The 144,179-nt window shown below is 37.4% G+C and overlaps 1 protein-coding gene and 2 non-coding genes across 4 annotated transcripts; 2 read left to right on the top strand and 1 right to left on the bottom strand.

Annotated features, from left to right (window-relative positions):
* Window positions 1–7,833: 7,833 nt before the first annotated feature.
* ZNRF2 (zinc and ring finger 2) lies at window positions 7,834–89,102 on the bottom strand. Of its 2 annotated transcripts, none has more exons than XM_032483779.1 (5): window positions 87,737–88,372; window positions 41,802–41,897; window positions 16,014–16,119; window positions 9,809–9,888; window positions 7,834–9,124 (listed from the first exon to the last, which is right to left on the bottom strand). In XM_032483779.1, the coding sequence occupies exons 1-4, from the start codon at window positions 88,188–88,190 to the stop codon at window positions 9,831–9,833; spliced, it is 714 nt and encodes a 237-aa protein (XP_032339670.1). In that variant the 5' UTR covers window positions 88,191–88,372; the 3' UTR covers window positions 7,834–9,124; window positions 9,809–9,830. The 2 variants fall into 2 exon arrangements, with proteins under 2 accessions (XP_032339670.1, XP_032339669.1); XM_032483778.1 differs by having other exon boundaries at window positions 8,988–9,143; window positions 87,737–89,102.
* Window positions 67,798–67,899, top strand: LOC116665155. Its single transcript, XR_004321716.1, has one exon. It is a non-coding gene; the product is annotated as a U6 spliceosomal RNA (small nuclear RNA).
* Window positions 89,103–135,800: 46,698 nt separating the features above from the next.
* Window positions 135,801–135,906, top strand: LOC116665146. Its single transcript, XR_004321709.1, has one exon. It is a non-coding gene; the product is annotated as a U6 spliceosomal RNA (small nuclear RNA).
* The last annotated feature ends 8,273 nt before the right edge of the window (window positions 135,907–144,179 follow it).

The following is a 144,179-nucleotide window of genomic DNA, read 5'->3' on the forward strand; positions in this document are numbered from 1 at the left end:
AGAGTCTCTGGGGTAGACTCTTTAATCTTTAAAAAGCTGCCTCTGCCCTCCCTTCTTACCTCTAGTTGATCTAATTTTTAACCAACTATTGAAAATCACTTGCTTACGCAGATCCCAACTCAGAGGAGCATAATATTTGTCCTCCATAGGTGTAGCCCATCCTTGCAGACAAAATCCCTGGCAATGCCACCCCTGACTCCTTTCAACAGGGCATTTGAGCAAAGAATCCCCACAAAAACTAGAGAGTATCGTACTGAAGAGAGCTTAGAACCGACTATTGGTGACTCTCAAGCTGGATTTTCAAGAGACTCAGGTTTGTGAATAAGTGAACAAAGTTAGAAGTTTAAGCACAGATGTGGTAAAAAGTCAACTATTGGCTAGAAGGTCTGAAACTCATGAAACTGCCCCACAGAGATCAACTGGGGACAACTCTGACTAGAGCTATTTGTCAGCACTGCTTACAATTCCTATTGGTTATCTGGCTAAAACCTCACACACACGTTAACTAACTATAAAACTGACCAGTTATTCAGCCTGTGTGTGCTCACCAAAAAACTAATTACAGCAAAAGCCAGTGACATCTCTGAAAGCATATGAAGAAGATTTGTTAGACTATCAACCTTTTCGAGATATTTCCAGTCCTTTTCAATAAAAAACTCTGGAAACTCTGCCTCAATTTAGTAACAACATAGGACTAGCTCTGCTCATGTGTAGTTAACTGAGAGACTCAGGTTTCACAACGTTGGAATTATAAAACCTTCAAAAAATATTCAGGTAAAGATAGATTCAGCAGAAAATCAACATCCCAGAGTCATCTAGACTTGAGCACCCAAATGGTAGCCACTAATCACATGAGTCTTAAACACTTAAAATGTGGCTATTTCTAAATACTGAAGTGCTATATATAAATACAAAATATACCACCAGATTTCAAAGACTGGAAAACAAAAAGAATGTAAAATATCTCATTGATAGTTTTTATACTGATTACATACTAAAATACTAGTTTTGACACTGAAATACCCTAAGACATTTGGACATTTGCAATGTTTTAGTTAGACAACAGTTGAACTGTATACCTTTTGACTTCCTTGATAGATAACCTTCTGAATATTTGAACAATGAATACCCTTAACATTTATAGATTTAATAACATTTCAATTATTAATGAGTTACTTTGAAAGGTTCATGACATAGTTATTTGATATTTTTCTGAAATATAAATTTACATTGCTAATATTAAACAATTTGCTTTCAGTAACCCAGCTAGTAAATGATCAAGCCAATCTGAAAGCATTTAAAATCTCTTGACTTTGTTGGGAAGATATTTTTTTGGTCATGTAGTTTTTAAATCTCATAAAATAATGAACACTGAATTCATAAGCTCATGGGAAAGAATCACAGGAACAAGGCACTCTATGGGAGAATTTAATAATTCTGTCATTAAGTTACTGCAAAAATTATTTTTACTATATTTAACGTGGGAAACCAAATTTTAAATCATGTAGTAATATTTATGAATACAAGCATTTTTGACATTTTAGAACAGTTCCCTTTCAGGTGTTAAGTTTCTATTATTCTCACAGGCCTTGCTTTGTAGAAATTCCTAGTCTAGGAAGTTCCAAGTTACCTACAGGAGCACCTTTGAACCAATTTGGAGCAGTTTCTGAAAGGGTGTTCCTATGGATATGTTGTATTAGATTAGCGAACTGACTCCTTGACCTAATCTAAAACAAGGATATCCCAAGGTTTCTGCTGCCTCTCCTGGAACTAAATATAAGTTTACCAGTCCTCATTTTCTGTCGTTTGCTAAACAAAGATCATGATGGAGCTGGCATTAACCCAGTCTTGCAGGAACTAATAAACCTCTTCTGGTCCTCCTCTTGTGTAGCCTAACCCACTCATCCCAACAGCAGCATCCATCAGGAGAGCAGGATTTATCCTTCCTGTCTACTTCTAAAAAGACTGCTTCCAAGAGTAGCTTACTTACGTTGTGAATGTCTAAGAAGACTAGTACAATGGAAAGAGTATGGGACAAATGAATCAAAGGGAAAATCTCAAGAATGTTTCAAAGTGCATCTCAGCATTTCACTAAGCAAACCTGGGAAAGCATGGTCCTACTCCAACAGGCATCTGAGGTTAAGGGGGACATGGCGGGAGGAGTCCAAATCAACCAACCTAGATGTCGTTAAACTAGCTCAGTGTAGCCCACTTACCATGCACTTCTAACAGTGCTGGTCACATTTTTGTCTAGACACCTCCTAAGCCCTAACAGTCACACAGAGCCACACAGTCTCTCACACACTCTCACACACACACACACACACACACACACACACACACTCTCTCTCTCTCTCTCTCTGCTTTCTCACAACTTGCCAACTATTCCTGTTGGGCTTCTCTCTCAAGGCTCTGCCTCCCATTTAAGATCCTTCATGTTAGAACTGGTGCTCTTTATCTCTGGTTTTACAGCAGGAACTTCTGGTATAATGAGCTTTCCCCAGGGAGAGAGATTCTGTCCTTAAGATTCAACCCTTCAAGTTTTGGAAAAAGTACAACTAGGAGTGGTCCTGATTTTACCCCTTACATCTCAGTGACTACCAAGATGTGTTAACTCAACTCTCTTAAATATTTACAATCTTCCAACTTTGCCTTCCCTACTGTCATTGCTCTGGTTTTGCCCCTCATCATCTTGCCTGAATTACTATAAACTTTCTAACAGATCTGCCTCTAGTCTCATTCCTCTCTAATCTGAAGGATAAATCTGATTGCCTTTTTCCTGCTTAAAACCCCTCAATCATAGTATGGCAAGCACATCCCTTCATGATTTGTTACCTGCTTACCTCTCTAGACATAGCAATTCTCCCGGAGTGTCACACTGATATGTGCTATGCTTTCTGCCTTGGGAATACCCTTTCTAACCTCCCACTCCACATATCCTTTTATCCATATCCCCTAGAGCTATGATCTATTTGTTCTTAAAGACTTAGTTTAATCATTTTCTTGCCTAGTCTGAGTTTAATGACCCTTCTTACTACCTCCACAACACCCTGTGTATGTCTATCAGAGCATTTATTACTCTTTGTTACATGCTCTACTTACTTGCTTCATCCACTAAAGATTAAGTTCCTGGAGGTCAGCTATCTCTGATTTCTATATTCTTGCTTCCCTAACAGTCCGCAGAACTAAGCAGTGCTTAATATATACTTGCTGAAATAATAAACCTCTGGTTTTTTGCGAGAGGGAAGAGCAGAATCCACAACGCACTCCATAATCCTGGGTTTCTTAAACGTATCAGTTAAGGTCTATGAAGTACTCCTATACCTCATGACTGAAGAGAGTAACACAAATTATTTATTCATAGATGGGCACAAATATTTTTATTGTTTATAAGAATTACTAACATTATTAAGCACTTACTCTGGTACATACATGTACCTTCCCATTTAATCCTCACCTTGAGGAAAGTAACCTTGAGGTAGGCAGTAATATTACCTCTTTTTATAGGCAAAGGCGAGACATAGAGAATTATCTTGCCCAAAGTCACAAAGATGGCAAAACTAGGCAATCTGGCTTCAGAACTCACATTCTTAACCACTATCCTACAAAATTCAACACCTCTTCCATCATGAACACTGTGCTTCAAAGACTACTCTCCTTTTAAAAACATAATGGAATGTTACTAAGATACAACCTAAATTTTTCAAAGTTATGATTGTGCACTGGCAGACCATCCGTCCCCAAAACTTAAAGCTCTCCAATCATATTTCAATTACAAATTTACCTAGTGGGTTTTACATTAGAAATTTCAAAGTACATCTTTACTTTGTATTTTATGGTAATGAAGAAAGACCTCTTTGTCCATTACCACTACAAACAGCCATTTCTTAAGCTAGAACATAATTTTAATATTTTTGGATTCAATTTTGTGGTAATGGAGATACAAAAACAGATACAGGAACTGTGACATCAGTTAATTCATGGTAACCTTTCAGCACTCAGACCGTTCTCAGTTTGTAATGTACTGTCAACTTCTGGACATAGGGGTGGATATGACAAATTTCCTTAAAAGTATTCTTATTTTATTCTTCTAAATAATGGGATGATGTGGCAAGGTAATTTGGAGTTTTTATTTATTAAAATATCAATAATGAATCGTTCTATTTTAGGTTAGAACATACTAATACAAGTTGTTCCTAATACATTTTCTATATTTCTTGTGATTGATGCTTTTGATACCTTATTTAACAGGCAAATATTTTCTAATAGAGGAAATTAAGAAGTATTACAGAAGAGTTGTGGAAACCATGAACAGAGCAACAGAGGTAAATATCTATTATTATTATGACTTTCAAACAAGGAAACTCAAATAGTCATTGCAAAGCAACAAAATGTAATGGACTGCTGTAATAAAGATCAATATCATCATCAAATTCCAAAAGCTCTTTTGGATCTCCCTATGGGGTCTGCGAATTGTATTATATGCACACAGGTGTTCAAAATGCTTTTGACTAACAACGCAATCTTTTCAAGATGCTGGCACCAGGTTCACTGGTAACAAGGTACCAGCAGAGCTGTAAGTTTATAAACATAAATCATCAGTACTTATCAATCTCAGTATAACAAATCAAAAAGGAAGATGTGAGAATTCGGTAATAAGAGAAATCAGTCACTTCTAAGACTTGGTGACCTGACAGGTGCCTCACAGCCAGGACAGAGTTAAGAAGAACAATGTCGATTAATATATATTATAATATCACTTTAAAAATTTTCATTTCTGGGATGTGAGTTTATACCATGTTGCTCTTTGCCTCTCTATAAATAAGTAACCAACAATCCATCTTACCATTAGCCATTGGTCTAAAATTAATGATGGCTAAGTATCTGAAAATATACCAACTCCCCTAAGCATAGTAATGTTGCACTTTCAACTAAAACTAAATATTAACATACCTGGTTTTCTTTGATGCCTAATTACCTTCCATAGAGAATCAGCTGCCTTAAAAGACCAGGTACTTCCCATTCAATACAGGAATTCTGTGATCTGAAAAGAACACTCAGTTTCCCAGTTAAGCACAGTATTCACAGAGTATGGTACTCAAAATATTATCTAGTTAAGTTATTATCAAAAAAGTTTTACCAGGTGTTCCTGAATAAGGATCACTACTAGGAGTATACCAAGTAGCAATTTCCTGTAAAGAAAACCAAGTAACAATTTAGTTTCAGAATGAAAAGAATTGGTTAGAGAAGAAAAGTGGACAGTAACACAGATAGTGCAACTATTGTTCTTCACAATATAGCAAAGGAAAAATCACAAGTTACCTACTCCAGAAATAAAGGGGAATGGGCCAAAGACAAAATACTGGCACGCCAGAATTTTTTTTTAACTTAGAAAATATCTCTATGAGAACAAAGGACACTTAACTACCTATTATTAGTATGTACCGAGTTTACCTCAGGATAAATCAAAATGCAAGAAAACGGCCCAAATGAACTAGCAGACTTCCTGCAACTAACAGACTGCACTCATATTTGATAAGCAATATTTACCTCTATGCAGTTTTACAAAGTTCTTAATAATCTGATTTTATATGGAAACTTCCTCTATGAAAGTATAAGATGATTTGAATATTATTATCAATGCATAATGTGGATGTCAATCAGATGATAAGTTCAATTATTCTTGAATTTGAAATAGAGTTTCATGCTTTGTTCAAACGTAGCTTATTGTTAGGAAATTTCCCTTCTTCGACTCTCCAAGTTGGTAAATAAAATTGGGTAATATTTACATTGAATTTAGTCTCTTTTCATTTAAAGGAATATTCCTATGTCTTGCTATGTTACTTTAAACAATCGTTCTTACACTTTACTACACCCAAATTAAGAAAGCAAAATAAGCTTTGGAAAAAAAAACTTGCCATTTTCATTAACTCATTTAAACTGAAATCGTTTCAAAATACATACTGTAAATATGCTCCTCAGGCATTTTGGAGCTACATTCTAGTAAAGTGTTTAGTAGGTGAAAACTGAAATAACTACATTATATTTAAAAGAAACAAAAGACTTGCACTAAGAAACTAAAACCTACATAGTATGCAACAGTTAACAACATGACTTTTTAGTTGTTTTGGCTACCACACACACAAAAAATCAGTTATAGAAACTACTGGTTATCTTTTAATCACAAACACTGCTCTTAAAACACAACCTATATCCGTGATTTATAACCAGATATGAAAAACACAGATATGAAAAAAAGACTAGTCTTATTCTATTTCTTGGGCAAAGAGCCAAAAGAAGACAATGATTATGCTCTCATACATTCTTACACTCTTATCCATTCGAGGGAAGGGGGGGTGGTGGAGTCAGATCAAAGTCAAATGAGTCAAAATTGGCAATAAACCCCATATGAAGAAAAGAGTGGCACTAAAGTGAAATTTCAGAACATACTGCTTTGTATATACCCAACTAGTGATCTTATTTGAAAATGAGTATTTACAAAGATTCTAGAAAGCTTAATAACCTAGGCTTTCAATCTTTATCTCCCACAATATTGTTGTCAGCAGTTTCAGCTACTACATTGAAACATCTAACGTGATTTTATGTCCTACTTACACCATTCAGTGTTCGTATATAAATTTACAAATATTATAAGTAACATTATGTACAACTATTACTTCTAATATTTTCCAGAATAGCAACTTTGAATAAAAACTGGAGCATCTGAGCTTTAAAACCATTTTCTCTTCAATTCCTAAATTCTTTTTAGGAAGTCACTGATGTAGACTGAATATAAAGTTAAAAAAAAAAGTTAACTTTTAAAAATTGTAACATAAAAGGGATTACTAAAACAGACTTAAGTACATATTGTTCTAGACAAATAATCAAGTAAAACACTAATACTGACAAACACTAAACTTTCCTTTAAACTACAGGAGCTACTATTGTAGGAGCTGCAGCACAGAGCCTTATGACAAAGGCTAAGTGAATAAGATTGTGAGAGTATGGTACAGGATAAAAAAGGAACAGTGAACTTAGGCCAAGAAATTTTAAAAGTCAATGAGTAAATTATATCAGAAAATTAACTAGCACAGCTATAGGAAATCTTTTCCTTTAAGAATGGAAGACAACAAAATAACTCTTACCATAACAATATACCAGTAGAAATAAAGAATTATTTACATTCTAAGAGATTTTCCTGGGGTGTATGGGGGGGTGGCTGTGTGAAAAAGCTTACAAAATTGAAAACATAAAACAAAATGTATTCATATTAAGATTTCATGATAACAGAAAATAATTAAGGAAAGAATATTTTCCTTGAGGGAAGAATATTTTCCATAAATGGTTAAAAAAGCACCTATGAAACTGTGCTGTCAAGCTATCACAATGGAGGTTTTGGATTCTTTTATCAATTGCAGCATAACAAAAGGCATTTCACAGCATAACTTTAGGGAAAATGTTATCTGGCCTAGAACCACACAGAAAGCACTTAAAAACTCTTTTCAATTGTTTATAATACACAAATTTTTCTGGGTAGCAGCAGTTGCTCCTGTACGTGCCCTTTTAAAAAATATGAAACAGAAGCAATAAAGCAGGGAAAATTTTTGAGAAGGATAAGAATAGCAGCAGTAAACAGAAAAGCAAATACTCAAACACATTAAAGAAAGCTTAAAATAAGGAAAGAGTACTGTGCAACTTTCAATTACACGGAGTAAAGTGCACTGCTTAAATTGTTCACTGATAACATTTTCCCTATTTTGAAAACATGAAATCTATTTACTGGTATTTTTGATATTAAAAAAAAAAAGACATTCACTATTGCAGCCCTGATAACTCTCTTCCAGTATTTTTTAACCATTCAGATGTATTTTGTGGGAATATTTATTCACATGATTTTGCTTAATACATTTCTTTCTATACAAGACTGAATTTAAAAGTCTCTGTAACATTTTCAATTACAGTAATAACACATTAATAAATTAAAAATTAACAAAATCTTCATATTCGCTTTAAAAAATCATTTATCAAATGCTAACCTCCAGATTATCTGGAAAATTAAATATGCAAATTGCTATAAATCTGGCATCCCAATTAAATTCTGATTTTTAAAAGTATATAAAAATGTCCCTCAAATTATTCCAAGTTCCACTCAAGAAAATTTTATTTTACCCTTTTCGTAAGTTATTAAGTTTACAACCTGCTAAACATTTTACTCAAATGTGGGAAAACTGCCTGGAGATGCAAAGCACAATAAAATAATTACATGAAAAGAACAAACAAAAATACCCGTTAAAAAAGTTATTATAGCTGGCAGCACTTAAAATTGGTAATTCATATTTTTTTTAAAGTTGCATAGCTGCAAGATGATTCATTGCTGATTACCTGTTGAGCAGTTTTATTTAAAAGGAAATAATATATTTAATAAACTGCAATTCAGTAGATAATCCTAGATTTAGTTAATTAAAATGTAATTATGTAACTTCATTTTACTCTTTGGACACATTCTGATAATGTTAAATCTTTAATTTAAAATATTAACATACTTAAGTTTCTACACAGAAGTCTATTTTCCACTCTTGGAAAAAAAATTGAACTTGAGATCATGGACTACATTCAGAGAATGTTTTACTGCTTGATTACATTTCTTGGTGTCACATTTAAGACTTTTATAAGAAGTAAATTACGTGGTCTTCAACTTAAGAATAGATGAGTGCAAGAACATCATGTTGGGGAAAATACAGGGACCCCAAACTAAAAACCAGAACAAATCAAACACAAATAGTTGCACAGCTCTAGAGAACTTAATAAAAAGTAAATCAACTTTTAAATCAGTTAACTTTGGCGTCTGAATACAAAATGTTTATCAGTATTACCTACGTAGATGACTATTAAGGGATGTGCAGCATTTTCAAAATCCCTGTGTGTCCTTTAAATTGCATGTTTGGTACACTGAGTTCTGTGGCAACTGTCCTCTCTTCAGCAGGATTTTTTTTTCCTGTATGATTGTCCATCTCTGCATTACTGAGTCTCACAGAACTTAGATTTCTGGCTGAGTGTGCCTATATTTTTTTGTTTTTATTTTTTCCAGAGACAGATCCTCATATCCTCTTGGTTTTTCAAGCATCTTGAAAAGACAAGGAAACCTGTGTTAAAAGTGGATACATTTAGTTTAAGCAGTGGTCCATAATAGTAATACAAATCAAAATACAACATCCATTTCCCCATGAACATTGCTTTAGACTGTAAATTTTCATATACTTAGTATTCTAAAAACTCATAAAACTAGTGTTCTGCAACATGGAGGCTCTAGCTCCTTCCAAAACAATTCTAAGACTGGCTAAAATAGTCTGCCTTCATGTAAAACACAATGTTTTATATCATTTTTGCAAGTCTTCTTATAAAATGCTTTTCATATATATGGAGGATAACAATTTTTTTCAAAGCTAAAAATGCTATTTCATTCACTTCATGGAATATGAAAAAAAAGCAATACTCAAGTGAGATTTTCATTCAATTCACTAAACATTTTCAGATAATGCAGAATCATGAATAAGCTACAACAGTGCAAAACAAATTCTGTATTTGGTTTAAAATTTGATTCAGGTTTTTTTTTTTTTGCCTATTATATATAGATAGGCATTGCTATTATACGCTGAGGAAACAAAACTGAAAGATTAAATTGACTAACACAATCTCTGGAACACACACACACATCTCAGTGAATAAATGAGTGAATAAAAATGGTGGCTGAGAATGTATAACTTAGGTTATAATTTAAAAAACAAATAAAACAAAAAGGGAGAGTTACCTATAAAACAAGAAGCTGATGCTTAATCTGAAGGGTGCTCAGGGCAAGATCTATTTACTTCAAACCATTCATCTATGCAGCTAGAAAAGAACAAAACCAGAAAAACCGAAACACTTGTTTATTTAGATCATGACAGCCATAATAAAAATGCTTACTTCCTGACATTAATATATTTTTGCAGAAAAAAATAAATATTTTAAATGATATTTGGCAAATATAAGTAAAGGACAAGAATATGTTTATTACATTTTGATTATTCTAAGCAGTTAAGGAAATAAATCTTTCCAAAATTATGCTATAAAGTACTTTAAAGTTTAAACAGGGCAACCATTTCCAAAAGAGAATCTAAAGAACCACCACTTTACCAATATTCAAAATTAAATGACAAATCTGGACAGATATTTCTCTCTTTAAAACACTTGTTCATTTATGCAAATGTCAACCAGTTTGTGCCACCTAACAAACTTTTAAATTTTGATTCTCAACAACAGTGTGTTACATTTTAAAAGAACATATCTATATGTGATGTGAGTACTGAGTATTTCTACCCTGTTCTGCAATATATACATATACAAATAAATACACCATCATCTATTTGTATTTGTAAGTATTTCATGATTTCATAAGAAGTTAATTAGGGTGCATATCTAATTATCCTCATTAAAGATCTACACTCTCCAATGCAGTAAGCCACGTGGCTCTTTAAATTTAAATTCATTAAAATTAAAGAAAAGAAAAATGCAGTTTCTCAGTCGCACTAGCAACACTTCAAGCGCTCAACAGCCACATGGCTGGTGGCTACTCTACTAGACAGCACAGGTATAAAACACTTCTATCACTGCATGAAGTTCTACCGATAAACTCAAGTCCTTAAGAAGTTTAAGTAACTTGCCCAATGGCTAGGAAGTTACCCAAGCAGGATTTAAACTGTTCAACATTCTAATTGTTGACACATGTCAAATTTGCATAAGCTACAAAGCCAGAAGGCTTGGGTAATATTTTGAAGGGCAAAATTAGTATGTGTTATTCTCACAGTAAAAATCACGGATAAAATTAAAAGGAAAAAAGACATCCAAAAGACATTTTTACAAATACCTAAAACAATTTCTGTTGCCATTAAGACTTCTGCTGTCTAATAAACATGCTCAATTCAGTTTATGTTTTCAGCCTGCTCTCTATCCTACTCACGCAGCTCTAGAGGCCCCCTGGTCTACCAGAGTACCTCTCAACAACGAAGTACTGAGAACTAACAAAATACTCCAGATGTGTTAAAAATTCCCAGTACATCTGAATTGTACCTGTGTGATCTAAAATGGGTACTTATTTTACAACTATGCGATTTCAGCTCATCTTGACAAAGTAACCATTTAAAATCCCAGGTTCTTTGCACATAAATTGCTATCAACCCACATTATTTAAAATATATTCCGCTCTCCAAACTCCAGCAGGAAATCACTCTCCTGAATTTAGTACTTTTCATTCTTAGGCATTTTCTTACTCTATAACCTTATATGCGTGTATTCCAAAACAACATACAATACTGGTTTCATGTTTTAAATTTTATTTCAGCACTACCTTTGTGGCATGCTTTCTTCTAATGGCATTTTTTCAGTCACTTTGTTTGAGTTTTGCAACTGTTAATATATAAGGCTCTAGTTTTTACATTTTCATTGTATAAAGTGTTTCATCATATAAGCATACTGCAATTTATTCATTCTTTTACTGATGGACACTTTCAGCAATGCTATGAACATTCTTTTACATCTCTTAAGCCGTGCTCCTCAAAGCATGGTCCACACAGTGCTAATCCACGAACTATTTGTTTACCAGTCCTCCAAACACACTGTTTTGATTGACTTATTTTTAATCAATGCAAGACTTTCTCAATGAAGAAAGCATTGTATTGATTTACATTCTGGTGTAAGCTTCTTTATCTCACCCTGAATCTGCGCACTGAGTAGTAAGCAGTAGCACTGTCCTGGATCACAAGATTGAGTCTCTCCAGGGCATACACCTGGGAGTGAAATTACTAAATTGCAGGATCTGTATCACTCAGAGCTATTACTACAGAGCTACCTGTCAAGTATATCAACTTATATTTGTTTGTTTACTGGACACTTGGGTTTCCTTTTTATGAACTGTTAACAATTGTTGCCTATTTTTCTATTTTGACTTGTCTTTTTCTTATAGATCTGTAAAAAATTATTATTCCGATATTTCAGCTATAAAATACATGTTTTTGATGAACTTTATTTTCTACAAACTTATGAGAAAAAAACAGGTTAAAGTAAGACCATTCAAACAATACATTGTAACCAGAACAAAGATGTGTTCATCCCAAATAAACAAAATACCTCTGCAAACAAAGGATTTTTTTTTAAGGGTGAGGTTAGCTTGACATAAAGAGTAAGAATGGATCGATACATTGGGTTATGAAGACAAAAGCCAATGCACAAAATCTGAGAACTATGAAGTAAACAAGTACTTCTAAAATAAATCCCAAAGCTTAACTGAACGGAGCGTGAGAACATTCATTGTGTGGGTATCCTTATAGTACTGTATTCTTCCATGGCTTGCTTTCATATCTGCTTTTATTTGATGAAGCAAAACATCAATGTGCTGAAGAATATAATATTTTACGTATGAACCAGTAAGATCAAGTCATTATATTGTCATCATTCTACCATTTACCAATAGAAATGAGCTAACTGCATTGCAGAAAGTTGCTGAAGGAGAGTACTGTTTCAGACATCAAACTTTTGTTATGTGTATTGAAAAACACTCTTAGTCTGAAGACTGATTTGCTTTTTCACATATCGTGATGTAAAAAAGTTTTAAATTTCAAAATAGTCATATTTATCAACTTTTAAGCTTTTATGGGGAGAGTTATCTTAGCCCTCAAAATAATTCCTTACTATGAGGTTAAGAACATTTCTTTATATTCTTTCCAACTCTTTAGATTTGGTTTCCATAGGCAGACATAATTCAATATGGAATCAATTCTTATTTCAAATGTAAAATAAGGATTCATTATTTTTTCGTATAAATAACCAACTGATCCAGTACCGTTCACTGAATAATTCATTCTTATCTTTACTACACTGTAATACCACCTCTGGTAAACTAATTTTTTCATTTATTCAATTAGTTAAACAACACTTATATAGCATCTATTATGTGCCAGAACTTTCTAAAAATACTTCATTTAAAACCTAACGACGCTATGAAGTTGGTACTACTGTCTTATTTTACAGAATGAGAGAGAAAAATTAAGTAACTTGAGCGAGATCACACAGTGAAGTAGGGGAGGGGCTGGATTTGAATCTTCAGAGTCCTGACTTCCAATAGCCTGCGCTTGTAGCCTTTTGTGCTGTGCTGTCTCCCCATATATGCATGAGTGTTTACTGACTCTTCTGTCCCACTGACCTGCCTTTCCACACTGTTTTAATAGTCTTATTACGAATTTGTATAGGACAAGTTCCCCGCAGTATGGCTTTCTTGCTTCATGAGTGTCTTGACTGCTCCTAGCCCTTTGTTCTTTGTCCATTTGTATTTTAGAATCAATTTAAGTTACATGAAAAAAATTGTTGAGATTTGATTTGAATAGTATATGGGGTGCAGTGACATCTTTATGACACCAAGTTTTCCTATCCACAAAATATGCCTCCATATTTATTTTAGACCTTCTATTATAAATTTCAATAAACTTTTAAAGTCCTGAATATCCTTTGTAGAATTTATTCTTAATGTACCATATTCCTGTTGTAGTTTCCGTTGCTGTTAATGTTACTATTCCAAAAGAAAAGGTATCTATATTTTTTCTTACTGGGATGAATGAAACAGATTTTCATGTATTGAGCTTATATCTGGCAACACTGTTGAATTCTTATTAATTTTAATACATTATGTGATATTTATTCTTTGCTCTTATTTTTAAATTACTACTAACAATAAGTAGAGAATTTTACTGAAAGTTTTCTCACATTTAGTAAGTTAATATGGTCTTTCTTCTTTGTTAAGGTGGTAAATTACAAATTTTCTAACCTTACAGTGCCTTTGCATTCCTAGTATAAATCCAATTTGGTTAAGAGGCATTATTTTAGATATATATTGATGAATTTGGTTTGCTAATATGTTTTTGGATTTTTGCACTTATGTTCATAAATAAGAGTGCCTTCTAATTTTCTTTCTTATACGGTTCTTGTCTGATATAGGTATCAAGTTTATACTATTCTCATAAAATAAATGGGAGAACCTTCCATCTTCTACTTTTGGGGGGAATTTATGATTGTTAACACTGTGTTCTTTAGAACTTGCTGTCAAACTGTTGTTGTAGGCCTGTATGTAGGTTTTTGGTTTGGTTTTTTAAAAAATATTTGCTGTTTTTCAGAGTTAGCCTTAATAACTACTTATGACAGTTATGAGTCGATTCAGGTTTCCTTATTTCTTTCTGAATCATTTTCGGCAATACTACATTTTTAAGGAAACTGCTTGTTTTGTTTACATTTTTAAACTGAAAAGTATAAAATTTTTCACAGAATTCTGATTATTTTTAATTTCTGCCATATCTAAAGTTCTATGTAACTTTTCATTCCTATATTGTTTATTTTTCCCTTCTAGAGACAGCCCTGCCAGAGGCTTATCTATTTTATTACTCTCTTCAAAAAATCAACTTTTGGTTTTGTGGTCTTTCCTGTGAATTTTTTTTTCCATTTTTTTCTTCTCTGATCTTTATTATTTTCTTCCTTTTATTTTCTTTGTGTTTATTCTGCTATCATTTTTGTAATTTAAGTAAGAACTTAACTTACTGACTTTCAGTCTTTCCACACTAACACAAACCTTGTGAGGATTATTCTAGGAAAAATGTCAAAAAGGTTTTCACTATTATTCAGTTCAGAGTACTCTCTAAGTTCCATTATGATTTCTTCTATGATCCACAAGTTACTTAAAAGTATAGGTGAACATTACTTATCTTTTGTCACTGACATCTAACAGTGCTCAAGGAACAGCCTTCCATATGGTACCAACTCTTCGTAGTTTGCTAAGACTTTTCCTATGGCCTAGTGTATGATCAATTTCTATAATACTTCTACGTACTTAAAAAGAAAATGTACTCTCTAATTACTCAGTGCAGATACACACACACGTCCATTAGCTCAAAACTGTTAACTATATTGTTCAATTTTTCTAGATCTTAAATCATTCTGTGTATGTCTGCTTGACTCAACAAGAAATGTGTTAAAATTTCTCATCACGATGGATCTGTCAATTTTTCTGACAGTTCTATAAATATTTTACTTTAATATTATGTCCTTTGGTACATACAGAATTGAATTTTATATGCTTTCATCATCATATACTAGTAATACTTTCTGCAATAAAATCAATTTTGTCTGACATTAATGTAGCTCTGTCAGTTTTCTTTTAGTTAATATTTGCCCAAATATAGTTTTCTATCCCTTTAGTTTCGTATTTTTCTGTATCTGCTATGTTTAAGTGTGTTGCTCATCAACAGCACATCCCACTCTTTTGCTTTGTTTTCAACTGGGGAGTTTGATCTATTTGGATTTACTATAATTACTGATACTAAGTTTATTTTTGCTTCTGTTTTTGTACTATTTACTGCTTTTTCTATATTTTTTCCCTACTCCCATTCTGCTTTTAAATAAAATTCCACCATATTCCTTTTACTGCTTTTAAAGTTATAGCATTCTATTCTTTTTATAGGATACCTTATATTATCTTTTTACCTAAAAGTGTTCCTGTGTTGCTCTGAAATCAAGAACACTTTATGAGAAATCAGATGGGCTTTGGAGTCAAGCAAACATGGCTGGTATTTCAGATCTTCCATTTACTACTAGCCATGTGAACTTGGAGAAATGTCCTATGGTCCCCCAGCTTATTTCCTCAACTGTAAAATGAGATTGTTACAAGGCTTACATGAGATAACCTATTTAAGAAGCTATGGACAACACCTGAGTCATGGTAAATGCTTAACAAATGGTAGATTTGGGGATACAAACAGATGTGGGCTTAAATTTTAGTACTAGCAAGCAAAAAAAGGTCACTTTTTTTTTTTTAAGAAATGAGAAAAAGGAGATTCATTGAAGAAGAAATCTTTTCAGCCCTAACTACAATGTTTGAAACTTTGAGAAAGATCTTTTATAGTCTAATATCAACTTGGTTAACATAAAAATAAACTTACCCTTTATGATATATGCATAGACAAGGCAGTCGTGCTATAGTATCTCCCTGCTGCAATTCTTCAAGGCATATTGCACATTCCCCAGCATCTTTGCTCAGTACATCCTCTGAGGAAAGAGAAAATAAATTTAGGACAATAGAACTGAAAGAATTTTGTGAATGATAATTTATACAGAGTGGTGACTGGCATATTTTGTGAGAATTACATAAAACTCAGCACCTATATCTGAAATACTACTACTCATAAATCAATGAATGTTTACCTTTATTTATGGACAGTGCCTTTCATGTCCATTTAGATTTCACTGAGGCATTATAGTAATTAAGAGCAGTAAAGAATCCTCCAACTTGCAAAGAACTATGCTTTATTGGTAAGTCAGTTACTTGTAATTAGTAATTCATTTTCCTTCTCCTACTAATCAGTATCAACCTGGTGCCTAAGCTAGGTCAAAAAAGTTTACAGAGTATACTGTGGGTGAAAAAACATCAAAATATTATTACAATTTTTAAAAATCCAAAATCACAAAATTGCATAAAGAAATCACCCTAAATATAGAACTTTTAAAAAATCTGCTTAATCAAAGAAAATGCAAAGGTAGATCAAAGCTTTTGTGCAGATTCTGAAAGGAATTTTTGGACTCTTGAGGATTTCAGACATTAGCCACAACAATTTTTCTTAATCCTTTCCATGACAATGTCAAGCCTACTCCAGGCAGCAGTTAGAGTAGGTTCCAGAGGGCCTTGCAGGATATTTCTTTCTTACTTTTATTTACTTACTTACTTATTTAGTTTTGATGGATTTGGTGATTAGGTTTGGCCATATTGGAGAAAGAATTTTGGTAGCATAATTGGGTTAATTACAGGGGAAGAAAAAGAATTGTGAGGGCAGAAAATGTACGTTACCCTTTGGATAAACTGGGAATAAAAATGGAGGAAAAAAGAGTATTTGTGTAAGAAAGATTTTACTGAAGATAATTAAGCAAAGAGTAGTAAACAGAAGAGAAGATAACTGAACAAAAACCTTCAGAGATGGGATGAGATGACAAGGTTGGTCTTGCAATATAGGAGAAGTAGTGGATAAAATCTGGATTAATTACTGTGAGAAATGATATAGGAGGCAATGAGGATATGTATAAGGATTCCTGCAAGATATTTTAAACATCCTATGTTGAAATCCTTTATAAAGCAAAAATTCCTACTGGGAGGAAAAAAGGTTCTCTCAATTTATGTTTTATACTAAAAATTTAATTTAAATTATATTTTATTTATGTTAAATTTTTAAATTTTAAAAGGATCTTGCCCAAATAGAGTATGTTAGCCAGTCATACTTTGCGACTCTTTCTAAATGAAGAATAGCTAAAACATGCCATTACTGAAAAGCATGGAGAAACCGTTGAAGAGTATACACTCTCAGCAAGTTCAGAGAATGTAAAGCAAAAGCAGGAACATGCAATATAAATGTATACCACCAATAAGTAAATTACTGTTATGGAAATAAAAATCAAACAAACTAAAGGGGAAAGACTGCATGAATCCCTACCTAAATGTTTAAACACAGAACAAAGTAGAAAAGTTTCCTGAAATTAAGCATTTGTCTGGTAGTCCCATACCACCTATAAAAACCAGCAAGTTTAATTATGCACATATCTGTAATAATTCCTTGTAGAAAAACCCATTCTATAAGCAGCTCTCCTTTAGTTATTCATTTTGAGACAGCACATTAAGAGGAAACAGATTCTATTTGGTCTATAGAAGGGAAAACACCAGCAGATGATTACCTATAAGGCTAGAGGGGGTAACAGGGCAACTTCCACAGAAAAAGGAAAGGCCTTGGCAAGAATGTTCATGCTTTTAGAATCTAAGGAATATGGTTGAGGCAATTTTAGCTAACTATTGGATAGTTCATAAGCTAACATATCACATCAAAGACTTAACCAGAAGAAGATTTCTGGGCAAGTAGAGCTTGGTAAATGGAAAATGCTGCTTTATTAACACCCTCCTCCTGAGTCCTTCTATTTTTCTTTTCTTGACCCTGGAGGTCCCACCCACTACCCCAACGCCAACCCTAAGTCTTTCCTCCTCCAACTGATCTCCATTTTTCTCTTACTGTTTTGGATAGCTTTCCAAGATAGGGAACTAGTTTAATGTAAAGCACCTAACTAGTGTTAAAGTTAATTGGTATATGGGGATCCATAAAACAGAAGTCTTTCCAGTGGCCCTGATCCCATCACAAATCTATACCTAAAGTCCGCCTGCACTTAAGGGAAACACCTCAATGTCAAGAAGACCTAACATCAATCACAATCCTCCAAGTCAGCTTTAGCTAGTTCATCTTGTCCTAGAAAATAGGACCAGCTAGCCTTGTAAGGAAATCCCCGACCTCCTAGCCAGTCATGGCCTGTTTCCACAGCGCCTCTTCTAAGGCCCCATTAAACTCAGTCTTGCCCAAAATCCTCCAGAGATGCTTATTAGGCATAACAGTCCCCCAATCCATGGACTGTCTTCCCTTGAATAAACTTAGGACATCAAACTGATTACTATTTTTTTTTTTTAAGTTTTGTCATTTGACACTAGGATAACAGAAATGAGAACAAAAAGAAAAGCTTCTGAGGGAAACACTAAAATATCATAGTACATACAGGTCTATAATTCCAAACAATATGGATGTTCTCACCAATAAGATTTTTTTCATTGCAAAGATATACCACATCATAACATGAATCTAAGTTCCAACTAACCTCAAAAAATTAATCACTTTTTATCAAGCTGAAGACATCAATAATTATAAGATGTTCCATTAGTTTTATATTCCACCAAGTAAGGAAAAAAAATGTTCCTATTAAACTAGGATACAAATCAATTTTAGGACACATCTCATTTTTCAGAGCTGTTAAAAATTTTTTAAAAAGTATCTTAACATTGATGGAATAGGGTATCAAATTTCTACCTTTTGAAATACATTAACAACATCCAGATTTAAGTCGAAGTGACCCATAAAATCTCAATTACCATAAGTTAATGAGACAGACCAGCTTAAAAAGAAAAAAAACATTGCTACACATTTTTGCCATGTAAGTCTATGTAACAGATTATTCTCAACACTAAATAAAAATAGGTAGAAATTCACTACGTACAAGCTTCTGAGTGCACTATTCGCAGAAAAGTAAGTGTCTTACAATACTTTTATGATGACCTGCAACTACCTTTCCTTATTGCAGTAAGCTTTAAAATATCTTTGAGTCTGGAAATTCTTAATATCTTGAAAAGCAAAGGTTTTATTCTATTTACAAGAAAATTTATTTACAGTACAACAAAGACAAATCCAATCTGCATATAATTAACAAATGATATATAATTTAAGAATATAATGATATGCTTTGCAGGTACTAAGTTTAAAAAATCTTTTTAGTTTAATGTAGAATACCATAGTAAAGTTTACCATTCATTTTAATCAAAAGGTTCCTAAGCCCTAGTAATGAAAAATAAGCAGAACTATATTTTCTATGTTAAGAAAGGTATACAGAATACAAGAACATCCCAAACACATTAATTTCAATGCAGAAGCTGTCCAATATCCACTGTAAATAGCTTCTAGTGAAATGATCTCTGCTCAGAAAATTAAAAACTAATGTTAACATATTACAGCCACTACTCAACTACATTTTGGTAAGCAACTTTGAGGTAGAAGACAGTTCACCCTCACCACAAAACCTCACAGTTACTGCCTCAAATAACAAATGCTTAATTTTCAAATTTGAAAGTCTTGTTTCCAATAAAATCTGTCTTTGTATGTTTCAAAATATTTTTTATTTTTGAAAATTGGCCATGTAACATGATTAATTTTTGTCTAAGGGTTTGCTAGAATATTCCCCTCTCCTACTCCATGAGGACACTGTCCTTTGATTCACAGGGAAGTTTTCAGCTTAGTGATGGGATACATTCAGAGTTAAACAGGGCCTAGAAATACCACTACATCCAGGACAGGGAAGCATCTTTAAGATAGGTGGGAAAAGATTATTAAAAGTCTTCAGCCAGTCAATTAAAAATATTTATGAAGAAATTATCTACAGGCAATAGGGAGTCAATGCTCTAGGAATGGAATACCTTGAGGGGCAGACAACCAGCCAAAATTGATATGAGAAAAGCAGAGAAGGGAACATAAACGGATTTAACTACCATAGTTAAATGGCTGGCTAGTCTGGAATCCCCCTCTCCACAAGCACTAACCAATGAAGAGATAAGAGATACTCAAGATTGTGAGCAGGAAACTAAACTTGTGTTGCTTTTTCCAAAGTGTCAGTGATGTCCTACCTAACATGTGAAGCACTAAGAGTTATAAATCAGTGTACTGCTTATCAGTCTAATTCTTTTGAGTTATTCATATGGTCTATGTATTAATTTAGAGGTACTGATACAGGAAAAGAAGTATTAAACCGGGAAGAGAGCAATGATTTTTAACCAGAGGTGGGCATCAGAATCACTTGGGTATGCATTTTGTCTCAATCCAGGAAAAAAAAAATTTTTTTTACATATGCCTGGGCTCCATCCCTAGAGATTCTAAAATATACCCTGCTTCAGAAACACAGCTGCTATCAAGGAAACAGAATGCTGAAGCAGAACAAGCATAAGATTTAAAGTTACAATATGAATTTCCATTCTCACTATTAGGTACATAACCTCCAAAATGTTGGTCAACCTTGAGAGTTTCCTTTTACTCATTTAACATTAGTAAAATAAAGGTACTCAAATATCACAGAGATGAAATTTTAAAGAATCTTGTGAAAAAATTTATAAGTTACAAAAGCACTATATAAAATACTAGTTTTTATTAGTATTATAAGAAAAAACTTTATGGACTTCTCCAAGAACAAAGCTGGTCATTTTTCTCTTTTTCTCCCCATTCTGGTATTCTATAGTTGTTTCAGCTTTATACAAGGTCATAAATAATCCCATGGCCACCAAAAACTTCTACAGGATACTCCTGACCTCGCCAGACTTATTGTAACTGCCAGGCTGGGAACAACTCCATACAAATGACACTGCCTAATTAATTTTTCCATGTTTTTTCTTCATTTTTTATTCAAAATTATTATAGATGTCCACTTGTTACAAGCTTATACATATATTTAAGTCTTTCATCAATCCTATGAGGTAGCTAATGTTACCTTCATTTTATAGATAAGGAAACTGAGGTGCAAATAATTTAAGTAACTTACCAGAAATTACTAAACTGGGGTCTGGATTCAAATTTAGGCTAAGTCTTCGGTGTTTTTACTACTTCATGAATTTTGCTACAAGAAGCAATTTCACTTTAAAATAGTATAAATACTGAAGCAAACAAACTGTTTTAGGCAATTTTAAGTTTGAAATACTCAAGATGGGGATGGCTACCTATTTAGAGGAAATATGTTCAAGACTGGTCAAATGCTTTACCTTCCGGAGTATTAAACTGTTCTAAAAACTGATATCATAAAGGAGCTCACACTTTACTGCTTACTTCCTTCTACGGGATGGGAGAACAGCCCTGTCCAATAGAACTCTCTATGATGACAGAAAGTCTTCTATCTGTGTTGTTCAAAATAGTAGCTACTAGCTACATATGGCCTGGAATAACACTTGAAATGTGGCCAGTGCAGCTGAGGAACTAAATTTTAAATCTATTTAATTTTAGCAAAATATGAAATCTATATATTTTAATATAGGAGATAAAGAACATACATTTATAAACTAATTGAAAACTTCTGTAAATTGTTTTTACTTATAGCCTCAAGCTCTTAATTTGCATTGCCCAAAGAAATTACTTAAAATTCAAGCAGCCAAATATGCAAAATTAAAATATTCAGCAAGTACAAGCACATATCCATATAGTTATGGCAGATCAAGACAACATGAAAAAAAGCAGACAAGCCAAAATCCTTTTAGAGGGGGGAAGAAAAGAAAAACAACAAATAAGACCAAATTTGTTAGAGGCAGCCAAAAAAACTCCATGCGAAAATTTCATAATTATCACAACTCTATTTTCAGATCAAGCAACCAAAGGTACATGATCTTTTCAGTAAAATACAATGCCAAGCACTATTATGGATCAGGCTTTTTACCTGAAGACTTATTTTTTGTTCTTGAACCCTCAATGATAGCAGTAGAAAACAAAAGCAGCTGAAATGTGAAATAATCCCTAGAAAAATCAAGAATTAAAAAAATTCACAACATTAGTAAGAAGTAATTACTCAAAGAATAAAAAATTGGGGCTCACAAGGTTTATTAATAAATACTTTCAGATATAAAGTTATACCTAAAGGACTTAAAAGAAATTAACATTTTTATTCTAGATTATAGATTCATGAGTTGTTACTATACTTAAATAACATAAGGGGAATTAGAAATGATATTTAACAAAGGGAAACTGCCATTTTCACTGTAAGACTAATTTATCAATAAAAACATAGGAATAACCTTTACTAAACTGTCTAAAACTCAAGTTCATGGTCAGTGCCAGCTTTTTATCCTTTTTAGAAACTTATTCTGGCTCAATAAGGAATTGCTGGTTTCCTGTGCTTAAATTGACATTTACTGCACTGATGCTTTCTTCAGTTTAAATGTAACTGAGAACTGGCTAAACACATAGCCACTTCTTATCTGCACTGTTAGAAACTTACTTTAAAATAAAGACTAATTCTATAAAAGGAGATAGTTTGAGACTCCTGATTACGTCTAAGGAAAAATGTGCATTCTTGGGAGCATTTTGGAAATTAACATTTGGCACCTTCTCCAAGAAAACATAAGTGGGGAAAAAAAAAAAAAAAAAACCCAGAATCCAAATATATACTCTAAAAGGTAAAATATACAAAAACAACGTTAACACAATACTTGTAAGATTTAGCTTTCTTAGGCCTTTTTGTTCCTACCTTGCCTAAACAAGATTGCTCAGGATTAAGTATTTTATAAAATACTTAAAATACAAGATATCTGTTAAACTGCAAGAAGTCATACAAGTCACCTAAGAAATTATTAGGCTACCAAATTATGCCCCAATCTTCAAATCAAATTTAGATGACTTTCCTATACTCCTTCCCTGTCACAAATTGCTGATTTGCTAAACTCTAAACAAGTATTTACCTAAATGAGTTGTCCACATTAAAGGTTTAAAAAAAAAAAAAAAAGAAACTGCTGAATATATACAAAAATACAATAAAATATACTTTAAACTAAAGTTTCAGGTCCATTTTTGTTTCGAATCACTGCAGAGAGAGAAATATCAGTCCTAAAAAAACAAAAAAGCTGATTTTCAAACTTAATTTATGATCGTACACTTTTAAAATTAGATTAATGTATTAAATTATAATGTAGGTTCTTAATGGCAATAAAAAAAATCAAACAATCTGGGTAATCTAATACAGCAAATTTTTTTAAAAAGTGTTATACACAGTTCTAGGTTCAAATTCCAACTCTTCAATGTATTTAGGAATATAACGTGATAACAATACCTATTTCATAGGATATTGGTAAAAATTAAATAAGATGGTACCTGTTAAATATCTAGCACTGTACCTGGCAAGAAACAGGTATGTTCTGAATACTAGCTATGTGATTACCGGCAAGAAAGGACTCTTCCTCTGAGTTTTTCCCCAATCTAATGAAATTGTGAAATCTGCTTGAACTGTCTCTTAAGAGTGTTTCAAAGATCTACTGAGATAATGCAGAGGGAAGGCAGTCTTATGGAAAAAGAACAAACTACAACTCTGGACAATGTACAAAATTCTTTAAGCCTTGTTTTCTTCAAATAAATTGCAAGTCATGATACCTATACCTCACATAGTCTTTAATATTGATGACTAAAAATAAAAGAGCTAAGGAATGTAAAAATGTTTCAGACATCAAATGTTAAAATTTTACTACAGTATTGAAGTAAGCTGAAAAATGTCAACTCAAATTGTATTACAGCATGCAACAAAAGACATTATATCAGAACTATCATCAGATTTTTGCACTAGGATTCTATTATTTTGTTAGAATGAATTTGAGAGGGAGTATTAATATGTATGTGTACTACTTTTGTTGATTGAGGCTAAAAGTGTGATGATGTTTCCCTTCTGCTTCCTCCTAAATTTGTAAGATAATTAGCAGGCTGACTGGTAAACATTGTACAAGTGTCACAAGCTCAAAATACCTAATACAAAAAATGTTCAAGAAGTGCTCATCTTTTAAACTCTTTTATAAGAAAAAAACCTAGCACAGTTGTGACAATAAATGCCAACTGAATGTGGTCTTGGTTTCAGAGGTTAATAGTAATCCTGACACGCCGGTGCACATAATCCTACCTAAACAGGCAATTGCTTCTATAGCAGAATGCCATGTGGGAATAAAGGGCCAGTATAGCTAGATGTATTTAAAGCAGCTGCAAATTTAGCTTTTTAGATTAAATTTCTTCATTTTCAAAATATTGACTCAAAAACATTTTTGATACCGTGTAAGCAAACAAAAAAATGCCTGTGACATAGATGTAGCCAATACTATGTAACCTCTGTATTCAAGGAACAATAAATTCCGTGAGTGCAGGAAACCTTGTAGGTTCTGCTTATTCTAGCATGTAACATATAGTATTGTGCACACAGTAACTGTTTGATAAATCATTTTTTGAACAGCTAATGAAGCGAAAGATCCCAGAAGACTGAAGAAAGCACCAAGCAACAAATGAACCGATGGTCAGAGAAAATGCCTTAGAGCTAGGGGGTTGGTGTTTTACTGATCTAGGCATTTTGTTTGCAGTCTGATGACTAAGATGAGCTCAGACCTATTTCTTTTTAAGTATACTGACTTCTCCTTTATCCAAGTGGATCATATCAGCCAATCAACCAGAAAATACTGAAAATATGTGGAGTTTGCCAATTACAATTATAGACTGATTAGTCTGTCTGGGTAAAGAATTAAAACTACTATGTATACACAGGAGAGATATTTTAAATGTCCACTCCTAAGATGATAAAGCAAAGTGTAAAACTCAAATGTATCTGGAGGAAAAAGCAGGAAGTTGAGAGCCAGTAGCTCTGACAATAATGGTCATATAACATTAACAACAAAAAAGTTCTTTTTTGATCTCCTTTTACCCTGCTACTAAATGACTGAATACTGTGACTAAATTACTAAAATAACTATTGGTTATTTTAAAATTGCTGGATCCTAGAGAATCTAAATCTAGATTCATCTGAAACCTTAGGTAATGAAACCTCGCGAAAGTCAAGAAAGAGCAAGTGTAAAATGGGTTTTTAAAAAAACTGTTTAAGGAGAGAGAAAACACACTGATTCCGAAAGAGGTTTATGTCTTTTCAAGGGGTCTGCTCAAAGTTTACCAATCCTTTAGCTGCCATGGCAACTTCATTCAGTACCTGAGTGAATCCCACTGGGACAAAGGAAGAAGGCTGCTCTGACACTGAAAGCAGTGGAAAGAAGCTACCTAGTTGCTCTGAGGATAGAATCACTCTGCACCCAAGAACAGGGAAACTTCTTCCCTCACACCTTTGAACAAAAAGGACTAGTGTGTGCCAAGCTAATGACCATAAGGCTCACAAGAGAATGTCTTGCATTCTATCTCCTTTTGTTTGAGAAAGAAATAATAGTATGATTTACAGGTGTGCTGAGAGATTCTACAATTGCTAATATTATGTAATACAGAGAGGTCATAAACTAAGTACACCAGCAATGTGAATGAAGGTGAAACAGACACCACCTACAGTATCAGAATGAATAAATGAATGGAAGGAAGGGAGGGAGGGGATGATGATTTCACAAGTAAAAGTTCCTAGAACCAAAAAACAGTAATTGCTTAATTTTTTATCTCAGAGGAGGAGAAAAAGGAAGGCCAATGCAGAAAACTAAATTAGTAATCTAGAATAAATATCTGTAACTGAAAAAAAAAAAAAAAAAAAAAAAAAAAAAACAACAGTTCTTTGGGCACCCAGGCAAAAAGAGTCAATTCTAAAAGGAGGTGAAATCAGGCTGGTCTCAGAATTCCCCATGGTAGCATTTTACACTGTAAGACTGGAAGAACACTTATCCTCAAGTAAAGGAAGTGGACTCCAAAGATTTTATAATCAAACTGTTATTCAAAAACAAAAGACACAGACAAGCAATATTAAATATGCAAAAAGTCTAGTGAACTGTTTCCCATGAGCCCTTCTCAAAGGATTCATATGAGCATAAACCTCAGCTAACCCAAGATATGCCTGGAAAAGCTAAAGCATAAGGACTGGCAGTGAAAACAATTCTCCTTAACTGCAAGATTAAAACAAATGTGGGTATTATGATTAGATAATGTACAAATCATACACCTAAAAAATTAAAAGCAAATTACCGTGTTTGATCAATATCCATTATTTTCATTCCTCTATTACCTACTCTTTTAGAATGGTGGGGGAAATGATAAAAGATACTCAATGATCTCTGTTAACGACAGGCTGGCTTTAAAAGCTACTAAGCTAAATAATTGGGAACCACTGACCTAATCCTCAACCTAACCCAAAAAAAGGGGCCAGCTCAGTGACAATCTGACAGGATTGCTCGACTGTCTTGATGTCTCAGAAATTACTGTATCTATCAAGAAAAGCACAATTTAAAAATCTGTAGTTTTCAGCCCATAATCACATGACATTATTCCAGCCAGACTATCTGTGTGGACAGAACACAGAAGGAAGGAGGAAGGAAGTTCTGCGCAAGGAGGATCCCTCAGTATAACTACTCAGGATCCAACCTTACTGAATAATTACACACTGTGATTCTGAACTTAACAAAATAACACAGAAACTAGTAAAACATAGGGCCTATAAATAGGTTATAACAATCTCTTACACTAGCCTGTTTCTAAAGCAAAACCATAAACTTGATTCAAAGCTGGGTTTTAGAAATTTCTTAAAGCAAATATTCCAAACACCCTTCTCTGATCACAAAAGCTTAGAAGTCGGGTAGGGTTGGTATTCTTTCCCAAGAGAGATCTGGGGAGAAATGTATCCATAAAAAAAAAAAAAAAAAGCAAATTACTGTCTAGAAAAAACTGGTATAAAAAAGAATCATTTAAAACAGACAAGGCAAAAACAAATAAATAAATAAAAATAAATTAAAACAATAAAGCAGACAAGGCAAGTAACAGTTATAAATATATTCAATAGTATAAGAGTAAAGATTAAGATGATGTAGTAAACAAAATTTAGGACACAGAGTTAAGAAAGGGAGAAAGAGGAAATACATACTCATTTCATCATTGCCCATGGAAAGAAATTAAGTGTCTAAAAATATGAGCTTTAGGATACTACACAGTTATACTTATGAAAGTAACCTCTAAAAAAAAAAAGTTCTTCCTAATTAAAAGAAGTATATGAAACAAAGAAAAACTGGCCAGTTGGTAAGACATTTCTAAAAAGTCATAAAAACAGAAAGTGTACAATGACAAAACTATATTACATTAGTAAATGCAAATAGGCTAAACCAACACAATAAAAAAAGGGGGGAAAGATTAGATTGGAACCCAAACAAAATTAACCCTGCATTGTATACAATAAGCATACCTGAAAGGAAAAGATGAAAGATAAAAGTAAGAGGAAGAGAAAACATTTATCAGGCAAATACATAAAAACAATTAAAAATCTTATCATCAGACAAGGCTGAATATAGCGAGAAAATGCATTAAAGGAGACACAAGTACTAAGAGATGTAATTTGCACCTAAGTTATAATAATTATGAATAACGTATTCATAGCATCAGCATTCATAAAGCAAAAAAACGTACAGGCAATACAGATAAAAACAAAACATTAGCAGAAGACTTTAATTCACCTCAGTTCAAGTCAAGTAAAAAAAAAAAAAAAGATGGACATAAAAAGACCTCTTAAATGGAACACAAATATAGGACATTTGCGAAAAATGACCATACATTAAATTACACAAAGAAAATCTTAATAAACTAAAATATAGAAAGAGTACAGATAGCACCCTCTGATCACAACTTAATAAAACTAGAAAACAAATGGTCAAACTAGAGGGAAAAAGCCTCTAACATCTGGGAATTTAAAAACTCAATAAACTTTTAGTAGAAGCAGGTATTCCCCCAAAATACAGAATATCTGAACAAACAAAAGTAATAATGATAAAAATGCTATGTATCAGAAACTATAGAGAAAAGCTAACATATCTTCAGAGAAAAATTCATACTCATCCTGGAAAATAAGAAAGGAAGAAGAAAGGAAGAAAGGATGAAAGAAAATAAATGAATTAATACTCCCAAAACAACAAACTAGGAAAAGCACACCTAAGGTAAGCAGAAGAAATAAGTAATAAAAACAAGTCTCATAAATGAATTAGAAAACAGGAAAAATGATTGGTCCAAAGGAATCTAAGAGCTTATTCTTTGAAAGAAAAATGACAATCAAAATAGCCAATAATAAAAAAGATGAAACACAAATACTTTAAGAAAAAACTGGGGAAACAACCTCATTATGATAGAAAATATAGACGCCATAGGAGACTACTTTGCTAACTATGCAGGGAAGAAATACATAATTTTCTGAGAAGTATCAAGAAGCAAAAGAGGGTAAAGGCAGAAATCCAAATAGATCAATTTCTGTGGAAATAAACAGAGACAGCTGTCTAAGAATGTTCCTTCAAAAAAGAATGAGGCCCAGACACTCCCATAGGGAGTTACACTACACCTTTAAAGTTCAGGTGATTTGAAGGCTATTTACAAAGCTCCAGAACACAGAAAAAGGAAATCTGAATTATTTGTTCTTAAGAAAGCATAACATTGATTCTAAGACCCAAAAAAGATTACTCCATAAACTAACCCAACCTCATTTTTTGCAAAAATCCTGAATAAAATACAAGCAAATACACTCCAACACTAAAGTAAAGTACTAGAAGCATTATCAGGAATACAAATGTACATACACCCCTGACCAAGCAAAACTTCAAGGATTACCTCCCACATACATACTCATCATACACATACAAACTATCAGGAACAATTTAAACACCCATACACAAGAGACTGGTTAATAAACTGTAGTTTATCCACCTATGAAATACATGGCAATGCTAAAAAAAAAAAAAAAAAAAAAAAAAAAGAACAATGAAGCTCATTTGGAATAATTTCCAGGATGTATCATGAAAAAAAATCTCAAGGTGAAGAATATCTGGAGTATATCACATGTAAAGAGTGTGCAGGAGCAGAACATATGTATATGTCTGTTTGCATATGCATTAAATAACTCTGGAAGGATCGCAAGAAACTGGTAGTATTGGCTACCTCTGGAGAGAGTGACTGAGGGAGTGAGGGGACTTCATGGCATATTCTTTGGATCTCTTTGCTTTGGCAAACATATTACCATTCAAAAAATAAAATTTAAATTAATTAAAGATAAAAAGGAATGCACAAAGACAGCAGGCGAATACAAATAAAAAGAAATTGTTGGGAGACAATTCTCCATGGGTCTCCAGTTTCTGCCTGTCCTGGACTATCTTTTCAAGGACCTCTGTATAGCAAATAGCCTTAAAAGTTAGAGACAGTGAGACACAAAAATAAACTCAAAATGGCTTAAAGACTTAAATATAAGACACGACACTATAAATGTCCTAGACGAAAACATCAGCAAAACATTCTCTGACATAAATCGTAGCAATGTTCTCCTAAGGCAGTCTATCCAAGCAACAGAAATAAAAGCAAAAATAAACAAATGGGACCTAATTAAACTTATAAGCTTTTGTACACCAAAGGAAACCATAAGCAAAACAAGACAACCTATGAAATGGGAGAAAATATTTGCAAATGATGCAATGGACAAAGGTTTAATCTCCAGAATATATAAACAGCTCAAACAACTTAGTAAGAAAAAAAACAAACAACCCAATCCAAAAATGGGCAGAAGACCTACACAAGCAATTCTCCAATGAAGATACACAAATGGCCAACAGGCACATGAAAAAATGCTCAATAATGCTAAATATCAGAGAAATGCAAATCAAAACTACAATGAGGTATCACCTCACACCAGTCAGAATGGCCATCATTAAAAAAGCCTACAAATGATAAATGCTGGAGAGGGTGTGGAGAAAAAGGAACTCTCTTACACTGTTGGTGGGAATGTAAATTGGTACAGCCACTACAGAGGACAGTACAGAGGTTCCTTAAAAAACTAAAAATAGACTTATCATATGATCCAGCAATCCTCACTCCTGGGCATATACCCAGAGAAAAATATAATTCAAAAAGACACATGCACCCCAATGTTCATAGGAGCACTATTTACAATAGCCAAGACATGGAAACAACTCAAACGTCCATCAATAGATAATTGGATAAAGAAGATGTGTGTGTTTATGTATATAAAATACACACAAACACACGCACATGATGGAACACTACTCAGCCATAAAAAAGAATAAAATAATGCCATTTGCAGCAACATGGATAGACCTGGAAATCATCATTATAAGTGAAGCCAGATAGAGAAAGAAAAATACCATATATCATTCATATGTGGAATCTAAAAAAAGAAAGACACTAATAAACTCATTTATAAAACAGAAACAGACTCACAGACGTAGCAAACAATGGGGGAAACAGAGTGGGAAGGGATATATTTGGGAGTTTGAAATTTGCAAATATTAACTTCTATATAAAAAATACATAAAAACAATTTTTTTCTGTATAGCATAGGGAACAATATTCACTATCTTGTAGTAACCTTTAATGACAAAGAATATGAAAACAAATATATGTATATATAAGTATGACTAGGACATTATGCTGTACACCAGAAACTGACACACTGTAACTGACTATACTTCAATTAAAAAAAAAAAGAGCGAGAGAGACAGTGTACCTTCCAGTCCAAAGAGAGGACCTGCTTACTTCCTACAATAAAAGATTGGAATTCCCTAGGCTCACAGTTCCTCTTCTGCAATGCAAACCACTGAGTATGCAGATATCACCTTGACCTCTTCACCATCACCCTATGGGAACTGGGACAAGAAAATGTTGATACTCTGGCTATTGTTATGATTAATAATAATAAAAATCCTTTGATTCTCTTTTCTGCCAGAACCGGTAAAACTGGCAGACTAACTTATCAGCTTACAGGCAGGGTAAAATCTCAGACGCATCACAGTTTCTGGTAAAAGCATAAGTCAAAATAATATTAGATAAAGCAGAATATTACATAAAGCAGAATAGAGAAGTATACTTTTTAACACAGAAAGATTCAATCAGAAAGGAAAATAAGTCATAATTATTTGTGCAAAATAACATAGCTATGAAATATATAAAAGATAGAAAAAGATTCTGCAAGGCAACTATCACTAAAAGGAACTTAAGAGACTTCAAATATAAGAAAAAATTAATAAAACTATGGCCATAGAGGGGATAATTTAACAAACATCTTTCCAAATTATCAGACTATGTAGGACATAGAGAAACATAAGCAAGGATACAGAGTATTTCAACAATACAATCAAACTCAATTTATTGGAAGTACTTACCTACATATGTATTAAAAAGAATAGAAGTAAATTTTTTACTCTACCAAAGCATATATGCTTCTCTTACATTCATGATATGTAGAGCTAAATTATGTACTTGGCCACAAAGAAAACATCAATAAATTTTAAAACCATAGATATTATGGGCAGCATTCTCTAATATTAAGATCAAAATGACTTCCCATCACATATAACCCTCCTCTCATAAAAAATGTATCTTCAAAATTAAAAAGCAATTTTTCTAGTTAACCTCTGAATCAAAGATTAAAAATTGAAATGAGAAATTACCTAGAAAGTTCTTAAAAGAAAAATATTTCTATTTCTAAAATACTTTAATTAAAATTGAAAGACTGAAAAGAATTAAGTAGCTTTATATAGTACACAGTACTAATAAATTAGTAGCTGTATTACAACTCTAAAGTAGCTTCTTTGAAAATATCAATTAAATATAAGCCCTTTCAACTAGCCTAAGGTTCAAAGTTACAAAAGCAAAAATATATTAGACTGAAAAGAGCAATATAAAATATTAAAAATATTAAACATTAAAATATTAAAAAGATTAAATACTTGTAAGAAACTATTATATTCAATGCTATGGCAATTAATTAGGAAATTTAAAGGAAATCAATTTTTTTTTTAGCAAAATATGAATTCCCAAAATTGACTCAAGTGGAAGAACACGAATATACAAATAATCACATAAGTTAACAAGACTGTCAAAGAACTACCTTAAGAAAGGCAGGTGGTTGTATAGTTGAATTCTACCGGATATGAAAAGAACAATCTAGGTTTTTCAAATTATTCCAGAGCAGAGAAAAGATGGAAAGCTTCCCAATTAATTTTACTAGCATAATCTTTAGCTAGCATAAACTTGGTAGCAATGTTTAAAAAGAGTAATAACCCACAATCAAATAGAGTTAAATCTAGCAACACTAGAATCAACCCATCAACTGAAATATTAGAAAATATATCAACAAATAAAATAGAGGAAAAGCATTTGATTAAAATTAAGCTGTTTTTTTCTTAAAGTGAAAGAGAATGAAAGAATGACATATATACAATAAAGATTTACCAAAACTCTAATCAAGTATCCACAAGCAATGAAACACTAAAGACACAGAAGACAAGCATGCCCACTGGCATCACTGTTGTCAACATCATTTTTAAGCTTCAAACTAACACAGTAAGACAAAGAAACAACACATGTGCATAAACGCTTGAAAACATCTTCATTTGCAGATGACAGTTATATATCTAGAAAATCCAAAGACTCGCCTACAACCAATAGCTTCTCTTTATACCAGCAAAACTAGTTTGAAATTCAAATAGTAAGGAAATGCCATTCACAACAGAAGCAAAACTATAAATTACTAGACATAAATTTAACAAGTTTAACACTAAAGATATATAGGTTCTCAAGGAATCAAAATAAATGGAAAAACAAACCATGTTCCTTAACAGGTAAACTGAGAATCTTAAAAAAAAGAGCATTGAGCAAGACAGTGAACATCTTAGTAAGATTTAATAAATGGTAAAACATATACAGTCCAGTTGAGTCTTATGTTAATGAATAATAAACAATACTTTATATTTACTCATCTGTACTCTGAATATAATAAACATAAAATGTCTGAGGTTAGAATGTAAGATAATTCCACAATATAAGACCTAACAAAATTAACTCACATTTCCCCTCTAAAACCTGAGGAAGAGAAAATTATCAAGTCTTTTGTCACTAGGGCTACAACAGTAGGTCTCATTCTTCTAAAAAGTCCCTTTCATCCACTATTGTAATGGTGATAGTAAACTAAGATTATATATTTCACATTATATATGTGCCATATACAGTATGTTTTACTGTGTCTTGGGGGCACTTAAAATCAGAGACCACATATGGCATATTAAAAAACTTTGGAAGAAAATTCTTTTACATCACCACAAAAGGTAACATTAAATTTTTAATAATTTTTTTGAAGAAATGTAAGGCTTGCCTCTTAGGATTAATTTTCACGTCAAACTTTTACTCTTTTATATTAATTTATTGATTGACTGATGGACCCAGATGTATTTCAAACTTTGAGTTGTAGTCCAATACCTTGCTACATTAATTTTGTTCCTCAAATTGTTCACTGGGAGCTCATTCAGGTTGGCTCCTACATCCCACTGACACGCTCTCATCTTTTTGGTTTTGGAGCACTTCCTTGCTTTCAGATAATACAAAATCTCCAGGCTCTTCTTTATTTCCTCTGCTCCAGCCCTGGGATCAGCCATTTCTCCAAGGAGCCCTGTTTCTTTTTACCAGAGAATGGTATTTAGAAACCAAGATCTGGGTAACTGGGTATCAAAAGACTTTGCAGTTATAAAAAAGTCTTTCATACCAAAAAGCATTATAAGGAAAGGTCTAAGAATTTAAGTGAATTCTAAGGAATATAGCTTAAAAAGGTCAAGATAAAAGGAGTCCAGAGTAATAATAATGTCGGAGGTGCTGAGAAGTCAAGAAGTCTGGAGATCCCCAAATCAGTCTAGTGAAAAAAGGAAGAAACCAAGCAAATCATAAATATTGTAAATATTTAGATGGTAAAGGAGTGGGACTATCTAGAACGTTTTTATTACTTTTATTGTTCTAGTACCTTAATACATTGTTAAAATGTTGAGAGTTAAATTCTCCAAAAAGGTAGAGCCAATGTTGTCAATATTGCCTTCCCTGAAACCAAACCACTCAGTGACTGGGTGGATACTTCTCTAGGCCATCTCTGAAGCAAATCCAGAGCACTGTTTTGAATTATCAGGGCCCAGATGACTTAAAGGGGAGAAAAAAAGCATTAAAAACAAAGTTTTACAAGAAATAAATGATCACTGAAAAATATTCACAATCCATTTCTTTAATAGACCTCTGTAAAATCTTTCTTGAACTCAACAAAATATTCAACGACCCTCTGCAAAATTCTTATTCCTCCCTTTTGGAAAAACTCTTTAAAAAATCACATTTCAGTATTTTCACATTTTGCAAAGATCAACATCCCTGGCATAATGTTGAGAGTAGCTAGGTACTCTCTTACAATCTCTACCCTACACTGAGTCCTCCACCGCCAACCCTCAAGTCACCTGTGACTCCTCCTTCCCCATTTCCAGCAATCACTAAACCTAGTTCATTCCTTCTTTACAATGCTATTGACATCTGTCTCTTTCTCCTCCCAATACATCATCTAACTACTTCCTACATGAAGTACCATACCATTCTCCAATCTGGTCTTTAAAGAAATTATTTTCCTTACAAACATTTGTGCACATGAATGCAAAATTTATCTTCCAAGTTCTAAATAATTTTTTTAAAAACTTCATCATACAGCCCTAATTAATCTTCTTCACTTTCAATTCTCTTTTATTATTCTCTGTCGCCCAAAATTATACCTACCTAGTTGTTATTTCTGAACACACCCTCTATTTCTATCCAAATCTTATTAATCCTTTCAAGGTCTTGATTAAATACCTAAATAGAATAATTTATCTTTTACTATGTACATATGCATAAAATATTTTGTGAAAGGGCAAACTGTTGACAGACATGAGCTGAGTCTTAGCTTTACTTTTACACAGAGGAAATATAAAAATGAGATAAATTTGGAAATGCATTTTTATTAATTTGTATTAGAATTCCTTTAAAATTAGAGTTTGCCAATACCACATCTTAACCAAAGTAAGATCTGTGACCAGAAAAAAAAAATCCTTTCCCTATGAGGACAGCTCTATTGGTTTACTTGGTTTCTTACACTCCAAAAGTCTTCTGAATGTCTGTTTTGTTTCTTCTTCCAATGTCTTATAATCAAGAAAGCTTACCTTGAATGTTGGAATGATTTTTTTTTTTAAATCAACATTATGAAAGTGGTAACAGCAATAAGGAGAACACCAAAAAGGTCATGACTGTATTTATATAAAGATCTACAAAATGATGAGGCAAGTTAAGAATCAAAATAAAAGATGTCATCTTCCTTCTCAAATTAAAAAAATTTTTTAAATTTTTAATTGAAGTATAGTCAGTTTACAATGTTGTATTAATTTCTGATGTACAGCATAGTGATTCAGTTATACATATATATCCTTTTCCATTATAGGCTATTACAAGGTATTGAATATAGTTCCCTGTGCTATACAGTAGGACCTTGTTAATCTATCTTATATATAGTAGTTAGTGTCTGCAAATCCCAAATTCCCAATTTATCCCTCTACCCCCCGTTTTTCCCCCTAGTAACCACAAGTTTTTTTTCTATGTCTGTAAGTCTGTTTCTTTTATAAATAAATTCATTTGTCTCATTTTTTAGATTCCACATATAAGTGATATCATGTTATTTTTCTTTCTTTTCTGGCCTACTTCATTTAGTATGACAGTCTCCAGGTCCATCCACACTGCTTCAAATGGCCCTTCTCAAATTTTATTCATGAAATCAGAAATGGAATCTGAAACCTACATCATGCTTTAGAGACCTATCAGAATTTCTTTCTGACTGAACTATGTATTTTTATTTCAATTTCTATTCCACTTATCTTCTTTTATAATAAGCCATAGGGAAAGAAGATAAGATAAACACATTTATTCATATATAGTCAGCTTTTTACAGTATTTTTTTCTGTACACAGTATGAAAGGATCTATGCTTCAAGAGATTAAGCAATCTATTATCAAATCTAGCCTTCAGATTCCAGCTGTGTAGGCCGCCATATTGCTTTTAGAAAGTAGGAAAATATTTCTTCCATTAAATTGCAGCTTTAAATTTGTCACGTCATGTAAGAGTAGGTAGTGTTCTAATTATCCTCCCACTCCCTCACTTTTCCATATACTACAGGAACTATTATTGCTGTGTAAGAATTTTAGACATCTAATTTGGAATTAAACAACTATAAGCTTTTAAAATAACAAAAGAATTTTAGATTTGTTAGCACATTAAATATGGCACCTACTATATATTTACATTCCCCATCTGTTCTTGCAATGCTGTCTACTTTATCCATCAGGGCCCTTAACACATAAATCATACCATGTTTTAAATTCCTGGTATGATAATTCCAACATCCCTGCCATCACTGGTATGCTTATTCTGTCTGTTCAAGTAGGTTTTTTTTCCTTTTTGGTATGCCTTGTGATTTTTCCCTGATAGCCAAACATGATGTACCAGTTAAAAGGAACTGCTATACACAGTGATGTGGTAAGGTGTGAGGGGAGAGGAAGTTTCCAATCTTATGATTAGATCTCAGTCTTTCAGTGAGCCTATGCCTCTGGACTGTGAACTTCACAAGTGTTTCTCAGGATTTATTCTCTCCATTAGGTGGAAAGGATGGCTAGAGAGGGTTGGAGTTGAGTATTACCCTTCTCCCAGGTCAGTCAGGCTCTAGTTAACTAGTTTCCCTTGAGATAAGCCTTGTTTAAGAACAGAGTCCTCTGGCATATTTCAAAATGGTTCCTTTTCCCTTCCACTCCTGCTTCTGGATTTTCCTCTGATAGTTACCAGGGGAACCTGGTTCAGCTCCTGAAGGCAAATCTTAAAACACTGTGGGGGCCCCACTGGACTGAATCCCCCTGGAGTTTTCATCTCTCAGACTTGCCACACTGAGCCCCCAGCAATTCATCAATTACAGTTCAGGTTTTCCTACCGTGGCACTGGTTACCACTGAGTCTACTGTAATAAGCTGAAACCCAAGACTCCCTGTATTTGCCTGACTCTACAATCTGGGGGATGGAGGGGTGAGGGGGGTAGCAGTTTGCCCCGTGTTCTCCCATTTTTTATGGATCCAAAAGAGTTCTTTTTTCAGTCTTGTTCAGCTTTTACCTTGTTTTTATACTCCGTATAATTTCCTTAGATCCATCTTATATTCACTAATTCCCCTTGCAGCTCTATCTAATCTGCTGCTTAACATATTAGTTGAGATTTTAATTTCAATGACTAATGCCTGAAGAGTTCAATTTACATCTTATTCACAATATGTTTTATTTTTTAAGTCTCCTATTCATTTTAAAATAATTTTAATGATTTAAAAACAAACATAGTTATAGTTCTAAAGTTCCTGGGGTGATAACTCTCATCACATCTGCTTTATTCTCACTCCTTGTATATCTTTGAGTTTCCATCAGAAGTTCACCTTTAACAGAAGGTGATCGTATTTTTCTATAGGAATCCCATGCGAGTTTTAGAACAGTCTTGCTTTTGTTTTGCCAGCCTCTTCTAGGATGTCTTCTACTTTGGAATTTCTATAATATAGTATAAGGGATTTGACATTTTCTATAGCCTTTAATTTCACTGCATGGCATCACAGTCAATTTAAAGCACATAAAAATAACTTCTTTTCAGTGATGTCCCATAATGTAATCTTCACAAAGTCATTTAAAAACACAATTAGAAATCCACATTTAAGTAAAAAAAAAACAACCACAGAAATCAACGCAAATATATGAACAGTGACATCAAATCAGACAGCAGGTATCTTCCACAGAAAGAAAAGTTCACATCAACTCAGGCAATGATAACTACCTCCTTATTTAAAATTCTGCTTAGTGATTGGCAAATATATTTTTTTAGCCTTAATTATAAGAGACATGCCAATTTCAGAAAGAATTCTTAATTCAGAAATATTGAAATGGGGAAGGGTGTGGAAGAAGGATCTTAAAACCAAGAAAATGTAGTATGTAAGGCAGAAAGCAAGTTTATAACTTGAAATGAGAACCACATCCATCTGAAAAGCCAGACGGTAACTACAGAGGGAGGAAATATGTACTTGCAAGCATGCTACGCGGAAAGCCAGGTTATTAGAAGACTGCATGTGCGCACTGGAATCAAAGCACTGACTGCCTGCTGCCACCTATCTTCAGCATCTGAGTAAGTGTGATAAGGTATATTCTCCCACAGTGCAGAAGATGGGATCCTTTTTCACTATATAAGTTTATAATTAAATCTCAGAAGACAAACTTATTTCAAGTTATACCTCCTTCCAGTGCACATGCGCACACACAGTATTAACTACAAATAAAACAAAGATTTCTTAAATACAGGTTTCAATCACAGAAGTCCAAAATAAAAACTGAACTTTATATGACGCAAAACATGCTATGATCTGGTGAAGTTTAAAGACCAAGAAAATCAAGAGTAAAAATTTGCTAATATTTATTTCATTTTTTGTTTGTTCTGAAATATTTTAGAAGATGGAACAAGGAAATAAAAACTCTATGCTCATAAAATTTATATTAGGTTCAAAGACTATACAATGAATTACTAGGTCCATAAACTAAACAGTGAAGCCCATTAAGAGGGGAAAAGTACATGAAGTAGGCAGTCCCTGATTTAAGGGAAATCTATACATACATAAAGATAGATAAATGAGTATTCACTGTGGCATTCTGAATTTTCTTCCATCCTGCCAAAATACCACTTGCAATAGATAACCAGTCACATCACTCTGAATTATCCCCTGCCATAATGGCCTTGGGCCTCCTATCTGAACCTCTGCTGAGCCAACTGACTATAAACCCTGAGAGCTTCCACCGGGCCAATTTTCTTCTTCAGTTACCAGTCTGTGGGTATTTGGATATATTACAAATTAAGAAATAATAAGAAAGTTGCTGTGGGCTAGTCTAGTAAACCAAACCAACATTTTGAATGACATCTCTGTGTGTATGAAGCTTCAAATCACTAACTTATATTCAAAATTTCTATAAATACATCCAGCCTGAAAAACAAGCCCAACTATTCTCTCTGCTGTGAGTGTCTACAAACAGTTAAATATATATATACATTTAACAAAGTTTAAAATGATAAATCTAGCTACTGTAGGGAAGGCTACAAAATGTTTGAGTTAATAAACACTATGCTAAATAAAATTCCCTTGTTTGAGCAGTCACACAATTTAGAGGCCCAGTCTCTCTGATGCGTCTGTAAGTAATCAACTTTTAGGAATTCAAATACAAAGTTATAGAGTCCAGCTGACTAAAAAGATTCCATTTCAGAGATTCTGACTCACCCTGTTCTGAATTTTGTAATAATCCTAGATTATTGCTTAGGTGTTAAAGAGGCCACCTAACCTCATAACCTGTGATAGAATCAGATCTGATGGACTGAAGGGTAGCAGGACATGCTACCCTAAAATATGCTTCTTTGGCATAAGGATTATTTTTAAATGGTTGAGAAACAGCAGACACAAAAGAAACTCTGAAAACAAAGTAGAAGTTACCCTTCTGTAAGGGAAATTTACATTTATATAGGAACTCTTCATTTGCAAGAGTATCTCCTCAATATAGAAGAGAAGGAGGGTTCTAAATCACAAAAGATTACTACAAGAGAATCTTATCAATGGAGAAGACACTAACATATCTGCAACCCCTTGTTTATCATTATTTTCCTGGTAACCTCCCACAACTAGCCTCCTCACCCCCACCCCGACTCTCACTTTCTTCTTTGTCTTTAGCTAAAGATGGCATTCTAAACCACCTTGGAGATTTGCTCATTTTCCCCTGGGTACCTTCCACGTATACAAGAGGTATACATGTTCATAAACTTTTGTTTTCCTCTTGTTAATCTGTCTTTGATCACCATAGTTTCAGCCAAGAACTCAGAAGGGTAGAAAGATTATTTTTTCCTCCCCTATGGGGCTCTGCCCTCCAAATATTAGAATTCCCATAGCTTGTTAAGGGGAAACATAATACCAATCTACCATGTCTAACCTAAATAAGCCAATCAAAGCTCTTCCTCCTTTAGCCCATAGTTGGCCACTGTCCACGCTTTAAAACTTAAAGAATCACATATGTTTATAAAGAAGCTGTTTTTGTTTCTTGTTGTGAATGTTTATAGACAGTTAATACATATTTTACACATTAAAAACTTTCAAGTCTACCTACCTTAAAGTAGGTAGCCATTCTTAAAAGTGACTGCAATTTTATTTACTTTTTGCATTAAGTTTACTAATTTCTAAACTGGAATACTGTCAAATATTTAAAACCTGAATTCTTGGTTCAGTTTCCCCAAGCAGAAGGTTGCATATTGTTCTTTAAGCTACCAAATAAGTGACCTAGGAGAAAACTTTAATGATCTGAACACAATTAAATCAGGAAATTAAAAACTGTCAAATATCAACACATAAAAAGATTATATCCACATATATTACACAAAGTAAATAAATACAATATTAAGATCATATGCAACTATATTATATGGTCAAAGGAAATACACTTGTGCTTTTAAAATTCAAGGCCAGAGTCTTCAGACTGAAGGATATTTATTTTAAAGACACTTGTAATAAACATAATAATCATGAAGGGTAATGATAAGATAACAGAGTAAGTATGAAAAACAAGCTCAAGCAATTTTACCTCAAATTCTTAACCTGAATAAGAATGTTTTTTATTTCTTAACTGACTAAATTTCAACTAGATTATGGAAAGTAGCCAGTTCAATTTTCTAATGCAAAAAGGTTTGTACATAATCAACAGGTACATTCATTATTCAAAGAAATTGCTAAATGCTTTTATTCACTGGAAAATGAATGGGAAAAATGCTCAACTGTCACTTCTAAAAGAGTGTGGCTGAAGCACTACCTGATGGGAGAGATTCCTAAATCAACTCACAAAAAAGCTACTCAAAGTAACATGTTCATTTCAGTGTTAAATTTTACCCCCACAAGATTTCTATATTCTGAGGAGAAATCTCAGAATGTTAACTAAGTGTTACTACATCGATTAACCTTTGATTGATCCTAGGCTGTAGAATCCATTTGTTTTATTCATTGCTATCCCAAATTTCTAACACTATATACCTCCTATCTGACAGGTACTCAGACATTTTTATCTGCTGATCAGAAAGCCAATCTTTCCACTGGCTTGGCTGTTTACTGGTACTCTTTCTACTCACTCTATTTCAAAACAAATCTTACATCTGAAAAACCTGAAATTCCTCTAGGTCTTTTGAACTTTGTCTATTTATAAATTTTTGAAAAAAGCTCTCATTTTTCCTTTATTTCATTCTACTCATCTTAAGTCAGTAATGAACTATTTGATTTTTTTTCCCCAAATCTATTTCAAAATGTTCTGAGACTACAATGAATATCTCTCCTAGGGCTTTGAATATCTAGAGATTGTGGTCAGAAGGGCCACAGCCAAAGCACCAGATCTAACGAGGATACTAGTTAGCTCCAGAGCATACATGGTCCTTCCTTTTTAAATTTTAGCCAAAACATGAAATCCATAAAATGTAAGGTAATTCTATTAAAACATTATTTTAAAGCACTCAACTTACCATTATAGGTTATCCTTGGCTTTGTTAAACACATCACAAGATGCAAATCCATTTCATCTGAGGGTACAAATTTTGAGCATACAGGGCACTTAAATCCTAAAAAGTAAAAGAAACTCATGTTACTTAACTCTTTAGAATATTCAACTATGTTTCTAAAAAAGCATGGAAAACAAAAAGCATTTCAAACTTCAATATTATACATTAATACACTACTTATGTGCAACTTAAGTTGGAAAAAGAGTGTGTGACTATAGCATCTGATTTTAACCAGTTCATGAAGACCATCCCATTTCACATTTAAAGAAGTTCTAATGAGAATTTGGTTCACTACAAAACTCTTGTATCTTTTTCTAATGTATGAGTCCAATTATTTTCATTTCTCATTTTTTAAAGTGAAATTATGATTTTGTTATAATAGCTTTGTATTCTGATTGTTCTTGTGGAACAAGCTTGGTACAGTATAATTTCTCAGCTTGGTATAGTATAATTTGAGTGACAGGTTTTATAGCTAAACAGTACCTTAGAAACTATTCTACTCCAGTGACCTTTTAAAAATTTATCTGATAAAGAAAGTGAAGCCTTTCACAGAACAGCAAAATCAGGTCTAGAATCTCTAAGACTCCTAATTTCTAGTATAGTAGTCTTTCTGCCATACCACACTACTAAAGTCACAGTGCACAAACAGAAAATAGCACCAAACGGCAGATTTCTTACTCAATTTTGACTCAAACATTAGCTAGTTTCCTATAATATTCAATTTTCACTCACTACTAAGTATTTGCCTAAAGTACTCTTTCAAAAATAAACTGGCAGGTTGAAGGAAAGAGTATGTTACGTACACAGCTCTATCCTGCTCCTTCATGTACCAAGGGGAACTGTCCATCCATGGTTCCTTGCTGTTTCCCTGCTAACCTATTGCTCCCTTCCCTGACACTCCCCACCTGCTTGAGCAGTGCTGAACTGATCTGAGACAGCCCATTTATAGCTTGGCTAGGAACAACAAATTAGAAGTGGTACAAAAAGATGGTCTGTGCCAATTCATTTTTTTTTGAAATATGACTCAGAAATAGCGACAGAGTACACTTATTAGCCGCAGAGGGCTGAAGCAGAAAGGTCACGTGTAAATAAAGAAACTGGGGTGTCTATTCTGGGGTCATGTGTTGGCCGAACTTTTAAGAGGATAGAGACTATTTCTATTTCTTGTGCAAGCACAAGAAAATTGTTAACATGGAGATGTTAACAGATGTGCAGGGAGGAGCAAAGTGCCATGAGAGACAATAGCTTAATAAGAAGCGTAGTGGAAAGAGTCCCTAAAGCTGCCTCAGATTCTGGTAGCTCTCTACTTTTAGTACCTTACAGGCACCCTCCTGTGTCTTGACATGAAACTCACTGCAACCAAGAAAGTCAGACTAGAGCCATACCTCTTGCAGAATGTTTTATGACTAGGAAAAAGGTTTTGGCATGAGTACTTAATCCAGGTATTCAACTTCCCAAATGAAATACATCACATTGAGCAGTTTTTCACATTGTATTAAATGCACTTTAAAAGAAAGGAATAAAGGTATGTTTACTTCCCACTTCTTGAAAACCACCAAAATGGAAAAGAAGAAAAAGCAAAAGGGATTCATCTAGAATTAAACTACAAAACAGCTACAATCCCTATACAAAGACTATACCAATACCACAAAAAGTGGATCAAATGGGGGAGAAGACAGACTCCCCAGCAGCATTCATATTTCCAGGACCAGTAACAATCTTTTGCTTAGAATTGTAAAAACTTTCTTCCCTTGAAGTTAACAGGACATAAAAGAGGCAACCAATTTTTTTTAACTACTGATCAAAATCATCTGAGTGCTGGCACATAAACTCTAAATTATCAAATAAAAGTACAATATTGTGAACCACTGTGAGTCATCCAACTGCCCAAAAAGTAGAGCCTAAGGAGAGAAAGCTGTATGTACAAAGAACCACTGCATTTCTAGTTAAATATAATAAATTAATGTGTTTCTTTCTCTTTATATCTGAAGGCTACTAAAATGAGAATAAATATAATAAAATAAAAATTAGATAAAGAAGAACTTGAAAGGAGACAGCAGTAGATGAGACAAACAGATGAAGGAATTAACAGTACTGAGAAAACAGACATCCTAAGTATTTGCAGAAGTAAGCCAATGGTCTCTACACAATTCTCAAAGGACTCAGTAATCTATACCTCCAGAAACTTCCCAAGACAATGGTAAGGCATAAGGTTAAAATCTAGACTACTCAAAGGCTAAATAAAAAAGATCCTCAAGTCTCCAATCCATGACATATAGCCAAGCAACTACAGTTCCTCAACAAAATCAGGAGAATGAAAGTTTACTATAGGAAAAAAGAAACAAAACAGACTAACTTGAGGACACCAGGCACAGCAAGGGGAAGAGAAGAAAACAAGGAAACAAATAAAGATCTAGTACTGAAAAATGCCCCTCCTTCCATCTCTGCCAAGAAAACTGGTAGATTCCTCTCTCAAATCAGAAGTTCCACAGAATGAGACATCAAGATCCTCATCTGTTGGTAAGCCCTGGTCTTCCAAAGAGCTTTTCAGGGCTTCTCTCATAAACATAATGGAATAAAAGAAAAAAATTTTTGCAAGATTGAGACACAGCAGGAAAATTTTTTTTTAAAATGAAACTATTTACAATATATATCACAAGAGGACAATATCCTTAATATACAAAGAACTCAAAATTTGAGAAAAACCAAACACCTGTTAGAAAAATGGGCCAGTTTTGAATAGATATCTTACCAAAAAGAAAGAAAAGCAACTAACACTTAAATAAATGAAAATCTGCACAGTGTCAGAGTGAAAACAGCACTTTCAAGTTCTTCTGTTTATTTCTTTAGTCTCATTTTAGTGGGTTGAGAGGGAGGAGAGAAGCACATGTGTTTAATTCAAAATCCAAGTGGTTCTTTGTACACACAGTTTTCTCTCCTTAGATTTTACTTTATCTCTACATTAAGATACCATTACTCACCTCAGATTGGCAAAAACTAAAAAGCTTGACAACTTTGTTGGCAAGGCTGTGGAGAAACAGGTACTTTCATACATTGCTAGTAGGAGTGCAAAAATTGTACATCCTCTATAGAGGGTAATTTGGGTGCCAACAGGAAAAGGTTTCTGCACAGGTTATTTGTTTGGTAATAACCATATTACATGTGTTTACATGTATCAGAAGATACAGCAATCCCATTTCTAGGACCTCTTCCTGAAGGAAAAAACCCCACACGACAGAGGATTATGGGAAATGACAAAGTATGAAGTACTAATGGAATCTACCTCCCCACCTAGATAACAACTGCATGGGCAGAATCTGTTTGAAGTACCTATTTTGGAAGTCTGGAGTCTCCTGAAGGCTTGCAACTTCCAGGGGAAGACTTGGACAACATACTGTGGTTCTTTTCAGCTCTTGGCACAGAGGCAGTTTCCTTCCCCCATCACAAGAAGCCACATGGTAGGTAGTGGTATACTTGTTTCTGGAGCACCCTGTACACAGCTTATAGGAGTCAGGGTAGGCAAAAAGATCCTGTGTTCCAAAACTGGGAATATGCATTCTGACTGCTAACTGCTGCTTCTGATTCAGAAGATACAAAGAGAAAGGCACTGTTGTTTGACCTCCCTCTACTGTTGTAAACCCCTCCCACTCTAGCTGAAGAGACTTCAAGGGGACTTAAAGGGTGTATGCCTTTCCCCTCATTTCATTTTTCTATTTTTCCCCTTTGGGGAGCCAGGCATTAAGGATTAGACTATTAAAAAAAAAAAAACTGTATACATGGGGAAAAGTAGAAAATGACTATACATGTCCAGGGAAAGAGTTAGAAAAGACTTTTGAAGTTTATACCTTAGGCTGATGATCCTCAGCATTGAGACAGCCTGCAACATCTCCAAAAAACAGTAATAAAAAACAGAAGACCCCAGAAAAGGGGGTGAATTTGATTTCCAGAGGTACCACACTATTAGATTTAAATGTTTAGTTTTCAACCAAAAAACACAAGGCATACAAAGAAACAGGAAAGTATGGCCCATTCGAAGGAAGAAAAAAAAAAAAAACAAAACCACAGAACTATCCCTGAAAAAGACCTGACAGCAGATACACTACAAAAAAAAAAAAAAAAAAAAAAAAAAAAAAACACTTTAAATTCTGAGGAACACAAAGAAAAATGATTGAAAAAAAGTGAACAGAGCCTAAGAGACCTGTGAGACACCAACAAACAGGCCAAAATATGCACTGTAAGAGTCCCAGAAGGAGAGAAAAGGGGGCAGAGAAAATATTTGAAGAAATAATGCCTGAAAGCTTCCCAAATTTGATGAAAGACATGCATATAAACATCTGAGAAGTTCAATGACCTCCATGAAAGATGAGGTCACATGAGGATACATTATAACCAAACTTTCAAAAGACAAAGAGAGACTCTTGGAAACAGCAAGAGAGAAGTGAATTATCACATACAAGGGATTCTCAATAAGATTGTAAGTAGATTTCTCATGATAAACTTTGGACTCTAGAAGGCAATAGGTAAATATATTTAAAATGCTCAAAGGAAAAAACTGTCAACTAAGAATCCTATATCTGGCAAAATTTCTTCAGAAGTGAGGGAGAAATTATGAAAACAAAAGCTGAGGGAGTCTCTTACCACTAGACCTGGCCTAGAAGATACACTCAATGGAGTTCTGCAAGGTAAAGTGAAAAGACACTAGACAGTAACTCAAAGCTGTATAGAGAAATAAAGATCTCAGTAAAGGTCTTCAGGTCAAGGGGAACTGTTACCAAAGTGCTGCACATGAGAAGCTTCATCCACATCTGGACCTGACTTAGGTAACAAGATCCCGGACCTCAAATCAATGCCTTCATGAGATGAGACTGCCTTGGACTTGGGAAGAAAGTGAGTACATTTTACGTATGGAAGGGATTTAGAGTTATGGTTGCTAAAAAGCAGACTATGGTATATAGTCTTTAAAGATAATTGCTGTCAATTTTATGTATCCTGTTCCTCACATTAAGAAAAGAAAACTAATTCTCCTCCTCTTGAATCTAGGCCAGTCTTAATGATTTGCTTGTTCAATAGAATGCACAAGTGATGTTTTGGGATTTCTGAGATAAATCTTAAAAAGCCTCACAGCTCCCACCTGGGCCTTCTGGGATGCTCCCTCTCAGAACTCAGCTGACATGCTCTGGGAAGCCCTAAGTACATGGAGACGTTATAGGTAGGCATTCCAGTTGACAGCCCAAGCTGAGCTCTGAGCTAACAACCAATATCAACTGCCAGGCATACTGAGTAAGCCGCCTTGAATGTTGAATTACTCTGAACTTCAGGTGACTCCAGCCCCACTTTCCATCTTCAACTGCTTGAAAGACTCCAAGTGGGAACTCCATAAACTGATCCTAGTCTACTCACAGAACCTCAAAAGATAATACATTTATATTTTAATTAAAAGACACACACACACACACAGTAATTTATCCTGATACTCTCTGAAGTAGCATAATATTGGAACCACAAGAGATCTGGTGAATCAACAATTATGCATCTACACAAGGGAGTTACTACACAGCTATAAAAAAGAAAGGACATTCTCTATAACCTAAAGGGCCTAGAAGCAAGGACACCTCAGTAGCAAAAAGGGCACCCCCCTGAGATTTGGGGTTTCTAGATATCACTTCCCATGAAAAGGAGCCAGGAATCCTTGACAAAACGCCTGGTTCTAAGTCTAAGGCAGGAAGTACAAGGTGCATCCTGAATATCCTGAATATTAATATTGTGCAAGATTAAGAAAAATTGAATATGGATGCACAAAAAAGCACAGAAACCAGCTTGAAAAGGCTTCTCCTGGTCAAATTTGGACAATCTGAGCATCAAAATGGATAATAACATAAAAAATTATACTATTTTAAATATTAAAAGTATGCAAAAGTACAGATGGATAATTACACATTGTGAAAGTATCAGAACCCCAAATCACTAAATTAATAAAGATAAAAAGGTACTTTTAAAATGGAGAAACTGGCTGACATCACCTTAAATAAATGTTCAAACTTAATATCACCAACAAAAAATCAAGCTGACATCTGTGCTCCCTGATGTGATTCACTAAGAACATGATACTTATGTATTTCCCGCCAAATATAACTTGAACCTAATTACAAGGAAATTTAGAAAAAGCCTCCAACATATAAGCTATATACCAAAACAAATTAACAGAAAAGGGGAACTATGATAAAATAGTCAATGCAAGAAGCAGGAAAAAAAATTCAGCATTGCTGACCCCCAAAAATCTTGTAATTACAAGGTTTCTATTTAATTATTTAATTTTGTTTGTATTTATTTGTTTTGGTGTCCATCTAACATGTTGGAGGTTTCTTCCAAATTTCCTCAATTGTCTCAATAATTCAAGATAATATTACATCCATGAAACAAGAACAGAAAGCTATAAGGTAGGAACAGAGAAGCAAAGACAAATTCTGGAAAACTAAACTTCAGGTAGAAACTAAAAATTCAAGTAGATGGTTAAAATTTTAACTTGAAGTAATAATGATGCCAAATGATAACAACAATTAAAATTTACTATAGACCAGGAAATTATCTAAGCACTTTGGATGAATTAACTTATTTATCCCCATACCCTGTGAGTTAGACATTATTATTAACCCTACTTTATACAGATGAAAAACAGAAAGAGCAACTAACTTATATAAGGTCACACAGCTAGAAATTGGCAATATGGAATTCAAACAGGCCTTCTGGCTCCAGAGCCTAATTCTTAACCATTACTCAACACATTTTTTTAATCTCCCAAAAGTCAAACAGGAGAGTAAATAATAAAATCAGAAGTTCAATCCAGGTGGTCTGACATCTAACCAACTAGAAACAGACTTGAGGAAAGAGGAAGAAATTGTCAAAGACATAATTTCCCAAACTGAAGTTCAGGAGGATACAGACCTAAGGCATGTACTTGTACAACAAATGAAAACAAACAGCCATACCAAAGCACATTACAATGACATAACAGAGCTAATGCTCTCGGAATAAAGAACAAAATCTAAAACTTTTCAGAAAGAAAAAAGATCAAAGTAAAATATCTAGGAGTTTCCCAGACTTTTAAATTTTGTCTTTCATGATATTAATATTTTTGGATACTTCAATAAAAATATTTTAATTAAAAATTTTTTTTTAATTTTTAAAAATTAAAAATTAAATAAAAATTTAATTTAAAAAATACTGAGAGTAGTTCAACTGTTTTTCAGAATCATAAAGGCATTAGTTTTCTCAACAGCAACGCTTGAAAGGAGAAGACGAGTGAAGCAAAAACTTCAAAATTCTGAAAGGAAATTATTTCACTCAGAGAATATGCCCAAACTATCACATATTCACACTTGATAAACAGATATTTTCCTGATTTAAAAAGCATAAAAATCTTTCCTCCCTATGCATATTCTTGAGAAACTTCTAGAACATCTGCTCCACTAAAACAAGGCAACAAATAGAGAAGAAGAAAACAAAGAGAAAAACACCAAGATCAAGAAAACAAGATCTCTCATAGGAGAATGGTGAAGGGACCTCCTTGGATATTTATGTAGCAGGTCTAGAAGGTTACTAGTCCAGACTATAAGAGGCGAATAGAGGGTTCAAGAAGGGAGAGAAAGAGAGAAGGAGGGAAGTGAAGGCAAAGGAGGGGAAGACAGAGAACAGAGAAGACAAGAGAGTGGAAGGGAGGAGAGGGAAATGGAGGAGAGGAGGGGTTAGCTGAGGAGTAGGGAGTGAACTGATAAGGTTTCTCCATGTGTTTAGTAGTATAGAAAACTACTGCATTTAGACAGTTTTATAATTCTTCAGGAAGAACTGATAAGAACTTAGAAAATTAAGTAAGCAAAAATGATGAGGCAATTATTAACTATGAGACAAATACACAAAAGGAAATTAATCCATAGTCATAAGCAATGAGCATCAATTTAAGCAAACTGTCATTTAAAAACACACTCAGAAGTTGGAAGGATAAAAGCGAGGACAAGTGATACATATAAATCCTCATCTTCCATAATAGGCAGTTAACAGTTAACATCTAAAAAGAATTAAAAACAGGAATATAGGCACACTGTTTATAAATACGGAAGTAAATGTTACAGCCAATAGCTATAGGTGTTAAAAAATAGTTGCCTCCAGAAAATAAAAATGGTGTTGGGGAAGGTTGAGGCAAAAGAATAATGATTTTTATTATTAGACTAGAAGTACTATGTGTTTTCAAAATACATACGTACACTACCTTGGTTTAATTTTTTTAAACTATTTTAAAGGAAGAAGAGCATAGGACACATCAGCCTAGCGAAAATATTTCTGCAGGAACACATCTCAATGGAAGCTGTGGGCTGCCCCAGGCCACTTCCTCAGCTCTTTTCCCCACACTGTCTTCACTTACAACAGGCCCAACTAGAACTGGCTCCATTCTTCAATGAATAATAAGAGAGGATTCAATATGGGACCTAAGTATTGAATCTCTATTTAAGGAAAGACAAAAACATTAAAAAGGCAGATAAATTAGACAATTTATGAAAGTAACTCAGGAAAGAGCTGTCATAGTTCAGGAAATGAATATAACAATAAATCTGAAACAAATAGAAACTAGAAAAAAATCAGAAGGAAATAGAAAAAGCTAGTGATAACATCACTGACATGGAAAGCAGACTTACGGAAAACAACAGAGATATAGCAGGGACTTGAAAAAAAGATGAAACGTATAGAAAACAAAAGGCTGCTTCTCTCAAAGAAGAGAATGAAATCAAAGATGAGAACAAAATTATAAAAGATAATTTTAAAAAAAGAATCCTAATGAACACCTAGACAGAAAGATGTCTACGATTGATGATGAGAATGGCAGAAATCTTAATGGTCTCAGAATTCTCCACAGACTAATACAAAGAGTTTATTTGGGACACATTTAATGTGTTGGGGTTTGGAGTGGGGAGGAGGGATGTCGTCAGAACCCTTAGACAGGAAAAAAGTGCAACTCAAGAAACATATCCTCAAATATTCAAAGTCCCAAGATCCAACCAAGAGATTAATTCAAATTGAGAACTCAGGAATGGACAAGCTGTAGTGTTTTTTTTATAAAAAACAAAACAAACAAAACACACACACACACATATATATACACACACAATTGCTAGTACACCACACACATTTTATTTAATAGGTGTAAACAACTGTAGGAATTATTGTTAGAATATATATATATATATATAAGAGATGGCAATAATGTAAAAAATGATGCAACTAACAATAACTGGGATAAGAATGGCATGATCCTGTCATGCATAAACAGGACAAGGGAGACTGAGATGGAAGAAGAGAATGAACAGTAGAATGAGCTATAAGTACAGAGGTACTGAAACACTAATGTTATTCTTCCCTCTCCTCTACCTTGAAGAACTTTTAAGCTGTCATCAAAATCCCACTCAGGAGTCACCTTTCTCCAGGAATCCTCTAAATGCTTCATAATGCTTCATCTCAAAGCTGATTTAATTATTCTCTCCCTTTATATTTCTTTCGTACTTTGATGATAATTCTGATATTGCAATATATAGCACATGGCACTCTAATTACTGATTTATGTGTCTATCTTCCTTACTAGTTTTAACGTTCTAGTGAAAATACAGACCTTGAAGTCCAAAAGATCTAGGTACAAACCTGGGTATGTAGTTTCTGCTATATATAAAGTATGTGACACCAGGGAAAGCAAGTACTTAAGCCCCTGAGGTCTAATTTCTTCCCTGTAAAACATAGAGAATATCACCTACATACTGGCAATCTGATGAGGATTAAAGATTACGGTGCCTGAAACACAGAAAATATTCAATAAAAAGTGGCCATTATTTATTAAAATTATCCCTTTTTCAAATTTAGACAATTCATTTATTCTTTTTAAGTTCTTAAAACAGTACAGTTCTAAAATGACACTCCAATGGTAAAATTCCAATCCTTTAGACTGAAGAACTTCCTGTAATAATTCAATTGAGATGTTCCTGCCATATCAAAGTTACTTTATATAGTAAAATAAACAGCAACAGTAACTGTGAATACCTTATCCTTTTCCACTCTGATGATTAAGGCAAAAGAGATTCCTCTTTACATCTCCTGTGACCCAACCCTACTTTGACTTAGTATTTGTACATTGTTTCCTTCTTCCACAAGCAAAAAGGATTGCTCCTACACCTGAGTCTAGTAAATACAGTAGGCCCTCCCTATTGGCAGGTTCCACATCCATGGATCCAACTAACCAGGATCAAAATATTGAGGAGGAAAAAATATTCCAGAAAATAAAACTTGAATTTGCCATACCCTGACAACTATTTACATAACACTTACATTGTTATTAGTCATAATAAGTAATCTAGAAATGATTTAAAGTGTACTTAGATTATATGCAAATACTATACCATGAACAGATTTTAGTACTCATGGGAGTCCTGGAACCAATCCCCCTGCAGACACCAAGGGACACTATACACCAATGAGCAGGAAAAATAAAGGCGAGCTTTCTATTTCGTTTTTTTGAAGACAGAAAAATCTGCACCCACAGTCAGAATTTGCTGGGGGAAACAGAAGATGAGAGTACCACACCTATTAGAAGATTTACCTATAAAATCATCACTCTAGCAGGGAGGATATAGTTCAGTGGTAGAGTGTGTGCTTGGCATGCATGAGGTCCTGGGTTCAATCCTCAGTACCCCAATTAAAATAAATAAACAAATTTAATTCCCCACCTTCCCCCAAAATAAATAAATAATTTTTTTTAAATCATCACTTTACAACTGCAAACAAGTCCTCTAAATGTATTTGCTTAGTTGGTAGCTATAAACAAAATAAAGACACCAGGAAGAGTCACACTGGAGAAGCGATTGTCTCTACCACTACCAGAATTCAGAGAGAAAGAACAGGAATATAAGCTATGCTGGCTGCTATGGAGATACAACAGACGCCTGACTAGGACTCCTACTTCAACCTTTGTAATAATCCAAATATTCTGCCACTCCCCCAGGTGTGCCCACCGTTCTATCCATCCCAGTGGTTATGGGTGTTCTCTACCCAAAGCTAGCACTCCAAGTTCCTCCAAATCAAAACTATTCACCTATACCTTCCCTTAAACAAAACTCTATTCCTACCAATCTCAATTAGGTGATTTGACTAATATAAATAATTTCTAGAAGGAAACAACCAATAGGCTTAAAACTCCCTGAGGTATATGTGCATTGAGTGTGACGAACAATGGAATAAATTAACAGAGTCATATATTCAGGCGATTTTTACAGCAGGTAACCTCAATTTGCTACACCAACTCCATAAAGTAATACAAAACAGTAATTGCCATTTCCTGTCTTCAATAATGAAACTGAAAGAACATCAAGCGAAAGGCGTCTACAGACTGTCTTGGTTTAAACTGCTCATATAAAGAGAAAAGCAGTCTAAGTGCAAAGAAATCAAAAGTGACAAAACTCAGCTCTTCCAATTCCTTAACTATCAAGCTATCTACCACAGCATCCTGGCTCGAGATCATCTTTTACGTTACTGCACGTGCACACGCACGCACACACACGCACACACCCTATTCTCCCCTAGACTAGGCTTTTCTGCATAATCACTATTATTCTAATACAAATTTGGTGTAGGCAATTTAATCCTTTTCTTCCAACAGAATATACCCATTCACACCTCTAGGCCTTTGCTCTTAAGTCCACATACCTTTTCTCTTATTTATTAAAAACCTATTCCTATCCCTTCAATTCCAGATTAAGTCTCACTATTTCAAACAAACCTTTTAAAAGAACTCAAAACCATGTCCTTCTCCATCCTACTATATTCCATTTACTGATAACAGTCATTTGATACACAGCAGCATCTACATTTCATGTGTATATTTTATCTCCCAAATTTGATAATACCTGTGAGGCAGAAATTGTATATTCTCCTAAGTATTCTATTCCACCACCCTGCCCCAGCATCCAGCTAGCTCTACAGTCATAACTCAACAAATATCTCAATACATCTATGAATGAATTGTATGGTTGGCCTAATTCTATAATGGCACAACTAAAGGCAGATTAAAAAATTCTAATTACTGGTAATTCCGACTGCAATCAAACAGAGACCTAAGCACTGTTTGCAAGAATAAACTGCATTTAAAAAAAAATTCAGTTTAAGGATAAAATTGTTATAAATTTGAAACATGCCAATAAAAAGAAGTAAAAACATGCCAGTAAAAAGAAAGGCAAATAAAGCAACTTCCATAAGCAACTTTTCATACTATATGGCACACAGCAAAAGGTCTAGAGAGTAAACTGAGGCGATCTCATTTGTCAATAGGGTCTGCTCAGAGTTTGGCAAACAGGACTATCTGATTTGAAAATTCTCAGAAAATACAAGCCAATTTACCTAAACAAAGAATCACAGGCAAGATGAGCTGCAGACTATCTTCTCTGTAACTATCATGGTGGTCTTATGGAAAAAACTTCTGCTACAAAAGAAAAGATGCTCAAGAAGCCAAAGGGAAAGTTAGGTCAAACCTTTAATGTTTAAAAATGACAGTTACTTAATGAAGGACAAAAATATCTCTAAGAAAATTTAAATGGCAGGATAGAAAATGTTCCCACAACACAATGTAAGAATACATTCTTACCTTGCTTAACAAGCATATTTATCAGATTAAATGTTTAAATATTTAATCCTATAAATCATCAAAAATAATCTTTGAGAACCTACAAAATTAACATCAGTGTATATCAATTTTCATAACAAACATTCCTAAAAAGTTTAGTTTATTTCAGAATATTTTAAGTCCACTAGGGAAAGTCATTATTTTCTACCATGTACCATTTTGTGACAATTGTTTCTTTATTCTTTTTTCACATAGTATCTTTTTAAAAGAACTATTTCTGATGAGAATAAAAAGAGAAAATGAATGAAGCAATTTTAAGTAAAAATTATGATCTATTTTTTTTTTTAGTACCAAAGCCATCAGATTGCCTATTATGACACATAGTAGATATTCAAATACTGGAATGAATGAAAGGCTAGCTAAAGAAGTATTATTTTTCATGTTATACATCAGCAGACTGAAATGATTCATAAAATGTTCTTTAAGTGTACTTTAAATATACCCTGCAGGTTTCTTTGTAGTTTAAAAAGAAGGGGGGGGCAGTAATTTCTCTCCCCTTTTTTGGTTCCTAATTTTAAAAAATACTTATGGGTTGGGCATTATATATGCTTTATGCTAGGAGCACCTAACAATGCCCTCAGTGTTGTTTAAAAAAAGCCACTTCTCCATGTTCACTATAGTTACTCCTCCACCATTTAGAAACAACTTTACGAGACTGTAAATGGGCCCTAAAGGAGCATCCACTCTAATCTCCTTTTACAGTTAAGAAAATTCAGGGAAGTAAAAAACAAGTCAGCAGTAAGCCCAGAACTAGGGCTCTTTTCATTACACTCTCCAGTCCACTCATCTACTAGATCGCTCTCATAAGCATCTGTGACCAATTAAACTTGCAGTTTACAATACCTCATACATACAACCATTATAGGGGATCTATTCTGAACTTGTTTTCTAGGACAAGTGATTCTTGTGAACAGTGGCAAAATTCTACAAAATTAATGGCTAGGATTAAGAACACACACCAAGAACTGCAAGCAAATCAAAATCCATATTGATATCAAATCCTAGATACCTTAACAAATGTACTTCCCATATTTGGGAAACTATTCACAAACCCAGAAAAATCAAGTACTGGAGATTCAATAATTTTCCTCTACCAAGTGAAAATCTTTTGCAGCCACTGTTTAAATCATAAAATGCAAGAATAACATGCATAAATGTTTGTCTTGGGCATATTCATAACACTGCAAAGATGCTCATCTTTTCATTTTTGCTTCCTTTTATTTTTCATTATTTTATTACTGCTTTAATTGTCTTCTAGCTTATCAATCAACTGTCAACTTTTTTCCCTTAGCTTTATTTCTCATCTGTATTTTGGCTTTTATATTGTCTAGATTATTTTAAATACATATAACCTACAAATGTGATAGATTAACTATGTAAGATCTCAACAGTGGGTCACAACTGACAGTATGCTTCTCTGTCACTGTAATTTGTGTGAGCCCTTATATATAGAAAGTAATTCCGATATAGAAAATTACAGCTTTATTAGAAAATAAAGATCTTCAGCAACATGGGTATTTTCTCCGGGAAAACTGACAAACAAGGTTAAGTATTTCTCTTTTAAATTTGTTTGACTGAATTAAGAAATTATTCCATCTTACAAAAGAAGGCCAAATAGAATACAACTGATTGCTCTTCTTAAACAGTTGGAAAAGGGGAACAGAAGATCTAAATAGTATTCAGAATGGTAGAAAAGTAAACAAACTATGGTAGTATGTAGCAGGTCAGCTCCCATAGAAAACTAAATAAATTCCATGTGGCAATATAAACAAGGTGTCCCTAATTTACAATATAAGAGAATATGCTAATGATAGTATAAGGACCTAGGGATCAGTGGTTTAACTAGTACAAATGAATCTTGTAAAATTCAATGTATTGAACATCTTCTGTCATCAGAGAACTTCAAAATGGCCACACATCTTACTGGGGGAGGAGGGTAGTGAAACAGGGCACCAAATGAGCAAAACATGGACAAAGGGAGGTAATCAGTTTTTATTCCTCACTGATAGAAACAAGTTCACTATTAGAAAAGGAGGAAACCTCAGTGCCAAGAGTAAAAGTCTGCATTCTTGGGGCAATTTTAGAAATCTGACTAGATACGTGTCTTAGTCCATTCGGGTTGCTGTAACAAAATACCAGAGACTACAAATAATAGAAATGTATTTCATATAGTTCTGGAGATCAGGGGGCCCCCTTCCTGGTTGCAGACTTCTCATTTTATCCTCACATAGTGAAAGAGGCTAGGGAGCTCACTGGAGCCTCTTTTATAGGTATCCTTTTTTTTTTTTTTTTTAAGGCACTAATCCCTTTCATGAGGACTCCACCCTCATAACCTAATCATGTCCCATCACCGACATAACCTTGTGCATTAAGATTTTAAACATATTAATTTCAGGGGTTGGGGGACACAAATACTAAGTCACAGCAATATGCAAGGCACTTCTGGAACTGAGCTTCAACAGCAGTCAGTTTATTCATTTTTATAACTAGGACAGTAACTTCTGCTGTGGAATCTTCCCTCAGCTGGGGGATGAGGGGAGGCAGAGGATGGAGTAATGGCTTTTGCTCTGGGAATTCACATATTAGACAGAGAAAAGCACCTCTGAACCACAGCTTCTCATCTAAATCACAGTACAGCTCTATAATGCCCACTAGCCTATGGTGTCACATGTAACATATAAGCCATATGCTAGTTTTGTTGTGGCTCTAGATTAGCACAGAAATCAAATGAAGAGAAAAAAATTTAAATAACTATAGATTTGAGAATAATTATTACAATGAATTCTAACCACTATAGTTAATAACTTTTTAACCCTCATTGGCTTAAGGCAAAATATTACAAAAAATCTGTACAACTAAAATTCTCAGTAAGCTCAATGTCCCAGAAGAGTTTGCTTCTAAACATACATATTCCAATTCTCCTGAGTTGCAGAAAGCATCCGACCACAACTCCAGAATCAGTATCACCTTGGTATGTATAGCCCGCTTGGCTTATAAATTTTTATCACCTGTTTCACTTCAGATTCTGTCTGTAAGATATACATACTGTTCCTACCATATTAGTACGTGTTGTCTTACCATGTTTTAACTATTCCAAAAATGATTTACTAAAGGTTCAGCTGAATTTTACTAAAGCTCTTAAGTCTTTTCAAAATGTAAATAAAGACAAAATTACAACTGGTACAGTAACCAGACTTCATCAGACTTAAACTTTTTTTTCAAGTACTACAGGCAGCTATAGTCTCAATGAAACTGTTAGATGTCTTTAGAACTTTCAAATACAAATATAAAATATACAAAATATTTGACCAAACTAAAAAAAATAAGGAATGATTTTGAAATATATCTTCATGTTTCACATAAAGATTCCTACTTCCCAGCACCATGCCAAAGCAGAGTAGACATTCAATAAATATTTATTGAATGAATGAATGAATAGCTATGTTTTCCCTCTAATATAGCCTTCCTCTTGCCCAAATCTGAAGATAAAGTATGGAGTTTTTTCTCTCCCCACAGTTCTCTCTTTAGGGCTCAAATTAATAAGGGCAGCTCTGAAGAGCTAGCTAGACTACATTTGTAAAGCACGGCTCACTTATGTTTCTTTCTCTCTTCCCCCTCTTCCTCTCTCCCTCCTTCAGCTTTCCCCCAGTCCCCCACCAGCACGGGAACATGAACACCTACACACAACATGGAGATTTTCCCATGCTGTCAACTATCAGAATTTAACCTAAATCAAAGACAAGGGTATGTAAAACTTAATTTTTTTAGCAAGTAGGAGCAGATGAGGTGAACAACAGTTCACCAAATAACTATGCAATAGATCACCAAATAATTATACAATAGTTCACTGAGTAAGTTACTTGGTGAACAATAGCTGGTGCTTTTCTAATGCTGCTTCATGTAAAACCACATTTAAATGGTTTAATGTTCCACTCAGCCATAGAAACATCAAAGAGAAGCACACATGAGGCACATATTCTTCTGATAAATAATCATAGTATAAATTCTAATTGACCATAAAAATGTTTTTTAAAAAAGATCAGGGAATGATATGCACATTACATTCTTAGAGGACTTAATTTTTAATAAAATCCTAAAATTTTTAGTGTGCACTTTGCTTCTGTGGGAGATAATCTTTTATCACTTACCCTAATCAACTAAATTTTAAAATCTTTAATGATCCCATTCACTCACATGGAATTAGAGGCTTAAAGGATTCCCCAAGAATAGCTATTTAGAAAAAAGAAAAAAGGTTAGGATCCAACTGGGAAGGCTTAAAAAGGAAGAGAAAGTACACGGGCCTGTTGTACTGGCTAAAGCAGAACTGTTAAAACATAGGTGGGAAAATAGAAAGATACAGCAAAGAATAAAAATAATGCAACCTCTCTTCTATAGTTCTATTTCCTTCTCACTATATATTGCCCAAAAAAGAAAAAATATTTAAATTGGAAATGCAAAAAAAGTTGAAAGAAAAAAACTGAGCCACACATTATGTACAGGAACAAAGTATACCAAATACTTTTATTTTTAACCTTTTAGAACTAGATTTCAATTATATTTGTACCATCCTGGTCTATTTTACACTTGTATAAATAAATCCACTTTTCCCATGTACCAATATACTAATCTGAAATGCAAGGGAACAAAAATAATTAATAATGGAAACAAAATTATAATTTAAATAGTAGCCAAATATTTTTAATTATTTAACATTTTATTGTTTTTCTTAAAAGTAATATAGCTTTAATGTAGAGATTTCTTATCAACAAATAAATGTTAATAAAGTGTGTGAAAATTTAACATAAATCTATATATCACAAACACTACATTCTTAACCAAATAACTGTTGTTAGATACCCAATCAAATGAAAAATGTACCTAGCAAAGCTTGATAGGATTTTTTAAAATGCTTTTCTGGCAACTGGGGCTTTAAAATCTTAAATGTGTTTGGCTAAAAGTATTTTCTGTTATTGTCAGTAATTTAATTTTTAAGGTCACCATGAAAAATGAAGAGATAATTATGAAAACTAAACATACATTAACAGTTTAGTATCACAATTAAAATGTTAATTTTAGCAGTTGGGCACCTGACTGTAATCAGTATTGATTTTATGTAGATAAAACTCTGCCCACTATGTTTGTACTCAAATAATCTGACTCAGTGTATGTCATATTTCCTAATACCACGCATACATAATTAAATCCTCATGACTTATATCAAATTTGATTTAGAATTAAAGGCCTGAGGGGGAGGGCATAGCTCAATCAGTAGAGCACCATGCTTAGCATGCACAAGAGGAAGGAGGTCCTGGGTTCAATTTCCAGTACCTCTTCTAAAAATAAACAAACCTAATTACCTCCCCCAGCCAAAAAAAAAAAAAATAGTAGTTTTAAGAAAAAGAACTAAAAGGCTAGTTCTATAAGGGTTTTCAAGTTTAGTAGAAAAGGTGAAATCACTAGTATATGGTATTCCAAGAAAAGCAAAGGCCAAAAGAAATGGCAACTCCCAAGTACAAATCAAGTTCCTTACTACTACAGTATAACCCAACTCCACTTTCTTACTACATTTGCAATAGTCTGACAAAGTTACTGACTTTCTTTCCCATAGGGGCTGACCTCTGGAACTACTTCTCATTGGTATGGTGTTAATTACCTCCTTAAAGATACAGTTCTTCAGGGAATTCATTCTGCATTAAATATTTCCCCAGCTATACTGAGTTTGCTGGGAGTTCCTCGTTTCTATGCATATTCCTGTCTCTTGGGTCCCCTCAACTTACAAATGTAAGAATCAAATAACAGCATTACAGACTTAAGGATTTATAAATCCTTAGGAATGAAAAGAATTAACATCTAACAGCCTATTTGCTATTTATCTTAAAAGTATCTTGTAAAGAAACTACACCTAGGGTAACTGACAAACTATGAACACAAGGCCAAACACCCCTGCTTTTGTACAGCCCTTGAATCAAAAACAGTTTTACATTTTTAAATGCCTGGAAAAGAAGAAACATAAGGATGATATTTTGTGACACAAGAAAATTATATGAAATTCAAATTTCAGTGTCCACTAATAAAGTTTTATTGGAACACAGCTATGTGTATGCACTTACATATTTTCTATGGTTGGCTTCACATTACAGAAGTGACAGATCAAATGGCCTGCAAAGCCCTAAAATATTTATTATCTGGCCCTTCACTGAAAGTTTGCTGATTCCTGGAGTAAGCTATTAAAAACTGTTCAGAATGTCTGAATATTTGTTTCAAATAGGGAGCTATGAAAACCATTTTGCAAATTTTGGTTATGACAAAAACTTTGTAAGCTGCCAGTGAACTTGATTAAAAAGTTTAGAAATATGAAACAACTGAAGAATAATGATGATGTTCCAGTCAGGCCAGTATTATCACTGCTTCCCTGAAGCCAAACCTGTTTTTCCTCAGTGCATCACCAACCTGATAGGTTTTACCTCCCAAGTACCTGTCAAATTAAACCTCTTCTTTAGAGCTCCATCACTCCTCTGGATTTAAGCTATTCTATTTTTTCCTGGATTATCATAGTAACGTCTATACATATCTGCTCTACACCTCCCCTTCCCCAAACTGCTTCTATAGGCCATCTTCATAATGCAAACCTGATTTTGTCACTCATCTGTTTAAAATGCACAGAAACATTTTATTCATTATACAAAGCCTTGTATTGTGTGTTTCCTCCCAACTCCAGCCTCATTTCCCTCTCAACCATTAATTGACATTTTTAAAAACAACATATATTACATATTACCTGTATCTGTAGTTTCTTAATCAGCATGAATTAGTATTTAATTTAACTACAATAATGCAAAAAGCAGCCAAATATTACTGAGCACCTTTTAACATGCAATGTTAGAGTATTTAATTTTTGCCTTCTCATCTACCTGGGAAGTTACCTATACTTTCTCTTTTATCTAACAATAACCAATATAGTAGACCCACTCAAAAAATACTCACGCCTTGATTCAGAATAATCTCTGTTCGGTGCCTAGTCTAGTCATCAGCTTGGACATCATTATACACACTGAATTTTATCAGAGAAGTATTGAGTTGCTAAGCACTCAAAAGATTTTCTTATCCCTAAAAGCAAAACCTATGTAATCAATCATTTGAAGAAACCTAAATTTCTGACTCTGTTGCTGAAAGAACAACATTCAGTATGATTATCTAACTGCATACAGAATTAGAAGAGTGCAGAGAATGTTGAAAGACTAAGTTTATTCAAAATCTCACTCATAATATTCCAATGACAACAGTTTATAAATTGTGCTTTGTCATTATTTTAGAATTTGTACATTTTTAAATATGATGTTGCTCTTTTTAAAATAGAAAAAGGCCCTCTAAAGACATTATCATTATGTAAAGAAAATGTAATTCAGATATGCACATTTGTGTATATGGGGTGAAATGACATGGTATCTGAGATTTGGCTTAAAATTTTTCATAGAAAGGAGACGTAGCAAATATGGCAAAACATAATTAACTGGTAAATGTGGATGATGAGTATATGAAGCTTATTAGTTCACTGCACTATTTCTACTTCTTGGAATGTTTGAAAACTCTTCCAATAATATTTTTAAAATTCCTCAGTAAACCTAATAAGTCAATTTTTTCAGTAAATCTGAAAAAGCAAAATTCAATTGCAGTTAAAAGTAAAATCAGGAAATACCGAAATTCTAATTAAAAAACTAAAACTTTGACAATATTGTTATAGAACAAGAATTGACTCTCAAATACTGCCAGCCTAAGTAAAAACTGATACAACTACATTGGCAAACTATTTAAATAAAGCTGAAGGTACACACAGCCTAAGATTCAGCAATCCACTTCAAGGTATTTATCTCAGAGCAGGGATTCTCAAACTTTAACTGCATGTAAGATTCACCTGGAGAGCTTGTTTCGGTTCCTTGGACCCTAGAGATTCTAATTCAGCAGGTGAGGGTGTGGCCAAAGAATTTACATTTCCAATACGTTTACAGGTGACAACAGCAATGCTGCTAGCCGGAGGACCAGAAGTTGAGTTACTACTGTCCTAAAAAGATCTGTGCACATGTTCCCCAGAATGCATGTTAAAATATTCACAGCAGCAGTGTTTATAACAGTGAAATGCAAACAAATATCCAACAATGGAATGGTTAAATAAATTGTGGTATATTCATTGAACAGAATGATGAAATTAACCACAAGTATTGAAGGGTAACAGAATATGCCACTTTGGTATATTCATTATTTTGAGCTGTAGGCACTTGAAAAACAACCACCAATGCAGGGAGAGGCTTCCTCTGAACTCCTCTCATCTGAATAAAGACATCCTCCAATTCAGTTGTCAGAATTCAATTGTCAGAAATCCACCCTCCTCCCTCCCCCTGCTAGGAATTTCATCAACCAGGGAAGATGGACTCTTATCAGAGGAGAGGAGACTAGAAGAGGACACCACAAACAAACTCACAAACTATCATAACCTCTCATCTGTTCTTCTAAGGGCCCTTCATCTTTCCTAAAAATCATTTACTTCCTCTGAGAGACCAACATCCCACCCCCTTTGCCTACTGTGACTGTGTTTAAGCTTGAATTCTAAGCCATCTTAGAAAGTTATTCATTTTTCCCTGGGTTTCCTTCATGTAAACATAAAGCACACGTGTTAATAAACTTTTGTTTTTCTTGTGTTATTCTTTTATTACTAGAGTCCTCTCATACACTACACACAATATAAATGGATCTTACAAAAATAATACTGAGGAAAAGAAATAAAATCCAAAAATAAGAGTATGATTACACTTACATCAAGCTGGCAAAACTAAAGACATTCTTTAGAATTGCAAATATAAATGAAAAAACAAAGAAAAGCAAAGAAATGATTACCATAAACGATAGTGATTATTCTAGGAGAAAGAAAGGTTTCATAATCAGAATACATAGGGGAGGGTTTCTGGGGGACTGGCAATGTTCAATCTACTTCTGGACACCGGTATTCATTTTGTAAAACTGCTTTTATTTTTTTATTTTTTTTTTCCCTTAATGGAGGCACTGGCAATTGAATCCAGGACCTTGTGCATGCTAAGCACATGCTCTATTACTAAGCTATACCCCTAAGCTATACACCCCTTACCCCCATTAAGACTGCTTTGTTTTTAAATTTCATTTTGTAAAACTGAATTCTTCTGTTTTATGCATCTTTCTTATGTATAACAACCAAAAAAAACTTTAAGACATTTTCTTTGATGATGAGATTTTATGAAAATGACTTCCCAAAGTTTACTATTTGAATCTTAGTGCTCTAAATCTAGTCTCATCCTTTTATTAATCAATTAAATTGTATTTCATAATCTAAGCTAAAAGAATTAATTAGGCTTGGAGGTAAATGCAAATATCACTAAATTAAAAACAAAGTTTTGAGGAAATAGCATGACAAATAGATACTGCTGTGCTAAATCCTAAAAAACATATTTCTACCTTTTAAAAATAATTAAAAGGCTCAACTATCTTAAAATTTAAAAAGAGAATTAAGGCAACACAACATCTGATAGCAAATTTAGCAGCGAAGAGTCAACAGATAAAAGCAGTATCATTTACTGGACATGGACTCAGTTTCTAATTCTGCCCAAAGATGATAATAGTAGTTAAGTTTTTAACATGTATAGAACAGGTATCTAACTGGCAAGATTTGGAAAGATCCCAAATACTGTAGGAAAAATAAAAGTACAGATGTGAGAAAGATTTTTCTCCTTCCCACCCCAAAAAAAAAACAAAAACAAACAAAAAAAAAACCAGCAGAAAGAAGGGGGAAAGGAGAATGCAAGCTCCAAGAAAAACACCACTATGAAACATAAAAACAATGGATGCCATTTGACACAGCATGCAAGGACAGAAGTACCTCAAAACTTAAGTTCATCAGTCTACACACACACAAGGCAACAATGGAAACCTGGGAGACCACAGAGACCATCTGGAGTCTACAAAGTTTTCACCAACATAGGTGAGGGTAAAAAATTCCTCACTAGGTCAAAAACTTTGTAAATCTTATTTAAATACTTACCATTAAACTACTGGTTCCAGAAGGAATAGAGGTAGCAGAGTAGAAAAAAGAGGGAAAACCAATCAATACTAAGAATAAAAACTGGCAAGACAATATCAACTCTAGGCACCTAGAATAAAATAGCAAATAAATACAAAATATGAGGTTAAGCAGCCAATTTTCTAGTAGTACTGAGTGGCGTGTTGTCAGTGCTCCCTTCTGCTTCTTATTCCTGTTTTGCTTATTATTTGGACATAAGAGTTACTGAATAGCTATTCTAAAAAGCAGCCTTGGAAGGGCAAAGAAGACGAAGTCTGTAATTTTTTACTAAGGTCAACAAGTCATTATGCAAATTAAATTACTAGGGGAAATAAGAACCTTTAAATTCCATTCTATAGCAATTGGACTATCTAGTATTTTAGGAAAATCACTGAAGTTTATCAGAATATATCATACAACCAAAATAGTGGTTTAACATTTCAGTGAATAAAACAGATGTTTTTCTGATCATAAGGATTTTCGCTCACATTTGCAGAGCACTTTACTAAGAGCCAACAAGCAATTTGCTGAATGCTACATTACCTCATCTAATCTTCAAAACCACCACGTGAGGTAGGTACTACTTACTATCACCGCTTACCGAGGAAATAGAGACTGAGTATTTAAATGATTTGGACAAAGTCACAAAGGCTCAATTACAGATCCAAAAATGTAAACCATTATACTACAGAGTAATAAGTAAGCAACTCAAGAGTAATATTTTCACAATATTTCAATCTTATTTTCTTATTCCTGTAAGTGCTAAAAATATGTATGACAGATCAATGTAACATGAATCACAAGTTTTGTGGATAATTTCCTAATTCACTGATTTTCTAAAGTACCGGAACATAAGGACACCAAATATATGAGTAGGAAATAATTAACAACACTTTAATCTTACCAAAAAAAAATACTAATCATAAGCAAAAATACTAGAGGAAATAATGTTTCTTAGTGTTAACTGGTCAACTTCATCTAAGCAAACTGCTATAAGAATTAAATCAATCAAACCCCCTCTTCTGTCTCTCCGTTCCCTCACCCCCCCCCAACACACACACACGCACGCACACACACACGTCCAGGTTAAAAAGGACCAAAAAAGTATATTCCATCTTGCTATAAAGAACTCAATAAGTGAAACTAATGGCTTACAAGAAAGACATTCTGCCTGGTTGTATTTGTTATACAGGAAGATTTTTCTTCAAAATATCTTTAAATAACAATGATTTGAAAGCCTAGGAGAACAAATTTGCAAAAACACATCTACATACAAGTAAGAGCTAAATAAAAGGCCTATCTTCCTTTAAGCTTAAGATATGTTTTTAAAAAACTGAGTAAACTAGTATAAGTAGATCTCCATTTCCCTAAGAACAGTTAACACTTTATCCCTAATACTGGAAGGCCTAAAACATCAGAAAATAAGTACATTTACAGAGATGAAAAGCAATCGGTGTATCAAACAGCAAAATGTCATACCCAGTGGTGTTCTGGTAAATGTTTTAACAACCACTTTCCAGAGGGGAAAAAAATTCTGATTTTTTTTAGTATTTGCTGATTTCCATAGTATAAACTATGTCTGATTTTAAGCTACCAACGTGTCATTACCAAACACAGAATTGGGAAGAGATTGTTACATAGTATTTCCATCATTCAGATACTGTTAATAGATACTGTCAATAACCTCAAGAACATGTTAATAGAAAAATGTAATAAAATAACTAGGAAATGGTGAGTTTTAAGTATTATCTTTGTTCAAAATATACTTTAATTGTAAATTTATATAATTTTAATTATGGTGGCCAAAATCCTGAATTTATCAACTCCAGGGAGAGCTGGTTCCAGCACACCACTGGCATAACAATTCCCTTTTTAATTCACCGCAGTCCTTTATTTTCTCACTTTTCTTTTATATTTTTTTGGTGGATTAGTAGGGAATAAAGTTGTAATATTTTAATCTTCAGTGCTTTCAATGATTTCTTCCAAGCCTATGTAAAATTCCCCTAAATTCGTCTATTCTTTCTGTTCAGTTAAAAAGCCCCACCCCCTTGCCTCTAAACTTAAGAGACTGGTTAACATTCATTCATATTTTTCTCCAGTCCTGACCACAGAAAAATGAGAGCAATAGCCAGTTGCATTTGCTGAAAGCACACTTCCCCCAACCTAGTCGCCTGACATAAGCTGTTTTTAAGTTTCCTAAAAGACCAGAACAATTTACATTTACACCAGTATCACTTACAACCCCTATCACCTGCATGGTATGTTATTACTACACTACTTTCTGCCAATCTGACAGGCTTAAAGTGCTATCACATTACTACTTTAGCTTGCATTTCCCTAGAAAGCAATCTGGCAAAATCTCCTGAATTTAATAATAGAGAATGCTGTTCCCGGAACAGAGTGAAACAGGTACTTAGGCCAACTCTCCTAATAGAAACAACTCAAAATCCAGGATTGAAAAAAAAAAAAAAAAAGTCTTAAAAACATTAATGAGCTGGCAAGAAAGATACAAATTCCTAGGCCAAAAAAATGAGAGAAGGCTGAAAACCCAAAACAGTTGAATGAACAATAGTTAGAGGCTTTTGCCTTGAGTTAGGATACCCTCAAATATCTACAACTTCACTATTAGGGTAAATTGGAAATAATTCTCTTCTTGGTAAACTGAAATTCTCACACTGTAACATGCATCAGAATCACCTGAATGGCCTATTTAAAGACTGCTGCTGCCCCAATATATAAAATTTTTATAATTTCAATGTTATTTTTGACCAACTGTATATTATTAGCAACTACAGTATGTTTACTATCTAGAGCTTGATGGCAAAAGGAAATTTTTAGTGAAATTTAAAGTATACTTATATGAAATTTAATGTATAAGTACTTTAAAATACACACATACATATAAATACATGAAAAGGAGTATAAAGTGACCAATGAAGACTTTTAAACATAAAAGTATGATACTCTAGGGCAAAATTCTGTGGGGGAAATAAAACAGAAATATGATTTCAAGGTGAAAAGGAATGATATAAAATTTCCAACAATTACAGACTAGCCTATTCATGGATGTTTTAAAGGATGCTGGCAATCTCAGTACACTAAGGTATTTATATTTTTATTCCATTGTATAAATTTAAGAGTGATATAAGTATTTTAAAACAAATACTTTTGTGCTCCCTGCGGCAGCACGTAAACCAAAATTGGAAGTATAGAGATTAACATGGCTCCTGCATAAGGATGACATGAAAATTAGTGAAGCAGCCCATTTTTTTTCAATAAAAATATTTTTAAAAATAAAAAATAAAGAAAACTCAAAATATAACTCAAAAAAACTTTTAATATTCCTACAACTAGAACCCTTGCATCTATTTAAACATTATGATAAGAAAAAAATTAGATGTCAACTTAAAAATGTGCCAGGAGTTTATATAGTTTAAAAGATTATTTAAGAGCTAAAAAAGCAAAGTGTAAAAACCACTGCCTCAGAGAACTTGTGCACATGTGCAAATTCTCAGACCCTACCTCAACTTATTGAATCAAAAATTCTGGGGGTGGGGGTGATTCTCACACCCACTAAAGTTTGAGAGCCATAGAACTTCAATAAAGGATTAATGGGGAAAAAAAAGTCAAATTACTGTGAAATTAATTTTGGAAATGCTGAATTAAAATGAGTTAACCAGATTTCTTCACTGCTGAACTTTGTTACCAAACTTGCTTAGCTTACAGAACTCTCTCTCCCAGAAGAATCTTATGGGACCAGTGTCCAATAGGATTAAATTCTCAATGATACTATCCCAAAGTAGATTTTGCTCCATGGGGCCTGAGGGCTAAGAGCACACACCTGGAGTCAGAAAAACTTAAGTATGAATCTGAGCTTTGGAAGTATGAGTAATGGTAGTTCAAGAGTAGTAACAGTAAGAATAGCAATGATGACACCATTACCAGTTCTGTTTATAAAAGGTATACATTGCTATAAAAAAATATGACAACACATAAGAAAACAGAATAGCAGTATTCCTACTAGTCACAGATAACCAATTTTTGGTGTATGTGGACATTACCTCTGGTCTTTTTTCCTTATGTACAGATATATACACGAATTTGGTAACAAAATTACCAAAACAAAATCTGTAATATTTTATGCTTGTTTTTATAGTGTTATATATTTGTTTCCAAACTATCTATCCACTAGACTATGTGCTTCTTGAGGACAGTAGTGTTTCTCACCTTTGCATTCCTAATACCAGAAAGCCTACCTAGCCCACTGCAGCTGGCACTGAATATTTTTTTGACTGGGTGAATAAGCGACAAAGAAAAATCAGATACACAGACTGTGTGTGATAGTAAGAGAACAGTTAAACTTTCCTCCACACTCAATTTTAAAGCCAGCTAAAATAGAAAAGAACATATAAGTCCTGTGCTTTGGCCTTGTAGTTCACTATCACACCTTCATACATAGTGTAAGGAATATTTTTCTCCTTGCTACATGACACTAGTTTCTTTTAAAAAGCTTTAAGACATTAAGTATGTGGATACCTAGCAAAGCAAGAATAATGTCAATGGGGTGGTAGACAATTTGGTCCCCAAAAGACCTCAATTTTCTGTGGAATAAGCTTGTCAGATTTCTCAAATTCCTTTAGAGTTCTTGACTCTCAGAGGAAGATTGCTTTCAGAACACCAAAATGCTGACAGAACCAGTTTACCACCTCCTCTGATAAAAGTGAAACCACCTCCTTCTCTGAACAAGCAACAGCATGCCCCTTTCTACAAGTATCATTATGACTCTCTTTAGTGCACTAACCTACAAGAGGATACTTCTCTAGGCTGCTGTCCTAATCATTTGTACTTATACAGCAAATTTAATTACCTTTTTGGAGTTTGTAATAATGGGAACTGCCTGCACAAGTATATTCAAATACAAGACACAGACATGTATTTTTCTAAAGCCTCATTATTCTTTAGTCTATCCTGGGAAACTGAAGCCCAAGAAAACGAAAGATGAAGGTCATAAAGCCAGTTTTATTGACCTCAAAGTAGAACTTGTTCTCACCATAAATATTAATTTAATATATCAAAAGTGAATGCAGCCAGCCATGCCCCAGACTGCTTTTAGGAATTCTAGTAAAGCCTTCTTACTAGCTTTTAAAGAATACTCTTCCCCACAGACACTAAAGGAATCCCCTGGCTGAGGTTCCGCCACCCTAGTAACCTTTCTCAATCCATGTAGCTTGATACATGCATCATACAAAAGATGAGCAGATCCTTCTCCTGTTCTCATCTTTGGTGAATATGGATTCATACTCGAGACTTGGTATAGTCTATCCATCTTATCATCACAAAAGCTCTAAGAACTCTCCAGAAAACTCCCCTTTCTGGTTCCTCTTGCATAACACTGGAATTTCTATTAGGTGCAGCTGTTATTTTGGATTACAGTTCAATTGTACACAAAATATAATCCTTGACTCATTTATACTTCCTGAAATCATATAGGAGAAAAAACATAGGCAGAAAGAAAATTATATGTCTTGCCACTGTCTAATTTTTTAAGATTTAGACTAAACCAAAAACATAATAAATTCCCAACTCCTGCGTATCTGTTCACCACTTCCCTATATTCCTTGGACAAGTTAAATTTCTCCCATATTTGAAAATACTGATCCTAAAAATAGTTTCCTCAACTTTATCCTTTTATTGAATATTGACAATTTGCAAATAAATTGACCACTATATCCCACTTTGATATAATGAATACCAACTAAAACATTCAGCATCATTCAAAAACTTTGCCAATCAGATCATTTAAAATTAAAGAATGGACGAAAGGAGGATAAATTTTAAGCATTAATTTTGAAATTAAGTTTCCCTTTTTTTGAGATATTTATATATTCAAGTGTTCTACCATATATACCAATATATCCTTCACTGGTTCAACACTTTGGGTATTCTTACCTTTAGTGTCCATACATTAGAGTACACTGCTACTTCACTTACGAGTGGCATGAAGGGGACAGAGAAAATGAGAGTGTCAAGATAAATTTTCACTAACCTTTCCAATGTCTCCCATTTCTAACTTACTTTACAATTACCCCAAACTCTCAACATATAAGAGTACATGTTATGACTCCACTTACACGAAGCTCAAGAACAGGCAAAACTCAGGTATGATAATAGAAATAGGTAATATTAATCAGCCTCTTGGAAGTAATATGGGAATGACTGGGACGGAGCATAAGAGAACTTCTGGGGGTGAAGAGAGTGTTCTCTATTTAGATAGTGTGTTGGTTACATACTGTATTGCCAAGTGTATTTGTCAGTACACTTAGGATCTGTGCATTTCAACGTATGCAAAATAATCCTAAATTTTCAAAAAGGGGGAAAAGTATTTGCTTCCTTTCCACAAAGAGAATAGTTCTCAATGATGATAAAATTAGAGAAGACTCAGAAACAAGAAAATTTAAATAGTTAAAAAAAAAAAGATTGAGAAAAGAAAATGACAGTGACACAGCTTGATGAAAACAAGGTCCACGTTACATTCACCACTACTATCAGCCTCTAGTATATAACAGAAGCATAAAATTTCAAGTATAACATAACTATACAAAAATATCAGAGAGCTTTACAAAAAAAGTTGAGAATTTAAACAGGAAAAAAATTCACAAACCAGTGGTTCTTAAATCAACTTAGAGTGATAGGCCCCTTTGAGAATCTGATGAAATCTATGGATTATTCCTCTAGAAAAATGAACATAAACCACAACATTTTGTATGTAATTTCAAAAGCTTTACGGGCCACCTGAAGTTCATCCATGAAATCCTCTGGGACCTACTGACTGTAAGCAAAGGATCTCTTTTTACAGCTAGACTTGATTTTAACATTTAATCTGAATAAAAATAATAGGTGACTCTGCTTTGAATCATTCAGTACACTATAGCAGATGATCATTGCATTTTTTTTCTTTTGTTTGTGGGTTTTTAAAATTCTACCAGCACACTCATTGTTTCATACAAGATTTGAAAAATATACCTTTAATCATCTTTTATATAAGGAATTCCTCATAACTTTTAGGTACAATAGCTATTAGCTAATTAACATATATGCAAATTTTTTAACAGTTCAATCTCAATCATTTTTCTTTCTCTCCTACTGATAACATATTATGTAACCAAATACACTGCATTCTCCTTAATAAGGATATTCAAGAGTTATCATACTGTGGCAGGCAGAATGATGGCCCTCCAAAGATGTCTACAGCCTCATCCCTGGAACCACGTTAGGTCACATGGCAAAGCAGACAGAATTAAGGCTTCTAATCACTGATCGTAAAACAGGAAGATCATTCTAGATTACCTGGCTAGGCCTAACTTAATGACCAGGGACCTTACAACATTGAAGAGTGAGGAAGAAGCATCAAAACCAGAGAGATGGCAGCGTGAGAAAAACTCGCTTACCGTTGCTCGCTTTGAAGATGGAGGAAGGGGTCATCAGCCAAAAATTGCACATTGTCTCTAGAAGCTGGAAAAGGCAAGTAAACTGGTTCTCCCTTAGAACCTCCAGAAACAGCCTACCAACACTTTGCTTTGAGTCCAGTAAGACCTATTCTGTATCTCAGACCTCAATAACTATAAGATAATAAATGTGTGGTTTTAACTCACTACACTTATGGTAATTTGTTACAGCATCCACATAGGAAACTAATAAATACACACGGTGAAATGAGAAAAAAGCACTGAACTGACTGAGTCATTATGAGTTATACCACTTAAAAACCAAATTTCTTAACTCTCAGAGCTTCAGTTTTATTTATAAAGTGGAGAAATTATGTTTTCAGACTCTTGCTAAGTGTTACTCAAAGACATAATTAGAGCATGTAAATATGCTTTTATACACTGTAAAATATCTACGGATGTAAGCTAGTAATATTACATGAAAGCAATATGAACACAGTAACATTCATACTGTCATATTAAGATATATTCAATACATATACAACTAAGTTCTAAAAACAAAGTTTCATTAATATTTATTGGAGTTATTTACAATATGTGTTTCTGAAAGTTTTATGCCAATAAAATCAGCATTTAAACTTCTAAAAAATCTCTTCAATGGTAAAATTGTAAATGGGAAGAACTAAGTCTTTTGCTACATACTTCTATATTCCATAAAGAACACACCATATAGAAATTTATAGAGATGCTATACATATAAAAAATTATTGTTAATAGAGAATTTAATATGTATAGAATTATGCCACTTGGAGTTATGGACAATTCTAAATCACCTTTAATAAAACAGAAGAGAGATAAATACCATCCACAGAATTTTTTTAAGTTAGCTATTACCACTGGACTTCTCCTATCATACTGCCACAATAAATATTCTCTTCTTCTTACTCTTCATTATTCTTTAAAGGAGTTCAAATGTTCCCCAAAAATGGGAAAAGAGACAGACGGGGCCTATTTAATTTAAATCCCTATGCTATTAGACCCAATATATCTAAAATAGCTAAAAATCACACAAAAAAATCTTGCCATTAATAAAGGCCCTTTTTTCTTCATTTGAAGGGAGCAAGACTTTTAAGTACCATTTTAATAATTTAAATTCAAAACCCTGTACCATTAGGACTGACACAATAAATCTAATTCATAAAAATTTAATCTTATTGACTTAATCTTTAAGTCAATAACCTGGGAGGAACTATTTAAAACATATAAACAGCCAAAGACTAATTTGTAGAATATACAGTAAACTACAAATCAATATAAAATAGATGAACAACTCAAGAGAAAAATGGGCAAAGTCACTGAGTAAGCAACTCAAAAAAGAAATATACATGGCTAATAATAAACAAATGTAAAAATACTCATTTTCACTAGCAATTAGGAAAAGCAAATCAAAATTTTTCATCAAGTAACACAGAAGGAAAAAGAGTAATATCTAATACCAACAAAGCTATAGAAAATTTAGTATTGTCATATAATAGTGCAGGATATATAAGTAATGCCTTTGGAGCAGAGTTTTAATATCTACTAAAAATTTGCAACCAGAAAATTCTACTTCTAGGAATCTGATGTATAATAAAGATTTTGTCTGGTGTTGGTTTCTGGGTTCCTGACACAGAACTTCTAAAACCCTTGGAATCTTCCAGTGATAAAAGTATCTTCATTATTTATGAACCCCTTTGACCTCATCTGACTTTACGCTAATAAGATGATTCAAAAAGAGGGCTAGTCACCAGAAAGACCAACACGTGAGAAAAGGGTTGGTGGCCTTGAGCCAGGCTAACCATAGCGGAGGAGAAATGCAGGTGGCCTAGGGACTCTCAAAGTGTGGCTGACATCTGAAGTGAGGGCAGTCTTCTCAGGACAGTGCCCTTAAGCCTCTGGAATCTGACACTAATTCTACACCGTTGGTGTCATAATCATATCCGTCTGGGAAAACCTATACAAATGTACACATTCATAACGATGCTTATCACAACATTGGAAAAGTATGAACATCCTAAATGCTTACCAACAGAAGAATACTGAAATAAACTACGGTACATGCATATTCTGAAACAGTAAGTACACAGTAAAGAGTTATATCTCTATATCCTCCCACGTAAAAACCTCTCAAACACGTTAAAGAGAAAAAAGCATGTTTTAGAAGAATACAGTATGACTACATTCTTGACAATAACAGCCTCCCTTGCAAAATTACTTACAAAGCAAAACTGATTTTCTTTGTACTTATAAATATGTAAATAAATGTGTTAAAAAGTTAGGAAATATGCATACAAAAATGATGATAGTGACATCTGAGGAGAGAATGAGATCACTAGAAGAGGACTGCAAGTGACTTTCATTTTATCTGAACTGCCTAAATTTCATAGAAATGGATTCATATTCCTTCTGCAATTAAAAAAGAGGACTTACAGTTAAAGATGACTATCTGAACACACTTATCAGCCCCTGTTCAGTTCAAATATCTTACTAAAATCATTAAAAATGTATTTTTAAGGGAATAAGCCCATAAAAAGGATAGAGAAAATGGGGGGGGGGAGCAATGCCATTAGACTATAGAAGGAAAATAAATGAGTGGTAACTTTCACTGCAGAAGTAAGAAAGCAGAGAAACAACCTGATTTACACCAGGTCCAAGAACTGGCAGGGATGAGAAGAGGGTTGAAAAGAGCAAGATTCACGGCAAGTCTGTGTAAGAAGCAGAGCTCCCAGTTGTCTTCCCTGACTTCAAACAACTAAGCAACTGTTCCTTCCCAAACCTGGCATTAGACTAGAGGTTTGTTATTTGGAGAGGGAAGTTTCTGGACCTGGGGACAAAAGGAATCACTAAAGAAAGAGGTATCTATTGATACTGAATATGAAGATTAAATCAAAGTACCATAGAGAACGTTAAGTATCCCAACTTTCTTCTCACCCTGCTCCCAGAACACTGATGCAAAAAAGAATGTCCTCCAGGCAAGAAAAGAGAAAAAGCCATTGTGGAAAATATGACCAGCCAAGAGAAAAGACAGTAAGCTACTATTCCTTAAAAAAAAAAAAAAAAAAAAAAAAAGGGCCCAGAAAGATGACCTTACCTGCAGAGGGAGCTTCCAATCAGCTTTTCAGTGCCTTAAAGAATGAGTAACCAGCCAAAGATTACCAAACATCTGAATAAAGAATCTAATGAAAGACTGAAGCCATACAAAGAGAAATAGCAACTGGGAAGAAACCGAGTGATCAAGAGGGAAAAAAATATATGTGCACAAAAATATGTATCATTAATATTCTTAGATACTGTACCTACAAAATAAGAATGAAATTAAGAAATTCATTATAAAAAGAAAGCTTTTAGAAAGTAAAAAAGATTACAGAAACAAAAATCAACTAAAGGGTTAGAAATAAAGTTGGGGGGAACCCCTCCCCTAAAAGAGGCTGAAAGATCAAAAAAAGAGAGACAAAAGATAAAGCAGAGGATCACTCTAAGTGTTCAACTCTTATTTAATGAGAAAAGAAAATGGATGAAGAAATAATCATAGAAGTATTTTTTTTAAACTACCAAAAAGACAGACAAGAGTTAGCAAACTGAAAGGGCCTGCCAAACAGGCAGTACAATGGATGAACAGAGACCCATTCCAAGACATATAATAATGAAATTTTATAACCCTAGGGTAAAAGAAGATCCTAAAAGCTTGGTGTTGGGGTGGGGAGTAGAGGGGAAGGGAAGTTTCATACAAAGGATCAAAAACCAGAATGACATGAGTGTGATCAACCAGAAGCCAGAAAGCAACAGAGCAACACATTGAAAATTCTGATGAAAAGTAATTTCAAACCTAGGATTCTATATAAAGCCAAACTATCAATCAACATTGAGAAGAGAAATAAAGTATTTTCTTCCAGACATTAAAGTTTCAATGTCTTTTATTTTACACACATTCTTTCTCAGTAAGGCAAAGAAGATTGTGTTCCACTAAAAACAGTGGAGGACAAGAAAGAAAAGATACGAGATCAAGGAACTAGGAGACTTAACCTGAGAGGCAAATGAAACCCCTAGAATGACAATGAATGGAGACCTCACCCAATAACTAATTCAGAATAGTATTGGTCAGAAGGCCCCAGAAGACACTTTAACAAGAAGATGAAAATCACAGAATATGTAGCTTATGAACAAAGTAAAAGGAGATATGCACAACTGAGGGAGTCTGGAGACTGCAACCAACTGTGAACACGATGCTGAATTAGAAGAAGTTAATTACACTTTACAACTAGGATAAAGAAGAAATAACATTTAAAACACAACAACTACAGGTAGTTAGATGAACTTTTCATTCTCATCTCCAATTAACAACCAAGGAAATTATCTACCCCACATACTTCTTTAAGAGATACAAATGTGTTAGTGCTTGTGAAATCATTTTCCTAAGTAATGGTTTAGTTTAATATCTTTAAAGACATTAAATGTGGTCTATAATATTAAATATTCTTGATTTAAGTTTTTTCTTAAACTAACAACATTCCTCTGAAGAACTCTTTATGCATCAAGATGGTAAGAAGAGTGGAACACAGGAGTCACTAAGGAACTGAGATTCCAAGGTGACCAGATGTGCTGTTTTCAAAGAAGTGCCATGATAGACTGGAAATTTGAAAAATTTCAGATCAAGAGCTTATAGCTCTCAGACGAGAGGGTACCAAAACAGCAGCAAAGCAGTGAATTCCTTCGTCAAATGCCATGTCATCCAGGTTGGCTGAGGTGTAGAAAATCATAAAGTAACTATAAAATTGCTAAGTTTTTCATATTCTGACCTGGAGAAGTAGCACACACTTAACAAAAAGACTCACCTACCTTAAATTCTCACCAACCATCTCCCCCAACCATTTCCCACTACCCACAAAATATATTCAGATTGATTAATAATGTTGTATAGCACAAATGGTTATAAACGAAGAGCTGTTAAGCACAGCATAATTTTATTTCTAATACAATTTTATGACTGTCCCCATTTGTATAATCCACATTATACCTATTTTCTTTGGTTCAGAAATTTAGTTTACATAAAAGTTATGTAAATAAAAACCCAACACTTTTTTCTGGAGCAGTAAGCTTTTATGTATGATTTAAATAGACAATTTTGGTGATCAATAACCTTGTTATCAAACACAAAATGTATCTGAAGAACACTGAATACAGTTTTTACCATGTGACTAGCACAATAAATGTGCTGTAAAGCTTAATTCAAATATTCAAGGGAGATTCTTTGAAATAGAAGACACATATAAAAATAATAAAAAACTAAAATCTTAGATTTTTTTGCAAAATATGGTAAGTTGAAAAGAGCAAAGGACATAGTTTTCCTGAAGATGGTGAGAACAGGGCGTGAATCTTCAATGTCTTCATTTTTGACAGAGGTTCAAATGTTAGTTAAAAGTATAAAGATACAACGTACATTATATAAATTACACTAAGCCTCACAATGCTACAAAACAAAAACTATTTTTATCTTGATTTTAGAGATGAGAAAACTAAGGTACAGAAGGGTTAAGTAACTTAAGGTTACAAAGATAGACTCAACCCAGGCAGCCTGACTTGAAGATCCAAACTCTTTCCCATAATAACAGAATACAGACAGCACATACGGAAAGAACATTCATACGACTTAAATCCGAGTCCTTCTGCTGGAGAGCTGTAGGTAAATATTCCCCTCAGGCCACTCAGATGACACGTGGATGGAAGTAATGGTGAGCCTGCAGGCCACCCACTTACAGAAGGCCTATAACCAGTACAAGAGAATAAAACTAGAGAATAAGCAAAAGGAAACCAGGGTGTGAGTGTGCACAAAGACACAATTGCTAAATTTCAGCTAGGGACCCTAGATTCTGAAGTTGATCCTTTGATTCTGTGAGCTATTTTCGAATCCTTTCTAATAATTTGAAACAATATATTGTTTTCCCACTTAATCCTATTGTGAGTTGTGTATCTTTCATGAGCAGCTGAAAAGTCTTAAGATTCTCTGACCACAATGCTGTAACTCCTACTTAACACTAGAAAGAACAAAAGGGTAGCAAGAACAACAGGAAATTTACTATCTAAAAATGTCACAGCTATACCTTAGAACAACTCCAAAGTAAAAGAAAAAAATCTAAGTGAACTTCACAAAATTCTCAATAAAGCTGATTTATGGAGAACAGTATGGAGGCTCCTTAAAAAAGTAAAAATAGATACGATCCAGCAATCCCACTCTTGGGTACATATCTAGGGAAAACTCTAATTTGAAAAGATACATGCACTCCAATGTTCACAGCAGTGCTATTTACAATAGCCAAGACATGGAAGCAACCTAAATGTCCATCAACAGATGAATGGATAAAGAAGTTGTGATATGTATATACAATGGAATGTTATTCAGCCATAAGGAATGAAATAATGCCATGTGCAGCAACATGGATGGACATAGAGATTATCATACTAAGTGAAGTAAGCCCAACAGAGAAAGACAAATACCATATCATTCATATGTGGAATCTAAAAAGATGACATCAAAACAGAAAAAGACACAGACACAGAAAACAAACTTATGGTTACCAGAGGGGAAAGGGAGGAGGTAGGGATAAATTGGGAGCTTGGGATTGGCAGATACAAACTACTATGTACAGAGTAGATAAAAAACAAGGTCCTACTGTGTATCACAGGAAACAATATTCAATGGCTTGTAGTAATCTATAATGAAAAGGAATATGAAAAAGAATATTTATATATGTAACTGAATCGCTGTGTGATTCACTAGATACTAATATATTATAAATCAACAAAATATAAAGAAAAAAATGAAAAGTGTACTTAATGACTATGAAAATACTAAGTGTCTAAAGCTGTGGGACATGCATAGCCTTAAATGCGTTTATCATTAAAAAATGAAAAACGAACTAAGAAGCTAAGAGAACAAAATTAACTTTACAAAATAAGAACAAAACTAGGAGATAAGACAACTATTGAAATAAAAATAATAAAAGTAGTAATATTTATTGCTCAAACCATGAGCTGGCTCTTTGAAGCAAATTACACTTAATAGCCCATTATGTATGTATCGTTTCTTTGTTCGTTTTCTTAGCTCACATGTATACAAACAGGAAAAATTAATGAACTGTCACAGACTAATCACAATTCAAACGAAAACCAGAATATACAAGATGGTCAGAAATTATTAAAATCAAATAATGGGATGTACTTTTCTTTATATACTAAATTTCTTTATTGTAAAAAGAGAGTGAGAGCACACTGAATGATTCTGACAGTACTCAAAATGCACTTACCAATCTGCACTTGTAAGTATCAAAAAAAAAAAACCCCACCTCACTTGAGTTTTCATGGGGAGAAAAAAAATTTAGATAGTCCTAAAAATTATGCCTTGCTTGGAGAAGCTGCCCTCTCTATAGGGCAATTCAGCAATAAAGATCAAATGCCTTGAACAAAAGCATATTTTTGGTTCTAATGATTTTTTGTCTCTGATAAATTTCCAAGAAGCAATTGGATAAATATAAAAATTTGCATGGACTTTGACAGCAATAGTATGCTTAACAGTACCAAACTGCAAACAAACTACAGCTGACCCTTGAACAACACAAGTCTGAACTGTGGGGATTAAATTATACACCAATTTTTTTCAGTGGTAAATACTACAGTACTACAGTTGGTTGAATCCTCACGCCTGACTATGGATGGGGAAGAACCACGATTTCAGAGGGCCAGCAATAAATTAGACTAGACTGGCCAGGGGGTCTGCACCCCTAATCCCCATATTGTTCAAAGGTCGACGGTATGTAATTCCTTCACTCCTCTACAACTAAACTAGTTGGCTCCATCTTTAAAGAATCTGGCCACTCCTCACCAACTCCAGTGCTGCCACCTTGTCCAAGCCACTGTAATCTTTTGCTGAGAGTTTTGCATCCTTGTTTGACTCCTGCTCTCTAGGGTCTACTCTCACACAGCAGCCAGAGCAACCTTTAAAAGCCCAAGTCAGGTTATGCCCATCTTCTCCTCAAAAAACTCTAAAATGCCCCCTCCCATTTCTAAAACAAAACTCCAAAAACTAGGTCAATGGTTATAAGACATTTCATGATTCTGTCCCACCCCACTCCTCTCATCTTCTACAATTCTCTACACTCCAACTATATTGGTTTCACAGCTGTTCCCAGAACACATCAGGTACGTCAATTACAATCACATCTGAGTGCCTTTCTAGTTACTATTCCTTCTACCTGGGTTTGCTTTTCCTGTACAGATAGACCCCTCACAGCTTGCTCCCTCACTCTCTGTTTAAATGTCACCTATCAGTGAGATTATCCCTAGAACTCTACTTAAAACAAGGATAAGCCTCCACCCTACAATCTCTACCCACCTTTCCACTCCATTGTTGTCCATCACATCCAATACCCTGTGACACACTAAGTATTTTACTTGTTGGTTTACTGTCTCCCTCAAGTAGAACATAAGGTCCATGAAAGCAGGGATATGTGTTTTATTTCTTCGCTTCTATATCCTTAAGACAGTGTAAGACAAAGTAGGTCCTCATTAAATATTTACTGAATGAATTCTGGAATACTGGGCAGTCATTAAAAATCATGTTTAAAAAAAACTGATGTGATAGAAGAAACTGATGAACTAAAAAGAGCATGTTATCAAAGAATATGCAATGCATGGATCAAAGAAGTCACAAGGGAATTCTTCAAATTCAGTGGCATTCGTCTAAAGCAATTGTTGGAGGGAAATCTATAGCTTTAAAATCTTATATTAGAACATCAGAAAGGTTTAAAATCAAAAGAATATATAAGAATGTTTCAAATTTTGTACTTAAGACAAATATACATGTGGAAAAAACAGAATGAACATTTTATTCTGGTTATTGCTGGTGGTAAGATTACAAGTGATTTGCAATTTCTTATATGTACTTTTCTATACTTTCCACATTTTAGTTTTCCCTAATGAATGCAAATGATTTTTATAATAAAAACATTTTAAACAATTTTCTTTCCTTGTGCTTCAACTGTAATCAGTGGCCTCCTACTCTGCCTGTCTCTTAAAATTCTTGCTCCCCAGGATTCCACGCTTGCTCCGCCTCAAGTTATATCCATCCCTCAGTAATCTTGCCACTTTTCAGGTTCACCTATAATGTGCAAATTGACAATTTCTCAATTTTTTGTAATGTCCTAAATTAGAGACCTATATTTCCAACTGCTTAAAAGATGCTTCTAGATGGAAATCCTATAGCCACTCAAAATTTAACAAGCCTAAAAGAACTCATTATCGCTCCCTAAAACTTGTTCTTTTCTTCTTTATCTTTAAGATTGGTTATTAATGACATCACTAAGTATCCTGGTTCTCAATCCTATCAGTTCTACCTTAGAAATCTCAATCAAACCCAACTTTTCCTCTTCCTCACCTGTGCCATGATTTCAATTTAGGGATCTTCCTCCGATTATATTCTAAAAGAGTCCTAGCTTATCCTCCAGGTACCGTTCTCCCCTTCCAATGAGCAATTTAATCATGATCAGGGCTGCTGTATACAGCTTCAAAGGCTGCCATTGTATAAACTATGATTGTAATGGCGCCCCTGGCCTGATTATGATACCACCCTGCTTTAAAACTTGGTTAGGTAAAACAAACTTGGAGCACTGTAAAATTCTTCAACAACCAGTCCAAGTCTATTTTTCTAGCTTCAAGCTCTCATCATTCCTTCTTGCATCCTACATCCAGGCACATTTAAGTTTTCAGGATGCCCTATCAAAGCCCAGGTTTTTGTGGATTCTTCTTAAGGCTGTAGTGCCCTGCATAAAACTTCTAAGTCCTTCAAATCACAGTTCAAAACGTTCTCTTCCTCTGTGAGGTATTCTTTGATTGCCCTAGCACTGATACCTCAACAAAGCATTCTGTTAACAGTTCTATTTATTACAACACTGTTATACTGTATAATTATCTCAAATTCAACTGAGAGCTGAGCAAGAACAGAAAGAAGCCCCCTGTCTATACCCCCGACAACTATAAAGCAACCCTTACAACTTCTTCAAAGTAAGTAAATAATGAGTTCCCAAGAAATAGTCAGAACAGTTCCATGTTTAGCTGGTCAACCTAAGTCTATAATCAGTGCGTCCACACGTGATCCCTGCCCTCCTGATATTTACACCTTTCTGTCACTTCCTTCCCACTGAGTATGAGCTGGACTCGTGACTTATTTATAGCCAACGGAATGCAGCAAAGGCAATGGGCTGTGTATGATTACATGTATGTATTTACGTAAGAGTGTAGCACCAGCCCATCTTGCTAGTCTCTCTTTTGCTGGCTTTGAAGAAGCAAATTGCTAAAAGCTTACTAACCACAAGCAAAGAAATTCTGCCAACAACCGGAGCAGGGGGTGAGGAGGAGCTTGGAAGCAGACCCTTCCCCTGCCAAGTCTCCAGATAACAACCCAGTCCTGGCCAACACCTAACTACAGTCTTGCTGAGGACCCAAGCTAAGCTGACCCATAGAAACTGTGAGATCATAAAGATGTGTTATTTTAGGTAGCTCTACTTGTAATTTAATAAGCAGCATAGAAAACAAATAAAATCAGAACCTAAGGTATCGACCCTCCACTCACCTACCTGCCAGTGACAGCCAGCTAGTCTGGGACCCCAACGAGCTCCGCTGTCGCCCCAAATCAGCAGGAAATAGCTAGAACAGTCATCACCCTCTACGTCCCAAAGATTTGGGGTCCTATGACTAGAGGGGGGAACGTTAGGTAGTTTAGACAGAAATGAGCACTGGGCAGGGGGAGAGGAAGGGGAAAGTAACAACCCAGAAAATGGCAGTGTGTATGCATTCAGGAAAAGGGACTCCAGAAATTTTTACGTTCTCTAAATGAGGGCCAGTAAAAGAAGCCAATTAAAATCAAAGCGCTGCAGCTGCGCATGGGAGGGGGGCCTGGTATAATTTCACCCAATGAACCTGCCCAAAGGGGGAGGGGCGTAACAGAGCGCAGGGAACCTGAGTTGTCAATCAATCACGAAACCAAGCTATAAAAACAGGAAAAACAAAGAACGGCGCCATTTTTCCTCTCTTGGACTGGCCTGCTCCCAATTCTCTGGAGTGTACTATCTTTCATTATTTTTTACTTCACTAATAAAAATCTTGCTTTTATCTCACACACACACACACAAAATCAGAACCTAAGGTATTTCTGAATTCTTTGTTCACACAAAGGGTATGTTTTCCCCAATTTCTAAACACTTAAATAAGCGTAGAACAGATTTAATTCGTTAATACTGGTCAAGTACATACATGCAAAATTAAAACATTTAGGAAGTACTTTGCTACATAATGCGGCTCCCATACTTTTTTTAACCCATGTGCTAATATACCCAATTGAACACATACCAGTGTATATAGTAAATATAACATTAAGGCAATTCTTGTAAACACAAGATAAATAATAAATATGGAAAAAAACTGGTATCTAATTAGTGGTGTCAGTAACCAGAAAATAAGAACCTACTTGCTGGTTACCAGGTGAATCAAATTGTTGGGGGAGGCCAACTTGCTGGAGACAGTACCTGTTAGTAAAACAATGGAGCTCTTACTGGCTTCGCAGCCAGAAAAGCATCAAAGGTACTTAGGTCAGGCAGCTCTGTCCAGTGCAGCACAAACTACTCCTCCCTTCAGCTCACCTTCCACTTCAGTCAAGAGAACTTTCAAAAATATTCCTAAAGCAGAAACTTTCATGAGAGAGTCCACACTTTAGCAAAACAAAGCATACAACACAAGGTATCTCCTAGAGTTTAAAGATATATGAGATTACAAGTGAGAAACATTAACCACCAGAGTTCTTGGTTTCTTTGGGAGAGGGGGGAGTGACGGGTTGGTGGTTGAGTCATTTTTCTTAAGCAGCAGCAGACATTTCTTTTCTACCACCCCATAAAAGCCTTCATTTGAATAAAAGAACATTCAGGAATAGAAAGTAGATTAATCACAATATCCTCAATTCAAACATTCTGGCACCAGATACTGTTAAGAAGACTGAGAACTTGATTGAGAACAATTCAATACAGTTAATTAATGCAGATAATCTAATACCTTATCCTTGAAGAACCTACATCCATCTTGAAATTTAAGAAAAATAAGTCTGCCTAGAAGTACAGATTTTATTTAACATATTCAGTTTTAAGTGATAACCTACACTCCTTCGATGAAAGGAAGCATGTTTCCTAAAAGGCACGTGAGTTACAATCAGACTAATGAAATACTCCTGGATACAACACGCCCAAACTCAAGCCAGTTAATTAGGAGGAGGCCAAAAGCAAACTAGTATCATCAATAAATTATCTAGATTAATTCACTTTCACCCTTTCACTTCCAGGCTGATAGATGTAAGAGAAGCCCACAAGACTTCTCTAGAAATGATCTCCATCAACTAGTATAATTTTATAGTCCAATTTACCTCCACCATCCTTGCTGGATCATCAAAGACTATTTTACCACCCATAATAATTGATTTTATGAACATTATAAACTTAATAGTGGAAAAAAATGTGGAAATAATATGAAGCCAAAAAAATCCTAAGATACCAACTCTTAAAGATTAGGACTATTCCCCGTAAAGATTTGTTTTAAAAACAAGGTGATAAACAAGAAAAGGTTTCCATTCACTGTAACAGTATTAAACTCAGCACTCTGAAAATAACAAAAACAAGAAAAACCTACCTGACCTAAAAACTCCTGTATGTATTATAACCATATTCTGATACACAACGACTCAGTTCTAAGAAATTCTAGGAAATTTCTGTAAACTGAAATATCTGAATTAAGCACCTCTCTTCCGGTTCTCTAGAGAGAATTAAACAAGAGTGAATATAGCCAAAATATATGTCCCAAAGGGAGCAAAACAGAAAACCAACACATAAAAGCTCATTTAATTTGGTAATTAATTGTGATGTGACTAGTAACAATTCAACTTGCCAGATTCCTAGATTTAAAAAAGAAAGTGGTATTGTTTAGGCTTTCCTTTTCTATAAATTACATGAGAGCCCACAACAGAATGCTAATTTTGAATCTTATTAGTACTGTATCTTCCTATTAGGAAACAACAATATCAAAATAACAGTTTTATAAAATTACAGAAAGAAATTCTCACTAGTTCAGAAATAAACACGTTAATACATACTAAAAAAAATTAAGTCAATTTGAAATATAATAAAGTCTAATTTTTTAAATCATAAAAGTCACCATCTGGTTCCTTAAATCTCAGGATAATGAGAAACATGCTTCCATTAAGTTTTCCTGATGAGCCCATCCAGTGAAATACAGGTAAAAATCTCTTTAAAGCAAATGCCACTAGAAAGATGCTTTTTTACCTAAATTATTCTATCTCCCTGTTCTCAGTCTTAACTAGGATTTAAGGTACTGGCACTCTGACCAGTTCCCATCATGTAATGAGGACAGGTAATTTCTTGGATCCCTTCCAAACTTTCTCAACTGGGGTTCCTCATCTGAACCACCAAACACAGATTATGTGAGTGCCTGTTTTCTCAAACTTCCCAATCATTCTGAATGCACAGCTGAAAAAGTTAATTAACCGCATACAATAGATGCCTTACGACATTAGAGCTCCATTCTCTCCAGAGACCTGGTAAAGAAAGGCTGGCACTGTTCCTCCTCAGTGTTTGCGTGCTTCCACTAGACACCAACTATCCTAACACCAAAAGCACTAAAAGACTAAGTGCACAAATCTAGGAATTTAGATAAGAAAAAAGATAAATGCTTTACCTCTCCAACTTTCAGCAACTATGTCTTCTTCGTTCACTATGAATTAATAGCATGGGTGTCAACTATTTGTCCCCTGCTCTGAATAGAACATATTTATTTTAAGAAAATAAACCCATACAGATACACTTTGTTTAAAAAAAAAAATTATCGGGCCTTTAAAAAAAATGAATTAAGACAGTCAATCAGTATACTAAAGAAATAAGAACTATTAATTTGACAAACCTTTTCCTATCCCCCCTCTTTAGCTAGATGTTAAATATACATATCATAAATGCTAAATACAAATTTTCATCTTAAAAATATAATTTAAAAAAAACACCTTAGCCTTTATTCTTGCACTAATCTCCCACTGTCAAGAAACCGTCTTTTATTCTTCCATGAGGTGACTACACTACCTTCAACTGTGTTAATTATGATCAAATCACAGTACAGACAGCACTATGCTTTTTCTCAAAAACAAGTTTCTTTTAAGGGCAAATCTTAGGAAACGTCAACATTTTTAGTTTACATAGCAAAAATCACTTTATAAGAAGTAATTAAAGTAAGGTATTTAAAGAGCTGTTCTATATCTTGAATGCGCAAAGCAGTATTAAAAAGATGGAAAAAACTAGTCATTCCCATTTTTAATTTACACTAACATGTATGTTAATAGTGCAGAACACCAGAGCAGACAAATTACATTATTGAACAGTCCCCTTTACCAACTACCTACTCAAACTTCTCACGCTTATTAACATATGAGTAAAGGGGGCACAGAAATGGAGATGCTGTTTTCACTATTCATCTGTGCTCAACTATGAATGTAAGATCATGATGCATAACATAACACAATGACATGGAAATGTTTATCTTCTTTAGCCCTCTCTCTAACCAGATTTAACTTACATTTCTTTTCACGAAACGGGAAGGGCAGGGAGTCTTAATTCATTTACTATTAACCGTTTTGACGTAGTAGATCACCATAAAACATAATTGAATATGGTCGAATTCACTTTCCTCAGATTAGGTGCACCCTTCCCCTTGTTTCTACATAAAAACACATCATTTTGCTACTAAAATCCCCATTTTTCAAAAAGTGACTTTACCCGAAACTCTAGTCAACACTGGTTTTCAAAAAACACCTAGGCTTTTACTGTATCTCGTAGGCAGAGTTGTGTTAGTTTCTCTCCTTAAAAAACTGTTTTCAATTTTCTAAAGCTCTGTCCAAATTAAGGAGGACTCACATTAACCATTATCTGAAGTAGCAGTTTACTGGGGTTAAAAATATACTTTTCATTAATACATTTATCCAATTAAAGTGTACGCAGTAGGTGGGGCTATTCATAGACATAAAAACTACAATTTTATATTAACAATCACTCCAAAAGCGATTAACTCCCTTGTTTTTCAAATACTCGTCTGTTCGTTTGAGATCCTTTGACTTTTGGCCTTTAAAAACTGCTCACCACTCGAGTCCCCAGACAGAACTACATTTAGCAACGGGTCTCTTCCTGACTTCCTGCTACTAAAAACCACAAGCACCAGGGCTGTTGCGTCCGTTTGTTTTTAAAACAATATTTGCTACCTTCACCTCCGGGGGCAAACAAAAGCTTTCTGTACTGGGGAGCCGCTAAGAGGTGAGGGTGCACGGGGCATTTAAAAACCACCCACAAGAGTCGCGCCGTAGCGGCGCTGCAGAGGTTAACAGGCGATTTCTCCCCCTCTCCCCAGTGGGGATAACCCGGCCTGGCCGCGCAGCGAACCCCCAGCGTTCAGGCTGAAGGAGAAAAAGGAGAAAGGTAAAAATAAGCGCAGCCGCGGCCCACGTGCGGCCTACGGGAGCCAGGGAGGGAAGGGGCCGTACCTCCAAACATGTGCGGTGAGAGGTGAGCTGGTAAGGAGCCGATGACCAGGCGCGGCCCGCCGGGGCCCCCGCCCGCCGGCCGGTCCCTGCCGCCGCCGCCGCCGCCGCCGTCCTCCGGGCTGCTGTGAACCGAGTCCTGGGAGCCGTATGGGCCGCTGCTGCTGTTGGGGATGCTGAAGGTGGACTGCGCCGCGCGGGCCCCCGACGCCACGGTACCCACCGCCCCGCCGAGGGAGCGGCTGCGCGGGGCCGCCGAGGCCGCCGCGGCGCCGCCGGAGGCGCTGGGCTGGTGCGCGCCCGTCACCTGAGCTGGAAACCTCCCGGCGGCCGCGGCTCGCGTCCCGCCGCCCGTTGTCCCATTGGCTCCTCCGCTGCTGCTGGAAGGTAAATCCGAGCCCGAGTACGCGCGGGTGCGGCCGTTAGCAGCGGCCGGGCCGCTCTGCTTGGCGCCCATGTCCGCCCTGCCCCGGGCCGGGCCCGCGCGCAGCGCCCGGAGCGCCGGGAGGGCGGGAGCGAGCGCGGGAGCGAAAGGGCAGGGCCGAGGCGCCGAGGCCGGCGCAGAAAGAAGCCCGCACGTCCAGGGCCGCCGCCCGGCGCCCCGAGGGGCGGTCGGCGCCCGGCGAGCTCCTCCCGAGGGCGGCGGTCGAGACTGGCGGACTAATTGGGGGTGCTGGAGACGAGGAGAGGCGGAGAAGAAGGAGGTCCCGGCTCCCGCGGGCGCCTCTCGCTAGCTCCGGCGGGAGGGGCGGCTCAGGTGGCTGCGCGGCTGCCGCTGGTTTCGGTTCTGGTGCGCCGCGACGGGCCGCTGCCGCTCTCTGCTGCTGCCGCCGCGCTCTGCGCCTGGGGCCTCGGCACCGCCTCCTCCCGGGCGGCCGCCGCTACCGCCGCCATCCTACTGCTCCCACGGCGGCTCGCGGGTGAGTGGGAGGCGCCCGCCCAGACTCCGCCGGAGCCACCTTCCCTCCTCCCCCAGCCACCCAGCTGTTATTAACGGAGGAGGAGAAACGGGTGGCGCGTGAGGGGAGGACGCGGGGGGGGAGGGAGGGGCAGCACGCGCTTCCCAGCAACCGTCACCGCGCTCCCCACGGCGAAGGCGGGGCGGCGGGGGGGGAGGGTCTAGGCCACAAAGGTGGGGGAGTCCAGGACGGGGGGAGGTCCTCCGGCCGTCGCACCGGAAGGCGGAGGAGCAGCGCGGCTTCGGGGTGCGCTCGGACCCGTGTGTTTGGGTCTCTCGCGGTGACCCCGCCCTCGCCCCTGGCGCCGCCCGACGGATTGGCTCTCGCCAGCCTGGCCCCGCCCCCCGCCGCGGTCTTCCCGCTCCGGCAGGGTCTCGTCTAGGTGCCTCGGTGTGGTAGGTGTTGCCACCCGCAGACTCGGTGATGGACAGGTCGCCGGCCCGCCCTCCCGTGCAGGGCGCGCCCCCGTCTCTACCGCGAGGCCTACGCCGATTGGAGAGAGCTAGCCCCTCTGGGCGCCAACCAGAAAGCGGCCCCTCCTCCCGCACGTGGCCCTCGGACGCTGGTCCTGACCGTGGGTCTCCTTCACCTGTTTCCGGCAGGGCTAGGGATGGCTCTGTCTTGTGTCCCGACCCACATTCAGTTTGGGTGGGTGTCAGCCTCTTCCTTGGTGTTCCTCCGAGTGTGTCTTAAAAAAAAAAAACAAGTTCACCAATGGTGAAGATAAAAGATTGAAAACAGTGAAAACAAAAGAAATAACCGAGAAGGCTGAAGCCAGCTGGATCTGAGTTAGAGCTATCCCATTAAACACTCCAACTGTAGAGAGAGCACAGAGTTGGAACAACTAAAGATAAACCAGCCTGATCTTCAGGTGTAGGGCAAAAACTGTGGCGCAGAGAAAGCTGTACCCGATTCAGAAGACCCTGAGTCAAGGTCTGGCACCAAAACTAAATTACGTGTAATAAGCAAAGTATGTCACTTTTTTGGACTTTAGTTTCCTTACCTGAGAAGTTTGTATCAAATCCCTAGGGCACCTGCTGTTTTAAAATCCTGTAATTTCTCTGAAATGGCAATAAAATTCTCAGTCCATTCCTACCTGTAATGTGGTATCTTGGTGGTAAAGCATGGTCTCCATATCCAGTGGACAGCTGCTATGATCCTCCCATTTTTAAAAATGCCTAAAATGTCCTGTATGTGAAAATGACAGCAAATGGTGTTTTTTTGTACAAACTGTAGAAATACGTTATCTTTTTTCCGTATTTGTAATGAGCCATTTATGTAATGATTTTTACTGTGAAGTATGAGAATCAAGTTTTTAAACAAGTGAAGAATAAATGTATAGTCATATATGCAGTGTGTGTGTGTGTGTGTATACAAAGCTACTCAATTCAAATCTAAAATTCTTTCATCTCGTGTATGAGCCTACTGAAACCAAGGTTTACGTTGGTAAACAAAGAAAAGTTTAAAAAGCCAAAGTGGTTACCAGGTAACAGGCTCTAATTTAAGAATGTAATTTGGTGATTTGATCTGATTTAACTTTTATTGAATGAGTCCTTCAGTGTAAAACTCTGGATCAGCAGGAGTTTGTTACTAATACACTAAGAACTTACTGTTAATAGAGAAAAGTAACAAATGGTGATTTTAAAAAAGGAGTAAAACATTTAAAGAGTTTCACACTCATCATTATGCATTTATCATGTATAAAGTTTTATACATCATTATACATTATACATTTTAAAAGCTTAGATAACTATAATATGGAGCAAACCCCATCACTAGTTAAAACTAATAAATGGGACGATTTAACTCAATGACTCTTATATTCGAGATTTGGTTATATGTTGCTTCATTACATCCAAACTTATATTCTTAAATCATTTTACCCAGACATTAATTATACTTGAAAAGTGCTTAACATTTACTCTTACCTAGGAAAAAAATCCTATATCTTATAGGGTCAGATTTCCAGATGGAAACATACAAGAAAATCAACACAAACTCAGGTTTGGTCATGTAGAACTTGAGCTTTGAGGTTCAAAAATAACTCAAAAGGGCAATTCACAAAGAGAACAAGGAACATTTGCCTCCCTCCCCCCACTATCCATGTTGGCAAAAATCAGTCACATGGTCTAACTACCTGCGAAAGGGTCAGAAAATGTGGTTTTATGTGTGTGTCCAGGAAGAGAAGAAAATAGCTTGTGTCTTTGTCACAAGAACAATTGCCTGGCTGTCAATATCTAAGTTAAATATTAAATCTTATTAAAACATTTTTCAATAAAAATTAATTTATATGAAAAATTTCAAGGGGCAGTTATTGTTATTAAACCATCAAAAATGCTGTAAAGAAAAATTTTTGATGTTTGGGTGAATCAGCTAAATTCCATCTGCTTGAAATAGCTTATCTAGAAACACCATCAGTATAACTTAATTCAATCATTTACATCGGTGACCCTTCAAGTGTAGCGCCCAGATCAAAAGTATCTGCATCAACTTGGAACTTGTCAGAAAGGCAGATTTTCAGGACCCCACCCCCATCCCAGATCTACTAAATCAAAAAGTGTTTGGACAAGCCCTTGAAGAGATTCTGAGACACACTAATGTTTGAGTACCACCGCTCTAATCACTGGTTAGTTTCAAAATAGAATATCATGTTAAGATGTGGTCATCATTCTGATTAAATGCCCTCTCCATATGGATGCCCCCCGTCATCCCACTCTTAACCCCATCATCACAGGCTAATTCAGTATTCCCACTCAGTGCTGTGTTAATAATCCCTACCCAGCACTGATCTTGCTGTTGTATTATTATTATTGTTCCTTGCTATCATTAAACAGTGCCATTCATGACAGTCCTCACCTCAGTGCCCCCAGCATCTAACACAGTGCCTGGCACCTATGACCATACAATAAGCGATCTATGAATGAATGAAAAAGGAGTAAATGAATATTCCAACTTAAGTGATTGTTTCTTGAAGGTCACACATAACCTTATCCTCCTTGACTTCTCTCCTATGGTAGATGCCCCTTCGGGTTCCTCTCTGGGTGCACCTTTTGGTTCCTTTCCCCTCAAGGATTTTGGAATTATGAAACTTTGGCCTGCTATGTTCTTCCCTTGGCCCTCTTTCCTCCCTCCTCAGTCTGTCTCCAAACAGGGATCCACATTAAGCTGTCAGTATCTTTTACCGTCAACCAGACAGTTCTGACTTCATTTAAAATTTGTAGCTTCTTTATTATTCTACCCGACCAGTTCTTCAAAAATTAAAAGTGCTGCTTCATCCAAAATAGTACATGTGCGTAGAACTGAACAAAGTTTTATGAGATCATACCCATGTTACATGGGATGCAGTCCAGTTTCTATTCTATTCCATTTCACTTTTGTAAAATGCTGGTCACTGCCTGCTGAATTGATTTTATAACCCGCTAATGGGTTATAATCTGCAGTTTGACAAACAGTGGTCTAAATCAGTGCTTTGCAAATGTTAGTGCATGAAAGAATCATCCAGAGACCTTGTTAAAATGGACTGCTGAGCCCCACCCCCAGTGATTCTCATTCCTTAGATCAGGGTTGGACCTTGCGACTTTGCATTCTAACAAGCAGCCCAATGATGCTGATGCCACATGATCTCAGACCATCCTTGGAGAAGCACTGGTCTAAATGATGCTCTCCTGTACATAATCTTCAAGAGACCAGAGCCCCAGCCCTTTAAAATTTCTAATATTTGAAGCTTTTTTTATGTTCTGTTTTTCTACCTCCTGATATGATTAAATGACATTTTGATCAATGATTTCTGGGGTTCTCAATTCGTTTCTATTGTCAAAGCACTTTATGTTGACAAAATTGGTGACCAGAAACCCACACTGGAACAGATAAGCTAGTTCTGGGCTTATCAATAAAAATACCTGACCCACCGGTTTACTGTTATCTAGTTTGAATTTCCATTGGATCGAGTCTCTTCCTTTTGGCACTTAACTCTTTTTTTGTGTGCTTCTCCTTCCTCTCTTGCCTACTCTTTTAAAGCCATGCCAGATCAGACTTTTGACTTGTAGGACAGCAGATTTGCACAGGGCAGAAAGCCTGTCACACTCATTAATCTGCTCAATCAGGCCCACAGGCTCTCCTGCAGCCAGCACCAGCCCTACACTTTTTGCTAAAGTCTCTGCCATCCCACTCTCTTCTCATTATAGTATTTAAAAGAAGACCAAGTTTTTGCCATTTTTTTTTCTGTCTCCTTACCAAACTATAGGACTATAATTACTTATCTTTAAATAGGCTTTTTTTTCCTATTATTATATTTAATTTTTAAAGAAAGAAATGGGGCATCTAAACATTAAAAATCTATCTTAATCTACCAGACAAAGGATTTTAGTGGTGATTAGAAACTTACATCATAAATTCCTAAAAACTAAAGTCAGTTTAGAGGAATATTTAGGAGTCACATTATTGGGTAATTTTTCAGAGAACATCTGAAAACATAAACATAATTTATGTAATGTCTTTAACACACTTTTTTGGTGTCATGTTTATGCCAAATTCTCCCTTCCTTTTATTCTCATTGATTCTTTAATCAATCATAGCTGTCTTCCAAAGGATGGAGCCATCATGGCAGGATTAGAAGCACACACCACGAAGTGGGTAAGCTCAGGCCGGCGTCAGGCCCTGACTCTGCCTCGCACTGTCTGTGGGATTGAGGGCAAGCCACTTAACCTGGCTAAACCTGTTTCCTCTGTAAAATGCAGATGATCATAATACCAGTCTCACAGAGCGATTTTGAGTCTCAAAAGACTCAGTCTCTATTTGAAAATATTTTGAAATTGGTCAATAGATACACAAATTTTAATCTCAATGATATTATCCCTGGCAGGTTATAATAATTAGTAGGTTGTGATATTGCATAGGTTAATATATACTGATACTGACTAGGATTGATTTTACCACTTTAATTTTAATACATTATTGACACTTAAAAATTTATTGGTAATAATTGTTTAGTAGTAATTTACTAATAAGTACGTACGTCACTAATCTTGATGACAATATAAGATGTCATGACAAACCTACATCTTTCTACCATAGAAGGGATAGATGTGTATGCGTATAAGTATATATGAAATTTTAAAAGAAATTGTCATTAAGAGATGAGGGACTAGCTATTTGAAATACCTAATATCTAAAGTTTTTTTTTTAAATACTCTTGATTCTACAAGATAATTAAATTACACTTTCACTAAGGAGTCTTTGGAGTCCTGAGAAGGACTAAATGTGTTATGAAAGCATTTCATGTTAATCAATCAGTGACCAGATCCCTCAGCTATGCCAAACATAGATTCTGGAATCATTTTCCTTTCTAAAAACAGCTCGAGATAAAATGTCAGTGCCTACTAATAAAAATAACTTAATTCTTGCTTATCAAAATGGTATGGAGTATTAATAAGAGCTTAAATATTTATATTATGCTCTTTTAGTCCACTTTGGATTTCAAACGACAGTTTTTAAAAATCTTGAAAGGCTCTTATTTTAAAACCCTTAATACAAACCAGCCACAACCCATGATGATTTTCCTTCATTAAGAAGAAATCTTTCAGATTCCATACATAGTGTTTTAAAAGGAATCCTGACTCTTTATGAGGGACATAGCTTTGAAAACACATTTCATGGAAAGGTGTGTCATGGGTCAGTACCGAGGGGCATTTCCCTGCTGACAGAAATGAAGAATATCTTCGGGGAAAAAATAGCTCTCGGCTACATAATGCATGTGGTCCCTCCTCCAGTGCATATGCACTTGCCTTCCTGCTTCCTGTCACTTACTGAAATCACTATGGTTATCCATGAATGATTCAATAGTATTACAAGATATTTTCCTTTACCACCTCCTCCCTTACCCCAAAAGGTAGCTAAAAGCCCCAATAAAAGCAAACCCCTTATTTTAGGCCTAGGTTGCATAAGTACAGAACTGTTTCTGTTTTAACTCCCTATAGTGCCTGCTTCTAAGACAGTCTGCACACAGGAGACAATCAGTAACTGCCTCAGATCACGAGGGGCAGCAGTGACAACACCCTCTGAACCACTACTGACTTAACAGGCTATCACTACCACATTAAGTTTGCGCGTGTCATATTTGCCATCTTCTACACTTTTCAGCCAGGGCAGTGCACACCTTAGGTAGCCAGTTCCCACCAGGTTGCTGTTGGGGATGTATGCCCCCGGGTTTGACCAGGTTGGAAATGGTAAACTCATAATTGCAGAATGATCATTCCCTGGCAACTAAAAGAAAATAGAGCAATAAGAGCTACTGTTTAATCTGCCCCACCCTCTAGGTCCCAGAAGCTAGCTGGGCTCTGGCAGGACTCTTAGAAATACAGAACTAAACTGGGTAGGTTTTGGAACATACCCCTGAACTAGGTCACCCTGGTGCATGGAAATATCAGAATACCTTGGGACCTGCACTGGAGATGTCTTCTCATTTCTTAAGCAAAAAAGGGACTGAACATTTGTAATTACCGGGCCTTGTGCTTACCACCAGGGGTGCAAAGTTAAACCAAACAGGGTCCCTGCCTTTAAAAACCTTATAGCATGTAGTCAGGGGACATAGATAAAAATAACAAGATGATTCGAGTACAATGTGGTAAATGCATGCTGGAGCTGAGTGCAGGGGTGGGGGTTGGGTGAAGGACAAAGATGAATTCCCAGAAGTGATACTGAGCTGAAATCTTGAGAGAGAGAGAGAGAGAGAGAGAGAGCTTCAACAGCCACAGGCATTCCAGTCGGAGGGAGCAAGGGAGAGCTCTGAGCATCTGAAGAAGCAAGCAGTTCATTATAGCTGGAACAGAGAGTAGGAGGCGATGAGGTGAGCAAATAGGTTGGGAAGGTAGGTTGAGGCAAAGTCTGACTGGCTTGGTGTCCTAGGCTAAGAGGGTGGATCAATCCAGAAGACAAAGGGGACCACTTTCACAACAGGCAGGTTAATTGTATTTACAGTTGAGAAGGACAACTCACACAGTATTTTGGAAAATTTATTAACAGAAGGGAGAAAAGCACAGTGAAGCACAGTGAAATAGACTAATTAGGAGACTAGTGGGGCAAATTCAAAAGCTATTAAGAAAGTAGCCTCTGCAAATCTTGGAGACCAACTGGATGTTGTGCAGGACTGAGAAGGGACACTGAAAGGTGACAGGTAAGCTTTCTGGTCCTTGGTAGCACTAGGTAGGAAATATGGGGGAGAGGGCAAGTTTGAGAAGCGGGGGAGATGAATTCAGCTTTACAAGACAGAACAAAACCAGCCTTTAAGTGTTAGCAAGGCATGGGGTTAAGTTCTATTGGCTTTAGGCGTCCGATCTTATATTGAATTTGCATGGGGTATAGACAGAGTTCTCATTTTGCGCCATGCTTCTTGGTGCAGGAACCATGTCTCCTGTTCTCTCTGCGTGTTCACCCTGAGCCAACTCAATGCTAATCCTCGGATAGGCACCCCTGAAAGTGGGGAGTCCCAAGGGGCTACAGAGGTAGTGCTGTGCGCGGTCAGGTTGGAGGGCAACCAAATAGTAATGCTGGGTGTGGCTAATTTATTTTTCTTCCTTGTCAGCATTCCACAAGTGAAGGAAATGTAGGCCTTGTTATTTTCCCACAGTCTGCTTCAAACAGCAGTTTTCGATTACACTGAATCAGGCTATTAAAAACTTCATCACCTCAAAAATTGCATCATCTATTATTTTTATTCAAAATAATGACTATGATAGACAGGAAAATGCCCACCTAAAGATGTCCATGCCCTCATCCCTGGAACCTGTGAATGGTTACCCACATGGCAAGAGGGAGGTGTAAATAAATTAAGAGTCTTGAGATAGGGAGATTATGTTACCTGAGTGGGTTCCTTATAAGCAAAGGGGTGGGGGGGTGGGGTGAGGAGAAGGATGCAGTGAAAGGACTCAATGGGCCATTGTTGGTTTTGAAGACAGAGGGGGCCAGGAGCCAAGGAATGCCGGTGGCTTCTAGAAGCTGGAAAAGGCAAGGAAATTGATCCTCCTCAGACCCTCCAAGAGGAATACAACCCTGCCAACATCTTGATTTTAGCCCAGTGTGCCCCATTTCGGATTTCTGACTTCGAAAACTGCAAGATAATAAATTTGTGTTGTTTTAAGCAATTAAGTTTGTGGTAATTTGTTACAGCAACAATAGGGGACGAATAAAATGACTGTTCTTTAAGACTTCAAAAGCTCCCTGATTGATGCCTCAAAAAAAAAAAAAAAAATCTGGGAAACACGGCCATGAAATCCATATGTGGCTAATCTTACGTCTTTTTTCTTGGCTTCCTGCCCCCGTCTTGAGCCATGGGCGCGTGGTTCCCTGAAGCTGAGCACTGAAGTCTGAGAGGCAGCAAGCCGCTTTGAAAAGACCGTGAGTGGAACACAGCTGGGACTTCCCATTACCTGCCTCCAAATAGCCTGCGAGGCTGCCTTGCAAATATAAGCACAGAGGTGACAAGGTCGGAGCATTAGAAAGAACAGCCTTTGGTTCAGAGTTTCTGCATTTCAAAAGAACTCTGAAAAGTCAAAATATGTAAGAAGATAGCATATTTGGTGAAATTACAGTTCTGAAAATAGCCCTGTGTTTGCCAGGACTTGAGTGGAAGGACCCAGGGAGCTGTCTGGTGCATCTCCTGCAGAGGAGAGAAGGTGGCAGTCGGGAAAGTCCACACTGACATCTAGTGATACAAAAAAGCACTGCCAAGGGCTCCAAACCTGAAGCAGTTTGCGTCAGCGAGCTCCTCAGTTTGATGCACTTACCCCCCAACAGGGCTCAAGACTCTCTGCAGAGCAGGTGACGTCAGTGGAGCTGGGTGGGGCCGAGACCAGTCCGGCTCCTTTATGCTGTGTGCACTGGTACAAAGTTCAGCCACCTAAGCATTTTCCCTCCTATTTTTTTGAAATGATTATTTCTGCACGTCATAAAGCTAAAAATTTTACTTCTAAAGGCCTTTTTGTGCTTCTAGTGGCCAGACATTTTAGTGCTAAATGAGTTTTAAGAGCATTTAGGTTGTCCAAGTTCACAGAACAATGGCTTTGGCTGTGATGGCTGGAGCAAGGCGTGATCTGCGTCAGGCATGTACAGGCGCAGCCCCTTCTTTGTCCTGGAACTTGATCGGCATTTGATTTTCATCAACTACGTAGCCTAAGTACAGAAGAAATGGCAAAGAATGCCCTTTCCACTTTTTTCATTTTTCCTCCCATGCACATGCTGAAAATCAGTCAACAGAGATAAGATTTCTATTTCTTTCCTTAATGGGGGCAAAATTAGAAGCAAGACTGGATTCTGAAGGTGGTTGCAGTAACCCAGGTACGAAATGACGAGGGAGGGTCGCACAACTATGTGAATGTACTTACTGCCACTGAGCTGTATACTTAAAAATGCTTACAATGGTAAATTTTAGGTTATGTGTATTTTACCACAAGACAGAAAAATCATGAGAGGTTGACCCACACCAGTAACAGAGAGAATGGAAGAAGATTCTACAGGTCTAATGAAATGATTAGATGCAGATTCAATTTCATATCATGGGCCGATTGTGAAAGAATATTAAACTCTGGAAGATTAATGCCAAAAATACTCTTACAACCTTCTCATTGAAAAAAACAGACTTAAACATTATGAAATAACTTACTCCGACTTTATAGAGAAATGTATTTTTCTTCATATATTTAGAACATTTTTTTTACAACATGTAAATACCAAGCTTCAAACAAATCATACAGATTGGAAAATAAACTGTGCTGCACTAAAAGCACACAGATTTAGCAGAGAAAGGGCAAAAAGAAAATATACACATTTGTGCATGCACACACACACACATACACACACACACCACTCCCTGAGGCATCTCTGATTCAGTTTTGACTGTCAGAAATAAGAGAGAGGTAAAAACATTTCCAGAACTGAGTTGCTTTGGTGAGGCAAGAAAAAAAAGGAAAAGATATTTAAATAGGAAGGAACTTCAGACATGACTTGTGCAAGCAGCAAACTCATAGGTTTGGAAATGACAATGTGTTACTTTTTCAAATTTGTACTTCATTGAAATTGTGATTCACTGAAATTCCAGGGAGGAATTAGAAGAGATCTGGAATTTCTTCAGTAAAACATAAGCATTTCAATTAAACGTTCAGAGGTACATCTATCTGGTTTCTCTAGTACATCTTAACAGATGGCATACTATGCATAGATTTTGCTGTTTCTTCATGCCTTCCCCCTAGCAATGATTGGGTGAAGTGAAAAGTACTGTCAAGGCCAATATTAATGAGGAGAATGGCAGCTACAATTAAGATTTCAGTTTAATACAGCAGGATTTTTTTCTACTGAAGTAAAGCTATTTGATAATAACTCATGACTTTCAGTAGCAAAAGAGTTTCCTCTGAAGCTCACAAAGAACTGAAAATGTACAACTTAAAAAAAAAATATTTTAAATCCCTACCATACAGAAAATTTACTTAGCTTAATTGATACACATGAACTTCAGAGAAGTAAGAGTTTGGAAAGCAAGGCCATCTCCTCTAGGATTTTTGTAAACTGAGTCATTATGCAGGGAAAAAGCAAGCATCTGGTACCTGCAATGCTCAATATTAGAATGACAGTGAATTACAGTCAATTTTGAAATGGTGATGGCTTGCTAAATTGAATAATAGAAACTATCTTGTTTTTCATATTTCGTGTAATCAGGCTAATGGTTTTTGTATACTTTTCCAAACTACTTAATGGATATTTTATGATTAAAAATAATTATCTTTCTTGTCAGAGAAGATATAAAGACTCCAGATTTCCTCATCTGAAGAGTGAATAGCTTCAGGAAGAAGTTTTATCGGTCGGAGCAGTAATTCTAGGCACTGATCCACAGACCAACACCAGTCTGTGATGAAATGTTCACAGTGAACTAATTAAAATTCAAACAATGCAGTAGTTGCTTTCTTATGTTTAAAAAGATAAACGTCTTCAAACAGTGTGATGTTACCTCCCAAAATTAAGCACTCAGTTACCATTTGATCCAGCAACCCCACCTCTGGGTATATACCCAAGAGAATTGAAAGCAGTGACTCAAACAGATATTTGTTCACACTGTTCGTTGTAGCAATATTTGAAATAGCCAAAAGGTGAAAGCAACCTGTGTTCATCCATGGATGAATGGATTAACAGAATGTGGTATATACACATAATAAAATACTATTCAGACTTAAAAAGGAAGGTCTTTTTTTTTTTTTTAACTTAAACAATGGACATTTATTTCTCACAGTTCTGGAACTGGAAAGTCCACAGTCGAGGTGCTAGTATATCTGATGTCTGGTGGGAACCTCCTTTCTGGTTTGCAGGTGACCATCTTGCTGTATCCTCACATGGTGGAGAGCAGAGAGAGAGCAAAAAGGGAGGAAACTGACACACGCTACAATGGGGATGAAACTTGAGGACATTATGGGAAGTGAAAGAAGTCACACAAAAAAGAAATAACCCAGCAACAACCCACACAAATACTGTATGATTCCACTTACATGAGGTACCTAGACTAGTCAAATTCATAGAGACAGAAAGTAGAACGGTGGTTGTCCAGGGGCTGGGGGAAGGGCGAAACTGTGAGTTGTTAAGGGGTACAGAGTTTCAGTTTTGCAGGATGATAAGTTCTGAAGATTGCTTGCACAACAATTGAACATAACACTACCAAACTGTACACTTAAAAATGGTTAAAATGTGCTGTACACCAGAAATTTACACAACATTGTAAACCGACTATATTTCAATTTAAAAAAATAGTTATGATGATAAATTTTGTTATGTGAATTTACCAAATTAAAATTTTCTTTGAAATTTCCTAAAGCTAAATGTATTCATTTTACAAGACTTTCCTTTGGATTAAGGTTATGTCCTTTCCAATCTTATGGTAGTTGTAGAGGGCAGTAGTTTGGGAGATTTCCATTTTTTGTTTATTTAGAGGTTTTTTTTTCAACTTCCTTATCTGACACAATGAAAAACTGGCACCTTGATATTGATTTCCAAACTGACTTTGAATTTTTATTGGTCTGTGGAACCTACAAGGTGGGGAACCATTGCTCAAGAGATCAGTGGTTCTCACCTTTGTTTTCCCTACCTCCCCCAACACACTGGAGTGATATGATACATCTCCATCAACCAGAGCCTCAACAGGGCTTACTGTCAACAGGAATTTTGGCCTTAAAGGGGCAGGGTGCATATCAGAATAGCTGGGAGTCACCTATACTTGACAAAGGCCCCAGGTGTTTCTAACAGCACCCTCTCTCCATGCCCAGGTGTCAGTGACCCCTCCCCAAACCCAGTAAAACTGAGAATTCCTGCTCAGTGGCACTGATATATCCAGGGTATTTGAGTGGGGCTAGAAAGGATCTGGACACCTCATTTACTAACTCACTATCTGGCCTTCTCTACAGGGCTGTGCTTTAGCCTCCCAGAAAATGGGTAGGACTTCTAGGGAGGGCAAGTCCTTCTGAAATATCCAAGAGCCAATACCATAAAGAAGGCCCTCTTTATTTCTGACACCAATCCTTCACACTAGAATTTAAACACATTTTTCTTTACTCTTCCAGGCTAAGTTATTTAGATATTCTGAGTTATTGTTTCCACAGGAAAAAATTAAAGAGATTAAGTCAGGACTTTCAAACTACAGGTTGTGACCATTTCGTGGGGCAGAAATCCAATTTAGTTAGGCATGGCCAATATATTTTTTTCTAATGAAAGAGAAGAGTACTGAGAGACTAGAAAATATCAAAGTGCACCACAGGTAGTGAAAGTAAATATTATTTCATGAAACTATATATATTCTGGGCTGAGACAAAATGTTTCGCCTAATGCAGGCTATAGTCAAAAAGGTTAGAAGACCATTGGAGTCATCAAATGATCTCTACAATACACTATAGCTTAAAATTCTATGAATCTCACTTTCACAGTAAACACAAACCTCTCCTTCACCCACACCAGCTCACCATCCCGCTCAGCAAAGCCAACCGCTCCCTTTTATCCTTGAGAATAATGTGGTGTCGTGAGAGCAATCTGCCTTGATTCTTTCGTGCAGACTTGGACGTCAGACTTTCCTCTGGATCTCTCCCCTGGCCCATGGGATTGTGATTTTTATAGTGTTTATTCCATGATATTGTAATTGTTTGTCCATCTCCCCATAAAGCTGTGCCTGTACTTTGTCAAGGTCAGTCACTCATAAGAGAAATGAGTGAGTGAAGGAAGGAAGGAACCAACAGCTGTATTTGCTTAAAGGAATGGTTCTCAGACTGAGCACATCGGAATCCCTTGGGAAGCTTTTTAAAAGCTCAGTACCCAGACCACACCCAGAAAAATAAAGCAGAGTCACTATCATTGGTACCCAAGCATCAGGATTCTTTTAAGCCCCCTATAGAATTCTAATATCCAAACAAGGTTGATACCCACTGGTTTAGACTAGGACCTGGGATCTTGTTACAATGCAGATTCTGGTTCCCTAGGTCTGGAGTGGGGCTCAAGAATTTTCGAGCATACAACCAGGCGATATCAATGCCGCTGGTCTGCAGCACTGCAGACTTTGAGGAGCTAGGGGGAAGTATCGTGTAGACACTGGCAACATAGAATGAACCAAGATAGCAAAATCAAACAGACCTGGAAGACAGAGAAGTTAGTGACCAGGTGTGTGGCTTCTGGAGTAAAATGCCTGGCATAATTTCTTACTAGCTATGTGACCTTGGGCTAGTTGCTTAAAGGTTTTCCCATCTGATAATGGAAATATAATAGGGGGGTGGTTGTGAAGACCAAGCAGCATACTTCATAAAGACCTGGCACATACCTGTGCATTATTATATGAAGATTAGGAATTCCAACCTCACTTACTAGCTTTGTGCCTTTGGTGAGTTACTTAACCTCTCTGAGCTTCAGTTTCCTCAAGTGTAAAGAGGGAACTCATATTATCCATCCTACAAGATCAGCTTTACACAAAGAAATGGTTTGTAAACTTCTTAGCACAGTATCTCACCCGTACACATGGTCAATAAATGGTTATTCTTCAAATGAGTTTCATTTCTATTGGAATAAATCATTCTGACCTCCCATAGGTACATTCTCTATTTAACCATCTGCCCGATCGCAGAATCTTCTCCTGCCCCTACCCTCCACAGGCCCTAGGCTGTGAGGACAGATGACAGGGGATGGGAGGCTCATCTCTCTTTATTTCAACATGTAAAACTTCAACAGCAGGACTTGTTTTTATTACCCTACTGAGTTTACGTGGGTAGGTTTTGGCAGCAGCAATTATTCTCCTTATTACTTTACAGATGAAGGAGAGACTTGGCTCTGACATGTTGGATTTTCTCAAGCAAGTCCCATATGGAGGATAAAAACTCTTAATTCTAATCAGAGCCAGAGAAAAGACTCCTGGCTTCATGCTTCTTTAAACCTCTCTTTCAAAACACTTTCAAGACCTGCCATATGCCAGGTGTTGTACCCGATTCAAAGTAGGACCAGTAACAGAGGTTTGAACAAATTGCTACAGGATCACAGGCAGAGGTCTGGGGATGGTGGGAGGCAAGCTCTGAGAGGTGGGGATGGGGCCAGACAGGCTATGATGTTTCACAGAAGCGGTGCTATTTTGGCTTGGTAGTGAAGGTTAAGGAGGACTTGGTAAGTGGGAAATGGGGGAGGGGAAAGGTTTTCAGGAAGAGGGAACAGCATGGACAATGACAGTGAGGTAGGAAACAGCTTGGTATGTTTGGAGAATGGCCAGAGTGGAAGAAAGTTAGCCTGGAGCCAGATTGTAAGCCAGACAGAAGAGTTTGAATTTTATCCTGTAGCCATGGTAGGATGACCACATAATTCACCATCCAAATGGATCGCTTTTGAGAGTAAAAGGCCTTGCTAACCAGACGGAATAACAGAACACCTGGAATAAAACTGCACTTTTCCAAGCTAACAGGGACATTCAGTCACCCTAGCGTTGGGAAACCTCTAAGGCCTAATACTGTTCAGATTTGTGTATTATAGAGGGGATTCTGGTAGCAATGCAGACTGAAAAGCAGAGGGGGTGCCCATTGTCAAGGGTCGTAGGAACGCAGTGGGGGTGGAGACAAGAGACATCTAGGGATGGTTTAGTCAGAAATGTAATAGATTGAATATATGAATAGAGAGAGACAGAATATGTAATGACTCAGCATTTGCAGGCTGAGTAATGTGAGGACTAAGGAAGACACGGAGAGGAGCATGTTTTGGAGAAACAGTTTACACTGAGACATGTTGAGTTGGAGATATTTGCTAAATATCAGTGTCAATGTCAGTGTCCAGCTGGCAGTTAGAGCTGGAGGCATGGGGCTCACAGGTGGAGATGGGAGATGCAGGGGAATGAAGGATCAATTTATTCATTCAACACTAACAGGTGGAGAATGATGAAGACTGACATCATTCTTGACAGGAGAGCATTCATCATTGTTGATCTCTTTAGAGTGACAGAGGTGGAAGCCAGGCCGCTGCACATTGAAGACCACACAGGGTTGAGTACTAGAAGGCAACCAGAGACCGCTCTTTCTAGGAGGTTAACAATGACTGGCAGGAGGAGTTACAGCAGCTTAAAGGGGAGGCAGTTTCCCTGCTTCAGTTGTCCTCATGCTGTTTACTTCTAAGTCTGGTATAATATGTGGTTAGAAGATTAAAGAAGCAGCAGCTGAATTAACCCCAGGTCCCCAGGGTCTTACTTTCACAGTCGTTGCCTGACTGGATGTTGAAGGCAAGACCCCACATGTACACAGAGTCCCTCTGCAAAAACTGGGAGATTCACTGATCCCCAGCATTTAAGGAAATCTCTATCTAATAATTACTTAACCACTAAGCTAACTGAGCAGAGACTTAAGTGTCAAAACAAATAAACAAAAACTATCAGAAATGAAAGAATTAATAGCAATTCAATAATAATAGTTGGAGACTTCAGTAATAGTTAGACTTTCAATAATGGATAGAACAATGAGAGGAGATCAACAAGGAAACAGAAGATTTGAACAACACTATAAATCAGCTAGACCTCAGAGGCATCTATAAAATACTCCACTCGCCAACAGCACAGTGCAGGTTCTTCTCAAGTGCACATGGAATGCTCTGCAGGATAGACAATATGTTATGCTATAAAACCAGTTTAAAACAAATTTTTAAAGTTTAAGGCTATATAGAATACCTTCTTGGACCACTATAGAATAAAATTGAAGTCAATTAACAGAAGGAAGTTTTCGGAATTCACAAATATGTGAAAATAAAACAACACATTTCTAAATAACCAATAAGTCAAAGAAAGTCACAAGAGAAGTTAGAAAATACTTTGAGAGGAATAGAAATGAAAGCATAATATACAAAATCTTATGAGATACAAGTAAAGAAATGAATAGAGGGAAAATTTATAGCTGTAAACACCTATATTAAAAAAGAAGAAAGCTATTAAATCAATAACATAACTTTCTACCAGAAGACAAGAAAAATTAGAGCAAACGAAACCCAGAGCAGGTAGAAGGAAGGAAACAATAAAGATTAGAGTATAAATAAATAGAGAAAAAAATAGAGAAAATCAATGAAACTAAAAATTGATTTTTTGGAAACATAAAATTTACAAACCTTTAGCTGGATTGAGAAAGAAAAAAAGACAGGAATCAAATTACTAAAACTAGTATTGAAAGAAGGGACATTACTACCAGATTTACAAAAATTAAAAAGGATTATAAGGGAATGCTATTGTTATATCAACAAATTGGATAGCTTACATGAAATGGACAAATTCCTAGGAAGATACAAACTACCAAAATGGACACAAGAATAAATAGAAAATCTGAATAGACCTATAAGAAGTAAAGAGATTGAATTAATAATTTAAAAATTTCCATATGATACTGGCATAAGGAAAGACATATAGATTAACAGAATAGAATAAAGAATCCAGAAACAAACTCTTACGTTTATGGTCAGTTCATATCTGAAAAGAATTCCAAGACAATTGAATGGGCACAAAGAATATTCTTGTCAAAAACAATCCTGAAACAATTAGACATCCACAAACAAAAGAATGATGTTGGGTCTCTACCTCACATCATAGACAAAATTAATTTAAAATGGATCAAAGACATAAGTGTAAGGTCTGAAACTGTAACACCTTAGAAGGAAACATTTGTGTAAATCTTCATGACCTTGGATTAGGAAATGCTCTTAGATATGACACCACTAGCACTAGCAACCAAAGAGAAAAATAGATCAATTATCAAAATTTGAAATGTTTGTGCTTCAAAGGACACTATTAAGAAAGTGAAAAGACAACCCCCAGGATGGGAGGAAATATTTGGAGATCATATATCTTATAAGGTCTGCTCTCCAGGATATGTGAAGAACTCTTACAACTCAATAATAGTAAGGCAAATAACCCAAGAGAAAATGAGCAAAGAATATTTACAAACGTCCAATAAGTACGTGAAGAGATGCTTAACATAATTAGTCAACAGGGAAATGCAAATCAAAACCACAATGAAATACCACTTCTACACCCAGTAAAGTAGCTATAATAAAAAAAAGACAGACAGAAATAATTTTTTAAAAAAAGGAAAAGAAAACAGAATCATGGTGGGTGGGGGGAGACAGACAACATGTTGTGGCAAGAATCTGAAGAAACTGGAACCCCTCGTGATCGCTCAGATGTGTAAAATGGCACAGTCACTTTGAAAAACAGTTTAATAGTTCCTCAAAAACACCCTAAACATGGAGTAATCATAAGACACAGAAATTCTATTTCTAGATATTCACCTAAGAGATATGAAAACCTGTCACACAAAAGGGTGTAAACAATGTTATTCATAATAGCCAAAAGGTGGAAACAACCCAATTGTATGTCAATTGATTAACAAAATGTGCTATATCCATACAATGAAATATTATTCAATTGTAAAAATGAATGAAGTAAATGGATGAAACCTGAAAACGTTATGCTAAGTGAAAGAAGCAAGATGAGATACAAAAGGCCACATGTTATATGACTCTGCTTATTTGGAATATCCAGAAAAGGCAAATCCATAGAGAGAGAAAGTGGCTTAGTGTTTTCCAGAAGCAAGCCAGGAGGAGGGGGAAGGGGAGCAACTGCTAATGGGTACAGGGTTTGGGGTGAGGAAATGTTCTGCAATTACACAGTGGTGATGGTTGCACAAGCTTGAGAAAATACTAAAAGCCATTTTTAAAGAAAACTTTAAAACGGCGAGTTTTGTGGTTGTGAATTATATTTCACTAAAAAAAAAAAAAAAAAGATGTAACACCTCAGGCTCTTGACTTCACCATTTCCTTTCAGTTTATCTTTAGTCCTGGTCTCACTGCCTTCCCTATACAGATTTGCCCATAATGTTTCTTCTATCTGAAACGACCTCCCTTCCTCCACCTTGTTTGCAAGGCTAACTCCTATTCATTTTAAACCTCAGACACCACTTCCTTCAGAAAGGCATCCTGAACCCTCCAGAGTTCATCACTTCCTCCTCTGTGGCATCTCTGACCCTCATACACACTTTCAGTATTTAGCAAACAGCTCTAATTTCTTTGTTTAAGTCTTTGTCTTCCCCACTGCAGTTGAGTTCTTGGGGAGCATGAATTATGTCTTAAAGACTGTTGCATCCTCAGAGCCTAGAACCAATAGTTGCAGTTCAGTAAATGTCTGTCGAATTGCAGTTGAAGTTAAAACTCTTTATTTCACAATTATTTATTGCACTGGATAACAGTTTTTTCTTTCATTTTTTTTTTCAAAAAGCAGGGAAGAGACTGATCCTCCATCAGGCAGTCTTTGGATTTATTGCTACAAAACTATTCCAACTAATTTTTCCCCAAGGATTTTGAAAAGAACTAAAATACCTTAGCACCAAATCTCAAAATCCTGGCACACATAACATCATCTTACTAAAGGACTCTTCTTTCTGGCAGGGCTGTCTCTGTGCTGTGCCAGCAAGCACAGACCTCACAGGCGAAGCTTCTTTAGGAAGTGCAGTAACCAAAGGAAAATTAATTGCTGCCTTCACATTGTGCCTGTGTGGTCTATCAGAAGGAGTGGTCAGAAAAAAACCCATATACTAGATGACTCTGCAGAGATGCTGCTGCTACCTATGAGAAATGCATTTGAAGTGGATGCACACCATGCCAGTTTGTGTAGGCTGCAGCAGAGGTTCATTCTTGCCAAAATCAATGAGTGAAGAGCACGTGCTAACAGAGCTGCATCCAAGATATAATCTTGTTTGTCTGAGAAGTGCTCACAGAGATGAAAACTGGGCAAATCTTAAAGCACTGTCTCACTAGTAAGTAGCAGGGTTCCTGAGGTTGCACATGGGAAGACAAATGTCGCAGATCCTCTATGTCTGCCCGACCCTGCACCCTTCCTCGCCACTGCCATCCCCTTGGCCATTTTGACCATGAAAGTACCTGGATTGCTTGGGACTTCTCAGCAAACATAAAGCTTACAGAGGCTTGGAAACACAGCTAGAAGGAGGGTGTTGAGGATAAAGGGAAAAGGTTTCAGTTTTAAATGGGGGAAAACCACAGCAAAGAGTCTAGGGAAGGTTAGTAAAGATCCTCTAATGAGCAGATTTGTATGAGGTGGTTGTAAAGGGGGTGTGTGTGTGTACTCACAAGTGTGAGTGGGGTGAAGGCCAGTGGGAGTGTTGTAAGGTGAGGTGAGTCAGAGGAAGAAAAGAGAACTTGGGTAAAGGAGATGAGGGACAATAATCCAGTAACCTTAGGGAGCCAGTCTGACCTCCCACCCTGTTGAGGGGCCATGCCCACTGCTGGCATTATATTTTCTCTCTGCATCCATGACAACATGCAAGGGAGAGAGCCAGCGGGGATAGTTCTGGGAGTCTGGAATGGGGACTCTTTGACCTGAACTTGCTTCATCACTGCCTTTGAACCAGCTGGTAGTCCTGGGAAATTGGAAATGACAAAATGGGCTAACTCCAGTGGATTTGAATTGGAATGGAGTCCTCAGCCCATGAGGACTTCACGGCAGTGGGATGTTATCCTTCTCCGTGACCAGCAACAGAGCACTGGGGAACCTGGCAAGCCTGACCGGCCAACCTGATGCTGCGGGTGTCTGCAGAGCATCCTGAATAGTCGGCCCTTCCTGAGGGACTGCTTGCTTAAGGGTGGTGAAGAGCAAGGGAGGCAGATCAGACAAGAGGCCTCTTACAATTTCTCTGAACTTTTAATTTTAGGCTCATTGTTAGACAGGAATATGTCTAGAAAACTATCTCTTATGAATACCTGGCACCAAGCTGGGATTATTAAAAATGAGGTTGGGGAAGGACCGAGGTACAGTTAGGGTCATTATGAGAACCAAGCAACCAGGCAACTTAATAGAAGGACCATTTACAAGACAAATCTCCTTACCATGAGGAATCTTATTTCCTTTCTAAACAAAGGGATTTTTTTTTTAGTGCTTTTTAGTCTTTTAGTGTTTTTAAAATAAGCATAAAGGGGTAAGTAAAATTACCTAAAAACCTACCTCTCAGAGGCAACTAGTTAACATTTCAACACATTTATTTCCAGTTTTCCTTCCATTAATTTTCCTTTATATAGTCGAAATCTTAAAGTATCCAGATGTCTGAATTAGCTGCACTTTTTTTTCTTCTCTTTTTCCTTTTTGTTTGCAAGGATGGAAGATTTGCTAAAGTTACCTTAAGTAGTTAAATAATGGATGTTTATTATAAAAGCGCAGGCCTGCCATCATGAGACTCCAGGAACAAGCAGACAGGTCCCATGGTTATCTAGAATGTAGCTCTGAAGCTTCAGGTACTCAGGGCCCAGCACAACCTGAGCTACCAGGTTACTTAGTCTCCTCTCACTTATTTAACCCTACATGCTTGTGGCAAATCATGTTTTCCAAAGGTGGCTGCAGAAATCTCTCCTGCTCCATGCTCTCCTCTAGAACCTGGCTACTTCTCCAACAAGAATTGGGAGTCCATGACCCCTCCCTTTGAAACTGGAATGACCATTGTGTGACCAACAGTGTATGCTGAATGTGATGCTCTTTGACCTCTAAGATCAGGTCATAAAAATGCCATGTGCTTTAAAAAAAGAAGAAAAGACAGCCATGCTCTTCAACCCTGTCCTGTTGAAATCCAGTCACCACGCTGGGTGTGAGGAAGTCCACGGGGAAGCCCACAGCCACAGCTGGTGGCCAAGCCCACACCTGTCAGCCGTGTGAGTGAGCCGTATTGAAACCAGGTCCTCTAGCCTCCAGTGGAACTTCCCAAGCTGACTCTTCTCATGGAACAGACACCAACTGTCCCCACTAAGCCCTGCCCACGAAGGGTAGACTGGTGAGCAAGGTAAACTTTTTTGCTGTTTTAAGGCTCTAAGTTTGGGGGCAGTTTGTTCTATAGCAAGAGATAACTGATACACTGCTTCAATCACCACCACGATGGAGACCCTCTTCACTTCTCTGCCTCCAACTGCTTTTCTCTCTCTGGGCCTCAAGTTCAGCCTCTGCCAAGAAAAGCTCTGCCTGGTTCAGTTATCCACTGTCTTTCCTGCTGGCCATCCTGTAGATAAATTGGCTTCCTCTTGGTCAGGCTTCCGCCCTTGGCCCAGCTAGAAAGGTCACTGGATAAGAGACCCTTAGAAGGGAACCATAGGAATGGTGGCATTCTAAAGCCTATAAGAGCCAGTTTGGGGCCTGCTGAATGTACAAACTAAAGTACTAATTTTTTTCTCATTTAACCTCATTACAAGCATTTTCCAATGTTACAAACACGTAGGTTTAAAAAACTGCTGTACAGATCACCTCATAATATATGATACATCATAATCTTCTGAATCATTACCTTGTTGAACATTTAACCTGTTTATAGTTCCTTTCTTTTCTTCTTTTCTTCCTTCCTTCCTTTCTTTCTTCTTTTCTTCCTTCCTTTCTTTCTTTCTGTCTTTCTTTCTTTCTTGGCTATTTTAAGCAATGATGCAGTGAACATCTTTTGATATAAAGCTTTGTTTCCCTAAGAAAAATATTTCCCTAAAAATGGAAGTATAGTGTCAAATGGATTAAATATTTCAAGCTTCTTGAAATGTATTGCCAAGTGATTTCCAGGAAGTCCATCTCCATTTATCTTCCTGCTAATGGGGTATAATATAGAGTATATATACCACATCTTAACTGGCAGTGAGAATCAACAGTGTTAAAAAAAAAATCACTGTTATTTCAATGGTTTGAAAATAGTAAAGTCTTACTTCAACTTGCATTTTTTTCATTAATGAAATTGAACACTTTTTCAAATGTGTCTGTACACTTATATTTCCTATTTAGTGAGTTGTCAGTATGTATACATAGAGGCTCTCTCTCTGGGGCCTAGAAATGTTATGAGAGGAAGTTTTATTTGAATATATTTGCTCCAAGATTTTGTCTCTTCTCACCCCTCTACTGCACTCCCCATTCAGCTCAGCAGGAGAATAGTGGAACTGAGAAAGTGAGAAAAAGGAATTAATGAGAGGAAATTTTTTAAAAAGACCCTTAAGACCAAACCATATAACCTACACCTCTTTCTGTTTTGAATCATTGTCAAGATGCTTCTGGCAAGATAAGCCCTAATCCTTTGATATGAATTTTGACAAGTGATTGCTATAGCTTCTTTTCCTTGATAGTTTCATTTTAGTGTTTTTAACTATGATTTTTCTTGTTTTACAGTTTTCTGTGGCTCATCTTTAGAGATTCTGAGGAGAAACACTTTGTTCCAATCAGTTGGAATTTAGAGGTCTCAGTCTGAAACTTTAACCGTCAGCAAAGTATAATCTTTGTACCCAGATGTGCCTGTCTTCCTGTGGATTACATAATCAAATCCAACACTGGGCCAGTTTAATTATTTCAGGTTACATGTACATAAGAGTTCAAGACTTCACTTTATCTTTTATTTCCTTTGATATTAGGGTTCTCCAGAGAAACAGAACCAATAAGATGTCTATATATGTTTACATAGAGAGAGAGAGAGAAACAGAGGGAGAGATATTTTTCACAAGGAATTGGCTTCTGTAATTATGTAGGCTGAAAAGTCCTAAGATCTGCATTTGGCAGATTGAAGAGCCAGGAGAGTGTAGTTTCAGTCCAAGTCTGAAGGCCTGAGAACCAGGAGGCTAGCTAATGGTGTAGTCCCAGGTTGAAAGCTGATGGCTCTCAAGATCCAGGAAAAGCCAATGTTTCAGTTTGGTCCAGAGGCAGAAGACTGATGTCCCAATTGAAGTCAGTCAGGTAAGAGGAGTTCCCTCTCACTCTGGGGAGGGTCAGCCCTTTTGGTCTATTCAGGCCCTCAACTGATTAGATGAGGCCCACCCACATTAGGGAGGGCCATCTGCTTTACTCAGCCTACTGATATAAATGTTAATCTCATAAAGGAATACCCTCAAAGACACATGGAGAATAATATTTGACCAAATATCTGGACACCTTATGACCCAGTCAAGTTGATACATAAAATTAACTGTTATACCTTTAAAAAAGATATGACTCACACCCATTAAGATGGCATTAATGACTATTATCAAAGAAGAAGAAGAAGAAGGGGCAGAGGGAGGAGGAGGAGAAGAAAGAAAATAATGTGTTGATAAGGACATGAACAAATTAGAATAATGGTACATTTCTGATGAGAATGTAAAATGGTGCAGCTCCTATGGCAAACAGTATGGGGTTTCCCCAAAAAGTTAAACAAAGAAGTATCATATGATCCAGCAATTTCACTCCTAGGTATATATTCAAAAGAATTGAAAGCAAAGACTCAAACAGATACGTATACGCCCATGTTCACAGCAGAACTATTCACAATAGCTAAAAAGTTAAAACAATCCAAGTATCCCCCAGCAGGTGAATGGAATATTAAAACAGCATGGTATTGGCAAAAAAACAGAGACATGGATCAATGGAACAGAACAGAGAGCCCAGAAATAAACCCACACACCTACGGTCAATTAATCTTCAACAAAGGAGGCAAGAATATACAATGGAGAAAGATAGTCTCTTTGGCAAGTGGTGTTGGGAAAGTTGGACAGCCTCATGTAAATCAATGAATTAGAACACTCCCTCACACCATACACCAAAATAAACTCAAGAAGACTTAAAGACTTAAACATAAGACAGGACACCATAAATCTGCTAGAAGAGAACATAAGCAAAACATTCTCTGACATAAATTATAACAATGTTCTCCTAGGTCAGTCTCCCAAGCAATAGAAATAAAAGCAAAAATAAACAAATGGGACCTAATCAAACTTATAAGCTTTTGCACAGCAAAGGAAACCATAAACAAAACAAAAAGACAACCTACAGACTGGGAGAAAATATTTGCAGATGATGCTACTGACAAGGGCTTAATTTCCAGAATATACAAACAGCTCATACAACTGAATAACGAAAAACAAACAACCCAATCAAAAAACAGGCATTAGTCCTAAACAGACATTTATCTAAAGACATACAGAAGGCTAATAGGAATGTGAAAAGATGTTCAACATCATTAATTATCAAAGAAATGCTAATCAAAACTACAATGAGGTATCATCTCACATGAGTCCGAATGGCCATCATTAAAAAGTCCACAAACAATAAATGCTGGAGGTGTGGAGAAAAGGGAACCCTCCTACTCTGTTGGTGAGAATATAAATTGGTGCAACCACTATGGAAAACAGTATGGCAAGTCCTTAAAAGACTAAAAATAGAGTTACCATATGATTCAGCAATTGCCTTCCTGGGCATATATCCAGAGAAAACTCTAATTCAAAAAGATACATGCACCCCAATGTTCATAGCAGCACTATTTACAATAGCCAAGACATGAAAGCAACCTAAATGTCCATCAACAGATCAGTGGATAAAGAAGATGTGGTATATATACACAATGGAATACTACTCAGCCATAAAAAGAATGAAATAATGCCATTTGCAGCAACATGAATGGACCTAGAGATTACCATACTGAGTGAAATAAGTCAGACAGAAAAAGACAAGTACCATATGATATCACTTATATGTGGAATCTAAAAAACGATACAAATGAACTTATTTACAAAACAGAAACAGACTCACAGACATAGAAAACAGACTTATGGCTACCAAAGGGGAAGAGGGGAGGGATAAATTAGGAGTTTGGGATTAGCAGATACAAACTAATATACATAAAACAGATAAACAATAAGGTCCTACTGTATAGCACAGGGAATTACATTCAATATCTTGCAATAACCTATAATAAAAATGCATATGAAAAGAATACATGTATGTATAACTAAATCACTATGCTGTACACCAGAAACTAATACAACATTGTAAGTCAACTATCCTTCAATAAAAAAACCCAGATGAATGGATTTTTAAAATGTGGGATATACATATAAAAAAAGAAACCCTGAAAAGAAATGAAATTTTGATACATGCAACAACATAGATGAACAATGAAAATATTGTGCAAAATGAAATAAGCAAATATCATATGATGCTGCCTATATGAAGTACCTAGTTTATGTGAATTCATACATAGAAAGTAGGTCAGAAGCTCCTAGGGATTGGGGTAGGGGTAGAGGGAAGGAGAATGGGGAATTATTGTTAATGGGTGTAGAGTTTCTGTTTGGAATGATGAAAATGTTCTAGAAATGGATAATGGCAATGGCTCCACAATATTGGGAATACATTTAATGCCACTAAATTGAACATTTTAAAATGATTAAAATGGTGAAGTTTATGTTATCTATATTTTGCTACATTAAAAAAAGGAGGAAGATCTAAAAATTATATAAATTTTATATATATGCACATATGAAATTCATGCTTCTTATAAAAAGTTAAAATATTTGGTGTGTGATTTGTTTACTGTTAGCAGTTTAATGTGCTAGTCAATGTGTAAATGCTAGTTTGTTGTGTTACGATTCTTGTTTTTCATTAAATGGGACTAATAGCATGTTATAATCTCTGTCCATTCCTGTACATATAGAGCTGCAAGGTTGAGTACTAGAATACTTAGAAAGAAAACTCTTTCTTTCTGTGTTTAGGAAGACTATGGAGAATGAGCCTCCCAAATGTGTCCAGATGTACCAGCCCTTACACTTTACAACCTGTGTGGTATGTCAATTAGCAATACACCCAGGACAACTGTCATGGTAGAGAAGAGGGTTGTAGAAGACAACGTAGATAACCCCAGTCTTCTGAGGGAACCTTCAGTTTAATGCAAAGTGGTGACAGTTTGAGTTGGGAAAGAAGGACTGGGGTGGGGTTAGGATGGGGTGAAGAAAACAGAAGGAAGGGAAGGTGAGTTTAGCACTAGCCAGTTAGCTATGTTTCTCTCCTCAACGAGGAATTCTCTCTTCAGCCAGGAAGTAAGTGTAGAGCATGGCAGAAATATTTGTCTTGGATACCAAAGAGGTAAGATTTGGTTTAACAGTTTGCCCAGAATCAACCATTAGCAAACATCAATAGCCTCTAGGCAAACTAGATGGCTGGATGATGGGGTAGGAAGAGACCCTATGCCATGTGCCTTTATGCTTTTGAATTGTGTACCATTTGACTGTATTAAGTGAAATGTAGTAGTTTCCCGGGCTAAGGACTTAGTATTGTGTTTTTATTGTCTAGTACGGAGCACAACTGTAGATCTCAAATTGGGACACTTCCAAGGAATTGTAGATCTCAGACATGGGGGAGATCCCAAAAGATGATTGGGTCTACCCACTGCCTCCAGCCAAGGCCCTAAACATACAGACCAATAGGCAACATTTCATGGTGGTTCAGCTTGCTGGCTCTGGAACCAGACTGCCTAGGTTCAACCCCTGGCCCTGCTGTTCATTAGCTGTGTGTCTTTGGGTAAGTTATTTAATCTCTCTGTGACCCAGTTTCCTCAATTATTTTGTTATATATTATATTTTTTTCTTTATTGAAGTATAGTCAGTTTACAACGTTGTGTCAATTTCTGGTGTACAGCATAATGCTTCAGTTATACATGAACATACATATGTTCGTTTTCATATGCTTTTTCACCACAAGTTTCTATAAGATGCTGAATATAGTTCCCTGTGCTATACAGTATAAACTTGTTGTTTATCTATTTTATACATATCAGTTAGTATCTGCAAATCTGGAATTTCCAATTCATCCCATCCCCTTCCCGCCCTGGTAACCAAAATTTGTTTTCTACGTCTGTATAGTTTCCTCAGTTATAAGTTAGGGATGATAATATAATAGTACCTACCTCACTGAAGGGTTGAAAATAAATGCATGTGAGGGGACTGGGATGCGTGTTTGTTACTGTTGTTGTTGTAATTATGAATTTAAGTAAACTATTGAGGAAACAGCTCCTGCTTCCTTCCCATGCTGTTAATTAATAACAACAACAACAACAACAATAATAGTTTAGACTTAATGAACAGTTGCTGTGTTCCAGACACAATGCTAAGTCACTTTGCATACATTCACACTGAATCCCACAAAGGAGGAACTATTATTACTCTCATTTCACAAGTAACAAAACTAAGCCTTAGAGAGATTAAATAACTAGCCCAAGATCACACTGCTGCTAAGTGGTGGATTAGAATCTGAAGTCAGATGTGGCTCCTGAACTTCTATGTTATATTGACAACTCAACAAGCAGAATTGTCAAGTCACTAAACAGAAAATATGTTAAATGGCCAAAACCTGCCAAAAGCTATCTTTCCCCACATCCTACTGCGCTTTCCTCTGTATTGCACCCCTACAATTTTTCTCTGGCATTTTTCTACGATTAGCTTAGCACTAGCAATCAAATCACTCACTGCTCTTTTTAAATCTGAAAAATACCATTATTTCTCTAAATCATAAAGATTTTTAAGGCTCTGTGCTCGCAATGTGTGTGATGGTTAATTTTATGTGTCAACTTGACTAGGCTAAGGAATGCCCAGATAGCTGGTAAAACGTTATTTCTGAAAGAGATTAGGATGTGAATCAGTAGACTGTAAAGATCACACGCACCAATGCAGGTGGGCATCATTCAGTCTGCTGGGGAATTGAACAAGACAAAAAGCTGGAGGGAGGGAGAAATCACTCTCTTTGCTTGAGCTGGGACATCCATCTACTCCCCTGTCCTTGGACATCAGTGCTTCTGGCTCTCAAGACTTCAGACTTGGACTAAATGACACCACTAGCTTTCCTGGTTATTCAGCTTGCAGACAGAGACAGTGGGACTTCTCAGGCTCCATATTCACTGGAGCCAAGTCCTATAATAAGTCTCCTCTGATATATATATCTGTATATCCTGCTGATTCTGTTTCTCTGGAGAACCCTGACTAGTGCAACCCGGTACTATAGCACATCAAACCACCCTGCCCCCCTCCCCTAAAAGGCCCCAAACATAAAATTTTCAAGTCAAACTGCAAAGCAAACTCTTTGGTGTCAGAAAACTTGGTTACATTATCAAAGACTGGTGTTTTCCTATGAAAACACACCTTCTAGAAAGGAGAGTCTCCCTGAAGACAGGATTACTTAATATTTAAGGAAACTTGATTTTTATTTTTAAAAAATGGCCAAAAGCCAGGCAGTGGAGTGATCAGGAAGCAAGGTGAGTGCCTTCTCTGTACCATCTCCCATCCATTCAGCCAGTGACGCCTGGGGACATCAACACCATCAGGTGGTGCAGGTGTTTCCAGGGAGCTCAGTTACGACTGCAAGTACTGGTGATTTCACAGCCATTATTCATACTAATCTACCGTGCCTTCTGTGTGAAGCCCAGTGACAGATGTGGTAAATCCTGCCGCAGTCATGATCCATGCCAGGGGACTTGAGGGTGACAGTTGGTTGCAGGCCATGGGAGAACCTGACACGTTGGACATCTGTTGCAAAGAGAATAAGTGACCACACAGGGAACGCCAGCTTGTCGGGACTTCCCTGTTCGTAGTTTTTAGAGACATATGCTGAACGGCATTTACTGCTCATTAGCCCAGATACCTCTGAGAGATTCTGCCTAAACTACTATAAATCTCTTATCCGAGCAGCATGGAGCTGGCCATGTATATTTATGAGGAGAAAGAAAAAACTGGTGTGTGTTTCTGAAAGGAGAGATCAACAAAAAGCCAGAGAGGTCAAAATGTGGCCCCGTGTCAGTCAGAGCACAGCTAACGAGTATGCCACACACACACACCCCTTCTTGAGCCCTTGGCAGGCATCAGTAATCAATCACTGTGATGATCACAGCTGAGAGTGTGGTATCCAAATCTGCTTCATTCAGCTCAAGGCAGGGAGCCACTGCCTGTCCTTCAGTCTCAACTCTCCTAAAGAAACTTGGCCATCCCTGGCCTAATTTCCACAGTTCTTTGGGGACAGCATCCTAAGTAATTTTAGCTGTATTCCCTGCTCTTCTTCTGCTCCTGGCCTCAGATTCCAGCTCTCCTTTCTCAAGGCTTCCTTTAAGCCCTTCACTCTTTGTGACTCTCCATGGTCACAACTTGCCCAAGAGGTGCTGGCACAGTGAGGGATGACATTCAGTATATTTAACAACTGGTTCAGCTCAGGTGCTGATCAACCAGAATGGCTCCCTGCCCATAAGCAACCATGCAGACAGCCCTGCCGGGGTGCGGGTTACCTTGGAGAAGCGTGGCAGCCAGCCAGAGCCTTGGTATTTTCGGGCAGCATTTAAAAGATATGCTGACTTGTATACTCAGTAAAAACAGAACCGTCTGGAAATTCCCAAGGACATGAATGAGTGTGACTGCTCTGTCCAGATTTACGGCCTCCACGCTGCCGGGTCCGGCACCATCCTAGTCCTTGTGAAGGGCATGCGTGCGGCGGTCCTCTCTCCCATCTTCAGCATTACTTGGTTATCACCCCTCCCCCACCTCAACCCTCTGGAATTCTCCATAGCTAAGGAATTTTCTCTTTGGCCCTTTTTTTTTTTTTTTTTTTTTTTTTTGTATTGAAACATATCCAGAAAACGAGTTGTTATTTGGAGGCTTATGCACTTTGCTCTCAGCATTAGGGTCCAAAAGTGCTGTTCTTTACCTCTGTGGGTTGAAAAGAACAATAATAAAGGGAAAACCTTCATTGAGCAAGTGAATGATTACATCCCCTTTCAATGAAAGGTATCTTAGAACTGTTTCCTGATGTGTGATCCTTGGATCTTTTGCCTGCACTCAATTCCCTGGTTTGTTTGTTAAAACACTTGATTCCAGGCCCCCACCCCAGACCTACTGAATGGGAATCTTTAGTCAGGAGGGCCAGGACTCTACTTTTTTACCTAAACTTTGCAAACTTGGGGCTTGGAGACTTCTAGTCATTCTGCCCCCAAACTTAGCCTTCTCTTGAACCAATTTCTTAACAATAAAGTCTTGAAAATTCTGGATAGCCTTTCTTCTTCATCATCATAGAAGAATTTAATGACAGATAAAACAAAGCATCAGACATAGAAATAAACACTGACCCTTGTATCACTGAATACAAGGCCAAGTGCTGGTTACAGCCTTGGAGGGCAAATGAATCATTTGTTTCTCTGTCATGAAATTTAGTCAACATTGATTATTCTTATGGACAGAAGGAGAATCAAGGATAGATTATACAAAAGAAGAGATAATCTGTAATAATTTATACCTAACTCTGAAATGTGCTCAGGACCACAGTGTGTCTTGGGCACTTGGTCTCACTTGGTCCCCAGCCTTGGAACCTCTTCAGATTCCCTCACACATTCTATAGACAAGAAGAGGCCCTGGTGTCATGAATTAACCAGTCCTGGTCGCCCCAGGATTGTCTCTGTTAACAGTGAGTCTCCAGGCCCCCCAAAGTCTTTTCATGATTTCTTTTTAGGTATCAGGATTAAAATGCTGGTCCCCAAATAGCCTTCAAATGACATCAAAATTATATTCCAGATTAAATATGTGTCTTCTGGTTTTATTTTGGGAATTAAAGTAGGGAAGTTAAAAGACCATGGACTGTGGGCTCAGACACACTGAGTTCAAAGTCAGACTATGCTGGTTAACAGCTCAGGACCTTGATCAAGTGACTTGTCTCCTGAGCTTCAGATTTCTCTCATTTTAAGTGGGCATGAGAATTCCAACTTCGTAGCATTACCAAGAAGACTTAATGTAATAATGGATATGAAAGCACCAAATGCAGTTCCTGGCACACAGTACACACTCAGTAAAGGTTAGTGTCCTGCTTAAGAAGCTGGGTAAATTTCCAAAGCTTGGATAATCTCTGCTAGCCAAAGTAAGTTAATCATTGACTGACAAAACCAGGTCACAGAAGATCTAGGAAACAATAACAAGGTTGTCCTTCAGCTCAGTGTTTCCAAGCAGACTTTGGAATCTTAGGAACGAGTACATTTCATGGATGTTAGAAACACCAATTTAACGCCCCAAAATATGAAGGACATTATCTCAGAGGAAAGAACAGTTGGCAACAATATATGCATTCACACACTCACAGACAGACACACACACGGCACGTTTATCCTGATTTTTCTCATCAGTGGGAGAGACCCGATTGGAGTCGGTTCTTTGGAAAGCCACTGTTCTGGAAGTAACACCAAATCTGTCTTCTCAGGCCACACAGCTCCATGAGTCAGCATCTTGCTCTAAAGACTTTCCATGGGACCCAGCCACAGAGGTGCCACAAATCCCTGGCAAGCCTGTATAAGTATACGCCCTGAGGTCAGGTCTCTCCATGGAGCTGGCACGGCCACAGGCAGTGATTCCAACAGCCTTTGCCAAATTCCTCCACACACAAGAAGAGACAGGTACTCTTTCTATTTCACGTTAAAAAAAAAAACAACTGGATGTAAAGAGGTTAAATTATTTTTCTAATTCACATGGATTTAGTGGTGAAAACAGGATGCAAAAATCATATTTTAAAGCTGGAGCCAATGTTCAAAGAGTTGAGAGCAATCCACTAGTCACCTCTCCATTCTGCAGGCACACAAACAGAATAAGCAGGGCAACTGGAAAGCTGCCAGCATCAGTCTGGACAGCAAAAATGACACCAATGCCTTTTTTAATTCCCAAGATTATGTGTACTCTATAAGCCAATTATTTAAAGAAAAGTTTACATGGGAGGAGTTTTTTTAGATATAAACATGAATATTTATTTAGAGGATATAACAAAGTTTTAAAAGTTGATAAAATCACAAATGTTGCAAATCTAAAAAAAAATTATGTGTGTTAATTAGATGCCTGGCATATTTCTATATCCTCTTTTTTTTTTTTTTTTTTCATTTTTACTTGTATGGGACTTGGGCATTATTGATGTCGGAAGAGTTGCATTTAAACCAAGGAGTTCCAGGGTTCACTGAGGAGTGAAGTGGGGGGAAGGAGTAAATCATCTACAGAGGAAGAACACAGGCTCAGAGAGGCAAAGAAACTTGACCGACAAAAGTTGGATTCTGGTTCTTGTTCTGCCCAAGGTCCACTGTGAGCCAGAAGCAAGTTTCACAACTTTTCTATCTCAGTCTTATGTTCCTAACACTGTGTTTCATAGTCTAAGGGCTGTGGTCACCAACATGTTTGCCCAAACACAAAGTAAAATGCTTTGGATTTATGTGAAGAAAGATTTCACAGTGAGTCAAAGCCTTACTGTTGACAAATAGTTATAGAACATTTGGGAGCAACGGTGTTTTCTGCTGCTGGTGTCTGTCCTTTAAGAGCCATGGGAGCACTGCAGAGAGAGATGAGAGACAGTTTTCCTATTCAAAAGTGGGTCTCCCCTCTCAGCATGTGCCAGGGCTTGAAGTTCCCCCCATTTGTCTCTTCTCTGGGTCAAGACAGTGCTTTCATTCATTTGTTCACCCAGGCACTTACATGACAGTGATTAACAGAACCCCTGTGAGGGCCAGGCACTGGGTGTACAGTGGTGCAGGGTCTCCATGGTGATTAGCATCTCCTGGGGGAGATGAACATTAAATGATTACAAAATTATTGTGCTTGGTAGTAAGATCTAAGAAGCAAAAGAGCAGAGCCAGGGCTCAACTGGGGGAAGAGACTTTGAGGCTGAGGCTGAGCCTGAAGGGTGGGAAGGAGTTAACAGCTGAGAGGAGGGATCTCTTCTGCTCTTCTGGGCAGGGGCAGCAGGGCGATCAAGAGCTTGGTGAGTTTCAGGAATTGCCCTTGAGGCTGAAGCAAAGCCTGTGAGAGGGAAAGTTGTAGGAAATAAGTTGGAGAGTTTACTGAGGTCTGGTATCTCCAAAAAGTAACTTTACAATTAAAGAATGTTGCCCTGAACACAAATGAAGCCACCAGATAAGCTGGTGTGAATGAGTGTATCAGGCTGGCTAGTCTCGGTGAGGGCGTGACAAAAGCTAATCAGAGCTGATGAAGGCAGAACAGGTGTGGTCTGAAAGGGGGACACAGGTAGGAGCTCCACCTCACCCCATGCGCCAGGGGATTGGGTAGAGATGGCACAGAAAGGGGTGGGAAGACTGATGGGATGTCAGACCTCACCCAGGGCCACGGCTGAGTCACTCCCTGGACTGTGGACCTTACTAAGGTTGCTAAATCAACCCCACATCTCCAGCAGGCCTGGCTCTGAAGCTGCATTACAGCCATGGCATCTTGGAGCTGGAGGGACCCGAGTGATAGTCTACAGGTTACAATTCTACGGCCCAATTCAGTTGAAGAGAAAGCTCACAACTGGTGGTGAAATCAAGGCCAGCTTCCTGACTCTCATGCATCAGGCTGCACCCACCAAACTTCAGGTTGACCATGAACTTCTCCACATAATCAGAATCAGCTCTAAAGGGAACAAGGTCAGATACAGTCAGAAATCTACGTGCCCAAGAAATTCTGGTTGAAACAAATTACTTTCCTGCATCAGATTTTCCTTTAGTTTCTTTTCAAGTTTGTATAGGTTAAAAACTAACCCAGATAGCTTAGTCTCATACTGACATGAACTTGTGATTCACCAATATTCTTCCAAAGAACTGCTGATCAGCCAGTTAAAACCAGTATTGTGGGTAGAGACTATTTAAGAAAATGAAATACATGAAATGCATCATTATACTCATCAAAGTCTGAAATAGGTTTCTTTTTGGTTAATAACCAATATATATGCTCATTTAAGGGGGGGGGAGAAAAGTTGGAGGTAGGTGAAGGGGCAAATAATAGATCATTTCACCTCCAGGAGAGATTATGTTGAAGAAAAACCTAAAATCAGAATTTTTAACATCAAAACAAAGGACCCAATACATAACAATTGGATGGTAGGAATTAGTAAAATTTTGGCTCTGAACGTGTCTTTTTAGAAGTATAAAGAACACCAGAAGGAGAAGGCATAAAAGGCATTTCCCTGAGAATATATTCATCTGCTGTGTGTGTGTGTGTGTGTGTGTTTGTGTGTGTGAGCGCCTGACACATGAGCAAGTGCTGTTTCCATGGCAACTGGGGGGAAAAGTATGCTTTGCCATGAAGCAATGTTTTTAGGTTCAGACACACTTATACAAATCCATGTACTGAAAGCTATGGAGGAGCTATTTTGAAATCAAAAGAAAAATTATTCTAATATTCTTTTAGATGACCTATCATCCCTGCCTCGCTCGGCCATTCTAATGCACTGGACTTACCTGCCAGCTCCAAGCTGAATTTTGGGTACATTTTTGAATCCATGGCACTCTTTTCCCCCTAGTCCAGCCTAGCTACAACCTCAGTCACTGCTACCATGTACGGTATCCCTTAGGGTTTCTCAAAACTGGCTGTAGGGCAGGACAAAGATTTCATAATTATTGCTTTTGAAAACAAATTCATCAGCTCTTTTCTTATTAAAAGTATATCACTAATCCCTCTGTGTGTGTGTGTGTGTGTGTGTGTGTGTGTGTGTGTTTAGTAATAGGGGGAAAGATAACAAAGACTCATCATGGAGCTTTAAAAAAATGTGAGAAATTTGACTATCAATCTGAACTTCTTACAGGGGTAGTCCCTGGCCTGGAATGTCTGACTCCCTTTTGACATGGCTCTTTTTAGCCCCACATTTTTATTCTGGGACACAGCACTCACAGGCTTTTCCCTTTCTTCTGATCTCAACTTTGAGCACAGATGAAGTTCAAATGTAAGTATAAATGTCTTTATTGCCTTGAGTGAGCAAGTCATGGTCTGCCCAGCCATGGGTGATCGTCTCTGAACTTTTTTCCAAAAATGTATAATGTGATTTTTAGCGCTGGCTCCTTATTGAATTTTTGTTATTTCTAATTATTTCTCACAAATAATAATAGTCTTTTCTTGTCTTTCAGGGGCTAGAACTTCCAGAAACAGCGATCCTGATTAATAACAATGCCTCGTGTCTTTAAACATATTTTGAAGAGAATCACCTTAGACATTTACCCATAGTTGTTTCCTTATGGGAAACTTGGGTCATGCTTTCTTAACCTTCTTCAGTCTGATACTGGCTGCACATTTTGCCACCTGGCAAACAGGAGCGTACAGATCAGCCTGGTTCCTGATACTCAGAATTCAATCCAGCCTCAAAGTCCACCTTTAGTAACAGTGCACTCCATTGAGAATCATGTCTCCTTCATATAAGATGATTATGCATAAAATGAACAGAAAGCAAGATCTTCATTCAGTTGTGAACATGAAAGATGGTGTGTACCTCAATAAAGAACCGTATCAGGCTGAATCAGAGACTGTAAGCTGGGTGTACAACAGCAAGGAGCAGAGCGCTGGCAGACAGAATCCAACGCGTAAATATTGTTGATGCTCATCCCCCGCCCACACTCCCCCGTGATAAAAGATCAAATGATGATCCAACCCATCTTAACAGCAAAACACTCCTTTGCTATATTTAGAGAGGCTAAAAACGCCAAGCCAAGGATGCTCGACTTCCCCACCACGCACAAAACATCGTCCTCTCGTGAGACGGGATGTTAATCAAATCCATCTGTTCACTTTTGTTTTCTGAATCAGTATCTTAAAGATGGAACCTCTAAGAAAAGAAAAACCCAATCTCCTTTGAATTCTCATAATCCCAAGGTGTCCAGAGTCCTAGGGATCAGAAACAGTTAAATAATACATGCATTCTTTTGCTTCCCTTTCTCCTTTTATTTGCATTTCCCAATGGATTAAAATAGTTAAGAGTTCAGCTTAGAAAACAAAGAAGCAATGGTTCCTAAAATACTGTTTTTCTAGGGACTGTGCTCACAGCACAATCACGAGGATAAAGTCGTAAATGATATGGCTTTGCTAGTAAGGCTTGCTTATTTGCATGACTGCACTGAATTCAATGATATAAAGAATAAAAACAAAGACTTTATTATGTTTTCTAGCTTTACAATTGTCATGCTTTCTGTTGGGTCATTATAAGTGTAGTTCATTCCTAGCTGGCACTATTTCTCAGTTTTTTTAATCACTGTTCACAAGTTCCTATATTCTGTTTCTCTTTTACAAAACAGCTTTCTTTTCACCAGGCTTCAATTGGCCTAACGATTTGCTAGGCCTGCAGCATGGCTCTACATTTGAAATACATGCAGAATCTGGTCTCTTCTCACCATCACAGGCCAAGTCGGTGTCACCTCTTATCTGGATCACCATGGTGGCCTCCTGACTGGCCTCCCTGCCTCCACCCTTGGCCTCGTAGAGTCCATTCTCAAACCTGCAGCCAAGGTGGTCCTTTAAACACAGAGGTCAGAACAGGCTGCCCCTCTGCTCAGGGTCTGGTAGGGCTCTCTGTTTCACTCCAAGTGAAAGATAAATCTTTGCCTGGGGTCCACCACGACCGGGCACCCCATTACACTGTGACATGTCTCCTATTGCTCTCCACTGTGCTCACTGTTTTTTTGAACACACCATGCGCTGCCTGTTCCCTCTGCCTGGAATGCTTTTCCCTCTGTAAAGGCATGGCTACTTCCCTCACCTTCTAGGTGAGATCTCCCTTGACCACCTTGTGTCCAAGTGTATCCCTTCTCTTCACTCCCACTCCAGCACTCCTGGTCCCCTTTACTGTGCCCTAAGTTTCCTTTTATTTCCCCATAGAGCTTATCACTTACTAATATATTCTTTCCTTAAACATATCTTGTTTATTATCTGCTTGTCCCAGTACAATATACACTCCGGGAGCAGTGAAACTGTTCTGTATGATACTATAATGTCGGTACAGGTCACTATACGTTTGCCAAAGCTCTTAGAATGTACACCACCAAGAGTGAGCCCTAATGTAAACTATGATTTTGGGTGACAGTGATGAGTCAATATAGGTTCACAGATTATAACTAACGTACCCCTCTGGTGGGAAATGTGGATACTGGGAAAGCTGTGCACATGTTGGGTCACAAGGTGTATGGGAACTCTGTACTTCCTGCTCACTCTTGCCATGAACCTAAAACTGCTCTGAAAAACTAGTCAATTAAAAAAAGAAAAATATATATATATGCTCCAGGAGGGTAGAGAGCTTTGCTCACTGACGTACTCCAAGCACAAAACAGTGGCTGGCCTGCAATGAACACTCGGAAATACTAATTGAATGAATGAAAACCTCACCAGTGTCTGGAGCTGTTCCTGACACCCAGTGGGCTCTTCACACTCGTTGACTATCTCTCCCTGGGGGGTGGAACAGGACTAAGGGTCAAAATAGAGGGTTCCCAGGCGCCATGGGGACCCAGGAAATGGCGGGTTCTCCCTCAGCTGCCTCAGGGCCTTGGCTCTGCTATGCCCTAGTGGTAGGACCAGGGCAGCTCACTTAACCTCTCTGAGCCTCTGTTTTCTAAACTGCAAATTGGAGATGATAATAATACCTCCCTTATGAGGTGCTTATGAGAATTAAATCCGACAAGTCAGAAAATAAGTCTGGCAGATGCTCAATACATTTTTACTAGTATTATCATGAGGTCTTATCCTCTTACCCGTCTTCCAGGGAAATCATTCCACATCCTTTCTTACCCCTCACGATTGCTGGCAAAAATGTACAGCACTTTAAGTGGAAAACACTCTGCAGGCCACACACCACCCTACAGATGCTCAGGGTTATGACGCTGATCCTTCTGAATCCCCCAGAAGACCTTGCACTGTGCTGGACATGCAAGGGGTGGCCAGGGCACACTACGGACTCGGAAGTCTGTCAGCAGTTGGGAAACTGTCTTAAGCCTGAAAAAAAACAGTACCCTGGCTGTAATCCATAGCTAGGATCTCTTCTGCAACAGAGCCCCTTCCCTGTGTGCCAGAGGTGGGTGGGGGGCTATGGCTACATTTCAGTGCCCTCCTCCTTCTCTTCCTCTGCCTCCCCAGACTGCCGGAACTTTCATGAAAGCACAACTCTATTGCTGGGAGTGAAATCTGCTGTGGGCCCTACCTGGTGGTTACCGCACGTGGGCCGTTGCTATGTTCAAAGCACTAAACCATCTGCAACTGGATTATTTGCAGAGCTTCCCTCTTCCCAGCGCCGCTGATACGCGGCAACTCCGACCCTCTTCGCCCTAATGCACGCTTTCTCTCGCATGTCCCCCCGAGACCCTTCGTCTGCTGCCGGCAGCTGGCCGGGCTGGGTACTTCCCTCAGCTGGCACAGCTCCCTCCGATCCCTAGAAGAAACAGCCCTCACCTACACACCAGGGAGGAAATAAGATTTCTGCTCAAAGCTAGCAACCTCTCTCTGAGGTGGTGTCAGCCTGAGACAGGAAAAGAAATGAGCTGTTTCTTCTTTTAAACGGCATTGGATAATAAGTCAGTCTTTCATACAGACCTTTGACACATGGAGGATCAAGGTATGATTACCTTTGAGTATTCCTCACAGAGAAAATAGCTCCTAATTGGACAAAAGAGAAAAAGGAGCCAGCTGCTGCTTTCATGATTATTTCAACAACCATCTACAGTCAAAAACCGCCTCATTGTTTCATTACCATTGAAACTGATTGCCACTACATTGTCCATGGCCTCCCCTCTGTGCAAACTGGGGAGAAGAAAGAAATTCATCAGGCACTCATTTGGTTTCTAAATGTATTGTTTGCATATAGACATTGGCAGCCTGAAAATATCCCAGCTAGGAATGTCAAACTGACAACACGGTCTGTTTTTCAATTGTTCTCTCTGAAAATATCGTTTTTAACACATCCAGAAAGGCAAGCCAGATTGTGTTTTTATCAGTGTTTTAGTAAGAGACAAGAGGCTTGGTGGCTCAGTTGTGGGCATTGGATGTTAATGAAAACCATTTCTGGATGCGTTCGGTTTATAAAAGATTAAAAGAATTCATCAACTTGAAAAAAAATGCTGTACTGACCCTCTCTGCTGACAGTTGATGTTTATGCTGGAGGCTGAGTGTTATATAATGATTTGTACAGCACTTTATAGTTTTCAAAACACTACTGCCTCTGGTATGTCATATGACACTCACAAGGACCCTGTGAGGGAGGCAAGGACAGTGTTCTTATCCCCATTCTGCATATGAGAAAACTACGCCTTGGAAAGATAGGGACTTAACAGACGGTCACAGCACACTCCCCATCCCTCACAGGCCTTAGAGTGTCTATTTCTACCTTGTTTTGTTGGCAGATTTCTTCTTATTCTTTGAAGTGTGAATAAAACATCTTCTTTTCTCTGAAGCTTTTCCTGTTTCCCTCTGCTCGGCCTCCCTGGAACTGTTCATTGGTTTAACCGGTATCAGTCAGCAGCCACTACACGTGTCACAGGCAGAGACGCAGCACCGCCAGCGTACTCCTAGGACCCACGGCAAGGAGCTTGCTCTCTGTCTCATGATGTAATGCCTGACTCCTGGGGTCCCCGGGGATGGTACCCCTCTATATTGACCAAATTTCAAATTGTTGAGAAATAAATCAAAGAGTGTCATCACGGCGCCCTATGTGTGTTAATCTATCTGGTAAAGTTGATGTAGGAGAGTGTGGTTCAGCACGAGGGCCAAATGTGTCTGTGAACTGAAATCCAAACCAAACAAACCCCCACCCATCAGGCAGAGCTGGCCTTGTGGGAGGTCCCCACTGGTCCCCATTATGGACGGGAGCAGCAGACAGAGGCAGAGGCTCCCAAGAAGCAAGATGAGGAAGCAGCTAAGCAGAGACCCAGCACCCAGCACCCAGCACCCAGTTGTTCTCATAGATTTTTACCACTCAGATCATGCCAAGAGGGAGTAAAGAGTGTCTTTAGGTCAGAATATCTCCTCCAGGGAGGCAAAGAAGGGAAGGCATCCCCTCTAACAGGACTCTAACTCCTGCTCACTCTGTAGCTCAAACTGGCTCAGAACCACAGGACGGAGAGGCTCACGTACTCCCACCGGACCTGCCCCAGGCTCCTTTGCACAGGCTTCCGACCTGCTGTGATGTAGGTGCTGTGACGGCACCTACTGTGTGCTGTCCATGTCTCTGCTCCATGATATGGGAGATTCCAGGACAGAGATCATTTCTCAACCAGCGCCCAGCGTGAGGCCCAGTCCAGGGCAGTGCCCACGTTGTCGGATGTCTGTGCAGCCTGAGACTCATCCCTGGTCCCCACAACTCTGACTTCTGCCTCGGGGCTTTCTGTCCTGTGTGCCTCAGCGGTAGTGACACCATGACCCATAACCCACATCCCCCAATAAAGGAAGGGAGGGCCAATGACACTAATAATAGTTAATGCTTCTGAGAGCCCACTGTGTGGCAGATGCCCTGGGGTTTACACACACATACCTCTGATGACCCCTCTGAGCTGAGTACTAGTGTTCCCTCAACCAATGGATGCAGAAACTCATTCTTGGAGCGGTTTAGGCACTGGCCCACAGCCACAGAGCTAGTAGTGATGCTGGTTCAAACCTGGACTCTCACAGAGTATGTTCAGGAATTTAACAAAGACAAAGCAACCCAAAAGCTAAGCATTTGCTCACAGAAATATCCAGAGATGTTTTCCTGATCACCCATCTTTGTTACAGACTCTTTGTGACGTGGTACGGAGCTACTCAAAATTTGTCTGAAAAGAAAAACTGGTCTGAGAACTATCACTGGCTGTGACAAGGTAAGAACAGAATGGAGAGTAACCATTTAGAAACGCTCGTGGCAACTTGACACGGCTGCTGTGACCAAGTGATCAGCACTTGTCTTTCTGAGCCGGGGGAGATATTTTAGATGACGCGAACTCTCATGATGAGCCACGAGTGGCCTGAGCTGCGTACTAATATCTGATTAAATTTTAAAAAATTGGTTCTTTATCATAGTTTGCGAAGCCTGACACTTAGTACCATTTCAGTTTGCTTGAGAGTGAATGATGGAAAAACTAGTCCAGCCAGATGGAAAAACAGGCAGGCAACTTCCATCCAGTTCTCTCTGCCCCCTGTCTGGGTGACCTGGGACAAGGTCCCTTAGGACAGCTGTAAAGTGAGGGGCTTGGGCTCAATTCTCCTGAGGGTCCCTCCTATTCCTGTGCAGTGGCATAGCGAGTGTGTTTGCTGTGGAGCTGTGGACAAAGTATGTCGCCTCCCATTTCAGTAAACAAAGGATATTGCAGCCAAGCACCATCAGCCACTGCAGCTGCCCCCTACGGTGCATCCTGAGGGGACTCAGAATGGAGAACAGGACACTGGCTAGATAGTTACAGTGCATATCAAAGGAATAATTTCAATAAGCCCTGATTCTTGCATCCTCCCATACATAGAAAAGCACTAAAATTAGCTTGAGATGTCTGTGTTTTGTTTTTTTTTTTTATAATTAGCAGTAATCTGTTGATGTTTGACTACTTGGTTTTTTGTTTTTTTCCAGCAAAAACTCCTATATATCCTGGCTCTTCCCTTATCTCTTTGGAATGGTGCCTCCGAGCTACTGAGAGGCCACCTTCCCAGGCTACAGTTCTCAGTGAGGCTAACTTTTAGGTTGTCTACTTTTTTTTAGTCAACAGAGCAAATCTTTTTTTTTTTTTTTCAATTTAAAAAAATTCTATTTATTGAAAGAGCATCCTTAGACTCCAACATTTATTTTCTATCACCCTTATGCATTTATATATCCCCAAAAAAGCGAAACAGATTGCTTCAACTATTCCTAAAATTTCCTAGTCACAATTTGACTCTTCTAAGTCACTCGTAGTTTTCGGCATCCTTCCCTTCTGCCCTCCCCATAGCCCTCTTTGTTCCATCAAGGCTGTTGCTGTTACAGCATTTCTTAAAGAGCACTCCATTACTGTCACCTGAATTTTCTTACAAGTTATTGCTAGTTTTGATGACCAGACTCAATGGTGACAGTGTGTCATATGACTATTACTGGGCCAGTTGGTGATTGAGAGAGGCATTGTGATTTCAGATAGGTTAAAAAGTGAATAAAGGCATACATTTTAGGCCTGATGAATGAAATACAGTAGCTTGTTCACTTTCCTCTGCTTTCTCCCATCTTTGCTAATAGCAGCACCAGGGCAGCAAAACTTAATTTAATCAGAGAAAATCACTTTTAACATCTTCCTGTACATAACGAAATTATTTTTGGCACGAATTCTGTACTAATCAGAAATTAGCACAATCTTCTTGACTTGTTCTTTAATTTTAAAAGTGATTTCACTTTTTTAAAAGAGTGATTCCACTTTAAAAGGTCACTCAACTGTGATAAAATGTGTATGATAAACAGCAAGTTCCTACTGTATAGCAGAGGGAACTATATTCAATAGTTGTAATAATCTATAATGAAAAAGAATATGAAAAGGAACATGCGTATGTATAACTGAATCACTATGCTGTACACCAGAAACTAACACAACATTGTAAATCAACTATACTTCAATAAAAAATATGTATATATATATAATACATGAACTAAAATTTGCATCTGCCAAACAAAACTATCACACTTCACCCTCTGTTAGCTATCTTAACTTTTTTTTTTAATTTTATTTATTTATTTATTTAGTCAGGGGAGTGGGGGTGATTAGGTTTACTTATGTTTTTTTAGAGGAGGTACTGAGGATTGAACCCAGGACCTCACGCATGCTAAGTGAACACACTACCACTTGAGCTGTGCCCTCCCGCCAACTGTTCTAACTTTAAATTGAAGACAAATTCCCTGAAATCACGCAGAACTGAAGTAACTCAGGTTTCACTTCTTTGTCTTTACAGGCCCTGAGCTCTCATCCTTGATTCTGAGTCTATTGTTTTGCCCCAGGAGTATGCAGGGCTGTAGGGGTTGGAGACAAAATGAAGGGATTCCAAACTGTGAGCACCTGAGCCTGGGCATGTCGGCGGCTGACTGTGTATCTGGGAGTTCTCCAGTAGAACACAGTATTTATTAAAGGATAAGTAATAACAATGTGCTAACTTGAAACTAATAGCGGCCATCCTTTAGAAACTTAGCAAACATGGAAGGGGGACGCTATTTTATCACTTACGTTGCTTAGTAATGTTGCCACATGGTGACAATCAAAAGCAGAGCAATTTAAGGGGTGGGTATAGCTCAAGTGGTAGAGTGTACGCTTAGCACACACAAGGTTCTGGGTTCAATCCCCAGCACCTCCTCCAAAAATAAATAAATAAACCTAATTCACGCACCCCCCATCACTACCAAAAAAAGAACCCAGAAAACAAAAGCGGAGCAATTTTTAATCATACTGGGTTTTTTTTTAAATTATTTTAAACAATTCACTACAGACAGTGGACCCTCTTATTGGTTGAATCCACGGCAGATCATCTCATCCCAACACCTCAGTCTTGGTTTGCTGCTGCTTCCAGTTATAATAGTGTGTGTATTTTACATGATTGCAGACTATTTGCTTTTAAGGAATTTCAATGGCAAGGCATTTGCTCTTCTGGTTCAATAAGTGTTAGTTCTGGGCCAAGGGAGAAAAAAGAGCAATCAATATTAATAATGGCCAACACTCACGGTGTGCAAGCTCTGTGCCCAGTACAGTGCCCAGTGCTTTAGGGGCACGTTCTCGTCTTTTCTTCCAAATGCACCCCTAGGAAATTTGTTCTATTATTATCTACAGTTTACAGATAGGGAAACTGGAGCTCAGAGAGGCCAAGTAACTTCTCCAAGGTCACACAGTAAGTGGTAGAGGATGGGTCTGGGCCCAACAGCCTGACTTCAGGGCCTGTGCTTTTGACCTTTACGCTCTACTCTCTTCTACTAAGATGTCCCCCTACCACACATGTCCATCAAACAGAAGGCAGCGCACCACAATAAAATTGTTACCATTTGGGGGTATCTCTTCAGGACTAGGAAGTGTAAAAACATTGCCATATTTAATCCTTACAGCAACCCAGCAAGGGAGGTATTTGGTACTCTCTTTCACCTGGCAAGGGAAAGACGTTCAGTAAGGTTAATTGTTTTTAGATTACAGAGTCAGTATATGATGAAGCTGGTATTCAGAGTGTAAATGAAAAATATTGCCAGCCGTATCGGTAAACAAAGAGTGCTGTAACCATCAAGTCATCAGCTGCTGCCACCACTCTGACAGTGAGCGGAGGGAACTCAGAATGCAGACAAGCAGGCAGCCCGTCCCAGCAGTGCCCCATGAGGGGAGGCAGGATGCAGAACAGGATACAGGCCCTACACAGCTAGGTGCCTATCAAAGGAATGATTTCAATGAGCCCAGGACTTTGCACCTTCCCACACATAGAAAAGTGCTAAATTCCTTAACTTGAAACACTGGTTTTCTTTAATTAAGAGTAATCTTTTTATGCTCTGACCACCTGGCCTTTGATGCCAAAAGTCATATATCCTGGCTTCTACCTTGCCACTTTGGAAAGGTTACTTAGAGTGATCTGAGATGCTGTGCCCTGGGCTTGAGTTCTAAGAAAATCCACTGAATAAAACATAACTCTCACCTTTTAGGTTTTGCATTTTATTTCAGCCGACAAGAGCTACACTTATTTCTGTACTTTCTTGTTATCTCACACTTCCTGCCTAAGATGTCCAATGCTGTATGACGCATCGAACTAGGAATATATTGGTGTACACACAGTGTGAGAAAATCCCTACGCACAAGAAACAAGATGCTGTCCATCTAGATGGAGAGCTAGGTACTTGATTTCCCAGCTTGTCTTGCAGCTCTGGTGGCCCAGTCCTGGCCAATGAGAGTGCGAAGGGGAAGCTGGCTGATGGAGGTGGGTAGGTACTTGGAAGACAAGTCATGAATAAGCAATTGTTATGAAGTCATGTAAGTCAGGAATAAGCAGAAACCAAGAGGTAAATGAAGGAAAGCTGAAAGTCATAGGGTAACGCAGGAGAATTGCAACTGTGGCAGAGCCTTTAAGCCAAAAATGGCTGCTACTGAGGGACCAATAAGATGTTCAGGTCCCTCCACTGTTGACCTTCTAGAGTTTTGTGGAGCCATAGGAGCTGCAATGATTCCTGATTGATCGCTGAGCAGGCTCTGTGGCTGGTGAAGCCATGTCACCTAGCTTACCTCCCCAGATCCACTTACAATAGCCCCATCAGATCACGCTAGTTCTGGTCGTCTGAAAGAGCTTAACCAGCAGGTAACAGTTCAGCGCCATCATTCCCATCATCAGTCCTCGTGTCGCACACACACCGAGGGAAGCAGAGGTGACACGCAGGGTGCCTGTGGGCTGTGTTTGTCCCAAGTACACATCTTGTTTGGCCTGCCCAGTATCTACATGTGCACTACGACGCCTCTAGATGAAGTGTGCTCTTCCATTTGTTGTGGTCCCTACCCCTCTCTATCCTTCTTACTTGCCCTACTTTGCACAGTCACATGACCTGCCTGGTCCCTGTAGGATCAGATCACTGCAGAGGTGGTCATATCAGCTCTGTTGCCAGGTGCTCCGCAAGCTGACTTCCCTGGCAGCGGCTGACCCATGCCTTCAGGGCAGGGCAGGAGGCTGCTGCTTTCCCCAGAATCTCCCTTGTTTCTAAGGACTGCTGCAGGAAGGGGGAGGGAAAGAGAGAGAGAGCACTTGTCGCCACCCCCACAGACCACAGATATCTTCTGTCACTTCATCATCGACTTTTTCTCCACTGCAATGTGTCTGCTGCTCATAACTCCCGTTGCCACTTCTAATCACATCCAGCACCACTTACCACACGACTGTCTTCTCTCCCAGCCTTCTGTTGCTTTTTATCCTACCTGTCTTACTGGGAGCTTCTGTGGTTGATCTCTGTGGTCGTAACCAATTAGCGGGCGCTCCTCCTTCTGCCCAGCAAACCATGAGTCTCCGCAGATGAGGCCCTAGGACTGTGGCTCTGGATAGCAGCGTTTGTGAGCTGGGCCCTCAGGGCTGTGCGTTACTGTCAGTCAGTTCTGGTTTTGTTTTCCCCAAGATGTTTGGAGTGCAGAGGGATTCTAGAAGCCTGAGGGAGCTGGAACATGCAGCTACCACAGAGGTGTGGCTTGTCTCTGAAAATAACAGCCTGTGGAAATAGAGAAAAGAGAGATTACTGGGACTGGCATCCGAGGTGGCAGACAAGTTTCCCTTATAGGATGGGTTAAACCAGAAAAGAAAGGATCACAAAGAACATCCAAAACTGTAGAGGAGGCAATAAAATGTGGGTGACAGTCCAGGACGTGGTGTGCACACACAGGAGCGTGGGTATGTGTCTGTGCACACGTGTGCGTGTGTGTATGTGGCAGGACTAGCGCTGGAGAGCTTTGGAAAATAAAGACCAATTTTACAAGGTCTTGAAAGGTAGATGACCAAATTTGGAGTCACTGCAGTAGGTAGTTTAGAGCTATTGAAAGAAAGAGACATTTGGGCCCCGGTACCCATCTGAGTGACGATCCAAAGGCAAAGCAGAAATGCAGAGGACATCACCCTGGGATACTTTGAAGGCACAGTTGACAAGCCTGGATGACTGGCTCAGTCTGAAGGGCTGAAAGGAGGAAGCAGTCAATGCGGATGCCAAAGTCTTAAGCTCAGGGGCACATTGGCACAAGCCACAGAATGGAAAGTTTGAGAGAGCTAAAAGGAGATAATGAATTCTGTTTCATTCTCCAGAAAGAGACTTCTCTTCTTCATGTATTTGCTCAGCTGCCTGTGTGGTTGCCAGAACAGATCTGCATCTGCAGTGTGCACAATGGGGGTGCCTGGAGAACAAAGACAAGGCTCTCTCTTCCCTTCATCCCTGGGAATCCCTGTTCCGAGCCAACAGGACAGCAGGCCCAGAAGCTTCCACTAGACTAGCCTCCATCAAATGGCCGCGGGTCTCTCAGTGAGGGCTCTGGCCAGAATGAGACAGATGTCAACCAGTTAGTCCAGGAGAAGAGCTCAGAAGCCCAGTACTTATGCTTCAACAGCACATACGCTAAAATTGGAACGAGACAGAGATTAGCATGGCCCCTGCGCAAGGATGACACACAAATTTGTGGAGTTCCATATTTTTATGAACTTATTTACAAAACAGGAACAGACTCACAGACATCATAGAAAACAAACTTACAGCTACCAGAGGGGAAATGAGGTGGGAAGGGATAAATTGGGGGTTTGAGATTTGCAGATACTAACTCCTATGTATAAAATAGGTTAAAAAAAGTTTCTACTGTAGAGTACAGGGGACTATATTCAATACCTTGTAGTAACCTATAATGAAAAAGAATATGAAAACGAACATATGTATGTGTAAGTATGGCTAAAGCATGCTGTACACCAGATATTGACACAACATTGTAAACTGACTATACTTCAGTTAAAAAAAAAAAAAAAAAGAAGAAGCTCATTACTTGATGTGACTTCAGAGGCAGGCTCACATTCCTTTGCTGACAAGTAGGCACTTGTCATATTTGGCCCCCTCAGCAAACTGGCAGGCTGCCAAGCTGTTAAATGAAAACTGACCCATCACAGGAAGAGAGTGAAGGGCAAATGGTCATTATCTCATTCCACATTCCTTGCCATGGACTGCATCCCTGCTCTCTGTATTCAGACAGTTGTAAATATCAGCAACCTCCAAACCACATCAGGTTGTGAGGCCCAGAAGGGCACTGGTATTAAGGCTGTCCAAACTCTTGCTGGGAATTTGGGAACCTTTCTGCACCCCAAGGACCTCCACGGGGGCTCTCTTGGCAGGCACTCCCTGGAGTAAGCTGACTGATTTTTCACAACATAATCACGCCCTAGAGTTTCAAACGGGCTGTGCATTTTAGAGCATGGATTAACAGCTGTCTGTTGGACCTGTATAATCCTGAATGTTAGCATGTAAACTTCACTGTCACGAGACCACTCAGTTCATCTGGGGACATTTGACTTTTCTCAGTGTCTGGGCTTTCTGGAAATCCTAGGTGGGTCCACATGGCATGCAGTGTCATGAACAGTTGTTCAGCGTACTGGTTTCATGCATGCACAGCTAAATGGGAGTCCCAACTTTGCTTCCACCAGCTGCTCAGACTCTAGGAAAATTACTAACCTTTTTAAGCCTCAGTCTCCTTATCAGTAAAATGGAGATAATAATGCCTTTACAATGTCTTCATGATGAAACAATCATGTATAAAGGCTGTGTTAGTTATCCATTGCCGCATAACAAATGACCCCAAAACGTAATGGCTTAAAGCACCAATAAACATTTTTAAACCTCATCATTTCTGAGAGTCAGGAATGGAGGAATGGCTTAGCTGGGTGGTCCTGGCTAGTGATTTCTCAGATATCAGCTGGGGCTGCAGTCATCTGAAAGCTAACCTGGGGCTTGGACGATCCACTTCTAAGATTGCTCACTACGTGGCTGATAGGTTGGTGCTGGTCCTTAGCAAGGGCCCCCGGTTCCTCTCCACATGGGCTTCATTGTAGGGCTGCTAGAGTGTCCTCAGAGCATGGTGACTGCCTTCCCCCAGAACAATCAATCCAAGAGGCCAAGGCAGAAGTTGCAATGCCCATTATGACTCAGAAGTCACACATCACCACTTCCACTGTATGCTACTGGTCATATAGGTCAGCCCTGACTCATTATGGGAGGGGACTATTCAAGGGCATGAATCCCAGGAAGCAAGGATCACTGCAGGCTGTCTTGGATGCTGGCAAGGGCTTTCACAGTACTTAACTAAATGGTAGCTGCTAACAGGATGATTATTGTTACCTGCTTCTTATCACTTCCACATGAAAAAAAGAACTATTCCTTTCCTTTTGCTCTAAAGTGGCCAATCATTGCTTTTCTACTTGCAGATCTAGCGGCTTGCCAGTCCCGTGGTGATGTCAGAAAGGGCAGCACCCCCAAGGCCTCAAGAGGGTGACTCAAATACCCTAAAGAGGCACTCTGAAACTTTGGCCTGTTCTGTTTCTTTCCATGCTGATATAATTAGAATCCCTCACAGCTACTTCTTGATTTCTCTGATGACATGAATGCTGCAGTCAGCCAGGATCTGCAGGACATAAGCAATTGCAGCAGCAGGAAAGATGCTGACTTGCACTTTATGGTCCAGCTCTGCTAAGCAGAGAGTAGTGACTGGGTCACCCCCCTGACAATAGCAGAGACTGTGCGGGAAATGGGAATGTGTCGTTAAGGGGCAACTAGAGAAGTGTATCATCCCTGGGGCGGTGTTTATCAGCAGCAGCTCCAAGCTCTTGGTTAATTGTAAACCACTGTTGGGGTGACTTTCCCTATGTCATCACAGATGCCACACATTTGATGAGACTCAGGTTGGCTAGTGATGGGATGACTGAAGACACTTCAGTGGCAGAAGCGGCCAGTTGCTTCCCCGTATCAGTTCTTCTCTTCTTCCACAGGAAGAGAACCCCCAATTATTAGCTAGGAACAAGGCTACCCAGAACAAAAACTACATTTATCAGACCCCCTTGACAAAAGTCCTGGCCAGTGGAATGTAAGTGGAGGGCATATATGCAGCTTCTGGAAAAAGAACATGTATTTCTCTTATTCCTTCCTGCTTGCTGGAATGCTGATGAAATAACTGGAGCCACAGGAGCCACTTTGGACCATGAGGTGACCCTGGGAATGGAAGCCACTTGTGGCAGAGTAAAAAGATAGAAGACATGTGATAGCTCTCTTCCAACTCCAAGTTATCTGTCCCTAGATTTCTTGAACATTAGAAAGAAATAAACGTTTTATTCTTTCAAAAGCCATTTTTACTTTGCTTCTTTCTGTTCCTTTATGACAAACATAACCCCAACTAGCACAGCTTCTTACTGTAATGGCCATTATTACAGTTCTTGCACATGACCTGCCACCTAGGACATGCATTTACCTGCTATAGGAAGGCCTGCAGAAATGATCCTAGGAGGAGGAAGACAGACCATCATATAGTTTCATGCACATTTGTTGAGCTCCTCCTACTATGAGCAAGGCACTGTGAGGAGTTCAAAGATGAATGGGTCTCATCCAGTGGAGCTCAACCATCAAATTACATGGAGGCAGTCAAGCAGTTGTATACAGAGTTTGTTGTGAGTTTCTCTCCCATCTTGAGCACACTGTTACCACCATTTGGTTTGTTCATACATTTGTTCTACCATTCTTTCATTCATTCACTCAACAAATATCTATGAATAACTTCTACATGTCAGGCATGGTGCCAGGTGCTAAAATCATAGTGATATACTAAATTAGATGTGCCACGTGGCCTTGTGAAGTTAGCAACATAGGATGCTGCCATGTAGTGTGGGAATACTTTGGAATCTTATGCCTTAAAAAAATAAAATTGTAATAACATTATTTCTTACCGTGACATATCTTCAATAAACAAAGAGAAGGAAATAATCACAGTTCAGGAACAAATACTAACATTTTGCTATTTTCAAAAGTCTTAGTATAAGGTATACTTCTCTTTTTTTATGTGGGAATATTTAATTTTGAGACCTGCTTTTTTCACTTAATATAATATTGGGAACATTCCACCCTAACAACAAATATACTCCTACAACACATTTTTAGAAGGGATCATGTATTCCATTGAAAGGAACTGATGTAATTTATATAACTCCCTAATGATGGACACGCAGGCAAGTCTTGACTTTTCTCTATTATAAAGAGCTACTATAGTGAATATTCATACAGCTAAACATTTTATGTACTTATGACTATTTCTTTGGAATACTTTCTTAAAAGTAAAATTGCTAGGTCAAAATGTAGGTATAATTCTAAGAGTTTCCGTCCAAATCTAAAACTAAATCTAACTTTAAGTGGTTAGACAAATTTAGTCTCCCTCCAACCAGCCAAGAGTTCCACTGAATGTCTTCTTTCTCATGTAAAGACTTTGAAAGGACTCCCATCACATGATGAGTCACACTTTTGCGTGAATCGTTTTTCAGACTCCTTCCCTCCCCAGAGGGAAGAGCAGAGCTCCTGGAGAAGGCAGGAATCTGGCAAAGGGCACAGAAAGGTGGGGCAGGCCTGGTAACAACAGTCTTAGCAGAAGTCCTGCTCCAAGAGTAGACCTGCCTCCCTCCTGCAGAATATTCTCCGAGCCGATGAGGGGCACATCACGCGGAGATGATGGTACATCCCCTCCTCCAGCTTCATCTTCTCTCCCCTCTCCTCCTTGTCCTCATTCTTTGTCACTGATCATCATCATCCAAAATGAAAAGAACTTTACTGGATTTTCTGTTTATAAAATGATGGAAACTTTTTGAAGTAAGTTTAAAGAAATACAGAAAAGAAGAAAGGAAAAAGGTGGGGAGGATATAGTTCAAGTGGTAGAGTGCATACCTAGCATGCACAAGGTCCTGGGTTCAATCCCTAGTAACTCCTCTGAAAATAAATAAACCTAATTCCCTCCCGCCAAAAAACAAGAACAACCCAAAAAACAAAATGAAACAAGGAAAAAGAAAAATCACCCCCCTAAATATTGCTACCCAGTGATATGAGCACTGTGAATGCATAGGTGAACATCTTTCTTGATGTCTCTCTGCATGTACGCCAGCTCCCATTTATTATCTAGCCTTACAACAAATTCATGAGATGGGCAACATTATCCCTCTCTTATAATTACGGAAACTGAAGTGCAGGAGATGTCAAATTACTTGCCCAAGTTTATAAAACTAGTAAGTGTGGGGCTGGAATTTGAACTCGACTCTCTTACTTCAAAGCCTGGAAACTTTAACCATTGCACAATCTGTCCAGCTCTTCTGCTTTTCTCTTTCGGTGTGTGTATTTGTACAAATGGCATCCTTATATTTCTTTGGTTTCTCTGTTTCATTCAAAAAGGTGCCATGGGCATCTTCACAAAGATGTTTAGACACTGGGCTCTAAAGTTTGTCTCGACAACAGCTTATTAAATCTGTGACCTTGGGCCTACTTAACCTCAGGCCAGTTTCCTTATCTATAAAATAAGTAATATAATACCCAAGTTAAGGAGTGGTTATGAGCTCTGAATCAGACAATACATGTAAAGCACCTGCCACATGGGCGACACTCACTGAAATCAACTCTTTATCTTTCCAGGCAAGAAACATGGATCATCACCATTTGAATGGCAGCTCATTATTCCGAAGTGGGGATGTCTTGTGATCTATTTTAACAGACAGTAAACAATGTCTTGGCTTGACATTTTGTTGTCTCCAGTTCTTCAATTTGTCACTAATGTGCATTCCAACACTCCCATCTTGCACCCTCATCCAATTGCTTCCCTAGGATAAATTCCTAGAAGAATTGGGTCAAAGTGGATGTATATCACAAACATGCCCCGCAGAAGGGTTGTACCAACTTACTTCAAGAGGTAGGTTCTTAACGATGCAGGAAATGGGAGCAGGACTTTCTCCCCTCCAGTTTCTGTTTCTTCCTTCCCTGTGAGAGGCAAGTCGCTTTCTAGATACCCCTAGCACCCAATTAACTCCGGTAAAACCCTTCCTTCCTTTCTACCTTTCTTCCTTCCTCCCTCAGATTAAAAAAGAGAGAGAGAGTGCAAACCGTTTGGTGTTCTAGCCAGGAGCCCCACACCTTCTGTTCCAAAGGGGTAAAATTTAAAGGTGCCATAATTCTGTTGGAAACAAAACAAAACAAAAATTGCTGAAACTAAATGCTGCTGAGCCCTGATACATTAAAGCCTGTGTGCATGTTTAATTTATACGGCATGTATAAATATATAGGCACACACAGATTTGATTATTTATATAGGAAAAGGTGTATGTCTGAGGGATTTACACACACATACACACGCAAACGTGTGTGTGCATCTATGTGGTGTATATACAGCATGCAACCAAAAATTTAAAACAGAAAAATATAACCCCTTTGTCTCAAATCCCAGACTGACACTTCCCACAGACGTCTTAAGAACTCTTTTGTTTTTTCATGTCTACAAATACCATGAAACACTCAATATTTATTTTTCTGATTTTCACAGACACTGCAGATCTACACCTATCATTTTTGTAACAAGCCTGTACCTTAAAACAAGAATAAGTGACGGCTGCAGTCAGGGGCATTTTCCAATTGATTACTGGCAGCTGATCTCCCTGGTGGGTCCACTCCCCGACCCTCCACTGCCCGGGAAAGACCCTTTGAGTACAGAAAGTTGGCTACTCCCTTCTTTGACTTCATATCTGTAGGAGAGATATAAAGAGGTTTCCATTATTCTTTAAAATTCAGTTTTACTCTGAATTCCTTAAGGAAAGGAGCCATGCAGGATTCAAGTTGGGCTGATGAAGCTGTAATCAGATCATCTGGGCTCTCTGCCTCCAGTGAGGCTGGCACTTCCTAACAGTATGTTCCCTGGAGTTTTCTGGTTTGGAGTCAAGCCCGTGGGACACTGCTTCACAGTTAAGGAGACCATGCAGTTAGGCAGAGGACAGCGAGCATGGGCTCTCTCTCTGTTTTTTCCAACATAGTTGCATCTGAGGTTTATGTCAATTCTAACAAGGCTAGTTAGTAGTCAAACCATCCCACCCTCCAGCCAAACGTTAACAAGGAGATAAGGTGGGAAGTCCATGTTATTTCCGTTTTGACAAATTTCAGAAATGCAATCTAAGCCCCACCAATCCCTAAGACTTCACAAGACTCAGAGTCTTCCAGCATCAGTGGAGAAACGCAAAGTATCGTGAAACCTGGCCAAGTCCCAGCCCTGATGCTAACTGACCAGCTGTGTGGGCGCAGGCATCTCACTTGACTCTGGTCCCCTCTTTCAGTGACGATAGCAGTGTGTGCGCTTCCCATCTAACTCCTGGAGCTACCGCTGTAAGAACCAACTTAAACATTCGAGTATTTTGGAAATATACAAGGCAAGGTATTCATTACGGCTGGCCCAGTTTATCTGAGTTGGTTGAGAAGATATAGAAAGAAGGAGAAAGACTGATTTTATTCCTCTAGCTGCTCCCATTGTCTGCCTGAGCAGACAGGAGGCTAATCATCTCTCCCTGCAAGCCAATCGGCACTTACGTCCTGCTCGGCTTTTGCTCCAGCTTCCAAATACCTCAAGGGAAGGAGACGGGAGACGCTATGCCACCTGGGTAATTCATCCCCCACTTCAGAAAGCCTCATTATCTGGAGTTCTTTCAATGTCTACCTACAGCCCCTTGCACAGGCGAGTAAATTAATTGCCTCTTATTTTGATCTCGGAGGAGATAAAGATTATCTCCTTCCCCCCTGCCTGACCTTGAAGGCTGTTTAGATTCTTCCTCTGTTGCTGTGTTTCTCTCTCTCTAGTGGAGGAAAGGCAAGAATTTATTTTACATGCAGTTAAGAGGAATGTCAAGAATTTATCTTACATGCAATTCCAAAGATAATCCTGCAAGAACAGAAGACTCAGAATGAGGGCAGACTTCTAGGTAAGGGGAATATTTAAATGCTGTGAACAAAGCAACCATAATGGCGCCCACGTGAGGCCCAGGAAAGAACTTGGCAGGGGCGGGGGCGGCATGGGGGTGGATAGAAGGAAAGCAGTGTTTCACAGCTACAGGCAGAGAGTCCAAAAACTGGGGCTCTGAATGATCTCCTCTCGTCACTGGCCCAGCAAGGATAAGGGTGCAGCAATGCTGTTTTCCAGAATCTTCCTTTGTAAGACTTGTGGATGCTCTGACGTACTCAGCAAGTAAGACTTAGGGGCGTGTATTACCACCAGCTGTATTTCACAGAAAGAGAAATTCAAATAGACTCTTGTTCTTTCCTTTTGCAATTTTTTTTTTTTTTTTACTCCTATATAATGAATTCTTTATCAAATCTCAGGAGTTTTTCAGTGACACTAAACTATTGAAAAAAAGTTCCAGCACTGTGATTTCTACAGTGAAGCTTTAATTTTTGGCTTTCCAGGACAAAGAGGCCGCTTTCCAGAAGGCGGGCCATTTTGAGTTTGAGTGAAAATCGGTCAGCTGGGAGGCAGGGATGGGAATATTGCCACCCTCACAGTCTAAGTTGGCTTCCACCAAGGCAGAGAAAGGACTTCCAAAGATCAGGAACCCACTGGCCTTTTTTCAGTGCAGTAGCAATGCTTTCCCTGTGGTCACTGCATGTGAGGTGGGGTCTCCAAGTCCAGAGTGACCTGCAGTCTTGAAACGCAGCCCACCTTCAGCTATGTCAGTCCTTCCCTACATGGGCTGGGCATCAGGTCCAGGCACTAGGTTTGTCCCTGACATCAGTAGGGCCCTGGGGCAAGAGTACAACTGGACACCCCCAGCATACGGCCTGTCCCACCTCTCCTTCCACCCCTGGTTCCATCTTGCACTGAGAGAGACTTTTGCATCCAAGCTCCATCCATGACCAACAAAGGCTGCCCTTAGCCACAACTCAG

Source organism: Camelus ferus, chromosome 7 (assembly GCF_009834535.1).
Source record: "Camelus ferus isolate YT-003-E chromosome 7, BCGSAC_Cfer_1.0, whole genome shotgun sequence".
NCBI lineage: Eukaryota > Metazoa > Chordata > Mammalia > Artiodactyla > Camelidae > Camelus > Camelus ferus.

Coding starts and splice junctions, on each gene's coding strand:
- ZNRF2 (XM_032483779.1), bottom strand. CDS start 88,190: ATGGGCGCCAAGCAGAGCGGCCCGGCCGCTGCTAACGGCCGCACCCGC. Junction 41,898..87,736: donor CTCACCGCACATGTTTGGAG/GTACGGCCCCTT, acceptor TTTACTTTTTAG/GATTTAAGTGCCCTGTATGC. Junction 9,889..16,013: donor CTATGCATATATCATAAAGG/GTAAGTTTATTT, acceptor GTTCTTTTCTAG/CTGCATAGATGAATGGTTTG.